The sequence below is a fragment of the Peromyscus maniculatus genome, chromosome 3, assembly GCF_049852395.1.
Source record: "Peromyscus maniculatus bairdii isolate BWxNUB_F1_BW_parent chromosome 3, HU_Pman_BW_mat_3.1, whole genome shotgun sequence".
NCBI classification, from domain to species: Eukaryota; Metazoa; Chordata; class Mammalia; order Rodentia; family Cricetidae; genus Peromyscus; species Peromyscus maniculatus.
The window spans coordinates 65,715,100-65,856,608 of NC_134854.1; the positions used below are offsets into that span (position 1 = coordinate 65,715,100).

At 45.3% G+C, this 141,509-nt stretch overlaps 7 protein-coding genes, 1 long non-coding RNA gene and 2 pseudogenes across 15 annotated transcripts; 6 read left to right on the top strand and 4 right to left on the bottom strand.

Annotated features, from left to right (window-relative positions):
- The first annotated feature begins 19,969 nt into the window (after positions 1–19,969).
- Gimap8 (GTPase, IMAP family member 8) lies at positions 19,970–36,390 on the top strand. 2 transcript variants are annotated; one of them, XM_042273198.2, is made up of 5 exons: positions 19,970–20,269; positions 24,280–24,937; positions 26,987–27,032; positions 31,101–31,724; positions 34,842–36,390. In XM_042273198.2, exons 1-5 carry the CDS (start codon positions 20,178–20,180, stop codon positions 35,429–35,431), a joined length of 2,010 nt encoding a protein of 669 aa, XP_042129132.2. In that variant the 5' UTR covers positions 19,970–20,177; the 3' UTR covers positions 35,432–36,390. The 2 variants fall into 2 exon arrangements, with proteins under 2 accessions (XP_042129132.2, XP_006995502.2); XM_006995440.4 differs by having other exon boundaries at positions 19,972–20,269; positions 34,818–36,390.
- Positions 36,391–43,233: 6,843 nt separating this feature from the next.
- LOC121828215 (GTPase IMAP family member 1-like) lies at positions 43,234–47,264 on the bottom strand (annotated as a pseudogene).
- A 4,098-nt stretch (positions 47,265–51,362) lies between these two features.
- Positions 51,363–57,923, top strand: LOC102916280 (GTPase IMAP family member 9). 3 transcript variants are annotated; one of them, XM_076566670.1, is made up of 2 exons: positions 51,363–51,395; positions 56,309–57,923. In XM_076566670.1, exon 2 carries the CDS (start codon positions 56,348–56,350, stop codon positions 57,209–57,211), a length of 864 nt encoding a protein of 287 aa, XP_076422785.1. In that variant the 5' UTR covers positions 51,363–51,395; positions 56,309–56,347; the 3' UTR covers positions 57,212–57,923. The 3 variants fall into 3 exon arrangements, with proteins under 3 accessions (XP_076422785.1, XP_076422786.1, XP_006995503.3); XM_076566671.1 differs by lacking the exon at positions 51,363–51,395 and adding an exon at positions 53,430–53,527; XM_006995441.4 differs by lacking the exon at positions 51,363–51,395 and adding an exon at positions 54,686–54,832.
- Positions 57,924–60,809: 2,886 nt separating this feature from the next.
- Gimap4 (GTPase, IMAP family member 4) lies at positions 60,810–71,327 on the top strand. Of its 2 annotated transcripts, none has more exons than XM_006995442.4 (3): positions 60,810–60,999; positions 64,942–65,013; positions 69,601–71,327. In XM_006995442.4, exons 1-3 carry the CDS (start codon positions 60,825–60,827, stop codon positions 70,530–70,532), a joined length of 1,179 nt encoding a protein of 392 aa, XP_006995504.3. In that variant the 5' UTR covers positions 60,810–60,824; the 3' UTR covers positions 70,533–71,327. The 2 variants fall into 2 exon arrangements, with proteins under 2 accessions (XP_006995504.3, XP_076422784.1); XM_076566669.1 differs by lacking the exon at positions 60,810–60,999 and adding an exon at positions 61,249–62,628.
- LOC143272112 (transmembrane protein 35B-like) lies at positions 62,483–64,110 on the bottom strand (annotated as a pseudogene).
- Positions 71,328–77,728: 6,401 nt separating the features above from the next.
- Gimap6 (GTPase, IMAP family member 6) lies at positions 77,729–85,113 on the bottom strand. Its single transcript, XM_006995443.4, has 3 exons — positions 84,839–85,113; positions 81,186–81,267; positions 77,729–79,732 (listed from the first exon to the last, which is right to left on the bottom strand). The coding sequence occupies exons 1-3, from the start codon at positions 85,037–85,039 to the stop codon at positions 79,092–79,094; spliced, it is 924 nt and encodes a 307-aa protein (XP_006995505.3). The 5' UTR covers positions 85,040–85,113; the 3' UTR covers positions 77,729–79,091.
- Positions 85,114–99,646: 14,533 nt separating this feature from the next.
- LOC102917217 (GTPase IMAP family member 7-like) lies at positions 99,647–104,073 on the top strand. The gene is made up of 2 exons (XM_006995444.4): positions 99,647–99,777; positions 102,914–104,073. The coding sequence occupies exon 2, from the start codon at positions 102,947–102,949 to the stop codon at positions 103,817–103,819; it is 873 nt and encodes a 290-aa protein (XP_006995506.1). The 5' UTR covers positions 99,647–99,777; positions 102,914–102,946; the 3' UTR covers positions 103,820–104,073.
- A 16,455-nt stretch (positions 104,074–120,528) lies between these two features.
- LOC102919659 (GTPase IMAP family member 1-like) lies at positions 120,529–124,642 on the top strand. The gene is made up of 3 exons (XM_015988879.3): positions 120,529–120,570; positions 122,426–122,517; positions 123,563–124,642. Exons 2-3 carry the CDS (start codon positions 122,436–122,438, stop codon positions 124,438–124,440), a joined length of 960 nt encoding a protein of 319 aa, XP_015844365.3. The 5' UTR covers positions 120,529–120,570; positions 122,426–122,435; the 3' UTR covers positions 124,441–124,642.
- LOC107399795 (GTPase IMAP family member 5-like) lies at positions 120,530–140,322 on the top strand. Of its 4 annotated transcripts, none has more exons than XM_076566672.1 (4): positions 120,530–120,570; positions 122,426–122,517; positions 131,144–131,192; positions 133,074–140,322. In XM_076566672.1, the coding sequence occupies exons 2-4, from the start codon at positions 122,515–122,517 to the stop codon at positions 133,946–133,948; spliced, it is 927 nt and encodes a 308-aa protein (XP_076422787.1). In that variant the 5' UTR covers positions 120,530–120,570; positions 122,426–122,514; the 3' UTR covers positions 133,949–140,322. The 4 variants fall into 4 exon arrangements, with proteins under 4 accessions (XP_076422787.1, XP_076422788.1, XP_015844363.3 ...); XM_076566673.1 differs by lacking the exons at positions 120,530–120,570; positions 122,426–122,517 and adding exons at positions 126,594–127,003; positions 127,746–127,816; XM_015988877.3 differs by lacking the exons at positions 120,530–120,570; positions 122,426–122,517 and adding an exon at positions 126,595–127,003.
- LOC143272329 (uncharacterized) lies at positions 121,319–123,568 on the bottom strand. Its single transcript, XR_013049799.1, has 2 exons — positions 122,321–123,568; positions 121,319–122,234 (listed from the first exon to the last, which is right to left on the bottom strand). It is a non-coding gene; the product is annotated as an uncharacterized LOC143272329 (long non-coding RNA).
- Positions 140,323–141,509: the final 1,187 nt, after the last annotated feature.

A 141,509-nucleotide genomic window follows, 5' to 3' on the forward strand; every position in this document is an offset into this window, starting at 1 on the left:
GGTCTCCTGAGGAGACATAGCTGGGGCATCCTGGCTCTGCCCTGTGCTATTTGCTCTTTCTCTGGAACCTTCCTAAGAATCTCATCCTGCCAAACGAAAATCCCTGTTTCAGGCTCTGCTTCCTGGATGCCCCATTGAATGGGACAAGGTCTTTGAAGAGTGAGAGCCAAGCTCTTGCCCACACAAGACAGTTCTGTGCGATACTGGTTAGCTGTGGGTCTTCAGTAAAGAACTGTCGCTGGGTTCATGGGTGGTAGATGACAATGGACAAAGGGATCCAAATGCTGGCTGGGTAGTCCCCCAGTGGAGGCACAGTCCCTTTTAGCTGGGAACAAGAGCTGAGAGCAGAGTTCAGAGGTACGGGCTGGGGTCCCATCTGACTGTGCGGCTTCGAACAAGGTCTTTACCCATTTGAACTTCTCCTTCTGATCTCTGACCAGAGCTGGGCAGAGGAGTCAACTGTGGGAGTCACTCCAGGGTGTGCCCTGCCTGGACTGCTGGCCTGAGGGTACAGACCCACAGGGGCTGATGATAGGCTGTGTCCAAAGCCCTTGGGAACGTGAGGCATTCCTCCTGTCCAACTCTGCAGCTGGGTCTCCAGGGGCAGGCAGCAGGGGTCCCAAGATGGTGTTCCCCTTCTTCTGGTCTCTGAGATGCTTCTCGGTTGCCACTCCCCAGCACAGCAGCCACCATCTCCGCCCTGCAGCAGATGCCTGATGAACTGCAGTGTGGTGTCTATTTTTCTTTAGGCACAAAATCCTCAGTCATTGGCAGTTTCTAGCAGCATTCCAGGAGAGTCACCTTGGAGCAGACTTTGTTTCCGGAACGCCGTAATTGAATACTCGCTGCTGCTCTTGGACTCAGTGGGACCTCACAGCTGCTTCTGATCGTGGGATCGCCATTCCACCTCATAATAACCATTATGAACTGAGTACAGCCCAGAGTGGGGAGCTCTGGTGTAGGAAGGAGCCGGGATTTTCCTTATGAGGGCCTGAGTTGGTCCTCATCTGGCACCTGGATAAATGCTAGGGGACCGACAGGGTCCCCCAGGACTATCTTGTGGATTCAAGAGAACCTTTGCAGAAGTCTTGGCAAGGAAGGCTCCTGGGGTGGGTGGCAGGGAGGTGCACTGTGTGTCCTGAGAGTTGAGGGAGGAATTGGCTGATGGGCAGAAGTGACAGCGTCAGCAGACCTATAACTTTCTACAGGCATAGTGTGGGCCCTGGGGGTGTGGGGGAGGAGCAGGCTACATGAGTCCCAGGACTGTGAGAAGCTACATCATGTTTGGATCACAAGAGAACTGTACTTCATGCTGTCGGGGGGATACTCTGACCATGGCTTCCTGCACCTCCTATCATGTGCTTCCCTTGGTAGCTGCAGCTCCGTGGCTCAGGCTTGCTTTTCTCCTTTATACCACAGCTCTTAGCTTTGGTGGGGCCCGGAACATATTACCCCCTATTATGGCATTTGAACATGGAAAAATGGCAGGCAGTCATCAGATGGTCACTTTCACCATCCCCCTTTCTACTCCCCTGAAGAGGCCACTGATCTCTAAAGTAGGCCAGAGCCTTTATTCCAGAGGAGTCTTCTCTGTGTGAGGGGAATGGAAAGCCGTGCAGACTGGGAGGAACTGGATCCAACTGGTCTTGCTGACTTTGTGTTACTGTTGGCTAAGAACAGCCCTTGGTTCTCCAGTCACATTCTAGCACAGCTGTCTGAATGGACAGCTCAGCCAGGTTTCCCTGCCTCTGAGTTTATTTCTGTCAGCTCTGGCACCACATAAAGCTGACATGCAATAGGTCTGTGTGCTTATCGCCTTAGCTTGTCTTTCATTGTAGGTTTCCATCACAGGCCCGAGGTGGTGGCGGGGTTGGGGGCGGGGGGAGACTTCTTTCCACCACTCTGCTCCACTGTTCCTGACGTCTTTCTTGTGGATGGCCCAGGCAGATACTGGTGTGCCTGTCACTGTCCTCATTAGGATGTCTCTTGACTAGACTCCTTTCTTCCCACACCATCTGTGTTGCCCTGAGCCCTGGTCCTCTGGCTGTGTCAGGTGACAGAGTCCTAAAGTGTAAATATCGGCCAGTTTCAAATTGTCATGATCTCTCATCTATTGCAAATAAAAGCTTCTATATATTAAAAGATTTAAAAAATATATGCAAGAATTCAGGTCAAAGAAAAGAATTGCAATGGAATAAATATCTGTGAACATGTAACTTTGAGAACATTACATTTAAAAACTTGTGGGGCAGAACTGAAACAGTAATTACAGGAAAACATTGATGAGAAAAAGAGAAAATGTGGGGATCTAAGAGTGAAAAGCCCAGCTTTCAGGCCAGGCATGGTGACAGATACCTGTATTGCAGAACTCCTGGAGGCTGAGGATGGCAGGGGACGGAAAGTTCCAGGCCAGCCAGTTTATTAAAGTACACAATATTTTGGGGAACACAATACCACCACATTTCCTCTCTTTTTGTCTAAAATTAAAGAAAGTTTATAACTAATACAAGAAAAACTATCCAATAATCTAAAAAGATACTAAAAGATAAGCTTATCTTATTTAAAATTTATTACCTTGCTTCAACACAATGATAATAACAAACAACAAAACAAATCCAATTTAAGTTAGCAAAAGTGGGCAGGCGGTGTAGCTCAGAGGCAGAATGCTAATGCTTGCCCTGGTTTGATTCCCAACACTGAAAAAAAAAAGATAAAATGTCAAGATATGCTTACAAAAGCAGAAAAGTTGCAATAAAAATAAAAAATGGATGGGTTACAGAATAAAATAATATCAAAGAGAATAAATACAATCAAAATGACTTCTTTGAAAAGACTAAACAGAGGAACCCCCACCCAACTGTGCCTCAGTTACTGGCCAGCAGGGAAAACTCCTGCAACCAAGCTCCCCAACCAAAACCCCCCATCAGATCCTGCAATCTGCAAGATCCATACCCTACCCCAATGCCCATCTGCTGGTGACCCCAGTAACTTCCTGAGACAAGGAATCCACCATTTCTCATTGGACCAAGAGGTGAGTGACTCCTCTCCCACCCAGAGAGTCCTGCCTCTAGGACCCAGGCCCTGGGACACAGCTAGTCCCCGGTAACCCCCACCCAACTCTGCCCCCAGTTGCTTGTCAGCAGGGAAACTCCCATGGCCAGGCTCCCTCACCAAAACCCCCATTGGTTGCTGCCATCTACAAGACCCATGCCCTACCCCAATACCCATCTGCCTGTGACCCCAGTAACTTCCTGAGACGAGGAATCTGCCAGCTCCCATTGGACCAAGAGTAACTTCCTGAGACAAGGTATCTGCCAGCTCTCATCGGGCCTAGAGTGGCTTCCTGAGACACAGAATACACCAGCTCTGACTGGACCAAGAGCCCTGATAAGACCAAGAGCAGCTCCCTGAGTCACAGAATCAGCTAGCTTGGATTGGGCCAAGAGCAGCTCCCTGAGATACAGAATCTACCAGCTCCAATTAGACCAAGAGCTAAGACTGGACCCAGAGGGACCCTATGAGACACAGACTCAACAAGCACAGAGTGGAGCAATAGCAGCTCGCTCAGACATAGGCACCTCTTGTACCTATTAGAGGAAGAGATGGGCAGATGTCAGTGCAGAAATACATACAACAACATAAAGAGCAATACAGCATCACCAGAACCTAGCCCTCCCACAACAGCAAGACCTGAACATCACAATGTAGAAGAAGCAGAAGAAAGTGACCTTAAAAATAGCTTCATGAAGATGCTAGAGGCCTTTAAAGAAAAAATGAAAAATTTCCTTAAAGAAATTGAGGAAAAGACAAACAAAATATTGGAAGAAATCAATAAAGAAATTGAGGGAAAGACAAACAAAAAAATTGGAAGAAATCAATAAATCCCTTAAAGAAAGCCAAGAAAACCATGAAAAAGCAATTAAACTGTGAAGGAGACAGTTCAAGATCTGAAAATTGAAATAGAGACAATGAAGATGACACAAACAGAGGGAATGCTGGAAATAGAAAATCTGAGTAAACAAACAGGAAACACAGATGCAAGCAAACCAACAGAATACAAGAGATGGAAGACAGACTCTCTAGTGTAGAGGATACAATAGAGCAAATAGATTCATAGTCAAAGAAAATACCAAAGCCAAAAAAGTCATAACACAAAATGTTTAGGAAATCTGGGACACCATGAAAAGACCAAACCTAAGAATAATAGGGATAGAAGAAGGAGAATAATACCAACTCAAAGGCACAGAAAATATATTCAACAAAATTGTAGAAGAAACTTTCCCAACTTAAAGAAGGAAATATCTATGAAGATACATGAAGCTTATAGAACACTAAACAGACTAGACCCCCCAAAAAGTTCCCTCACCACATAATAATTAAAACCATTAAACATACAGAATAAAGAAAGAATATTAAGAGCAGCAAAGGAAAAAGGCCAAGTGACTTATAAAGGCAGACCCATCAGAATAACACCCGACTTCTCAATGGAGTCTTTGAAAGCCAGAAGGACCTGGACAGATGTAATGCAGACACTAAGAGACCATGGATGCCAGCCTAGACTAATATACCCAGCATAACTTTCAGTCACTATAGATGGAGTTAACAAGACATTCCAAGACAAAGTCAGATTTAAACAATACCTATCCACAAATCTAGCCTTACAGAAAGCACTAGAAGGAAAATTCCAACCTAAGGAAGTCAGATACATTCATGAAAACACAGGCAATAGATAACCCCGCAGCAGTAAATCCCAAAGAAGAGAAACGCACACACACTACTACCAAAACCAATCACTGGTCATTAATATCCCTTAATATCAATGGACTTAATTCACCTATAAAAAGACACAGGCTAACAGAATGAATATGAAAGCAGGACCCATCTTTCTGCTGCATACAAGAAACACACCTCAACTTCAAAGACAGATACTATCTCAAAGGAAAAGTCTGGGAAAAGTCTTTCCAATCAAATGGTCTTAAGAAGCAAGCTGGTGTAGCTATCCTAATAACTAACAAAATAGACTTCAAACTAAAGTCAATCAAGAGAGATTGAGGACATTACATGTTCATCACAGAAAATATCCACCAAGATGAAGTTTCAATTCTGAACATTTATCCTCAAAATACAAAGGCACCCACCTACGTAAAAGAAACATTACTAAAGCTTAAATCACACATCAAACCCCACACATTAATAGTGGGAGACTTCAACACCCAACTCTCACCACTGGACAGATCTGCCAGCTCAAAACTTAATAGAGAAATAAGGGACCTAACTGATATTATGACTCAAATGGACTTAATTGATATCCACGGAACATTCCACCCTAACAAAAAAGAATATACCTTCTTCTCAGCACCCTATGGAACTTTCTCTAAAATCAACCACATACTCGGTCACAAAGCAAATCTCAACAGATACAAAAACAATTGGAATAACCTCCTGTATTCTATTGGCCCACCATGGCTTAAAGTTAGATTTCAACAACAACAAAAATTACAGAAAGCCTACAATCTCATGTAAACTGAATAATGCTCAACTGAATCACCAATGGGTCAAGGAAGAAATAAAGAAAGAAATTAAAGACTTTTTAGAGTTCAATGAAAATGAATGTACTACATACCCAAACTTATGGGACACTATGAAAGCAGTGCTAAGAGGAAAATTCATAGCACTAAATGTCCACATAAAGAAAATGGAAAAATCTCACACTAGTGACTTAACAGCATACCTGAAAGCTCTAGAACAAGAAGAAGCAAAGTCACCCAGGAGGAATAGACACCAGGAAATAATTAAATTGAGAGCTGAAATCAATAAGATAGAAACAAAGAGAACAATACAAAGAATCAATGAAACAAAGAGTTGGTTCTTTGAGAAAATTAACAAGATAGACAAGCCCTTATTCAGACTAACCAAAAGGCAGAGAGTATTCAAATTAACAAAATCAGAAATGAAAAGGGAGATATAACAATGGACAATGAGGAAATCCAGAGAATCATCAGGTCATACTTTAGAAACCTGTACTCCACAAAATTGGAAAATCTAAAAGAAATGGACAATTTTCTGGATAGGTACCACATACCAAAGTTAAATCGAGACCAGATAAACAATTTAAATAGACCAATAACCCCTAAGGAAATAGAAACAGTCATTAAAAGTCTCCCAACCCAAAAAGCCCAAGACCAGATGGTTTCAACACAGAATTCTACCAGATATTTAAAGAAGTTAATACCAATACTCTTCACGACTATGGAGTGTAGCAGGAATCTTAAAAGTTCTTATTAATAAAATCAAACTCGGAGCCAGGTATTGGGGTGAACTGGAAGATCAGAGAGACAGAACAAGCCACAGCTATCTCACCTTGCCAATTTCTCAGCTGGTCCTGTTTCCTCAGACTGGAAGCTTCTGTGTCCTCATTCCAATGGCTCTCAGCTGAACTGCTGTTTCAAAGCCTGAAAGCTTAACCAGGCCAAATGCTTAACCAGCCAAATGCTTCTAGTTTCTGGTCCTCACACCTTATATACCTTTCTGCTTTCTACCATCACTCCCTAGGATTAACGGCTTGCTTCCTGGGATTAAAGGCGTGAGTCACCATGCCTGGCTGTTTCCAATGTGGCCTTGAACTCAGAGATCCCAGATGGATTTCTGCCTCTGGAATGCTAGGATTAAAGGCGTGTGCTATCACTGCCTAACTAGTGGCTTTTCTGTTCTCTGACCCCAGATAAGTTTATTAAGGTACACAATGTTTTGGGGAACACAATACCACCACAATGGAGATAATGATGTTTCCATAGATGTCTATGAACAAAGCATCAAACAAGTTCACATTTACATGAAATAGACATTTTCTAGAAAATTGTAGGAATTCCTATGATGGACCTAGTCTGAATATACACTAAATCATAATTGCCCAGAATACTTGAATTTTTAATAGAAAAATAAGATAAGATCTGTATTCCTACATCCTCATTAAGATGGCCCTTCCTGTATAGTCCCAGCCAGTGTGGCAAACACTTCCAAAGTCAGGCAATGAGACTCCTGGGGGAAAACCAGGCCAAGCTCACTTAGGACTGTAATTACAAACTCTCCAATAAAAAATTAGCAAATTCGATCCAGAAACATATTTACAGGTAGGCCATGTCCGAGGTGCCATCTCATTGCCATGGCTCAACCTCGGAAGACTGCAGGAGGGCTGGGAGAGCCTCAGTCATTAAAGGGCTCCAGTTCGCTCACTAGAGACAGTGTAAAAATACCAGGCCTGACACAGTCCCCACAGCTCCCTGCTGAGCCGGCCTAGCCCAGCAGCTGAGCTCCAGGCCAATGAGATCTTATCTCCAAAAAGGGCAGTGAGTGTTCCTGAGGAACAACATCAGAGGTTGTCCTCTGGCTTCCTTAAAAGAATGAAAAACAGACCAAACAAACTGGAGCAGTCTTTCCTGGCTACCTCTGTTGCCTGCTTTTATCTGTTCCCTCGCCTCTCGGTACAACACAAATGCCCCTTCTCCTCCATGCGGTGCGGCTCTGCCCTGGTGCAGGTCTAACGTGTTTAACACACCTAAGCTATGGTCCCCGTGGAGCAGCAGGACTGACTGGGGCTGGGGCTTGATGCTGCTGCCCAGCATGACAGAGAATCTGCCATGTGTACCTCACTCCAGAAAAGCTTCAAACTCAGACTTTGAAGTTACTACTGGATTTAATATCGATCACTGCGCCCCAGTAACGTTGAAAACTTAAGCCCAGAACCACCAAAGTCAAGGGGCTATTTGCATATTTTCCCTGCCCTTCGTCATGGTTTAAAAACTCGTACTCCATCATCGAAAGCACCTCCTGCCTTTTCCCTCTGCATGGTTATTCTGAAATATTTTGTTCTCACATCCCAGAATTCTTTCTTGTCACTTGTGTTCCAGGACAGCTGCCACTGTCTCAGAAGGCTTTGACTGAAGACACTATTAAAATCATCACACATCCATTCTCTTTGTATTGTCCACTTCGATTTCCCCTTTAGCATTCTCCACTAACGTCCTCCATGTTGGTCAGCTTCCTGTTATTACAACAAAGTGCTTGAGAAAAATCAGCTTGCAAAGAGAAGAGGAATATTTGTCCACAGTTGGGAGGCTCTGGTTCATGGCCATTTGGCTATTTTGCTTTGGGCCTGTGGTGAGGAGAATTTTTTTTTTTTCAACGATTTATTATGTATACAGTGTTCTGCCTACACGCCAGAAGAGGGCGCCAGATCTCATTACAGACGGCTGGGAGCCGAGCTCGGAGCTGAAAATTAATTGCTCACCCCATGAACAGGGGCAAAATAGAGAGGATGAAGAAGGGACCGAGGTCTCACTGTCCCCTCAGAGACTGGAAGCCTTCTTTCCCGTACTTGCCACCTCCCACTAACGCCGTCGGCTGGGGACCAAGCCTCCAACACATGTCCTTTGGACCAGACTATAGTACTTGCCTATTTGCTTGCTGTGTGCCTGTCCATCAGCTCCCCTGAAGTGTGGGCTCCAAAGGTCTGGGACCACACCTCCACTGCCCACAGTGGCATCCAGCACACTTTAGTGCCAAGGAGACATGCTGTTTGACTCTGCTTTCTTGGCTGTTTTTATTTAGGCTGGCTGAGGAGTTTGACAAGTATGGGAAAATCAGAACTATTAATTTTTCAAGCATATTGAAATTTTTCGAGACACTATTTTAACAATTGGTTAAATTGGTTGTACTATAAACATGTAATTAAAGGCATTAATTTTATTCTTGCTGCTTTCTTTCAATATTTTGGAGTGGAAACACTCTTTAGCTTTCATAATTTTATAGGACCCCCAAATCTGTAGGCTGTCTCTATTGTGTTTTTGGAAAACAGACCTGTTCGGGAGCGATGCCTTGCATCCACATGATGGAATTCATTTAACTTTTGTTTTTCAGTGCTGTGGATTGACCCAGTGCCTCACACGTGCTAGGCAAGAGGTCTTTCGACCCCTGAGCTCCACCCCAACCCTTTGTTTCCCGTTTATAGGGCAGGTTGTCTGGGATTCTTCGCTGAGTGAGCTAAGAAGGATACAGAAATCTCACTGGTTGAATAGCACATGGAAGCTGGTATTTAAAGAGCATAGTTCCCTCTAGTGCACATTTTGAGAATAGACCTTGGAGACAAAGGTTGCCTTGGAGTCCTAAGGGACCAGCTTATATTGGTAGGGAGTCAGTAAGTTAGAGGGTGCCTATTTGCTGAACGAGTTAATATGGAGAGTCATAAGGTTCTTGGTGTGCCCTAGAGAAGGGAATCATCAAAATACATAGCTCAGTTGGTCGAATTTGCCCAGGGTGTGCAAAACCCTAGGTTCTGTCCCCACCCCTGTAGTCTCAACCCTTGAGAGAAGGACACAGAAGGACCAGAAGCTCGAGGTCAACCTAAATGCATTGTCCCCTAAGAGAGGAAGTGGGAGTTGGCGGTGAGTATGGTGGAGACAAGAGGCTACAGCTAGAACTTGGTTTCGTTTCTACTTTCAAAGGATTTAAGAAAAAGGAAGGAAATAATGACTCTGGGAATTGAACAACAGAAAAAACAGTCACTAATGTTAATCATACAAGCCCCAAATACTTAGGAGGAAAGGATATAGCTCAGAGGGAGAGCACTTGTCCAGCATACGTGAGGCACCAGGTTCAAGTCTCAGTATCTTAAAACAAACAAACAAACAAACAAACAGGCAAACAAACAAACAAACAGCCCAACTACAGAAACAACAAAGTCCAAAGGGAACACTTTAAATACTTAGGTGGCTTTGAGATGGGGTGATGCATCAACTCCCCTGGCTGCCTCAGCTGCCTGCAGGAGTGTGAGAGCCTGCAGGAGAATCAGGGGTCCCAATAACAAGCAGACAAATTGTAGTGGGCCGCTTTCATGTGCAGGAAGCATTGAAAGTAGAGAAGTTATTGGAGAAATTTGGACACACTCTGAACTTTTTTATGCTATGGGATTATTAACTTTCTCAGCTATAATTCTGTTGTTCTTACGCTGTCATTCAGAGTGCATGCTGGGTGAGACAGGAGAGGCTTTGGAACCATGTAGGTGTGGGTGAGGCTGGGGGCAGCACTGATGATGTTTTGATAGTTTGGGAGGCAAGTGACAGGTAACTGGGGGCTCATTAGATTCTCTTTGATCCTGTCCCATGTTAGGAAATCTCCATTATAAACTAACATATGTTTGTATGACCCCCTTTTCCCCTTGGGGGGAAAAACCTTCCCTCTAATAGTCCTGAAAAACCTACAGAGAGGAAGTGTTGGTTGATTTGAAGTTCTGATTTTAGAACATTTTCTTTGGTCTAAAAGATCAAGATGACTAGGGGTAGGGAATAGGAGAAAAGGTTCCCTTTCTTATTTATAAATGGATGATTACAAAATAGTCTTTCTAAATCATTGATCCAGATGACTGTCATGGCTGACCTGATTGAATGGTGAGTCCATGTTTCTATGTTTACTGGAAAATATGAGAAGTATCTGTCAGTCCAGGAATACCCCCCTCATTATTATTATTACTTGGAATAACCAAGTTGAGAGCATTTAGATTGGTGTCCACAATGCATTGCCAAACAGACTTGCACTTCCTCTCTTCTGCTCTCCTTGGTCTATAACAAGAATGCCCCTTACTCAACAGTAGGTGCACTCTGCCGCCTTGGGTCAAGATGCCTTGCTTCATGGAAAGCCTTGCTTATTATTCCCACCCCTGATTTGGACCATATACCCCTTCCACTCTTTGCCCAGAATGTCAACAGCTACTTCTGTGGCTATTTGCTTCTCACGGAAAGTATGAAGCTTGTATTCATCGTCCTCTTCAGTGGGTTTCTGACAGCTAAGTGGAAAGGAGACGTTCACTTTCACCTGGACATTCCAACCATATAGGAGAGGCCATGAAGAGAGCTGAAGCAACTTTTGACTAGTGAACTAAATCAGGAACGTAGAGGCAGGAGCTAAAACAGAGACGTGGAGGAGCACATGGAGGCTTGCTTCCTTTGGCTTGCTCAGCTAGATTTTTTATATAGTTTTGGGGATATATCACCCATAGTGGTCTGGGCCTTTCTACATCAATTTAAAGTTAAGAAAATGTCTCACAGACATGCCTACAGACCAGTCTGGTGGAGATAAGTCTTCAGTTGAGTTTTTTTTTTTCTTCTCAGGATACTTGAGGTTTGTGCCAAGTTGACTGCTGAAGCTAACTATGATAACTAAGCACCACCTGTTATGTATGGGAGGCCCATATGTTATTTATTAAAATATTATTTATTGTTCGCCACTGCAAAGAAGACACAGTCTTAGGATCTCATATTCAGGAGGCTGAGTAGTAGGCAGGACAGAAATCTTCAGGACAGAAGAATGGCTCCTAAAGCCACTAAAGAAGAAACTTCTGGATCCTATAAAATCTATTAGCCATCATGATCTGGATCCTATAAAATCTATTAGCCATCATGAGCTGGATCCTATAAAATCTATTAGCCATCATGATCTGGATCCTATAAAATCTATTAGTCATCATGATCTGGGTCTGATTTTTTCCCCCATCTTCTGAATATGACTATTACATGTGACATCGAATAGGATTATTATACTTGAAATTAAAACTATCTAGAATACAGTCTTGCATAATGAAGCAAAGGTAATGGACTAGGGAAGTGAGCATGCTTACTGACCAAACAACTCTCTGTATGTGCCATTGTGCTCCTTGACTAGACTGTTTCCCTTGTGACTTCTACAGCCATTTGTCCTTTATGAAACAAGGACTTTTTTTTATTTGCTGCAAGGACTTGAAATAATTTATTATTCCCTGTTGTGGTTTGAGTGAGAAATATCCCCCATAGGCTCACATGTTTGAATACTTGGTCCTCACTTGGTGGTGCTATTTGGAAGGATTATGAGACCCTTAGTAGGTAAATGTCACTGGAGGGATTATGTCACTGGGAAAGGCTTTGAGGTTTTATAGCCTGGTCCCATTTTTCATTCTCTCTTTCATCTTCCTCTTTGAAAACAAAATACAAGCAGCTGGCTCCTTGACTGCCAGGCTGGCTTCACACTCATGATGCCATGTCTTCCCTACAATGATGGGTGGTAGCCCCACTGGAACCTTAAACCCAAATAATCCCTTCTCCTCCAAGTAGCTTTTTGCCAGGATATTCTATCACAGGCAGAGGAAAGGTAAATCATGAAGAAATTGCTACCAGGGGTGGGGTTGTTGCTGTAATGAACTTGACTGTGTTTTCTGGAGGGATGTGGAAAGTTTTGGAATTTTGGGCTATAAAAGACATTGGATACTGTTGGCAAATGGTCCACTGCTCTTTGTGATTATAAGACAGAAGAACTGAGAGTAGCATCGACAATGGAGACCTGGCTATGAGGCTTCAGAGGGAAACAACAACTCTATTAAGGAATTGGCTATTGGTCATTCATGTGCTGTTTTGGAAAAGGATCTGGTTGCACTTTACTTATGTCACAAGAATTTGCATGAGGCTGAATTGGAAAGTAGTGGACTAGTTTCTCTGGTGGAGGAAATTTCAAGAAAGTATAACATTGAATATGTGGCATAGTTACTACTGATGACTCCATATAGGTCTAAATGAAAAAGGACAATCGGGACAGAAATTTTTTTTTTTTTTTTTTTTTTAAAAAAACGCAATTTGGAGAAGTTACAGTTAGGGTAGGTCATGTACTGAAAAGGAATTGAATAATTTAAAGAGAGGCTGGTGCCGTTAAGTGAGGCCTCCTGCCCTGCACTGGAGGAATAAGAAAGGTGCCTCAGGGAAGGACCCCTCTCAGAAGACTCCAGCTTACAGATCAAACCCCCATGGAAATTGTTCACCAGCTTCAGCATACAGAATCTGCTGCAGCTGAGGTCCAGGGAGCAGGGGTGTGTAGCTGGAGAATTTCTCTCCAGCTCCTGCCAAGTCCTGCCAGTCCTGGAGCCCACTTATAAAATAAGCACAGACTCTTACATTATTTAAACTGCTTGGCCATTAGCTCAGGCCTATCATTGTCTAGCTCTTACTCTTATATTTAGCCCATTTTTATTAATCTATACTTTGTCATGTGGCTTGTGGCTTATCAGTATCTTACATCTTCCTTGTCTTGGTGGCCGGCTCCAGCAGTCTCTCCCTTCCCTTCCTGTTTCTCCTCTCTGTTAGTCCCGCCTATACTTCCTGTCTGGCTATTGGCCAATCAGTGTTTATTTATACAGAGCTATATCCACAGCACTTCCCCTTTTCTTCTTTTTCAAAAAGGAAGGTTTTAACTTTAACATAGTAAAATTACACATAACAAAAACAATTATCAAGCAAGAATTACAGTTACAATATTAAATAAGATATCCTATCTATCTTCTATTTGTGAGTTTAAGGTTTTATATCTAACTTTTCTTTTATCATAACTAAGGAAAATTATAACTATCTAGCTTTAACTACATCAAAGACCTCAGAAGGATATAATATTACCTGAGAAATGGGAGAAGGATGTAAGCAACTTTCAGGAGTCTTGCAGGGTAGACAGAGACAGCTGACAGCCTGGACAGTCACCTAATGTTCCTTTGTAAAGTTGAGGCATCTGTCTTCAGCCCATAGGGCTAGAGTCTCTCAGTCATTTTTCTCAGTGTCCTGTAGAATGTCTGGCAGTTTTCTCTGTGAAGCAGGAACCTGAAGGACCATCTTGTCAAGCAAAGTTCAGTGGTCACCTTCCAATGGGTCCTGCATGTCCAGTTGATCAAGCAGTCCAGGCAAGAACAGTTTCTTGCCCAAATGGCTATTTTTGCCAAGGTGAAGATAAACTCCATATGGAGTGTTTTCGATGCCCATCCTCCTCTCTGAAGTAAATCAGTGCTGCCAGGAGCAGACATGTCTCACTGTCCAGAAAGTCTAAATTTTTAAAAATATTTTAAATACCATATTCTGTAGGTCTTTGAAGTGTTTGAAGATTACCTGTCTATCTGAAATATATCTATGTATGCCTAGAAAACTTAACTAATGTGCTATAAGTTTGACTACCATAGAAGACTAATTATTAATCTGTATTTTTAATTATCCATTACAATCTAATTGAGTTACATAAACATAATACCTCAAACGAGAATAGAAATATACAGTATAACAAAATTAAGTTTAAACTTGTATCAATAAACTAAAATCTATAGCAATGTAAAACATTCTAACCAAGTTGTTGTTCTTTAAAATAGGTTCAGCAATTTAGTTTTAGAAGAATGAGAAATACAAAACCATAGGGGTCGTGGGTTTTTCCTTTGTGCTCTCAGAGATGCACTGGGCTAGGCACCACGTGACAGGACTGCAGTCTCTGAGAGAAAACCATGAGTGCCAGCGGATGAAGCTGTGAAGGTGGAGCCTGAAGACTCAAGATGCTGGAGATGCCAGAGCTGTGGGTGTACCACGAATCTTAAATGGTCTTTTTAATAGAAACAAACCTGGAGCCAGGTACTGGGGTGAATCTGGGAAGATCAGAGAAGCAGAACAAGCCACAGCTACCTCACCTCGCCAGTTCCTCAGCTGATCCTGTTTCCTCAGACTGGAAGCCTCTGTGTCCTCATCCAAAATGGGTCTCAGCTGAACTGTGCTGCTCAAAGCCTAAAAGCTTAACCAGGCTATAGTTCCTCATCCTCATGCCTTAAACCTTTCTGCCTCCTGCCATTACTTCCTGGGATTAAAGGCATGAGTCACCATGCTTGGCTCTTTCCAGTGTGGCCTTGAACTCACAAAGATCCAGGCGGATCTCTGCCTCTGGAATGCTGGGATTAAAGGCATGTGCTACCACTGCCTAACCTCTATGTTTAATATTGTGGCTGTTCTGTCTCTGACCCCAGATAAGTTTATTAGAGTGCACAATATTTTGGGGAAGACAATACCACCACATGTGGGGGCATCTTCCAAGGAGCGCTGCATATAAGGGTGGAACCAGTGTAAGAGATAGCTGTCGGCGGCAGGCAGCAACACTGGATGGGTGAGGTCACCTAAGCCCTTTGAAACTCAAGCCCAAGATATTAGACATGGAGCTAGCTGATTTGGCACTTGCCTTGCTGGGTTTCAGTCTTTCTTTGGTCCAATCTTTCTTCACTATTCCCCATTCCTCCCCTTTGGGATGTGTACTCTGTGATATTGTATGTTGGAAATATATAATTATGTTTTTTTTTATTTTATAGGGGAGTCACAGTTTAAGAGGTTAGTCTGAGAAGATACTTTGGGCCTTTGAACAGCATTGGTACTCTTAAAGACTATGGAGACAAAGCTGACTAAATGCATTTTATGGTTAGTCATCAGGAGATGACCATGAGTCTGGGGGGCAGAAGGTTGTGGTTTGAATGAGAAACATCTTCCATATGCTCAGCATTTGAACACTTGGTTTCCAGTTGCTGGGGCTATTTGGGAAGATCATGGATCCTTTAGTAGGTGGAATCTTGATGGAGGAAGTACACCTGGGAGGTGGGGGTGAACTTGAGGTTTCATGGCCTTGCCCAATGATGATATCCTGTATTAGTTACTTTTCTATTGCTGTGATAGAACACAATGACCAAGGCAACTTATAAAAGAACAAGTTTAATTGGGCTTGGTGTTCCAGAGGATTGGTGTCCACGATGGCCCAGTGAAGGCATGGCAGCAGGAACAGCTGAGCGCTCACATCTTGAGTGAGCATGAGTCAGAGAACACGGTGGGAATGGCATGTGTCTTTTGAAACCTCAGGGCCCACCCTCAGTCACATATCTCCTCTAAATAGGCCGCACCGCCTACCCCTTCCCAAACAGTTCCACCAACTGTTTGAATCGAGAATTCAAGCACGAGCAAATAGCAGCCATTCTCATCCAAACTACCATATATCCTCTCCGCAGTTTTAAGCCAAATAACCCTCTTTCCTGTGTTGCCTTTTCTCAGGGTATTTTGTCACACCAACAGAAAATTAAATACTATATTCTTTAATTCTAGTTTTTCTTCTGGCTGTTTGATTCCATAGCTATGATCTCATATGGAGTGGCTAGCTATAATTCTAGAAGAGGTTAATTCTCTGTAGCTAAATTATTATACCTTTTGTTTGAGGATAATAACTTGATCTGTCATTTTATTTTGGTATTTCACCAGATTCTAGCTTGGGGGATTAAATGAACAACCACATTATAGAAGAATTGGAAAACAATACAGTATCTCTTCAAATTCCATTCCAGAAGATTCTTTACCCATGTACCAATTATTATTTATGACGAGGATAAAAACAAGAGACCAGTCCTGTGAGAAGTCAGGATCCCATAGGTTAAAATATTATTTCATTTTTCAGAGAGTGAATGGAGACTCTAATAGGAAGCATTGTGTAATACTGTCTGCTATGGGATGCTATTCCTGGGAGTCTACTCATCCCATATAGGGGACTGACTAACTGACCAAGGTAAGACACCATTAAAGTCCAGCTTTGTGGACCAGTGAGTGTTATTGGGTTGTTTATAGACGTCTGGATGAGGGGTACTTACAGAAGTGACTCAAAGCCAGCTCCCACCAAAGCCTACCCCAGCACGGGTGACAGCTCATGAAAGCTGGGAACCTGGAGCTCACTGCTCAGCTTGGCTGAGAATCACCCTGTACTCTTGTGCATTTGTAGGCCTCTCTAAATAAATTCATTTTGAGGGTTGAAAAACTTTATCATAATTGTACCATTTACCACATACTTTACTGTGACATACAGGACAGACACACTGATAACATGCACATCCAATTATGGCTGATAAGATGGATCATTGGGTAAAGGCATTTGTTGCCAACCTTGGTGACTTGAATTCAACTCCCAGGACCCTCATGGCAGGAGAGAACCAAATCCTGCAAGCTGCCTTCTGACCTTCATATTCATGTGTGTGTCCTACATACTAAGTACATAGATAATTAAAACCCAAGTCATAGATACAGGCTAGCCACTGCACCTGCACACAAAATGACACATCAGCAAGTCCATGGGGTGAACAATGTTGAACATTCTAAGAAGAAACTCAAAGGACACACAAGTTGACTCCATTCAATAGGAGTGCATGATCAGTAGAATCAAGACAGAAAATTTGTACCTTGACAACACAGAGCTTAACCTAAGTATTGAGAACGGTTGAGTTAAGGTAAAGAGTTCAAAGTAGAGCTGGTTATTTACACTTAGGTTAAAGAAGTGAACTGGTTAGTAAGAAACAACCAGGCAGAAATCTAGACATGGGGCTGACTTATACGACAGGGAAGAGGCTTGACGGGATTTTAAGGTCAGGGTCTGGAGGTCAAACATAGGCCAGGCACGAGTCACAGGGAATAAAAGAACACAGGTTGTGTTGTGGGTTCTACCAGAGGCCCGCGTTTACCCTGAAGGCTAGCTCTTGGAGGCAAAAAAGAGCCAGCTCTACCACAATGACTCAAGTTGTGCCTCTTTTCCCTGGGTGTCCCCAAGGGAAGAAAGCTTCCCTTCCTGTGGAGACGCAACTGGTCTCAGCCTGCAGTTGAACCCATCTAACGGTTGGTCAGGCCAAACTGACCCGGAAGGGATACTTACGGACGCAAAGTGCCCGCAAATCCGGTGTGAGAGGAAGGGGGCTCCCCATTCTGGAGCAAGGGAAGCCTGACTTCTGGTAGGCCCCTCGCATATGAGAGCCTGGTGGGAAGGAGACTGGCAGGGCCGACGTCAGAACCACATGCTCTGCTCCTGCCCCTTCTGAAAAGAAGAAGTGAGTCCAGGCCAGGAGGGGAAGGAAAAGGGAATCTTCACAGTATGCTGGAAATGCAAGAGACCTTGAAGAGGGAAAGGTAGCGCCTTGCCTTTCCAGATTACAGTGGGCTAGCCTCCTCCCTCTTGCTTACAGTCCCACCAAGTGTAGCCTTGGCTAGTGTCTGTCACCTGCAGAAGGGAAGTGGGGTTTTCCACAAGGAGCAGATGGGAACTTCTTAGCTCATACCCTAATGTGCAATGGTGGCCTGGAATTACAGCTCAGATGCCCTTGCATCTCACCAGAGAGCTGCCCCAGCCACCCCCAGCTGCTCCAACAATCACCACGAGCACCAGAGTAGAGGTTATTTTGTACCTCACTGTTGTGGGATTTGTTCTGTACCCGTGAGTGTTTTCTCCCCATTTTATATCTTAATACATCCTTGATACCCTTTAACAAACTCTCATGGATTTGCTTAACACCTCATGGGATGTGTAACACATATTCTTCCTTGCTCGCAGGGCTCACCAGACGGCACCCCTGTGCCCCACATCCTATGTGCAGTTTCGTTGAGGCAGGCTTGGTGGCTTCCCTGTCCTGAGACTGTGGGCTCCTGGGAAATCCTTCTTCTTCTTTTGTTTGTTTGTTTGTTTGTTTGTTTTTGGAGACAGGGTCTCATTATGTAGCTCTTGCCTTGCCTGCCTGGACCTCACAGAGGTCCACCTGCCTCTGCCTTCCAAGTGCTGAGATTGAAAGTGTGTGCCACTGTGCCCAGGTTCCTTGCTAATCTTTGACTCTGGTCTCACACAGTTCCTTGTCATGGTAGAATCCTCCTTGCATGACCATGTCTTTCTCCTTATTCAGTTTACATTCCCTCTTCATCTTGTCCCTACTGAGAGCTAGGAGAGTCCCCAGGGATCTTGCAGGTTCACATTTATTATACATGGCCACTAGAGGGCAGGAGACCCCCATCCTTCCTTAGCTCCAAACCAGAAACAATGTGGATCAACTCTTGCTGAAAGATCATTCCACGCAAAAGCCAATTTGGCAAATTGTCACCCTGCTAGATCACGAAGGAGTTGTGTGAAGCTTTATTTTCACTTTAAGCACTCCCCCAAAGCTTGCTAGTTCATTCAAGATCCCCGCTCCCCCTCAGTCTTTGGCATCTCTGTTCGGGAGCAGCCTGAGCTCTCTAGACGTTAGCCCCTCCCTCACAGGCACCTGCACACGCTGTCTACAGTTTTCACCTCATCAGTTTAATGAGATGAGTTCTATGCATTGACCTGGTGCCCAGGGGAGGTGGGGGACTGTTCTTAGGGTGAGGGGAGGGGAGTGGGTGGGTGGTTTTCCTCACCAAGGTATATCCTGTATGTCCCCCGTCCCCCAGTCCTCCAAGATGATTATAGCACAATCGCAGTTTACTTTAGATTTCTAACAAGGACACTGTGTCCTGCTCAGTGTGGCTCTTGCTTAGGCAGTATAGACCAGATTGGGTTGCTGGGATTGCGGGGGCACAGTGAGCTCTATGAGCCACTTAAAAACAAGAACATTTCTGTGTTTTGCTAGCTGGGGAAAAGCTTCTACTTATCTACGAGGGAGCACTGAATTCTGGGAGAAAGTAAACGATTTCTTTATGATTTTATCTCCATCTTTGGAGCAGTCCATGCTGAGTGAGGTGGTGGTGAGGATGAGCCAGGAGGAAAACCTGAGGGGATTTACCCCCAAATCAGCTTTGCTCAAAACTTCTGATTTTGGTATTTGCAGAGAATAGACCTCTCTAGTTAGCCATCACTGTGATGAACACCATGACCAAAAGCGACTGGAGAAAGAAAAGGTTAGTTGCAGTTTACAAGCTCTAATTCATCAGAGAGAAGGCAGGGTAGGAGCTCAAGGCAGGAACCTGGAAGGAACTAACGTAGAGACCATGAAGGAAGGCTGCTTTCTGCTTCCTTTGGTTTGCTGGGGTACCTTTCTTACAAAGCCCAGGCCCGCCTCCCGAGGGATGGCACAGGCCACCGTGAACTAGGCCCTCTGGTGTCAATTAGCAATTAAGGAACTGCCCCTCAGACATGGCCACGGGCCAGTCTGGTAGGAGCAATCATTTAGTTGAGGTTTCTTCCTCCCAGATGACTCTAGATTTGGGTCACGTTCACATCAGAAGTTCACCATGACAAGACCCAAGCTGGCCTTTCTGTTACATCTTCTGTCTGCAGCTCCCGCAGCCTTCTGCCACACGGTGGCCCCCGAGGGCATCTCCAGAAAAGCTGTGCCTGTGTGCTCATACGGCCCCTCCCTAAGCTTCCGTGTTCATCCTGTGAAGGGTGTTCTGGGCTCCCTCTTAGACTCTCCTGCTGTAATACATGCTTCTAGAAACTTCTTTCTTCCCAGAAAATCCTGAAATCCTCCTACCAGGGAGACTGGGGTCCTAGTGACCTCCTTGTGTGGCTCCTGGCCCTCTTTAGGATTTACGCCCACTGGCCTGAGGCTAGAGATGGCCACTTCATCCCACAGAGGAGCAGCTGAAGGAAGCCAAGTGGATCGCAGAAGCTGTGAGACATCGATAGGACATGGGGAAGGACCAAGGTATGTTTCGTGTGTGTGTGTGTGTGTGTGTGTGTGTGTGTGTGTGTGCGCGCGCGCGCACACACACACACACACACACACACACTGTTAAACTTTTGGGGGAATGTTTGGCCCATGAAGGCAGCCTACCCTGTGTCAGGTTTAATTTCAAGAGCACTGGGACATTTTTTCCCAACCAAATCCAGACGGGGTGTAGCGTATACTTCCTAAGAAAGTATGTGGGGCAACTTCCTGCCAGAGGTCTGTCAGGGAGGGGTTCATACCCAAGGGGGAAGAAGAGGGCAGACTGGGAGGTTCAAGAGGCTGTCAGGGGGCGTCTCAGGAGTTGGTCTCCCAGGAGGAGGTCAGCACACGCTACTGGGACATTGGGTCTCCTGGAGAAGCAAATGCAGAATCTGTGTTCTAAATACTTTCTCTTCTAACACTTCCTAGTCCTTGCACAGAAGATCCAGTTAGACGTGTGTAGAAGGAAGTCCAGTTTAATCCCAACTGGCCCCCACCTGCTAACCCTTTCTCATGTTGACTAACCCGCTGGTTAGGACTACATTTCTTCTCCTGCTGGGCTCTGGGGGCCTCTCTGACCTCCTTTCTCTGTGACCACTTGCCCTTTGATGTGGGATGAATTCCTGTATCACAGAAGCTCCTCCCAATGGCTGAGCTCATGGTTCCCTCGGGCTGCATCCTGGGAAGACTGAGAGGACTTAGGTACAATCTTAACTGCCAGTACAGGGTGGTGGTTGTATCCTGGTGGAAACATTCTGCTCTCTGTAACCAAGACCTCTGTGCCACCAGAGTGGGAGGTTTTGGAGACTGGAGCAAATGTTTTGCTGACGCTGAGTGGTGCTGTTCTCACTTGACCTGTGGGTTCCTGAACCATGAATCGTGGCTATGGAGAGACACGGCACTGTGTGCTTCCACATTACCAGGCCCATGTATAAAACTGTGGCCACTTTGTGCCGAGCCCATTGGCTGATGATTGGGTGACTGGGGAAGAGGTTGACCGGCACCAACAAAGTGGGTCATCCTATCAACTTGATGGCCAAGATCTTCCTTTGTTGAGGTCAGAAGTTCTCCTGGTTTTCTTCCTTCCCTTCAGAGCCTTCCAGACACTTCTTCCAGACCAGCACTGATTTCCCAGCCATGCTGTTTCCAAATCCACAGCACCCAGCCACACTGGTGGCTGGAGCCCACATGTTGGTAATAGTTGCACATCTGACCATTTCTTCTTCTAGTGAAATGAATAAGGTGCACTGCTCAAAGTCCTGCCCATGGAGGGAATAGCCTTCCAACACTGTCCTCAAGAGATGCCAAGCCTGGGACACAGTGCTGGAGCTGTCCTCTGCTGCTGGTGCCGACATGTTGTACAGAATCGTCTGTCAAAGCCCAAGTCTCCCTTTGCTCTGTCCACTGATTGTAGGGGACTCTGCATGAGGTCACAGATTCTGGCCTTGAGAGAGAAGGCGGTGTAGTTGTATTAGGGGTATTGGGGCTACTGCTTCATGAAACCAGACTGTCCTTCTGCTCACATAGATTACACCTCCACAAGGATGGAGTGCTGGTTGTCCATCTACCTGATGGCCTGCTGGAGTCTTGGTGCATTATTTACTAGTATCATCAGTTATCTGAGGCTGGGAAATCCAAGATCAGGGGGTCCATGCCTGGCAAAGGCCTTCATATTATGTTATACTATGATGAAAAAGAGAAGGGTAGGGGGAGTGCTCTGGATATCGCTCTGTATAAATAAAACACTGATTGACCAGTAGCCAGACAGGAAGTACAGGCGGGATTAGCAGAGAGGAGAGAGAAGAGGAGAGGAAGGCAGAGGAGAGGAGACACCAGCTGCCATTCAGGGAGCATTATGTAGAGGCAACAGGTAAAGCCACGGAACATGTGGCAACATATAGATTAACAGAAATGGGCTGAGTATAAGAGTAAGAGCTAGACAATGATAGGCCTGAGCTAATGGCTGAGCAGTTTAAATAATATAAGAGTCTGTGTGTTTATTTTATAAGTGGGCTCTGGGACTGGCGGGACTTGGCGGGAGCTGGAGAGAGATTCTCCAGCTACAGGGGAGTGCATCCGAGGCAGCAGGAGGGGTGCAAATTCACTTACAATGATTTATTTACTTTTGAAAAAATGTGTAGGGGTGCTCTGCCTGAGTGCATGTTCATGCACCTCATAATGCAGTGCCTGCAGAGGCCAAAAGAGGAAATCAGATCCTCTAGAACTGAGTTGCAGATGGTTGTAAGCCACCATATGGGTGCTGGGAACTGAACCCAGGTCTTCTGCAAGAGCAGCAAGTGCTCTTAACCACTGAGCTATCTCTCTCACCCTACTAACACACTTTTATAATGATTCACTCTCCTCATATCCTAACACACTCCCACCAGAATGGCACTGATCTGCTTGTGGGTACAGAGCTCTCATGTCCTATCTTCTCTTCCTAGGTTCATCTCCCAACACTGCTGAATGTTGGATGAAGTGTCCCACTTTGGCGGATACATTCAAATCCTAAAACTCTACCCCCAGACCTCCAGTTTGTGTTTGAGTCACATACAGAGTATACTCATTCCAATAACTCCCCAAGTCTTAACATGCTGGCCCAGCTTTAACTCAAAAATTCAAAGTCCACCAGTGTTACTGAAGGCAGATAAGGATGAAACTCCAGGCAGGGCTTATCCTGAGGCAAATTCTCCTCCAGCTGTGAACCTGGGAAATCGAAACAAATGCTTCCAATGTACATCAGTGAGGTGGCCCAAGGAGAGTTTTCCTACCTCAAAAGAGAGATGTAGGTCAGAGTAGATAATAGACTCAGGTAGTCTAAAACCAACAGGACAGACAACATTAAACCTAAAGGTTCTAGAACAGTCTTTACTCATATGCTGCCTCCAGGCCACACTCTGGGTTTGGCCTCGGAGACTCCAGTAGCCCTATCAACAGCTTCTCTGAGATTAGCCTAGGCAGCAGCTCTCATGGGGAGTCAGATACCTGCAGCCTCACAGCAGAGATGTACACTTACCTCACATCTGAGTCTCCTTTTCCTCCACAGCTGATATTCTAAAGTGAGATATTTGACCATCACTTCTTTTATTTAAGAAAATAATACTTTTTTTTTTAAAAAAAAGTGTTTTGGTATGAAGATGCCAGATCCTCTGGAACTGGAATCACAGATGTATATAAGCTGCCATGCGGGTGCTGGGAATTGAACCCGGGTGCTTTGGAGAAGCAGCCAATGCTCTTAACCACTGAGCTATCTCTCCAGCTCCCTGACCATTGCTTCTTTAGCGTTGATATCTGGAGCCACTCTCAGGGAAAACTTAGCCTCAGACTGAAGGGGGCTCATGGTCATCAGAGAGGAATTGACTCCCGCGGAGCATGTATGTATCTGTGGGTGTGGTGAAGCTGCAGGTGCCAATATATATGCAGTAAAAACACTGCAAACTTAGGTGATTCTTCACTGATTGCCTTTAAACTTTTTTGTTCACGTTTTTCTTCATTTTCGAGATACGTTTGAGAAACATGTTATTATTAGTGAATAAGAACTCCTCCGTGGAGACAAGTCATGGTGGAATTACATGAAGGAAGCACACGTTTAGCAATGGCCACCTCTGAGAAGCGCTCACGGGGATTTCCCGTTCCTCCTTGACATTTTCAGAGTACACTGAGTCCTCTAGAATCAATATCACACTTTATAATGAGGACCACATGGGCCAGAGATGAGGCTTAGTTTGCAGAGTGCTTGCCTAGGAGGCATGAAGCCCTTGGTTCAATCCCAACCCTAGGCTAGGCTACCCGGTGAGCCAAGCTCAGGATCTCTGCATCTCCCAATCACGTGATTACAAGCACGTGCTTCCATTGAGCGCCGAGGCCTCACACTAGCGAAGCGACCTTACAGCTGAGCTGCCTCCCACCCTAGTAGTTTAAATTCGCAGGGAACAGGAGGACAGTTTTCCTGCTGTCCCTCTCCATTTGCCGAGGGGAGCATTGATGTGCTGCTCTTGTCTCAACAGCACCAGCCGGGACCAGGAGGATAATTTCAAGCGGAGCCAGGGAACATCCACACTGCGGCTCCTGATGTTAGGGAAACACGGCGCAGGCAAAAGTGCCACAGCGAACACCATCCTGGGTAAGGCCGTGTTCGAGTCCAAGTTCAGTGATCACATGGTCACCACCCGGTGCCAGAGTGAGAGTGTGTCCCTGGAAGGGGAGCAGCGGGTCATTGTCATCGACACCCCGGATCTTTTCTCCTCCCTGGCCTGTGAGGAGGTCAGGCAGCAAAGCCTGAAGCAGTGCCTGGAGCTGCTGACGGCTGATGGACGCCAAGTGCTGCTCCTGGTCACTCCCATTGGCCACTATACAGAGGAGGACAGGGACGCCATTGAGGGCATCGAGGGTTTGTTTGGCCCTAACGCCTACCGTCACATGATCGTGGTCTTCACTCGGGAAGATGAGCTGGGTGAAGACTCGCTGAAGGACTACATCATAAGCAAGAGTTCTCTTAAGGCGTTGCTTGAAAACATTGGAGGTCGATACTGTGCTTTCAACAACAAGGCAGACAAGGAGCAGCGCGAACAGCAGGTGTTCCGGCTCCTCGATATGATTAAGCAGTTGATGGTGGAGAGCCCGGGGCATCTTGTGCCCTTGAATGTGGAAGACAATGGAGTCCAGGTAGGCCTGGTGGGAGGGACATAGTCCTAAGTTAGTGCACTATCTTGTGTTTTACAGACATGCTTTGTTTAGGGAGATGTGTTTATATGCTCTAGGCCAGCGTTTCTCAACCTGTGGGTCACGTTTGTGTGTTGAACGGCCCTTTCACAGGGGTCACATTACAACCCATCACACAGTAGCCAAATTACAGTTACGAAGTAGTGATGAAAATAACTTTATGGTCGGGGTCACCACACCATGAGGAGCTGTATTAAAGGATCGCAGCACCAGGAAGGTTGAGAGCTGCTCTAGAGTAATAGGTGGAGACATCAAACTGCTGGAGTGTCAGCCTCGGGACTTTGGACTTAACTGGAAAGTTAATGGGAAACAAAATCCTTGTGTCATGAGGCCCCCCCATGTTATTGAACACTCTGGACTCTGCATAGTCTTTCTTCTGACTTCTCAAAAAACCAAGCAACAAAACACCTAGTCTTGTTTTTCCCCATTTCTCTTTCTGGCTGTTCCAAAGACATCTGTGCACCTGTATTGCCCTCTGCCCTGGCACTGCCTTTGCCCCCAACCCTGCACCAGCTCTGCTCCGTGCCTGCACCCACTCAGTGTCAGTTCACTTCCTCTGTCCCCTTGGCCTCTTGACTCTCTCATCCCTGCTTGGATCCTCAACTTCTCCGCCCTCATAATGCCCCTTACATCAGTCACTACCAGCTCAAGGGGTTCCTGTAGATACATTTACAATAGCTACATCCCTACAAAGCCATGAGGATAGAAAACACCTGTTAATCTGTCATAAAACAGATGTCATACATAAGATGCCTCTGGGATTTGCTGTGGAGATAAATGAGATGCTTAAAAGGTTGTTAATAAATAGATGTTGGGTATTTATTAGCTGTTATTATTGAGATGTATGAGGATTAGAGGAATTATGAATATTAAGGATTTCAGGGGGCTGGGGAGATGCTCAGTGGTTAAGAGCATTTGCTGCAGAGAACCTGAGTTCAGTTCCTAACATCTACACAGGTGCTTACAACCATCTGTAACTCCAGTTCCAGACCTACCACCTCTTCTGACTTCCAGTCATGGTACACATGTGGTTTGCATACATACATGTAGGCAAAACACTTACTCATGTAAAATAAAATGGTAAATAGATCTTTTAAAATATTAGGGATTTCAGCAATCCAAAGGGAAGAATGTATAAAGATTCTTACCCCAGCATCCTTTGAAATAGCAAAACCAAAGACCCGCCACTGAGAGGATGGCTACATCATTTATGTGTGTTCATAGTATAGGGTAGGTTGGACCAACTAAAGGGTGTCAGGTGGCTCCCTCTTTATTAACTTGTGCAGGTGTGACGTTTATGATTCCAAGCAGAGTGCCAAACAGGAAGCTCTGTGAGTCTCTCCTATGTATGTGGATACTTGTGCATGTTTGTGTAAAGACAGAGAAATACAGACGGGTATGTAAGCGCTGACGGCTGTCACTTTTCCTAGGGGTTGGAAGATTATTAATTTTTAGATCATGCATAGCATATTTACAATAAAGCAATGAGAAAGAGATAGATGAGAGATAGGGAGGGAAAGAGGGAGGGAGAGAGAGAGAATATCAAATGCATTAAAGATGTTGGTGAGAACAGGTAAGGAAGCAGAGGCAGGCTCTTGTGGTTGACATGAGCTTTAAGAAATAAGGTTAGAATGGAGCTCAGGAAGTTTCTAAGAATAGCCCAAGACCGAAAAGATTGTTTTCATGTTAATTAATGTGTTTGATTTTCCACACCTGGTGAAATATTATTATCAATTTAGCTTCATGTCAGAGGCTCCATTACCATCCTGGGGAGCAGCAAGGGTACTGGAAATGCCTCCATCTCTGGGAACCTGCTCAACAGCATCAGTGAGTTTGAAAGCTGGACAGGTGCACAGAGGAAATCCAGGACCGTGACCTTACTGTGACCACTTCCTAATCAGCAGATATTCTGTCTCCAATTGTCTCCATTTGCTATTGTGCAGAAAATGATCCTTTTGTCCCTGTGTGTGTCATTTCCCCTTTATTCTCTAGGTTTGTGGGAGTAGAGCTCCATATGAAGGAGGAGACCATCTGTGTGGTAAGTAGATCACTTAAACATTTAGACTCATGTCTACATTCTTTGAATGCACTGCCCAGCCAAACGAAAGTGGAAAACTAATGAATCAGAAACAAAAGGTACACAGAGACCCAGTATACGTGGGTGTCCATACCTTTTCCCAGAGGACGTGTGTGACTCAGCACAGCAGCAGTCCAGGTGCTGGACACTGTGGTGTCCCCAGCCTCCCCCGTTGTTGTGTGGATAGAGCCAGCCTTGCTTCCCCCAACTCTGTTTCTTCTTCCTGATCATGGGTCTAGCATTCCTGACTGGAGACCAGGAAACACTCCCCATGGATGACACTAGCTTCTAGCATCTTTGTACGGACTTCCGTTAGTTGTGTGTCCTATGCAGCAACACAGGTCAGTACACAATAGTAAATAGAATGTCTATTGTGAGGGCACACAAGGCTTATGAAGTCACAGATGCATTTTTGGCTGATTTCTGGGTCAGCCCTATGTAAGAACTGAAAAATCTCACAGTGAATCTCACAGACAACATCCTTTCCTCATGAAGTACTGCAAAAAAAAAAGTCAGTTATGAAGTTTAGTAATAATAATAATTGAAGCTAACATTGTGGGCTAGGAAATAATATACATGTACTTCAGTCCTCAAAGTCTATAAAATTATATGTATAGCATATGTACAGTTTATAATATCTTGGCAGGCATACTAGTGGCCATGGAAGGCATTCTTTTTCATAAGAACCATGGAATGAAGGTGTCTTATCAATGTACTGATTTTACAGGCCTTGGGATTAAAAATTCAGCGAATGCCCATTAGTACAAACCCTCAGGAACATGTATGTGACGGTGACTGATCTGACACAGTGAAGAGCCACATCCCGGGGGCGGGAGAGAACTTTCAGTGGCACATGGCTTGCACTCGGTGGTTCTGAGGACGTCAGGCATGCTTTGGACCGGGTGCTAGTAAGCAATGGGTGCAGCTAGAAACTTTAGAAACTTTAGGATTTTTTTTTTTTAATCCTCAGGATGGTGAGGTCAGAGAGAGGCCACAGCTGTCCTTGCCGTCAATAGAGGGATATTTTGGAACTGTTGACATGCTGCATGTGGTCATGGACTTGGAGAGCTGATACTGCCCTGGGACTGATAGCAGGCCGCTGTCTTCTTTCCCAGCACCTGTTTCTATTCACTGCACTATATGGGCTCTCTGTAGTGAAGGAGCCCTCATTGGAAAGGAAACAACAAATGGAATAATATACTTTTGTTTGCTTTGTTTTCTTGGGGAGGAAGTTTACAAGACAGTGGGTTTTTTTCTGTAAGGGTTTTTCATAGACACTTTGCTGTTGGTTGATCCTCCTTCTACCCCCCCCCCAGTATGCACACCCCTTCCCTCTTAAAGTCCTCTACTCTTATCTACTTCCCGTCTACCTATCTTCTACCACCCCTGCCTCCATAAGGAAACCTGCCCTCATACCCCTCCTCAGTTCCTGTTTCCACAGGAACTCCCCATCAAACAAGCAGGACTACGAAGTTCTCAAAAGAGAACACGAGGCGTCTGTCCAGCCCTGGGTTACACCACTCAGTATAATTATTTTTATCTATTCTCCTGTAAACTTCAGGTTTCTTTGTAGCTGAATAACATTCCATTGTGTATGTGTACCACATTTTCAATGTCAGTTCAATAGCTGAGCGGTAGCTGAGCTTCGCCCATTTCTTAGCTATTGTGAATGGAGCATCAATAATCACAGATGAGCAGAGATCTCTGCAGTGTGGTATAAAGTCTACTGGGTTTATGTCAGGAGTGGACTAGATGGGGCAGAGGGTAGCTTCATTTCTTCCTTCCTTCCTTCCTTCCTTCCTTCCTTCCTTCCTTCCTTCCTTCCTTCCTTCCTTCCTTTCTTTCTTTCTTTCTTTCTTTCTTTCTTTCTTTCTGGAATTTCCAGATTGAATTCCAAGGTGTCTATACCACCTTTTACCCCCAAACTGTATATAAGGGTTCATTCCTTTTCCCCCATATCTACACCAGCGTTTGATGTCATTTGTATTCTTGATAGCCATTCTGACTAGGATTACAATCCTCTTTAAGTAAAGGCAAATGCATGGCGCTTGGCTTGTGTGATTGTGGGAGCAGTCTGGGGGAGCTCTTGAGAAGCAGTCCTGTTTGTATGGAAACCCGAATAAGCAGCATGTGTGGACACTAGGTGAGGAGCTCTGTCCTATGTGCAGAGTGTGAGGGCAAGGAGGAAGTGTGTGGGAGTAACATTCAAAGTCTGACTCAAGTTTTCCTCCACCATGAAGCCTCCGTAGCTGCTCTATGCCTGTCAAGTTAGCAGAGACTGCCTAGGTAGAATCTTCTCTCACCCTTTCGACAGCCTGGGGCATTCCACCCTTGTGTGCCCTGAGAGTCAGAAGGGAACAATTTGTCCAAAGGGACATAGCAAGAACTCATTATTTTGTTTTCTAGTTCTATCCAGACATAATTTTATTCTTTTTTATAGCCAAATATATTATATATACATATACACACATATATACATATTAGATTAAGATAATTAAAATGTGGTACATATACATAATGGAATATTATTCAGCTACAAAGAAAACTGAAGTTTACAGATTAAATAAATAAATTATATTAAATTGATAAAATATACACATATATACATCTATGTCACATTTGTGAGTGAATGTTCTCATTTGTATATGTGTACATGCGTATGTGCAGGTAAGTGTGTGAACATGTCTGTGTATTGTGTAAATATGCAAGCCAGAGGACAACATTGTGCATCACATTAGACACCATGCACTTTTTTATTGAGACAAGATCTAGTCCTGGCCTGGCACTCACCCTATCAACAAGACTACCCCGCCGAAGTGCTCTAGGGATCTACCTATCTCTGCCCCCACAGTGCTGGGATTCCAAGCGTGCACCACCATGCTGGGATTTTTAATTTTTTCATGGGTTCTAGACATTGAACTAGAACCCTCATTATTACAAGGCAAGTTGTTTGGCAACTGGGCTGTCTCCCTAGACCCCATATGATGTTTTCTTCATTTAACTGTTGATGGTTTCTAGGCTAATTATTATATTGTAAATAATGCCACAATAAATACAATGGTCAAGCATTTATTTTGTGTGTTAATTAGAAAGTTAGTACAAAAATAATATCTTCTCCTATGGGAGTCTGTTGGAGTCCAGTTCTGACCTGTCAAAGGGTTCTTGGGTGGAGAAGAGAAGAATGAGGAAATGTTAGGTAGAAAGATAGCGACAAGGAGAAAGAGAGAGAGATATGGGATAGCTTTGGGAAGGCCTAGGTCAATACCCAGTCGCCCTTTGGTTTATTCAAAGGGGCTTTTTCCCCCCATGCCAAGGGGAGGGGCAAAAGACATCTTGCAAAATCAAAGCACAATGTATAGCCAAGTGTAGACCCTTCAGAACACCTGGTAACCATGCCCGTGGTCAAACCGTCTCATTCTGCAGCCCTGCTGGGTAAGGCAAGCCCAGATTCTCTGAGCCTAAGTAAGGTCTCCCTAGATAGTTTCTGTGGGCCCCCACACTCTCCTCTGGATAACAGCAGTTCTCACAGCCTCCTCCCATAGATAGCCATGCCCCAGACTCCTATAAACATAGATTAATTTGTTCTGTTCTGAACTTCAGATAATGGAGTCATACAGAATGTCAGTTTTGTGTCTGGCTTCTTCCACTTCGCATGCCTCTGCATTTCATAGATGTTTAAAAGACAATGAGCCAACAACTGAGCATTTTATTGTGTGAGTTTAAGGCTAAGGGGCATTTTATAATCAGACTGTCGCAGCCCTTGCCTTAGTCCATGACCTCATGCTATAATACTTACTTTAGAAGAATGAGGGTCAGTGGAAGCTCAGTTTGGCACAGTAATTCTCCTGGAAGATCTTGGGTTTCCTGTATTCCTTCTCGTTCATTCCTCCTTCCCATGCTTTCTACCTGGATGTCTGGTTCTGCCTGAGATTAGAGTCCTGCTCAATGAGGCTCTTCTAGAACAGATCACGTCTGTATTCAACCACAGGAGGAGACACTGCATCTATTTTTATTTTTCTTGTCTCACAGGTCCAGAGAAGAAACAGCCTCCTATTACAGGACCTGATCAGGATGTAGAGATGCCAGAACTGAGGGTCCTCCTCATGGGGAAGCGTGGTGTTGGGAAAAGTGCAGCAGGAAACAGCATTCTGGGGAAGCGGCCCTTTAAGATTCAACTCAGTGAGCAGGGGGTCACCAAGGACTTTTCATGCCACAGCAGGGTCTGGAATGGGAAGAAAGTTCTGGTCATTGATTCTCCAGAGATCTCATCATGGAGGCCTGATGCAGCTGATATCAAGAAGCACATCTCTCCAGGTCCCCATGCCCTCCTGCTGGTGACACCACTGCACTCTTTGATAAAGAGTGATGACAAAATGTTCAGCCAGGTCAAAAGCATCTTTGGAGAAAAATTCACCAAGTTCACAATTATTCTCTTTACCAGAAAAGAAGATTTGGAGGGTCAGGATCTAGAAGAATTTATAGAGAAAAATAGTCATCTCCACAGTCTCACCGTGAAATTTGAAAACAGATACACGGCTTTCAACTACCGGGTAACCGGGGAGGAGGAGCAGAAGCAGGTGGACGAACTCCTGGGCCAGGTGGAGAGCATGGTGCAGCGCAACAGCAACAGACCCTGTATCCTCCGAGAGAAAGGTACGGCTGAGCGGAGGAAATGGCTGTGCAGCTGGAGCTTGGGATATGAGGCACAACCTAGAGCTATTGCTTTCTGAAGGAAGTGGAGAGGGTGAGAAAAGGTCCAGGCTGGGAGTGTAGCTAGGTGCTTACCCAGAATGCACTAGAGTTGATCCCTAGGAGGTCATCAACTAGCCATGGTGGTCTATGCCTGTAGTCCCAACACTTGGGAAGCAGAGTCAGGAGGACCAGAAGTTCAAGCTCATGGGCTGAATGGTGAGTTCAAGGGCAGTCTGGCTTAAATAAGACCCTGTCTCAAAACCGACTAGCAGGTGCATACTTTTGTCTCTTCTTCAAATTATCCTAAAGTTATGAGGGTTGCTCATAGCTGGTTTTTAATTCCTTCCCGACCCCCATCCCACCTCTCCAGCATGGAGACCTCTCCCAGTCTGGTGCTGCTGGGACTGAGCACTCATCGCAGTGATGACAGTTTCAGGTCACTGGCTTGCTTCTCTGTTCTCTTAGCCCAAAACTCTCTCTGGGTTGTTTATTCTTCACTGCTCTGGAGATGGGGACTCTAAGAAAGTGTAAATAGGGCTTGGGAGATGACTCGCTTGCCTAACAAGCACAAAAACCTGAGTTTGATCCTCAGAACCCTTGTCAAAAAAGCCGGGCACGGTGGTGAAGGCTGCACTCCTGGTACTGGATCAGATGGATCTCTGAGATTTGCTGGCCAGCCGTCCTTACCTACTAATCAAGTTCCAGGCTAGTGAGAGACTCTGTCTCCAAAACCAAGGTAGACTGTGGCTGAGGAATGGCAGCTGTGATGTCCGCTGGCCTCTCCACGCATACCATAATGCATATGTATACCTGCACACACATGTGCATCTAAACACACACCAACACCCTTATATACATGCACTAGGAATGTAAAAGTAGCAAATAGAGCAAGAGGGTTAGGAGCTAAGGCATGACAAGGACAGGGAGCCTGAATGCTTGTGGCATCTGGGTAGCATGTGGCACTAGATGAGGTGATTCCAACTCTTGCCTGTTGAGAAAGGACTGCCCACCCTGTCGGTCCTGCCCGCTCTATTGACCTCATCTGAGATCTTTCCCATTTCCACTCGTCTGTTCTCTTCTGACTCAGATGTTCTTACTCAGGAAGATCAGCACCACAAATGGGTGTCCCTGTTTATTGCCCCTTCACATTCCCCCTGGAGGGCCAGGTTCCGGGAGCCACCTAAATAAGTACAGGGGAATGGGAAGGCCAGGAGGGAGTGTGTGGAGAAACTTGAAACAGGTTTTAGAGAACAGGTAGGGTTTGGATGGCTGGGAAGAAAGGAAAGACACCGCAGAGAGCACACTGGCAGCTTCAAGGGAAGAAATAGGGCCAGGTGGTAGTGGCTCACGCCTTTAATCCCCACACTCAGGAGGCAGAGCCAGGTGGATCTCCATGAGTTCGAGGCCAGCCTGGTCTACAGAGCGAGATCCAGGACAGGCACCCAAACTAGAGAAACCTTGTCTCAAAAAAAAAAAAAAAAAAAAAAAAAAAAAAAAAAAAAAAAAAAAAAAAAAAAAAAACAACAACAACAAAAGAATTAAAAAGAAAAGAAAAAGGACCGACTAGGCATGCCTCTTAGGAGGAGACGAGAGTGGTTTGGATGGCAACAGGGTTTCCAACTGCAAAAAGGTTGGATCAAATCTCAGAGACATGACAACTGAGTCTTTTCTAAGTACAGAAGCAGGGATTGGATACAGAGCTATGAGACTGGGTTCAGCATGAGTAGCTCAGCAGTTGTTCCTGGAAGGAAGACCAAGGTGGGCTTTCCTCCCTCTTTGGTTTGAGGTAGAAATGGTGACTTGACAAGGAGTTCATGATGGAGGACCACTGAGAAGAGACGGTAAAGGGCAAAGGCACCAGGAGCACCCGAAAGAGTAAACATAACGAGATCTCTGCCCCTGCAAATACTATTTATAGGGACCTTCTCTCCCATCACCAACACCATTAAAGAACAGTGTTGCTGGACATTTATTTTAACCAGGAAGTTCCTTTGGCTCATCATTGAAAGACATAGTAAGGTTCATCATACTTTTAATGAATTTTAGTATGAGATAACCAACACAACTGGTAATCATTGATAGAATATGTGATTGTTTTTCCTGAAAATCCAATTGTATAGACTAGATTTTCAGACACTGCAAAGACATTTTGCTATGGTTATTAGGAGTTGGCAAGTTATTAAAGGTGTGAGTGCCACCTTTTTCTAGCCTTTGTATCTAGTGGCTGTCTGTTCTCTGACCCCAGATAAATTTATCAGGGTACACAATATTTTGGGGAACACAATACCACCACATTTCCTCTCTTTTTGTCTAAAATTAAAAAAAGCTTATAATGAATACAAGAAAAACTATCTCCAACAAGTTTATGCAATATACAGTCAAGATTACATTAACAATGTCTAGTCCATTAACATTTGACAGATTCAGATTAAAAACTCCATTATATATATTAACAATGTCCAGTCCAGTAACATCTGATAAACTCAGACCAAAAAATTTTCATTACTTATCTTATTTAAAACAAGTAGTTCCTTTTTAAAAGTAGATTCCATAATCTCCCTTTTTATCTTATTATATCCATATTCTCTCTTTTTTCTTTTCATAATACATTCAGTAGTCTACCTTTTGTCATTTTTATATCTTCCCCTTTTTCTTTAGTGTAGATTCAATGATCTACCTATTAGTCACAATAGGAACGGAAGATAGAAGTGAAATGTGTAGACTAGACCCAGCAAAGATAAGAGGCAAAGATAAGGCCACTGTTTCTTCTAGGTACCAGGGATTGAGAAGAGGTCCCGGAGAAGGGAGCAGGTAGACTCAGAGACAGGAGATATGCTATGTTCATAGGTGAGCAGTGGGCAGAGCATTGTCCAAGTCCTTCTGTTGAGTTCATAGACCACACATGAACCAGGCAAGCCAGTCTCATGTGTGGGGTGGACCTGCTGGGTGAGGGCTGCTGAGCTTAACGATGAAACTAGCGCTGTGAATACCTTGGAAAGATGAGTTCTGCATCATTCCACTGTCATGAGTCCTTCCCCATTTCCTCTGCAACAGAACTCTTAAACATCATCCTCGTAGGAAGGAGTGGGACCGGAAAGAGCGCAACTGGGAACACGATCTTGGGGAGACCTGCCTTCCTGTCTCAACTCGGAGCTCAGCCTGTCACCACTAGAAGCCAGAGTGGGAGGAGGACGGTGGACTGGCAGGATATTGTGGTTGTGGACACTCCGTCATTCAGCCAGTTGCCTGAGATTCAAAAGGACCCTTCCAGGATGGAGGAGGAGGTCAACTACTGTTTGTCTCTCTGTGAAGAAGGAATGAAGGTTTTCGTCCTGGTGGTCCAGCTGGGTCGGTTCACCCACGAAGACGAGGCAGCAGCGGAGCAACTGGAGGCCATTCTTAAGGAAAAAATTATGATTGTGCTGTTCACACGAAAGGAGGATCTGGAGCACGGGGACCTTCGTGACTACACTAGTAACACAAAGAACAAAGCCCTTAAAAGAATACTTAAAAAGTGCAAGGAGCGAGTTTGTGCTTTTAATAACAAAGAGACTGGTCAAGACAGGGAGGCCCAGGTGAAAGAGCTGTTGACATTGGCCAATAGTCTCAGACAGAACTGTGGTGAGCATTCACATAAAGGGTGGTTTTGGACCAGTTTAAAACAGTAGGCCAACACATTTCTAGGTTTTTTTTTTTTAAATGATGAGCTCAAGTGAGCAATTAAAAGGTCTGGGGACACAGGGATGCCATCAGACAGAGGTGGGTGGGATGAGGGATGGCATGACTGGAGGGGGGGTTCCCCTCAAAGAAAGTTCACGACTTTGAAGCTTGAGGGATAAACGCACCTCACGTTGGATGTAGGTGTTCGGATGAATAAATTGTCAAGTTAGGCCAGGCAGTAGGGAATTAGAGGGGGAAGAGAATACAGTAGAGAACATGGGAAATGTTTTTAAAATCAAGATGATATGAAGGGTCAAAAACATTTCAGCAGTGTAGGTTGAACAGAGTCAGGACTGACACCATGACCAAGGCTCAAGTTAACACTGAGCCCCAAGAACCCTGAGAACCAGGGGATCTGGGCGGATCCACACACAGGGACAAGCCCAGCATTCTTGGGCATGGCAGAAAGTGGATGTGAGCATCAGCATTCCAACTTCATTCTGTCTTTGTGCCCAGCCTCACTGGTGTGGGACACTTACTCATGGTGTTCTGTGCATGGCTGCGAAGATCTGCTGGAAGTTGCTTGAGGTGGACAGCATGTGAGATGAACAATATGAAACCTTCTGCAAGGTATAGTAAGGGTCAGGCATTTTAAATATCGGCTACTTTCATATGTACCTTGAGAATATATATATATATATATATGTGTGTGTGTGTGTGTGTGTGTGTGTGTGTGTGTGTGTGTGTGTGTGTTTAGTTAGCTTCAAGATTAACCTATTGGTAGGATAATGAAGTCTGGAAATTGATATTTTTTTTGATATTATACTTTATCTTAGCCAAAAGGCTGAGAAGTGATTCCACTATAATTGAATGCTACATATGTCTTAACATGGTAATGTCTAGAAAATGTATGTGTAAATATATTGAGTTGAATCATATAATAAAGATGAATTGGATTATGACTTTATGCTTTCCTCCCAATGGCATTTTCTTGTTTAGGTAAAGAGCCTAATTTCATAAAGAGGCCACTGAAATGTTTATGTACTTTGGCCCAGGTGAGTTTTCTCTGGTGCCTGGGGGTCTTTTAAATGAGTGACAGTCACTTGTATGACAGGCCTTTGCCAGCTCTGGGATTGTCTGCCCTAGACATTTTACCAAACCAAGGAAAAAATGAATGGGAATGGCTGAGAACCAGGAACAGGAGGATTGAGGTCTGGATGATAGTTGTGCCTCTTCCCTGAGATTCCTTTCTGCTCGAGGGAAGTCACACATCCCTGCTAGCTACTTCGGGTTGAGCAGGTGACACTTGGAGCTGGCCATGGTCAGGGATGCACGGGATAAGCAATGTGGTATATTCTTGTTGTAGGATCTAACATACACTGAAGCATTTCTTGAGGTCCATTTCTGAGTGGAGCAGTGGTATCGCTGTCAGTTGCTCTAACAAGCACGTGGAAAGAGACAGGAGAGTTGGAGGTTTACAAGGGGATGCTTGTATAGAACAGATGAAGGGGAGTGGAACAGGCCGGGAAGGCTTTGGGCCATGGTGCCAATCATGTGCCCTTGAAGGGAACACAGAAGGGCAGGAAACTGACAGAGCCTGTGACAGATCACAAGGAGCTCCACAGTGCAGACCGCTCGGTCACGAGTCCTGCTCTGGAGACACAGAGTCTCTGCTGGGCTCAGCTTGACACCAGGAACTTCCTGGGAAGAGCATGGCTTCATGGCCAAAGCTGAGGTGGGTCCTGAAAGCATTGCCTTTGGGGGCTGCCAGCTAGATGTATGCCTTGGAGCTGAGTAACAGGTTTCTTCTTGGAGAACATTCGAGGCCTTTGCTATTGGAATGCTCCATGTACATTCACTGCCCACCTGTGTCTAGGACGCTCTTCTTTCAGGATCCGGCTTTTCCCAGGGAAACTGGAAAAAGATTTCCAGGCTGAACTGCAGTCTTGGCCCTGCATTCTACCCGTCTCAGACTACAGTTGGCTCCAGGCACCCTCCTCCCCAGCTCCCTGTTCTCAAAGCCACTCACCTGCTTTTACCTTTGTTCATCTTGGTACTTCCTGTTGCTGTGACAAAATCACCACTCCTGAGGGATCAGAAAGGTCCCTGGTGACCATAGACCCCCTAGGCTGAGGTGGCTGTCCTTGCCCATTCTCAGAGGCAGTTGGTCCCAGGATGGAGGGCCACATATATTCCTCTGTGCCTCTTGTACCACAGCTACATGACTTCCTCTCACTGTCCAGGGCCAGTTGATGCCACTAGGATGAGGTTTTTCTTCATGTCTGCTTATTTGTGAACACAGGGAGGCCCCAGTGTCCAGGTGGCAGCCATAGCTCACCCATCAATGGGACTGTATTAGTTCCTCTGCACTTTGCTATGGTCAAACACACGATAACCATAAGGAGAGAAGGGAGAAGGGAGGGAAAGAAGAATTTATTCTGGCTCATAGTTTGAAAGTCCAGTCCATTATTATCAGAGCAGGCACTGTGGCAGGAATAGGAGGCAACTGGTCACCTCTTGACCAAGATTAGTAAGCAAAGAATGATGCATAGTGGTGCTCAGATCACTTTCCCCTTTTTACTCAACCTGAAACTCCAGCCCATGAAATGTTGTGACCTACAGTTAGGGTGGGTCTTCTCACATCAACCCAATCTTAGAAACTCCCTCACCGCTAGGCCAATAGTCACAGGATGTGCTCAACAAAGACAGGATGTAAAAATGTCACTATTATCAGCACAACACATTTCTCCCCTCAGCCACATACAGTTCCTGTTTGTTATTTTTCACCTACATTGTCCTCACAGATGGTGTTGACAGCTTGTGTTTCCTGCAGAGGAAAGGGCTAGACTGAGCAGAATCCAGTCTGCGCAAAAGTGTCACACCCCAAACAGTCTCAGGCAGCACAGTTAGCTTTTGCTTTTCTTAAGTCAACAGTGCCCTGAAGTTTAGCAAGAGGTTATGCTCACAACAGCTATGACTTCCCCCAGCCTCCACCCCACCTGATATTGTGGCTAGGACCCCAGCAAGGTCTTGTTGTCCCTTGGACACGTTTCTGAGGTTGCCTGGAGAGCGGACGGCATGGGCATCTGAAATCTGTCGCCTGGTGGATGGTGTTTGTGACTTGTTTGCATTTATCTGACTCACCTGAAGCTACTGCACACTCCGCAGCGCTGATTAGCAAGCCTGTCTCTCAACCCTATCAGTCACTGTGTCTCCAGGATGTCAACCTTCTCAGCTCTGTTGGTCACCATGTCTTCAGCATGTCACCACCCTCATTTGTATTGGTCACTCTGTCTCCAGGAAGTTAACATGGAAACGTTTACCAGGAACTTTACTATTTCTTCTGACAGTTCCTGCTCCCATCAGGCCATGAGTTTCCTGTGACACTCCTAGTCACTCCACTGGCTACATGTTCTCTTCTTCTATAGATCCCCATTTGGGAATGGTGTCATTATTTGTTAAGTTCCAGTGAAACTTGACATTTTCTTTTAGTTACAACAACAACAACAACAACAACAACAACAACTTTATAGCTCTTCACTGTATCCTTCCCTCTTGTCTTTACATAAGCTATGGTCATCATGATGTTTTGGTCTGGGTCATGGCTGCTGTTTCTTAGGACTGAACTCTTTCAAGACTTGCTTTACCCAGCCTTCACTGAAGCCAGGTTCTGTCTATAAGGCTTCTGTGTGCCGTGAAGTGATGTCTGTGGTAACGGCAAAGTGCTCCAAAAATTGTTACTTCAAAAACAAACAAACAAAACCTGAGAACTTTGTGTCCTAACCGTGGACTGGGCATAAAAATGGCAACTGAAGAAACACAGCAACAACATTAAGTTTTGTGGTTGATTTGCTTCACTTTCCATATCCAAAAATCTTCTGTAGCCTTAAAAACAAAACCAAAAAACAAAAAACAAAATAAAACAAAAAATTTAAATAAACACCATAATGTAATCTATAATCACCATGAAAACCACCACCTAGCTTTCTCTGAAGGGGAGTCAAATAAACTTGGAGTTCCCTCAGAACCCCATTCCTAGAGAACTGACATTTTTGGATTCCTGGAAGACCCTACAGAAAGGCTTGTCTTTGGTCTAACAGCTTGCCTGGTGGCAACAGTCTTTTCCCTATGAATGATTCTTGAGAACGATTGTTTAATACCACAGATGAATGGGGCAGTGAATGACAAATATGGGAACATTTAAGAGGAAAGGTCAGGAGTGAGTTCCCCGTGGGGACTTTGAAAAGCTTTGACATACTCCTGGGAACCCAGGAGAGCACACATGGACAGTGTGTACATGACTGGGGCTGGGGAATGCTCAGGACAGACCAGGGCATGCTGCAAGATTCCACTCCTGCTTGGTCTTGAGGCTCTTCACAGGCAGAACACAAAATAAAGGCAGAGTTGTGCACCCCTGGCGAGTGTTGAAGATGTGTCCCAAAACACACACCAAGAACTCCTCCAGTCTGGGAGAATTACTCAGTCCAGGAATCTAAGCCACTTTGTTTGATCATTAGTTGACCACTGGACTACCTGAGCAGACTTCAGCGACATGTGTATGTGCCAAAGGGCACAGACTTTACAGAATCAGATCTGAATACTCAACAAAAACAAAAACAACAGCAACAAAAACAGACCTTGGCACAGGCAACCTGGACCTGACCTCCAGAATCACCACACCCTATTATTTAAAAGAGTCCATTTTCAACAAAAATTAAGCAAGCAAAGACAATATCACCTAATGTGGTGGTTTGACTGATAAATGTCCCCATAGTTTCAGGTACCTGAACAGTTGGCCACCAGTTGTTGGCACTGTTTGGGCAGGTGTAGGGGGTGTGGCCTTGCTGGAGGAAGTTTGACAGCGGGACTGGGCTTTGAGAGTAAAAAGCCTCATCCTACCTGTAGTTAGCTTTCTCTGCTGGTTGCTTTCTATTCAATATGCTAGCCACCAGCTTTCTACTCCATCATTGTACACCCCTGCTTCCATACCTCCTGGCCACAACGGACTCTTACCCCTCTGGAACCAAAAGTCCAGGTAAATGCTTCCTTCTACAAGGTGCTTTGGTCATGGTGTTGTCACAGAAGCAGGAAGTTAACCAATACAGCCTGTATACAGAAAAAAAAATTCCAATGAATCTGTCCAGAGAAAGCTCAGATGTAAGACTTACCACAAAAGGTTTTCAAGTCAGCTGCTAAAAATCTTTCAGAATAAGCAAAGGGGACATGTCTAAAGAACTAAAGATATGTTTAAAGGATTGCCCCGTTAAAGAACATTTAAAGAATGCACCAGGAAAGAGATGCACATTGTGTTTAGAACACCAAGTAGTGGCTCCGGAGTTGACAAAAAGCATAATAAAATGAAAAGTTCACAGCAGGGCTTGATCGCAGATTTGAACAAGCAGAAAAAGCAACTAGTGAACCGGAAGGTGGACAATTGAGATGTACACTCTGGGAACAGAGAGCAAAAAGGGACTAAGAGAAAGCAGCCACATTAGGGACCTGTGAAGTTTATGTGTAATAGGAATCCCAGAAGGGGGAGGCAGGGAGGAAGAGGGAGCTGGAGAGATAGTGATCATATTAAACAAAATCTATTCATCTGCACATCAAAGACATTAATGAACTTTAGATAGGATAAACTTAGAGGAACTCATACCTGAGCACATTATAATCAAGTTTTCAAGAGACATCGAAGAGAATCTTGAAAACAGTAAGAAAGAAGTGGCCCGTCATGTAGAAGGGACCTTGAAGAAGAGTGCTGCCACTTTCTCATCACCAACCAGAAATCAGTAAGTTGGCACAAAATACTGGGAAAAATGTCAACCTCAAATTCTTTATCTGGCAAAACTCTTCTTCAAACATAAAGGAGAAGCTGTAAGTGTCGGCCTACACGTCTAACCTCAGTACTGGGAAGGCTGAAGCAGGAGGATTGCTGTGAGTTTGAGGCCACCTGTCATACCTTCCATGCTGTGATAGGCTCTCCAAGTAATTCAGACTGTTCACACGAGCCCTGCACCAGCAGTCAGCATTAGAGGTGCTCCAGGATGCGATGGGCAAGGATGAGAAGACAACCCCCTCCTGGAAAGATGGGCACTGTTGATCAGAACAGTCTCTGCACCCTTCCCTTCCAGTGTGTCCTCTTCTGATAGTGGACACAGGAATGCCTATGCATGCATGTGTGCTTCTCTGCATGTCTTTGCAGATAGCCTCTGTGTCTCTTTGTTCAGTGAGCATAAGATAAATAAACATTTAAAAAAAAACACCATGAGATAACCCAGTGCACTTATTTATGGGAATGACAGATTCAGCGCTCATTCTAGCTCTTGGTGCAGTGTGTGTGTGGACTAGGGGACTGGAAGACAACTCCCTGACAGGGAGGGGCAGTCTGAGGTCAGCAGAGAAGAGGGAAGAGCTGAGGAAAGGGCAGACTGTTTCAGTAAACTGAAGCCCTGGGAGGGAAGTGGGTCTGCCTGAGAGCTCTAGTTGCATGATTTTAGGGAGGTGAGAGAGGAAAAGAGAGTCCTAGGTCCTGAGATGCAAAATAGACACTAGTTGATCATCAGTGGATGGGTCAAAGTTAGTTTATAATCTGTCAGGTAGGACTGACCCATCCAGTGGGGCAGTAATACTGTCCTCAGGAATATGAAGTAGGAATTCAGCTGACTATGACAAAGCTAATACCCGGAAGAAGCTAAGGGCCCTTCCAGAGGATACGCCAAGTCTCAAGGAGTCCTGGTGATATTTGGCTTTGGAATATATCAGCTGCTTCCTGCTATGAATTTCATGTGTGCCGGTGTAGTTACCCAGTTGATTCTTTTTCCTAAGAACTTCTAAACAGTGTGGATTGCTCATTCTTTGGGCATAGTTTTTTTCCTGTATAGTTAAGGTATTTGGATAACAGTCACACAGGCAAGGCTTCCTTCTGCCAAGCTTTTTGTTTTTTCTTTTTAGCATTAGAATCAGATGTCAGCCTTCTGTAATTACCTCCTTTAGCTAGCATCCAAGGCCAAGGCCAGATCTGGACAAAAGCATTTTATCTGAGATATTTCTCATACATCCAAAGACAAATGGAAGACAGAATAGCATTCTATACCACCTGCTAGTCTCCTGAATTAAGGTAAATATCCGTAAGGAGACACTGCCTAGGCTAGGTGGACATTAGGTACATAGCTTTATTTCTTTGCAAATTAACCCCCTTTTCTCTCACAGCCCAGAGGGGCACCTCTAGACTTCCCCTCAATTTACTCAGAACAAAAGGGCTTTTTCATACCAGGTACTTCATGCTATGACACAGGTTACCTACCTACTGAGTACTCTTCCCCCGCCCTGCCAGGAAACGGTCACTTAGGGAAAAAAGGGCAGCTTTATTTTAGTGACTCGCAGACTAGTAACGTTTCACCTAACCACTTCTAAGAATATAGTTTGAGCACATAAATTCCCTTTCTGATTTATTAACCGATTCCAGTCCTTAATTGACCCCACCTTCTTGATTCACTCCCCTTTGGGGCTGCAAATGAAGCTGACTATGGCTGGCTGCTCTTCGGAGGACCCTGAAAACCTCCATTTGCACCGTCAAAGACTTACTGCTAGTAAGTGTTTACACACCAGTTCACGGAGAGGACTCGGGGATTTTGTCTGAGAAGAATGAAGTGAGTGGGAGAGAGAAGATGGGGGAACAAAGAAGAAAAGAACTTAGATGGGATAATGAGAGAACAGGAGGAGAAGGCGAAAGGGGATAGGGCCGCGGGTATATGGCGTTGGTGGCTGGCGCTGGATACTGTGTGTATCATGTCCTATGGGTTTTCTGCCACACTCACACCCCAGCTAGCAGTCTCGTGTGCAGGAGGACCTTCTGCCTGCGTGCCGCCGCCATCTCGGCCACCTTGGCAAGTTGGTCCTGGGGGTCAGCAGCACACCAGCTCATACATCTCATTGGAGCTGTGCGCTTCCGGGTGATTCCTCACCCGGCCCAACAGCTGCTCAGCTTGTGCCTCACTTGGTCACTTGGCAGGGTTGTTCAGGGCAACACGCTTCCCCACCCCACCCCCGACTCCCTCCCAAATTCCACCACCAGCTCATTCACTTTGGTCGTAATCCTGCAAATTCTCCAGCCAAGTCCTCCTTACTCCAGCGCCTGGCTGTCCTGAGTGGTGAAGCAACCCACTTAGGTGACCAGCAGCAGCGCGTGCGACCCGGGCAACTACAGTAGGAAGCAGCGGGCTGTCTCCATGCACGCGGGGTCGGTCTGAGAGACCTCAGAGCTGAAGACATCTGGGGTGTCCATCACCTCCACCTCCACGTGCCAGTCGGCCCACTTCCTGCTGGCCCAGGAGCAGGCTTTGGTGACAGGCACAGCCCCCAGCTTGGAAAGGAAGCACCCCTGGCCCAGGATGCTGTTACCTGTGGCACTCTTGCCGGTCCCGGTCCTGCCTACCAGGATGAGCCTCAGTAGGGGCACCTGTGGGGCCCGTGAATCCTCCTCTGAGCCTGGGGACCAGATATGGCAGCATTGAGTCAGAGTCATGGCTTTCCCCTGGGACTCACCTGTGTTCTAGCCTTCACACAAAAGGGAAGGACCCACAGTGCCTGCTCCCCTTGGAAGCCTGGTGCTCCCATCTGCTTTGGGCTCTCAGAGCTCAGGCCCCCCCATCTTTCCTCTCTGCATTTGGATTCTTTGTGCACCTGCAGGTGCTCCCGCTGTGTTTCAGAAGGTGCTCATCATAACTCTGGGTCCACCAGGGTCTCTGGTCCTGCACACACAGGCCGACCTGATGCTGATCTGACCCTCATGTTCCCCCCAGATGCTGGCCATTGAGCACAGGGGAGCCCCTCAGTCCCAGACACGGGTTGAATCGAAGCCCACGAAGTGCTCCCTGTGTAAGGGCAGGGAGTGCTCAGTCTAGGACACGTCTCTTCTGCAAAAGCAGAGATAATGTGGGGCTTTCAACTGGGTTGTTAGAGAGTGAGAGAAGAGAGCTCACCCTCGTCCCTCGTCCTCCTCTCTTGTCTGAAGCTGGCTCCCTAAAGAGAATGAATGCCCCCCCTTTAACTTTCTTTTTATTTACTCTTTGTGTCTTTCACATCATGCATCTCTATCCCATTCATTTCTCTGTCCCTTTGTATCCACCCTCTGCCCTTGCAACCCCCCAAAATAAAATAAAATAAAATAAAATTTAAAAGAAGGAGAAGGAGAAGAAGAAAAACAAAAGGGAAACATCTGTCTCATCACGGAAGTTATAGTGTGACAGGGAGTCACACATATACCCTTTTTACATATATCTTAATTGCAGGTGTTCCTTGCTAAGAGTCATCGGTCTGGTTTGAGGTCTCCGGTTTCTGCTAGACTACCAATGCTGGATCCTCACTGGAACGCCTCTTGGTTATCCTGTTGTTGCCCTGTGTCGTGGAGATCCTGCAGCTTTGGGTCCCTTTACATGCTCCAGCAGATCACAGATGGGGTGGATGTTAGGGCAGGTCAACTCAATCCTGGTTCTGGGCCTGGGTAGTTGCAGGGATGATCAATCAGCCCGCCAGCTCTCCCCCGTCCTTACCACCAGCATGAGCTCTCCTGCATGGCCCTGGCTAGTTCACCCTTTGCAGTGATGAGCAAGGGGCGGGGTCAGTTCTCCTGCTTCCATGTCCTCAGGGCCAGCTCTACTGTGTTGTCCAGGCATGGTGTAGGGGCCACTCTCCTGAGTGCTGCACCTGATGAGGGGCAGGGACAGCTCTCCCACCTGCCTCAGGCAATGATGGATGGGGGGAGGGGGCATTTCTCCCCTGCCCATGCCACTACATGACAGATGACTAATGGTGACAGCTCTCCCATGCTTACACGGGTTTGGCTCACCCACACTTACGCCAACAGGATTGACTCTATTGTGCTACCCAGGAGAGGTGCAGGGCCCGCTCTCCTGAGTGTTGCAGCTGAATACCCCCCTTTTAGATGGTATTTTATTTATGGGGAGCATACCACCATGTCCTCTGGAGGCTAAAGGTCAAGTTTCAGGAGGCAGTTCCCTCCTCCCATCATGTGGACTCAGGAGTTGAAATCAGCTCATCAGGTTTGGCTGCTTATGCCTTTACCCACAGTCATCTCCCTGATCCCCCAAATACTAAATATCCACTTAGTCCCCTGTTCTGGAGACCTGGTGAGTGAGGCTCACTCTACTGCTGGATTTCCCATCTTCTGTGTCATCTTTGTGGAGACCAGAGTAGGTTTAGGATCCTCCTTCATGCTTAGGAACCAGTGACAGGCTGGTCAAAGCTCTGAGCTTCTCTCAGCAGGGCAGAGACACAGCCAAATGCAGGACCCAGGCCCTGCTGTTTCATCCCAGGGGCTTCCAGACCCGAGGAAGCTCCACCCACTTCTTACCCTGAGCTCCCACACCAGCCAGGACATTGAGAAAAGGACTCTTACTATAGGCTCTTTCCTCCTCTCTTGCCATCTTCCTCCCCCTCCATGCGTCTCAGAGGACTCTCAGTTCCGATTTCCTCATCCATGTGCTCATTCTTGCCAAAGGTAGCAAGAGGCAGAGAGGGCATCTTTCCCTCATCCATGCCACCACATGGCAGACCGGGGAAATGAGGTCACTCTGTTTCTCTGGAGCCCTCAGGACTGACCCACCTGTGTCCTCAACCACAGGGTCAGCTCTAGTGTGCTTCCTAGGTGAGAAGCAAGCCTATGGTGAGGTGTGGGGCCATCTTTCCCGAGTGTAGGGGCTAGCTCTCCCTTGAGGGGTAGGGCCAGCTCACCTGCTGCAGTATCCAGAGAGGGGCAGGACCAGCCATTCCAGGGCCAGTGAAGGGCGGGGCTTGTTCAGCACAGCATAGCACCAATGATCCACATGCCAACACCGGCTCTGGACATCACCACAGACCACAACTGCCTCAGAACCACAGACCCACATATGGCCCTCAGCAGCAGCTCAGGCCAGATGCCACCACAGCCTGGGCATCATAGGCCCCTCAGATCAGCATGGCCCTGCAGCGACATGGCCCCTAAGCATCAACATGGTCCCAGGTGGCTAGCCAGACCCTGGGCATCTGCAGAACCCTTGGTGGCAACTGGAGCCATAAACATCACCCTAGACCTCAGGCTCCACAGGGCTATGGACCCAGACACGGCCCCAGGGAGCAGCCTGTGTCCAGAGGTCTCCATGGCTCCAGGTGGCAGCACTGGCCACCCAGATCAGCATGGTCCTAGGTGGAGCATGGTCCTTAGACACTGACTTAGTCTGAGGTGGCTGGTCAGACCTCGTTCCTCTGCATGGCTCTCAGTGACAACAGGAGCCCCGACATCAACTCAGACCCTGGTTGCTGTAGAGTCACGGACCCAGACATGGCCCTTTGCAGCAGCCCTGGCCTGGACAACAAACACCATGGCCCCAGGTGACAGTGCAGGCCACTCAGATCAGGATGTCCCTGATGGCAGCGTGGTCCTCGGACACCCTCATAGGCCCAGGTTGCAGCCCAAATCCTAGGTATCTATGTGGCCTTTGGTGGCAACGTGGGCCACAGACATCAACACAGACCCTGGCTGTGGAAGGACCATGGACCCCAGCCGTGGCTGTAGGCAGCAGCCCGGGCCAGATGACACCATGTCCTCGGTGGCATCTGAACTGGCATGATTCCCACAGCAGCATGGCCCTTGGATACCAACATGGCCCCAGGGGGCAGCCTAGACCTCCCAGCATCAGCAAAATCTTCAATAGTCTCAGGAGCCTCAGACATCAACACAGACCCTGTGTGTGGCATGGCCACAGACCCAGCCCTGGTCTGGATGATACCATGACCCCAGTTGACAGCCCTTGCCCTGGCAGTGGCACAGCCCTTGGATGCCAGCATGGTCACAGGTTGTGGCCCAGACGTTGGGCTTCCACATGGGCCCTGGCAGCATCATGGGCCAGGGACATCCACACAGATCCTGGCTGTGGCAGGATCATGGACCCAGGCAGGGTCTTCGACAGCAGCCCAGGCCAGGTCGTTACCATAGCTCCCCCCAACCCTTCAGCCATGCAGGCCACCCAGATTGGCATGGCCCAGGGTGGCATGGCCTCTGCAGCGCCACAGCCCTCAGACACCAATGTGGCCCCACCACAGGCGCCTGCATGGACCCCCAGTGATGAAGGGAGCCACAGATATCACCTCAGGGCCCCATCTGCTGCTCCAGGGCCCCAGATCGATACCTGGCCCTAGGCCATAGCCCAGACCCAGACATCTTCCTGGACTCGAGTGGCCAGCTGGCCATTCATGTCAACCAGTTCCTCACCACACTCACCCCTCTGGATCCACTTCTCTCCCCAGCCCATGAACCATTCTGCCTCTCCCTGTCTTCCATCTCCCAACTCTGTACTCTCCCACCACAATGGTGCCCAACCACCCAGCACCAGTGCGCTTAGTTGGGTCATAGGTGGTGCTTGGTTGAATACCGCCTGCCCCAGCCGTAAAGGATGGCACGGAGATTGTGGCCCTCCAGACCCAAAAGTCTAGGGGTAGAGGGTTCCATCTGTGTCCATCACCAATTCAGGCCTGGGTGGCCTGAATTATCTTTGGAGATGATTCTAGACTCTCTTTGTTCTTCTTACAGCCTCCAAATGTTATTTTCCTCACTAGGAATTGAACCCAGGGCTTTGTGTGTGGTAGGTAACCACTCTACCACTGAGTTAACCTTCAGCTCTTTTAAAATGCGTATTTTGAGACAGAGTCTCACTCACTAAGTTGCCCAGGCTGGTCTTGAATTCACTCTGTCCTTTAAGCTGGCCCCGAGTTTGTGATCCTCCTGCCTCAGCCTCCCAAATAGTTGGGATTATAGGCCTGCACCGACAGGCTCTGATTCTGTGGCTGGTATTGTTTGTTTTTTATTTTTCATTTTAATTTTAAAGACATTTATTTATTTATTTATTTTTATGTGAATGCGTGTGTGCCTGTATGTAAGAGTCTGCAGAAGTCAGAAGAGGGTGTGGGATCCCCTGGAACTGGAGTAACAGGTGAGTGTGCAGTATCACCTGTAAGAGCAGCAAGTGCTCTTAATTTCTGAGCCATTCATAACCTCCATATTTTGTCTTGTTTTTAAGAGAGAAGTTTTAATTTCTTAGTAAAACTGAGAGAAAGACACAGTGATGTGAAGGTTAAGGAATCTGAAGAACACTGGACAAATGAGACAACTGAAGAAAAGGGACAAATCATCTATCCCAAGAAACAGAATGAAATGGTGTATGGGTATATATTATCTAAAAAATTTTATGTCTTCCTAAATGTTTGTTTCTACTTTTCTCTAAAGATTTAACACTATTGGTCTTCTAATAGTCCCAGTTCAATTAAAATTTAAAGCTGACTTTGGAGTTGGAGAATGACTCTCTCCTTCTTTAAACTCAAGCATGTTGTTAAAAGGAAAATGCAAACTCCCTGTATCATGCCAGAATAAAAGAGCCATCTTCTGCTATGGTACAGGACAAAAGCAAAATTAATTAAGGGACTATTCTATTACTAATCTCAACTCTTTGATTCTATTCTGATTCTTTAAACTTTTCTTAAAGTATAAATTTTATATCAAAATTTACAAGATTAATATATATATATATATATACATTTTAAACTTTGTTAAGATATGAATGGTCATATAGAGTACTAACTAATTCTAGAAAAAAGGCTAGCTGCATATATATGTTTTTGTGTTCGAGTCTCTTATCAGTTTTCTGCAGGAAATCACGGCCAGGCCTAACATCAACTGAAGTCTCCAGAAAGAAGATGGGGCCCCACAACAACAACAATTCCATGTGGACAATAATAATATCATTAAGCTGACAAACATCATCCACAGATCAGCTTTGAACTACAAGGTGCTCAGAGCAATTTTGAGATGACTAGCTGAGATGATCCAGTCTCAAAGACTACTTGAATAAGGACTTGAGATAAACCCTGAACTTTGGCATTATACACAGGCTGGATAATGAAGGATATAGTTACCTTTCCTAGAATTTGACAATTAACCTAAAATTTTTCTTTCAGGATAAAGAAAACTTCGCCCATACCCAGCAGGAAGCAATTTTAAGAATACGACGCCCACATTCTCAAAGAGGTGGTGTGGGGTGGGTGGTTTTTGGGTCTTTTTAATGGGTTTTGGGTCTGGGATAATTTTCAGTATTTAGGGGGGTTGGTTACAAGTTATTGTCAAGGGTTAGGAAAAAGGCTAAGCAAAGGAGATTAGATTTAAGGTTCTTGTTTAAAAAAGAAAGAAAGAAAGAAAAGACAATTACTAGTTTTAAATACTTTACATTGGATTGGATTGTTTTATATTGTATACAAATTTGAAACTGATATTGTTAGAAAATGCTATATGTATATTTCTAATTGTATTTATACCATTCATTTAACAATGTAATGCAAATTTCTGATCCTTGAATGTTATTATTACCAACTATTAGGATATAAAGAAATGAAAGTTAGTAGTTAGACATTACAATAGAACTTGTAGTCATATTAGATATGTTTTAAAAATTGAGCAGAGATGTTTTAGGTCATCTTCAAACCCTTCAGAGATCTACAGAATATGGCATTTAAAATGTTTTAATAACTTAGAAAATTTTTCTTTTTTGAGACATGTCGGCTCCTGGCAGTACCAATCTACTTCAGAGAAAATATGGGCATTGAAGAAACTGCATATGGAGTCAACTTTCATTGTGGCAAAAGTTAGCCACTGGACAACAAAGTATCCTTGAATCAACAGGACAAAATGGACAGACAGAACACGAAACAAGGGACTACTGATTCTTGCCAAAACAAGTGTGGTTATGGCTTTATCAAAAGGCATCTTCTGAGGCCAGGACAATATGGCCCCATCCCTGAAGTGGCCTTCGCATCCGGAAAAGGTACGGTGCCCTTTTCTTCGAAGGCAGCTTAACAGGCAGAGGGCCGATGGCTTCTGTTGTGCAATGGAACAGCAGCTGAAAGCTCATGCCTCTCGAAAGTGGACTGGCATTTAATAGAGGGATGTGGAGAAGAAGGGGATGCTGAGATGAAGCCATATATACACAGCCAAGAATGAACAGCTGAATTAAAAAACTGTCAACAATTTCCAGAATTTAAAATCCTGAATCATGACAGGACACTAGTGGAATTCAGGTGTTTCTGGTACATGGACTGCTCTCACCCAATGTGAGGTTGAACTGTTGACCTTGTGTACATCCTACTTCACAAATGAGTCTGTCAGATACACTAAGCCTATAGGCTGAAGATGATGCCCCAACACTGCGGAGAAACCTCAGGTGACTGCCCAGGAAGCTGGCTGTTTCTGTCAACTCACAATTTTTTTTGGAAGTTGCTTGCATGCACTTCCTGTTTTTTTATTTTTGTTAGCTAATATTATTCCCTTCTTGGGTCTCTGAGGGAGTTGAAGATTAGTTAGTTATGGTTGAAGACTAGTTAGTTATAGTTGAAAATTAATTAGGATAGAAAGTGCATTAGATACATCTTGGATTTACCAAAATAGGATAGATAATGGAATTATTTTCTCTGATTTGTCAAATACCTGTTTAGGTATTTATTACTTGTATATATTGTATATAGTTATTGTACTTTTGTATATAGTTTTTCTTTTGTTAGTTATAACCTTTTGCTTTTTTTTTCTTTTTATTAAAATAGAAAAGGAGAAATGTGGTGGTATTCTAATTGTACTGAAATGTGATTTTGATTGTATGTTAATAAATAAAGTTGCCCGGGGGTCAGAGCTATTAGAGCCATAGACAGAGTGTGGCGGTGGTGGCACACGCCTTTAATCCCATAGATCTCTGTGTGTTCAGGGATACAGCCAGCTTTGGAGACATATGCCTTTAAGACCTAGGGGCCTGTACATTCAGACAGTGACGAGGCAGTCACGTGTTTGGGTTTACAACCAATGAGAAGGCAGAATGACTGGAAAATCGACTTACACACAGGAAATAGTCTCTCTTTTGGGAAGCTGGGACAGCAGGAGGAAGGGTGAGATTTTAGCTCTGAGCTCTGACCTCTCGGCTTTCTCTTTTACATTGTTTCTGTGTTTCTTATTTAATAAGACGGTTGGTTACATCTACAGTGATGTCTCCCACTCCGGCACTCATGCACAGCCTTCCTGTTGTCAGTACTCCCGGGCGCGTTCGTCCTCACTCAGCCTAGGCTGCAGCATTGGCCGATGTCTACAGCTGACATTTGTTTCACTCTTGGCTTGGACAGCACGTAATCACATATAGCCACTAGTGCTGCCAGCCGCGGGAATATGAAGTAGGAGTTCAGCTGATATGGGCAAAGCTAGCACCTGGAATAAGTTAAGGACTTTTCCAGAGGAAAACCAAGACTTGAGGAGTCTTGGTGATAGTAGCTTTTGAATGTATAGCTGTATCCTGCAATTAATTTCTTGTGTGCTGTTGGAGTTCCCCCCTTCGACTTTTCCTTCAAGAATTTATAACAGTGTGATTGATCACTAATTGGGCATAATTCTCCTTATACATTTGGGATAATTGTATGGCTACCCCCAGCTGTGTTTACTTTTCATTAACATAAATCTGGCCAGAGCCATTCTCTGGACAAAAGTATTTCAGATAAGATACCCCTTTTCCAAAGATAAATGCAGAGAAACTTTAGGTCATCCCCCTTACAGATAAGAAAAAATATCCACTGGCAATTAAATCCTCAACTCCTTACCTTCACCCCGGGTTATTCATACAAGACCCTAATTTAGGAGACTTATTGCTCACCTTCCTGGGATGATGTTTTAGTCACTTATTAGTTACTGAATTAAGATAGTTATTTCCCATCGACCTAAGGAGATTTCTAACAGGGCATACATGCAGTAGATGCTAAGCTTCGTTTCTTATGCAAAGTAAGTTCTAATTCCTCCTCACCCAGGTGCTATTCCTAGATTTTCTTCTCAACAATTACTCTGAGCGAAAGTGCTTTTACTAACCAAAGGTTACACGCTCTGACTTAGGTTGCCAAGCAACCGAGCACACTCCTCCTCCCTATCTGAAAGCAGCTGCAGCCAGGAGGAGCATATGGGAAAACCAGCGCCAAAGACAGTTTACTTTCTTGTGACTTAACTGACATCTAACACTCCACCTAGCCATTTCTAGATTATAGTTTGAGCACATAAATTCCTTAATTGATCTTAGCCTTTAGTTGACCCTAACAGAATTCTCCTTTAGTCACTCTTCCCTTTTAGGTTGTTAATCTATCTGACAATTACTGAGTTATGTGTGGATCCTTATCACCTCTCTCTGCAACCCTGAAAACTTCTAACCTCGCAATGCATTGGTAAAGAGCATGGTTTGTGTATAGAGACGGGTTTTCCTGTAACACTTGCAGAATTGACTTAGAGAAATAAAGCGAATGGACTAAAGAACTCAGTGTGCTTAGCTTCATTGACGATCTGAGGGATTAGAATCCTCAGCTGCTTGGTAGACACTTCCGCAGACCCTGGGAGCAAACAATATAGTCTGGCCCTCTTATTGTTTGTGTTACACTAATATAGTATCACACAAAATATTTTACCACCCTAAAGGTTCTCTGCTCACTTATGTCATCTCTCTAATCCCCAGCAACTACAGATAACTCTGCTGTCTATAATGTCAGTTTTTCCAGAATGTTCATCAGGACATATTTTTTCTACTAAGCTTTGCTTAGTACTACACTCCTATGTTTCTCAAAGATACTTTCATGGTTGCTTCTTGCTTATTCTTTGTGTTTGGATAACATTCCATTGTTTGGATATACTCAACTTGCTTATACACTCACTTACTGAAGGGTATCTCGGTTGCTTTCAAGTCTTGTCAATTACCCATAAAACTGATACTACCTGCTCGTGGGGGGTTTTATGAGAGCATCATTTTTTTATTCTTTCATATAAATGTCAAGTAATGCAACTTTTTGATCAAATGGTAAGAATGTATGTAATTTTGTAAGATGTTAGCAGCCTGTCTTCTGAAGCAGCTGTACCATTCTGCATTCCTATTAGTAACCAATAAGGTTCTCACTGCTCCAGCCTTTGATACCATCAAGTGTTCTGAAGTTTCGCTGTTCTGGGAGGTGTATGTACAGTGGTGTCTTGCTGTTTTACGCTTCCTGGAGGACATGCGATGGTGAGTGTCTTTCCACATAAAACACTTGCCATCTGCACAATCTTCCTGTGTGAGGTTGTGCCAAGGCCTTTGTCCTGTTTATATTGGATTTTTTTTAACATTGGGACTTAGAAATTATTCATATATGGTTCTGGCACAAACCCAGAAACGCAGGTCAACATTCTGTATTCTCTTGAACAAGGCACCAAGAAATAAAGCCATGCAGTTACAGCCATCTGATTTTCAACAAAGGTACCAGAGACACATGCTGGAGAACAAACAGCCACTTTAGCAAAGGGTGCTAGTGAAACCGGGCAGTGATGCCGAGAACTGAGACAAGCTTCACATCTCTCACCTCAGATAAACAATTCATTAAAAACGAAACAGAAACTTCCGTGTAAGGTCTGAAAGCTTAACATGGCTAGAGGGAACATGAGGAAAACAGTTGAAGATCTAGGCCTCTTTGCGTATTCGGTATCACCCTGGCCATGAACCAAAACATGGGTTTGAAGCCTGCTGTGGCGCCTCATTGTGATGGGTTTGCATGTCCACCTGCCACAGATCAGAAGAACCCGAGTAGGGAGCTGCGCCTGAAGAACTGTCCTGACTGCCTGGCCCATCCTGGCTGCAGCTTCTGCAGGCAGTGCAGATGGGAAGGGTGTGGCCTAAGGAAGACCACCTGCCCTTTGCTCCTTAGGCCTCCCTCAAGCTGCTGCTGCTTCCTTCCCTGATATCAGACCAGCATTTTCAAGTCTCACTGTGGGCTAAGGACCAGTGGCTCTTCAGGAAGTTTCTGGGTCCTGGCACCAGACTGGGACCACTGAGCCACCCTGCCCTGGCCACTGAGTAACTCCCAGTTGCTGCCCCCTGCCCCCTCCCCCCCCCCCAGTGAGAGATAGCTATAGGGGAGACTCCTCCAACAATTGAGGTATCAGCCTCAAGGACCTAATAACTACCAGGTTCTCAGCTTTGAATTCAAGGCCATCCATAATGCATAATGAGTTCAAGATTAGCCTGGGCTACCTGAGGCTGAATCTTAAAAAAACAAAAACCAATCCAAAACAATTAAAAATCTTTTTTTGGAATTTTTTGGCATTTTAGAAGACATCCCTACAAAAGGCTTCAACTTGACAACGCTGAAGCACCCCCTAAGTTACAGGACAATATTTCTGTTTCTTTAAAGGCAAACAGTCTCTTCATTGGCTCCACCCTTAGAACTTCCTGACTGACAGGCTTTAGGTAATAAGCAGTTTTGCTTCCTATAGTTGAGCATCAGGACAGGCTCTCAGAGGGACCTTAAACTCTCACCACTTCCTGAAGAAGAAGGTGAGTCTGTCTGGGAAGGGACCTGGAGGAAGGGAGCTGTGAGAGGCAGCAGGGGATGGGGCATCTATGGGGGTGTAGGTGGTGTGCCCGTGGCTCCACAGGGAGAGCCCTGCTGGGGGGAGTGGTGGTGGTGGTGGAGATAAGGGCCGAGGAGAGGAATTAGCTTGCTGCGGTTCCAATCTGCCTGTAGCTGTGGCACAGGACACAGTGTAGCCTGACACTCTTCACAGAAATTTCTGTGTCTCCAAGGCAGGTTCCTCCGACCTGGGAGACAGCTCAGATCATCTAAGTCACTTTTCTTGCCTCAGAAAGTCTGAGGACCCTCTTAGCTGCCCAGGTCATCCTGGGCAGAGGAGAGTTAGAATTCAGCGTGCTGACTCTTCCCACTGTACAATAGACAGATCTGTATGGACAGTTGTGTGGATCTGTGAGCATGGGGCAGGGTGGAGGGAGCTATCAATGCCGGATTAGCTGCTCTGAAGGCACAACATGGACAAGCCTGCAGCTGTGGCTCAGGGCCCCTGTTTTGCTCCCTGATGCTCTTTTCCTTTATGACTGTATATCTGTAGCATCTGTAGCACCGCCTTGAAATCTGAGGGGATGATGCCTCCAGCAGTTCTTTCGTTATTCAGATTGTTTTAACTGTCCTGGGTTTTTTGTTTTGTTTTGTCTCTCTGTGTGTTTCTTTTTTATTAACATGAGATAAATGAACGTATTTCTGACTTCAATATGGTGTTTAAAGACACACATGAAACTGTGTCCTGGTCAAATCAGGAGAATGAGCCCTTCCACGTCCTTACTGTTTCTTATGTTTGCAGCCTTAGAACGCTTCTCATAGTTCTTCATAAAACATATAGTAAGATGTTGGGCATTACAGTCAGCCCACTATGTGCTGGGCTTTCAAATACTTGGCACAGCAGAGGTTTGGGTGCACTTAACTCTCAGACCTGGCATTGGGCATGGTACCTGTTCCAGTGCTGCAAGAAGGCTGGTAGCAGGAGTAGAAATACCATTTCTGTGCTATCACAAACAGTTTAAATGGCATCCAGATTATCAGGGTTTTAAAAGTATGCTGGGGGAGGTGTCAGGGGGTGGTGGTGGTGGTGGAGATGCTTATGAGATGGCTCAGCATGTAAAGGCACTTCCTGTGCAAGCCTGACAACCGGGGTTCAATGCCCAGAACCCATGTGAAGGTGGAAAGTGGGAGCCAACCCCACAAGGTCATCCTTTGACCTCTATAGGAACACTGCAGCATGAACGAGCCCCTGGGATTTCCCTGCAGAATCACATGGAGCAGCATTCTTGTGTTTAATTTCTCTAGTTCTTCCTTTGTAGTGCTTCTGCTCTCTGTCTCTACAAGGATACACAGAGATAACAGAACACTGCAAACAGTTAGGGGGAGGGATAGGGAAGAAGAAAGCATTGGAGCAGTTCCCAAGTTTCTAACAGGCAATTTCTCTCTTTCCCTTCCTTAAGATCTGTCATTCCTGATCTTCAGAGCTGGTTCCCCTCAACATGGCTGCTGAAAACACCGAGGTAAGGCTCATTCTGGTCGGGAAAACTGGAAATGGAAAGAGTGCCACAGCAAACACCATCCTTGGGAGACGTGAATTTGATTCTAAGATTTCTGCTGATGCTGTTACTAAGACCTGCCAGAAAGCCTGCAGGGAATGGGAGAGGAGAAACCTTGTGGTGGTTGACACTCCCGGGCTGTTTGACACCAAGGAGACCATGGAAACCACCTGCACTGAAATCAGCCGCTGTGTCCTGTACTCCTGCCCTGGGCCTCACGCCATCATCCTGGTTCTGGAGCTTGGACGCTTCACCGAGGAAGAGCAGAAAACTGTTGATCTGGTCAAGGGTCTTTTTGGGGAGAAAGCCATGAAGTACATGATCGTTTTGTTTACTCGAAAAGACCAGCTGGAGGACCAGAGCCTTGATGAATTTTTAGGCCAAGCAAATGAAAAGCTAAAGAATATCATCTTGCAGTGTGGGAAACGCTACCTGGCCTTTAATAACAAAGCAGTAGGGGCCGAGCAAGAAAACCAAGTACAGCATCTGGTAGAACTGATAGAGGAAATGGTGGGGGGAAACGAGGGCTCCTACTTTTCTGAAAAGATATATGAGGATGTAGATAAAAGGCTGAAACAATGTCTAAAGAATCTGGAGGAAATTTATGATCAACAATTCAGGGATGAAATCCAAAGAATAGAATATCAAGCAGAAAAAGAAAAGAAGGCACAGATTGATTCTGCAAAGAGAAATTATGATGAGAAAATGAGAAACATTAGGAAAGAGGCAGAAGAGAATATATTTATGTATATTTTCAATAAGATAAGAGAAATGCTTTCAGAACTTTGGGACAAGTTGAGATGGTGAAGTAAATGACATTTGTTCCTTGACAGTTTCATACATGTGTGCATATAGTATGTTCTGATTACATTCATGTCTTTTGTTTGGGTATGTTTTTTGCTTTGTGATCCACTGAGTTTAACTAGGTTCATGTGTGTGAGAACAGGCTCAGAACAATCTGTAAGAGCATGGTGTGCTCACCAGGAGGAGCACAGTGGAAGGCAATGACTCTTCCTCTCCCAGAATCCATCCGTGGTTAACTCCTCAGCAGGGCGGCGTAGGTTCCCATGAGCTCCTCCTCCATCCAGGCCCATGGCTGATGTGAGCTTGTGACTGCAATGACTGTTTCTTGAGGACACACGCAGGCACACACACACACACACACACACACACACACACACACAATTTAAACTATTAAAAAGGACAAGTCATTAGGAAAGCTGGCTGGAAGCTCTGTGGTGGGCCCCCGAGTTCCACCACACGTGACGGAGAAGACATGGATGATCCTGTGGAATGAATGCTCAGTGCTGGGAAGTACAAGATTTTTGTGAGATGTTCTAATCTTCAGGAAAAAACAAAAAGCAAAACCAAAAATCCTTCACACCACCTTCCTGGGAGAAGATGAGGTGCAGGTCTCTGAATTAGGAGGATGGAGGAGATTACAGGGTCCAGTTTCCACTAACCCTAACTTCGTTCTCTAGTAACCTGGCTCTTTACAGCTGCCATTTCTGAACTTGAAGGGCCCTTTCTTTGGGCTTCAGTCTCTGCCCCCACCTCTAGCCTTTCTGGGCTGTGAGGGAGGTCAGTGCACTCTCACCCCCCCTCCCCCTTCCCCCCATCTCCCAGGAGTTTGGCCAAGTATCTCATCCCTGATAATGCTTTACTTTTATACCCTGCACAGCCCTGTGGTCCCCCTAGTAGACCTGTTGGATGTGAGGCTGCCTGTGGTGTATAACAGCTGCGAGACCAGAGTGTTACTGTGCAGTTGATTTTCCATAAGCCAACTTACCTTGACTTTGAAATCTCTGATGCGCTGTTAAATGGAAATAGAACACAGTCAAACAAAAATGCACAAAGTTCTTTCACATAGTTACACAGACCCCCTCACGGCCATTCCTGCATTCTCAAGGATATTTTAAATAACTATTGCTTCAAAACAGCTAATAATAAAAATGAGTTTGTTTTTATTAATGAAGTTGGTTACTCTGGTTCCTCTCCCTCCACCTTCTCCTCTTCCCTCCAACCGTGGCCACTCCCTCTTCTTCCCAACAAAATTTCCCTCAAATTTATGACATTTGGTTTTGCTTTATGTCTCACCGAATTTAGCTAGGACTGCTCGTGTGACCGTGAACTTTGGACAATACATTAGAGGCCAATGCGTTCAGCAGTGGGGACACAACTGGAGAGTCTGCTCCCCACCCCCCACGCCAATTCCGGAATCTGTTAGGGGAGTGGTGGCATTAGTGGTCTCTCCCAGCTGTGAACTTCATGCAGCTTATTTTAACAATTTTATATGGGGGAAGGAGGTGTTTGCCTGCATGTATGTGTGTGCCTGGAGCCCACAGAGGCTGTAGAGGGAGTCCGATCCCCTGAAACTGAAGTTGGAGATGGTTGTGAGTCACCACGTGATGGCTGGGAATCCAGCCTGGGTCCTCAGAGGAGCAGCCACTCATCACCACTGGTCCATCTCTCCAGGGCAATTTTGCTACCGTTTATAACAAGCTTGCTAAGTATTTTACTAATAGTTTAGGCTTTAAAAACCCTATTACAGTGATTCTAAAGGTAGAGATGCTGTATACACACCACACCTGCTCAAGATAGAGCTGTGAGTGGCCGGCCATAACTAGGTCCCTTCTCCAGGTGGAAGGCAGAGGAAAGCTCTGTTTGGGGTCAATACCAGTCCAAAGTGACACTCAAGGAGAACACTGAGCAGAGTTTAGTATGCTGAGATCTCCCTGAGATGTTTCTCCATTTCCCAACCTCTCCCCATAGCCTGTTTTGGGTACCATCTCATGTTAATGGCAGGATGCATGGCCCCTCCATCTTGCCTTTCTCCCCTGAAAAGTGACCACAGCTCATGTGATGAGTAAGAGAGGAGCTGAAGGTGAGGGGACAGGAAATGTCTGTGGCTGATGAGGGGAGGAAATGTTTCAAGGGCACAGATACATTTCACACCAACTGTCTTACTCTCATAAGAGAGGCTTCTGGGAAATGGGCTGACATGAGCTGTTGAGTCCACAAATTCTCAAGAATTGTAATGAAAAATCACCCTCTGGTCTCTTTGTAAAATTTGTAAAATTTCAAATGAGCTGGACACAATATTTGTATGATTTGAGAAGGGAGTCTGCAGATTGAAGAAAAATGACAGTTTTGTGTCTGGACATTTCTGCTCCCAGCATCCCAATTACTGAAGACTCCACATTCCTGGGCCCCTTCTGTGCACAGTACAGTACATGGAACCCGAGAGGAGACTTTAGAAGGCCCGTGGTGAAGAATGCACTTTGTCAGGGCCTATCTCAGCACCCACCTGGTTGCTTGGTGATTCTGTGTCGTTACCAGATTTCACAGGTGAACCTGAGGAATCCAAGTTACTGAATAATAGACTTTCCTGAAGGTCGGAATTTTTCCTAATCTGACTCAATACTCCTACCCCTGCCCCCACATCACTCGTGTTCATTGTGTTAGGGATCCAAAACCTAAACTCTTCCTGCTGACCTCTGCCAGAGTAACTACCCAGAGCCGGTGGTCCCCTGGGTTTATAAAACATGCAGATGGCAGGTTTTATGATAATCATGGTGTGGAGATGTGAGGATCTCCCTCTATATATGTGGAAAGGTTGAATAGATTTTGAAAGGAGACTATTGTAAGCTGACGAGTTATGCATGGACCCTGAGGCAACCACCGAAAAAGGGTTGTCCTAAGTAAGTCAACACGAAGAAAGAAAAGGGAGATCACACAAGAGTCATCCCCAAAGTAGGCAGAATATAGAGAAAGGGAGAGAAGAACAGATTGGACAAGGAGAAAACTGGTAGCTGATAATCTTATATTGTTATTTTATATGTTCACATAATGAGTTTAGATCAGTTCTACCCCCATTACCCTCCCCTCTAATTCCTTCAGCCCTCTCCTCTCCTCCCAACTTTATGTCCTCTGTCTCCCCCAAAATGGCCTTGTCATATCCAGCACATTCTGTTTTCCTGCACATGTCCATTGCCTCCAGTCTTCCCATGCCCTCGTCTGCAGTGATCTCTGGGCGTGGAGGGGAGGAGGTATGATATAGATGTCCCATTGAAACCCAACCATATCATGAACTATATGAAGTATAAAATATGTAAATACCCAAATTGAAAGTAGATTCTACGATAGGCTATTGACAGGAACCCCTCCCCATTTCTTAAGTAAGTTAGCACACAGGAGATTCAGTATCACTGCCAACCGACTCATTGTCAGTCATATTTACAGAACTTTCCGCCAAACAGGAGCAGACGGCCCATTGTTTATTAAGATGAATCGTATGTAGTCAACAAAAGTCCCAGTGATGGGAAAAGTGACTGATAACCATGAAATACTTTGTTTCTCACTTGATTTATCACATCCCAAGTGTCCAGTAGCTCCCAGGGGCCCATAGGTTCTATATTAGATGCCACAGAATAACAGGACCTCAGAAAGTTCTGCTGTGCAGCTAGCTAGGAAGAAGGGTGGGTCCCTTGACTACTCTGGTTTCCAGGGCTCCTCCCCCACTTCCTCTCTGCTGCTCTCTTCTGGCTTCAGCAATGCTGTGAAATCAGAGGAGGCCACAGGACCCAGATTTTCAGGTGAGACTGGGAGTGCTGAATTTGGTGAGGAGGGGGCTGCTCTGTAGGCTGTGTCCTGTAACCTCCTGGCAGACTTGCCCTTGGAAATCGTACTTATTGGTCCCTGTTTCCTGCCTGCTAATTTTAGGCTGTAATCCGTGGTGAAGGCTGCTGAGTCTTACAAATTCATGTATGCTTCAGGGTCCGTTGCCTCAAGGATACTTTCTTTTTCTTTTTCTTTCTTTCTTCCTTTTTTTTTTGTTTTGTTTTGCTTTTAGAGAGAGGGTCTCTCTATACAACAGCCCTAGCTGTCCTAGAACTAGCTCTGTAGCCCAGACTGGCCTTGGTCTCACAGAGATCTGCCTGCTTCTGCCTCCGTGTGCTGGGATTAAGATTAAAGGCTTTCGCCACCACTGCCCAAAAGGATACTTTTCTTATGGAGAAAGTATACCTTCAATGGTCAAAAAATGTTTAACTTGACTCTTTCAGAGAGAGAATGGATGAATTAGTTTGGTGGGAGAAGGAGAGAAGAAGGTAGGGATGAGGGTCCCTAACATGCATGGCATGTGTCCTCATCCAAGCTGGCATACAGGTCAGGGGCCTCACTGGCTGTTACCTTTTTCCCTCAAGCTGCTCCCCAGGGAAGCTGCCTTGTGGGGAACCATTCTTTCCTAGGTTCATGGAAGAGTTGAGCTCTAAGTTACACTCATTGTGACTAAGTTCTGAAGCCAGTAATGGATGTGTGTTCTAGGCTGAGGGAGGAGGACTTAGTCAATGAAATCAGCACCCACAGAAGCACAGGTCCTGGGTAGACAAATGAATTGGGTCTGAAGACACCACCCCCCAAAGTCTTGAGAAATTTTACATGGCTGCTTCCAGGTCTCCTCGAATCACCAGTATCAACTCTGTTAAGAGTCAAATGGTTTCCCTTTCTCGTCTATGAGAGGCTGTCTTCTACCCACCCAGTCCTCAGACAGAAAGGAATGAGCCTCTTTCAAAACAAGCATCTGGCTTTCTGCTTCACGTCTGTAATTGATGGCTCTCTGTGTGGAGACTCTGTCCATAAGAAGGAACATTCCAGCCTGTCCTGGAAACAGTCAGCTCCAGGTTTCTCAAAAATTTCATGGGTAATAGATAAAGGACGCATTCAAAACGAGCTGAGTGTTTCTTCATGTCTGTGTATTGGATAACAAGGAAGTGATTGCTATATGCACAGGTCACTGTCGATCAGAGGGAGGCAAAGAACCAAGACAGTTAATTTGCTTATTTAGTGAACCGAGACCCACCCTTTGTTCAGTGCTGTGCCTGTCCCCAGGAAGTTTCCTGTCGTATAGTCTAAGAGGAGAGAGTAAATGTTAGAGGATCATCTCATGTTACAACCCTGTCCTCGATGAAGAAAGGCGGCTATGCAGTTACAGCAAGAGCAAGCGACCTGCAAGGCCTGCATCTGGGGCCAGTGCAGCTGCAGCAGAGAGGTTGGACAGGGCCTCTCTGGAAGCAGGGGCTAAGCAGCCCCCAGGGAGGGGAAGTTCTGAAGAGGCTTAGGAGATGAGAGGACCCTGGGAACATAGGAGAGGTCAGTGTCTTCAGAGAAAGATGATCATGCAGGGACTTCCGGACCTTTCCTCTAGTTCAAACCATCTTCTAAAGGTACACAAAAGCCACTAGGGAATTCAAGTAAGAAAAGTAAAATGCAATTTTATTTTTTTCCTTAAAATATTTTTATTTTATGTGTGTAAGTGTTTTGCTTTCATGTAAATGTATTGTATATACATACATACATACATACATATACATACATGTACCATGTGCATGTGTGGTTCTCCAGGAGGTTGGAAGGCCCATCAGATCCTCTGAAACTGGAGTTAGAGACAGTTGTGAGCTGCCATGTGGGTGCTGGAAACTGAGCCCTGGCCCTTGGCAAAAGCAGCAAGTGTTCTTAGCATCTCAGCCACCTAGTCTTCCTCAGGTCCAGGCATTCCTAGAAGAGAGTGCTTAAAGCCATTAACACTGATAAAGGAAAAAGGAAAGAGGAATGTGAAAGTGGTCTTTGTTTAATTTTGTTTTGTTCTGGGGTTTTTTGTTTGTTTGTTTGTTTTTTGTTTTTTGTTTTTTGTTTTTTTGAGACAGGGTTTCTCTGTGTAGCTGTCGCTGTCCTGGAACTTGTTCTTCAGACCAGGCTGGGCTTGAACTCATTGAGATGCACCTGCCTCTGCCTAGTGATTGTTGGGCCTAAAGGTGTGCATCACTACCGCCCAGCAGAACACCAGATCTTAATAGTAGACACTAAAGTAGGCTGTACTGTTTCCCTTTCATTAAAAAAATTAATTTATATACAATCATAGAAACTGTCAAGAGGTACAGTTACACCAAATGAAATGATTATTTATGGGTTATTAGAATTTGGAGTGGTTTTAGTTTCTTTTCTGCTTATTTCCTGTTTTCACATGACATGAAGGATGTTAATACCCCCTCAAAACAGAGCAACAGAGTTATGAAGGGAGATTGGACCTAGACAAGGTATCTCTTTTACACTGAATGACTGTGGGCCCGGCAAAGTGGTAGACAATGTGCGGCACCTGTTTCTGCTGTGGTAAATGCACTGAATAAGGACTCCGTTCCCAGGCCTCTGGAGTGCACTGGGGATCTTCTCGCTAGGGCATCGGACCGCCTTCTTAGTTCCAGCTAAGAACTGACAGGTGTCCAGCAGCAGCACCAGCCCCAAACAGACAGTGGCTAGGATGTAGGTCCTCAGTGACACTTTCAGAGCCACCAAAGTGAAGATGGCTCCCATCAAGAGCAGGATCAAGAACTGGTTACTGATCTCTTGTGGCACAGGTGGACCCATGACCAGCAGCAACCCGGCCAGCAGTTCCAGCCAGCCCACAGCAGTTTGGTAGTTTATAGGATCTGGCTGCTAGCCAAACAACGTTAATGGAAACACATCAGCAAACTGCTAGAACAAGGCTTCCAGTTCTTGTGGTGGGGTATGGGGGGCAAGAGTTCTGTAAGAGCTTGGCAGCCCCAGTGAGCGACTCTGAGCAGGAGACACAGCATGTCCAGCACAAGTGCCATAGCAGTGGCGGCCTCTCCCTCCCTCCCTGTCGGGCTACTGCAGTTGCCCTCCGCCATCTTACTGAATTTTTTATTTTTTTGTTTTTGGAGACAGGGTTTCTCCGTGTAGATTTGGTGCCTGTCGTGGATCTTGCTCTGTAGACTTGGTTGGCCTCGAACTCACAGAGATCTGCCTGGCTCTGCCTCCCGAGTGCTGGGATTAAAGGCCTGTGCCACAAGCCTGGCTGCCATTTTATTTTTAAAATGACACTTGCTGGCAGAGTAAGAGGGACCCAGGGTGGGATGATTGGAAACCAGCCTGTTACCCTGACAGCAAATGGCAGTGGATTTGATCAGCATGAAGGTAGAGACAAAGAGACAATAAGATTTCTGGAAGGAGAGCCATTAAGATTTCACGATGGGCTGACGAAAGGCAGAAAGCAAAGGCTGTAGCAGTGGAGCCCAAGGTCCGGCACGAGCCACAGGCTGCCCTGGCTGCCATTCACCGAGACAAGGAGCCATGCCTGGGGTTGGGGAGTCATCAAGGGTTCTATCCTGGCCATCTTTGTTAGAGATGTCTAGGAAAGAGTGAAAGCCACAATGAGATGCTGAGCCAGAAGTTTGGAACCCGGAAGGAACATCTTGTAAAAGGCACCACAGCACTCACTCACTAGCTTGAGAGAAGATGGGGGCCAGGACAAGCACAGGAGGTCCTGGAAGTATATGAGTTTGTGTAAAAAAAAAAAAAAAAAAAAAAAAAAAAAAAAAGAGCATCCTGAAAATAGAGTGTTGAGGTGAGTTTTGGGTATGGGGCAGGAGACATGAAAGTCTGGAGTTTATGACCAAAACTTTAGTGTTGGCTTCAGGAGGCAGCGTTCCAAAATGCTATGGCTGTTTCTTTATCTGCAGGGAGTCAAGCTGCAATGGCAGCCCAGTACCATGGTGTGGGGTCTGTCCCAGGAAAGCCAAGGACCAGCTATGGTGAGCGGAGCTGGGGTGCGGGGGTTGGGGGTGGGATAGGGCTGGGGTGGGGGTGGGGGTGGGGAGGTGGGGGTGGCTGAGCTGCAGGAGAAGTGAGAAGGCAGGTGGTGGGGTGGGGGGCGGGGTGGGGGTGGAGTCCCTCCTGTTTTCACCATCAGCCCCCACATAGCAGGAGCAAAGTATTTCCGGCTGCTGTCCTCATAGTGCCCGGCTCTGCGGGGTCTCTTGATTCTTCCTGCTCTCTTTGTAGGACGTGCCCATCAAGCTAAGCAGGAGAAACCTAATGGCCTCTCACTGGTCCAGACCTTGGCCCTCCCTCCCTCCTTTCTGTTCCCCCCTTGTTTGTGTTGACACAGGCTTTCACACTGTGGCCTAGGCCAGCTTGCAGCCTCCTGTTGTTGTTGTTGTTGTTATTGTTGTTGCTCTTTACTCTTTGGGGGCCCGCTACGCAGCTCCCAAATAAATCACACACAGAGGCTCATTCTTGCTTATACATGCCTGGCCTTAGCCCTGCTTCCTCTTCTCAGCTTTTCCTAACTTTAAATTAAGCCATCTATCTTTTGCCTCTGGAATTTTTCCTTTTCTTACTTCTGTAATCTTACTTTCTCTCTTACTCCATGGCTGGCTGGGTGGCTGGGTGGCTGGGTGGCTGGGTGGCTGGCCCTTAGCCTCCTCCTCTCTTTGTTCTTTTGTTCTTTCTCCTTTTTTCCCCTCCAGATTTCTCCTCCTATTTATTCTCTCTGCCTGCCAGCCCCGCCTATCCTTTCTCCTGCCTCGCTATTGGCCATTCAGCTCTTTATTAGACCATCAGGTGTTTTAGACAGGCAAAGTAATACAGCTTCACAGAGTTAAACAAATGCAACCTAAAAGGATGCAACACATGTTTGCATCATTAAGCAAATGTTCCACAGCACAAACAAATGTAACATGTTAAAATAATATTCCACAATAGCTTGTAACGGCCATCCTGCTCTTGTCTCCCCAGTCCCGCTGACAGGTATGAGTGAACCACCATGCCTGACTTAAGCACAGTGTCTTCCTTCCTTCTTCCTACAATATGAACATAGCAGAAAGGCTCCCTGTGCTAAAGGAGGATTGGGAGAGAACAATGTGCAGATAATTGATCCCCCATTTGGGTCCCTTCTCCCAGGGTCCTCATTCTCCCCAACAACTGAATCAGTGTGTCACTGAGCACTCCAGTTCCTCTGTCCACCATGTTCACTATGTCAGTTGAGATTCTGCTGGTATATCAAACTACCTTACAATGCAGTAGCATAAAACATTACCTATTTCTTTGGCTCCAGATGCTGTGAGTCTGTCAGGCATTCCTGGGGTCTGAACCACATCTGATAAGTTGGGTACTCACTCATGTGCTTGTGGCAAGCTACTGGTTCCATGTTAGAGTCCCGATAGGCTCACAGATCTGTCATTCATGTACCTCTGACAAGCTAGTGGTTCCCTGTCAGTATCTTGATAGATTTGCAGATGTGTGTACTTCAGGCCTTATTAAACTTTCCCCCTCACTGCTACTTTTTCCTCAAGAAATGTTTATGTGACCCTAGGTACATAGGCATATAAAATAGGTTACAAGTCAAACATAAGAAAATTGAAATGAATTTTTGGTACACACACACACACAATTTACTGTTTCTGAAAGATTAAAGCATATTTGCCCTGTTCATATTGTGAGGAGTTTTAGTTAGATAGGATGAATACATTCTGGAGACCTGTTACATAACATAGTGAACGTACTTAATACTATATTTTACAGTTGATAAGAACATAGATTTTAAGTGTTTTCACCACCAAATGTAGTTTTGTGAGCAATAGAGATGTTAACTATTGTGAGTACCTGCATCGCACACTATTACTATGTACAAGTTGTGTTGAACAACTAGTCCTTGACAACACTGAAGAAGTGTATGGCATGTACAAAGAAAGTAAATAAGAAAATTAAAATTAATGAATGTATTGTTTTTCTTCAACTTCAAAAAAACGCATATTTGCACACTAGTGAGGTGGATATGCTTGGGTTTTGTTTTGTATACATAAGTCTTGAATGAATATTTGATACTGCAGGATAGAACATCTCAAACACTTTTCAGGGTCAATTGATATTTTAATTTTACAAAAATCAATTGTAAGAACTGCATTCACTAAGTCCATAATAGAAGGTGGCAATAGTCTCGAATCTGAGTCACGGTGTTTTGGGCAGTGTTTATTGGAGTTGCATGATATGAGCAAGACAAAGGATTGGTGTTTTTTGGTCAGAACTAAGGTTGCTGTTTCATCATAGAACACAGGGAAGTGCGGTCAGAGACATTACAGATTCATTACTCCTTTGATTTCAAAATCAGTTTTAGTCGTTGTGTGTTCAGAATCCCTTACTGTTGCCAACTTTTTCTCCTCCTCCACATGTTCAGCTTTGTGGCCCCACATGGGGGTCACAGCCTGTGGTCTAAAGAAGCTTGGGTGTAGTCATCTAGCTCTTGGACAGGCCAGGGTGGTGGGGATCTTGCCTGGCTGTTTGCTCTATTTTTAAAAGGTCTTATTAATAAAAAAAAAAAAAAAACTTTTGAGCCAGATATTAGGGTAAATGTTGAAACATCAGAGAGACAGAGGAACAAGTCACAGCCATGTCTCACCTCGCCAACTCCACGAATCCTCTGTTTGCTTCTGAGTCTTCAGCCGAAAAAGACTCAGCTGAAAGAACTTAGTCAAAAGCCTAAGCCAAAAAGCTCCAGCCAAAAGAGAGCCTGACTGTTTGCTTTTGTGTCCCCAGCTCAAAGACTCTCATGAAAAACCAAGCCAAAATGCTCTCTCATGAAAGGCCAAGCCAAAAGGCTCTAGTTCCTGTCTCCTCATACCTTATATACCTTTCTCTGCCCAGCCATATTAGTTTATTCTTAGTGCTGGCATTAAAGACGTGTGATTCCCAAGTACTGGGATTAAGGGTGTGTGCCACCACTGCCTGGATCTGTTTCCTTCCTAGACTGAATCAATCTCATGCAATCCAGGGTGGCTTTGAACTCACAGAGATCCAGATGGATCTCTGCCTCCTGAGGATTCAAGGTGTGTGCCACCACTGCCTGGCTTCTGTGTTTAATTCATGGCTTGTTCTGTCCTCTGATCTTCAGGCCACTTTTATTAGGGTTCGCAATGTGTCCCCTCATGGCTGCTGCTGTCCAACAAGCTAGTCCAGGTGTCTTCACCTGGCAGCCGTAGAGGAGCCAAAGGAGCAGACAGGCCACGTTGCTTAAGAGCTCTTGGAAGTTTTGCTTCCTGGTCCTCCAGAGCAGAGTGTCCTCCACTATGTGTGTCATAGTGTCACTAGTGTCATAGTGTCCTCCAGATCCAGACCCACCGGCTATATTTTACTGGGAAAAGCTGAAAATCTCCATCCCAAAGAGGAAGGGATTCTGGGATGGGAAGGGTTGGGGTATGTATTGCAATCTACGCAGGGATCATCATCACACGGTATCAACACTGGCTAATTGTGGCACAGGAGCTATGATTGGTGCTTTTTCCCATTCTTCCTTCCTATGGCCAAGAAACCAATGCCCACAAGAACCTTTCAGATGTGGCACTCCACTGTGCAGCTCGGTAAACGCTGATGGGAACGACCCTCACATCTTGTCTTAGATCATCTCAGACAGTGTTCGAGTAATATTCTTTCTTTCACCCTGGGATTTTGTTTTCCACACATGGGGAACTGTCTTTTTTTCTCCTGAGTCTTTATTTTTATTTTTATTCATCTATTTATTTTACATCACAACCGCAGCCTTCTCCCATCCTCCCTCCCAGTCACCTCCTCCCCACCATGCTGCCCCCACCTCCAAATCTCCTCCTCTTCCATCTTCATGGGCAGTTCTCCCATGAGTATCAATAAAACATGGCATATCAAGTTGCAGTAACGCTAAGCACCTCTCCATGTACTAAGGCTGAGCAAGGTGACCCAGTATGAGGAGTAGGGTCCCAAAAGCCAGTTAAAGAGTTGGAGACAGCCCTTGTTCCCACTGTTAAAGAAGCCCCGGAAGAAACCAAGCTACACAACTGTAACATATATGCAGATGGCCTAGGTCACTATGAGAAAATATCATAAAGCTTGTATGTCACCCCTACTTGGCTCTCAGTTGGAAGAAGAAAAAGTCATTTTTAAATACAAATCAGAACAAAATACATCCTTCCCTATAGGTGCCCCAAACCCATACTTTGTGTGCCGCCCTGGATTCCATTAGCGGGGTGGCTGTTGGGAGCAGCTCACAGTTCTTTTCTGAAACTCTTATTTCTCCTCTGGGGGCTTGGGAGCCACAAAGGGTCAGAATGAGAAGTTCAAAAGATTGTCGTCCAGAGGCAGCGAAGAGGAGAGACCAAGGGAGGCACTTGCTGGAGCTCCTGGTTGTCCAGTCCTTCCAGATGGTCATTTAGACCCAGAGGCTGTTTGCAGACCCTGGGGGGCAGAGGTGACAGCAAGGGGGAGCCCCTGTGAGTGGAGCAGCAGGAGAGCAGGCACGGGATGATGGGACTCTATGGGCTTAACTGCTGGGGGCCCAGTCTGCACTGAATTTTGTTTCTTTGATGTTCTAGGGTTCGGAAACCAAGACCAGGAAAATTCCCAACTGAGAATTGTCTTACTGGGAAAAACTGGAGCAGGAAAAAGTGCAACAGGGAACAACATCCTTGGAGAGAAAGTGTTTCCTTCGGGCATTTCTCCAAAATCCATCACCAAGGTCTGTGAGAAAAGGGTGAGCACCTGGGATGGGAGAGAGGTCGTTGTCGTGGATACGCCTGGTGTTTTTGACACTGAGGTACCAGATGTTGACACAAGAAAAGAGATAGCAAGGTGTGTTGCCCTGACCGCCCCAGGGCCTCATGCTCTGCTCCTGGTGGTCCCATTGGGGCGCTACACTGCGGAAGACCATAAGGCTACACAGAAGATTCTGAACATGTTTGGAAAGAAGGCTAGAAGATTCATGATTCTCTTGCTCACCAGGAAGGATGACCTGGAAGACACTGATTTCCAGGAGTACTTAAAGACGGCTCCTGAATTCCTTAAAGAGCTGATCCGTAAGTTCGAGGATCGCTACTGTTTGTTCAACAACAAAGCATCAGGAGCTGAACAGAAGGACCAGAGGACACAGCTGTTGACCTTGGTCCAGTGCATGGTGATGGAAAATGATGGAAGATGCTTTACCAACAAGATGTACAAAAGTGCTGAGGAAGAGATTCAGAAACAAACCCGGGAGAAGCAAGAGCGTTACAGGGAGGAGTTCGAGAGAGAGCGAGAAAGGATAATACATGAGTATGAAGAACAGATTAGAGATCTGAGAGATCAGCTGGAGAGGGAAAGGAGAAAGGCTCAAATGGAGAGGGAATTCACCAGAGCAGAGGCCTACTATGCAGAGAGGAAGCAAAATGCTAGGCAGGAAGTTGAGCACCAAAATACGATACTTGAATTAATCATGAAAGCATGGGAGGTTGCTCAATTTGTCTTCAATCATTTTATGCAAGATGATTAGACCTAGGCTATAAGACTATACCTCATCCCCTATTTTCTGCATCCCTGTCCCCCAAACCCTGCCCTGCAGGACTCACTCCTCAATGTCCAAATGCTTTAGCTTCCATCTTCCAGGACTAAGGAATGAACTATTGGTTGCCTTTGGCAGTTGCTAGATGTTCAATTGACTTATCCAAAAACTGACCCATCCTCAATCTGTGAAACTCCAAGGCAGAATGGATGAGTGCTTGCCACCCCTGTGTTCTTCCTCAGAGCAAGCCACCCAGGAGCCCCCAGAAGATGACTATGAGATGTACCCACTCTTCCTTCTCCGGATTCTTGACAATGGTCTTCACCTGCAGCTTCTACACATTGCTGCTCACTTTCTGGACAACAGTCTTCTGTGTTTTATTAGGAAGTTCAGTGCTTTGCATGAGGTAATCTTCAGACAGAAATAGATGGCTGTATAGTTCTCAGTGAATGTCGGTTTGTTTTATTACATGTTCGTAAGGAGCCTCAAATTGGTCCCTATCTGCCCTTTGAAGACAAGGCAAATCTCCCAAGTCCAGTAGTTCAGGATGAGCACAAATTAGCAACTTCACAGACGATTTACAGTGTTGGCTGCGTTCGAGTGTGCCTGCCTCTAGAAGCTCTCATCAACCTTCTAACCTGTTTGATGAAGTCAGCTCTCTCCTTGGGAAATGATCTGACTGCCCCAACCCCACCCCGTACCCCAATACATCTAGCTTGTTCTGCTTCTGCCCCACCCAGCTAATTTGCTTATTATAGTTACAATAAACTTTTCAGCTGCTTCATACTTGTTCAGAATTGGAATCTGTTTTGTCTTGGAGGATGGTGCTGCTGTTATAGCACAGAGATGAATTTTGTTTTACTGGTAAAAGTTTAAAGTGTTTTTTCCAGCCAGACTTAATCTATCATCGTGGCATCTCCTCATCTTCTGTTTTGTTTTCTTATGCATGTGGGTGCATGTGCATATAAGTATATGTGTGTGTATGTGTGCATGCACGTTTGTGTGTGGTCAGAGGACAAGTTGAGGGAGTTTGTTCTCTTCCACCATGTGGGTCTCTGGGACCAACCTCAAATCCTCAAACTTGGTAGAGGATCACCTTACCACAGAGCCTTTTCACAGACCCTCTCTTGGTAGAGGACCACCTTAACACAGAGCCTTTTCACAGTCTCTTGGTAGAGGACCACCTCACCCACAGAGGCTTTTCACAGTCTCTTGGTAGAGGACCACCTCACCCACAGAGGCTTTTCACAGTCTCTTGGTAGAGGACCACCTCACCCACAGAGCCTTTTCACAGACCCTCCCTGCTTTGTTTGAGACAGAGTCTCTCATTGAAATTTGGATCTTGCAGGTTTTCATACACCGTCTGTGAGGAAGCCTCGGATACCTGTTACCCCAACTCTTAACAAAGCAGAGTAAAATCCTAGTGTAGCATAAGGTCTCAGAAGTCTACGTGTCCAAATGCTCACCAAGGAAATGTTACACGGCAGTGCTTCAGTTATGGGGAGTTTGAGGAAAACACTACATATATATTTTTTTAAATTTTGTTTGTTTTTCGAGATAGGGTTTCTCTGGGTATCCCTGGCTGTCCTGGAACTCACTCTGTAGACCAGGCTGGCCTTGAACTCAGTATCTACCTGCCCCTGCATCCCATGTGCTGGGACTAAAGACATGTGTCACCACACCTGGCTCCTAAGTACTTTCGTTTTTATTATAGAAGAAAGATGTCCCATCAAGTCACAAAGCAAAATCTTTGGCTGGTTGAACACTTTAAAATGTGCAATTTTGGTTGGTGCCAGATGGGAAGTGTGGCAAGAATCCTGCTGGGAGAGAGGCGGTAACCCTACCGTGAGAAACTCTTCAATGTCCCCTTGCTCAGAAAGTTTAGCTCTGGCTCTGCCCTGTTCCTGGGCCGGCCGGGGAAACCACTGAACCCCATTTCCTGCTTATATTTTTACTTTTCAAAAGCAGAGACCGGACTGCTCTCCCTTTGGGTCCCTGGTGAGAAGAAAAAGGGAACACGTTTTCTTTCTCTTTCCATTTTGTAGGCCCCAGTGAAGGCCTTCCGGCAGGTGCAATCTTTCATGGTCTCACTGTGCTGGCCCTTTCTGGGGTACTTTTCATGCAGGTAAAAAGAGTGAGATACTTAAGCACAGGATGGCTGTGGGTCCCTGCTGTGGACTCTCATTAATGACTGGAGAGTCGAGTCACGAGTCACGTGCTAGGCAGAGCAATCAAGTGGGTAAAATGATCCTCTCCCTTGCTGATTTGGTCCTTTGTGTTTATCCAGTTCTCACAGACCCCCTAGGGAGTGTGTCTCTGATGTCCTGCTATTTTCTAGTTTATTTGAAGCAGGGGAGATGCCTTTTCTTTTGTCCAGCACAGGACCTCAGTCTCAGTGTAGACATTAGAAATGGTACAGAAATGCCACATCAGTCATACCTGGGGATGTGTTTGGACAGTGCATTATCAGATCTTGGCCCACACTTGATATTTCAACAACTTCCGGGTACCTGGTGAATGTATATGACAAATCCTGGATGTTTTTGTGAAATGCAGTGTTCACTTCTTAAAAAGACAGAAAGTATACAGTAGTGATCATCTTCTAACATTAATGTAAAACATTGATGCAGATTTAACAGAAGATGGCAGCCTTCTTCGTGAGAGCGTTTTGTTTAGAATGGACTGCCTCTATTAGGGCTTTTCCAGTTACTCTCACTAACCCCACCAGCTTCCCTCACTAGGAGCTAACAGCGGATACAGCGGGTCTGTAGGCGGTCAGTATAGGAACAGCCCTTGAACCACAAGGAAAGGATCCAAAGGCTAGAGCCACAGAATAAATTAAACAAACATGTACCTAAAATCCAGTCTTTCCGGGTGTTGCTCCAGGAACTAAAAAGCCCACAGGGCCTTCAGCTCTTCTCACTCAATGCGGGGTGGCTCTGTGTGCATTTCCTTATTTCAAGAACCCACACCCCTTTAGCTTCTCTAGGTTTGATTCATTTCTCTCTACCCAGGGTGTCTCTGTAGGAGTCTGGCCGGGTACAAGCTCTGTGTGGTGCGGAAGCAGACTCACTCTGACGGTTAATTTCTTGACCCATCCTTGGCCGCTGCGTAGAATTAACAAGACTACAGCGGTTAAGAGGCCGCAGAAGGAGGCTGCAGCTGGCTCCAGAGTGAGGGGCGGAGCTGAGTCACCGGCTGGGCATCCATTGTACTACTAGTCTTCTGTCCTTACCACCTTTTGCTCCTTCCTTATTCGCAGACCCACACTGTTGCCTAGAAAGCAGAGTGTCCACATTTGTGGGCTGCATTCCACAGGGTTTCCTGTGGCTGGCGGCAGCCGTACGACCTAGAACATAAGCAGAAGTCCTGTGGGTTTCTGCATTTCCTTTGCCTCGGTAATAAAGGCTGTATTCTCTCGCTTCTCCTGGTGACTCAGAGGCTGGAAGTTGCTTTCAAAGAATGCTGAGTAGGAAGGAAGGGAAACATGACTCGTGGTGCTAAGCTTAGCCCCAAACAGACACAGAACCTCCCGCTGTCACTTCGAAATCAGCACCTTTGATTGCCAGGCCACTGTAGTGAATTATCTCGAGGTATCAATGTGATATGTCTAGGCTGATGGGGAGCAGTCCCCACATGCCATAGGGAATTGTAGAGCCCTTGTAACACAAAGGATACTTCCTGAGCTGAGGAACTGACATTGATTTACCTTAGATGAGACCTCTATGTTGACTTCTTAGAGCCTGAAGACAAGAAGCCTCACTGGAGAGAGACAGAGTGTGGTCTGAAGAGTTCATCTGACTCTAGAACCTACATAGAGAACTGCAGGACAGTTAGTGAGGCTACTAAGACCCCCTCCAGAGAAAGCTTGAGATCCTCACATGGAAGGGCAGAGAATGCACCACCACCACCACCATATAGAGCTGCAGAGAATGCACACCAACATAAAGACTGCAGAGAATGCACATCACCACCATAAAGAGCTGCAGAGAATGCACACCAACACATATAGAGCTACAGAGAATGTAAACTGCTTCCTTTAAGAGGTCTGAGCCAATGCCATTTCCTTCTTTTGTTGACTGCACTTTATCTGCAGGCGCATCTCTCCAGGAAGACATCCTGTGCTGAAGAGGTCTTGTGAAACCCAGATTCCCACCCTACATGCCTTCTAAGCACCCAGCCTTCTCGTGCGGGATCCTGTCTTTCATAGACCCCCTTCCCTCTGCTCACCCTTCCAAATGATCCTCCTGCAGAGCTCATTCACACAAGCACACCCTCCCTTCACCCCATCCACACACCCATCAAGGTAAAGGAGGTTCATGGAAGTATAAAATATCCTCTGCTCTCTAATATTCCCAAAGCTAGATCTAGAACTGGGTGATGGAACCCAGAGGAAAAAGGGGAGGTAACTAGAAATAACCAGCCTCATGGGGAAGGGGGTACTGCTCTTTCTTGTCTAAATCTGTGCAGATGGAGACACCCTCCACACCCTATAGCCTCAGGGTAAGGTTCTCTTAGGCCAAAGCTGATTTCTTCAGTTCTTATCCCAACTCCATTCATTCTGACCCACAGGAAGTGTCCATGAGAGCTGTTTGTTACAGCTCAAGAGAATCAAGTGTCATTTTAATTTTTATTATTTATTTGCCCTCTCTCTATAGAGCTCTCTCTATAGACCTGCAGAGAATGTACACCACCACCATATAGAACTGTAGAGAATACACGCTACCAATATATACAGCTGCAGAGAATGCACACCACCAACATAGAGGTCTATAGAGAATGCACACCACCATCATGTAGAGCTGCAGAGAATGCATACTACCAACATATAGGGCTGCAGAGAATGCACACAACTACCATATTTTGCTACTGAGAATGCACACTACCATTCACTATATAGGCTGCGGAGAATGCATACTACCAACATATAGGGCTGCAGAGAATGCACACTACCACCATAGAAAGCTACAGAGAATGCACACCACCACCTATAGAGCTATAGAGTATGCATACCACAATAGAGCTGCAGAGAATGCATACCACCACCATAAAGAGCTGCAGAGAATGCACACCAGCACATATGGAGCTGTAGAATATGCACACCACCATAGAGAGCTGCAGAGAATACACACCACCAACATACAGAGCTGCAGAGAATGCACACTACTAACATATAGAGCTGCAGAGAATGCACATCACCACCATATAGAGCTGCAGAGAATGCACATCACCACCATATAGAGCTGCAGAGAATGCATACCATCATCATACAGAGTTGCAGAGAATGCACACTACTATATAGAGCAGCTCAATAGGTCAATTGCATTAATTTAAACAGTGTCAAGCATTTACTTTTAATCTGCCACCAAATGCAATGGGTGAGCACTAGGAAAGAATAAAGGTTTTTGTTTGTTTGTTTTTGTTTGTTTTAGAAAAGAAAAATGTCCAACTTTCTCCTGCTATCTCAATCCTAATCTGTATTTAATCCTGCCATTCAGGTTGCTGCCCATGAAGCTGCATTCTTTCCAGGCACCCTCTGACTGACCGTGGCTCCTTTTAAGCTCCCTCAAAGCCTTCTTTCTAGAGAGGCTCTGATTGGCATAGCAGGACTTTAGACATAACTGCAGGACATCTCTGTCTCCTTCCCATCTTGTCAGCGTGTCCTGCCGTAGTCCTTACCCGCATGACCACTTTCACTGGTGAGACTACAGCGCACCTTCTCTTTGCTCAGGACTTTCCCTCCCTTCCCCTCCCTGCTCAGTAATGGAATGCCTCCACACCATCTGTAGATCCAGCGTGTCCTTGGACTGTTATTACAAAGTGCAGGCTTATCTTCAATGAAGACGTGTGTTTCTGGTAGATGATTGTCTGGGGGTATCAAGACACCGGATTAGTAGTTCCCAACTCTCGGTGCTGAGGCTACCTTGGGTCAGAAGGAGGGGATCAAGGATGTAAGAGCTGGGAGCCAGGGCTGAGGGAAGAGTCTGTTTCCTGTTTGGGGAAGTCAGGACAATACAAGGAAGTGCACATGCTCTGTCAGGTACTTCCCAGCAGGGTTCCAAACCAGGGCCATCACTGCCATTTGCCAAAAGAAGTGATTTATGATGTTGTTGCCTGTGCTAGGGAGGTTAGGAGTTCCTCTTCCCAGGCAGACAGAGGAGACCGGATCAGGCCTGCAGATGAGCAGCTAGCAGGACCCAGACCACATCTTCTGAGTCCTGACAGTCTCCATGCGGTCCCTACCACCCCATTCCCAACCTTCCCGCAAGGGAGCTCAGCCCTGCTGCACTGCTGAGGGGAAGAAGAGGGGATTGGGAGTCTGCCCCCCCCCTCCTGTTAGCTTCCTGTAAGCTGGTCACACTCCAGGCCCTTTCCTGAATCTCACGGACGTTCACGTGCATCTGAGGCACCACAGCCTGTACAGTCAGCTAAACTGCTTCCTTTAAGAGGTCTGAGCCAATGCCATTTCCTTCTTTTGTTGACTGCACTTTATCTGCAGGCGCATCTCTCCAGGAAGACATCCTGTGCTGAAGAGGTCTTGTGAAACCCGGGTTCCCACCCTACATGCCTTCTAAGCACCCAGTCTTCTCGTGCGGGATCCTGTCTTTCATAGACACCCTTCCCTCTGCTCACCCTTCCAAATGATCCTCCTGCAGAGCTCATTCACACAAGCACACCCTCCCTTCACCCCATCCACACACCCATCAAGGTAAAGGAGGTTCATGGAAGTATAAAATATCCTCTGCTCTCTAATATTCCCAAAGCTAGATCTAGAACTGGGTGATGGAACCCAGAGGAAAAAGGGGAGGTAACCAGAGATAACCAGCCTCATGGGGAAGGGGGTACTGCTCTTTCTTGTCCAAATCCATGCAGATGGAGACACCCTCCACACCCTATAGCCTCGGGGTAAGGTTCTCTTAGGCCAAAGCTGACTTCTTCAGTTCTTATCCCAACTCCACTCATTCTGACCCACAGGAAGTGTCCATGAGAGCTGTTTGTTACAGCTCAAGAGAATCAAGTGTCATTTTAATTTTTATCATTTATTATTTATTTGGCCTCTCTCCAGATTCCTATTCACATCCCCCCATAGCCCAGGATACATCTTGGCATGTACGCCAGAACCGCTGTGGTTACCAATCAGTTCAAGGCTCCTTTCCCAAGTCAGACAAAAATCATCACGAGGCAAGTAGTACCAATGGAACAAAGCTTTATTGGGGGCATGTGTTGGAACACAGGGGAGACAGCACACAGGGGAGAGTTCTGGGTCGGCTCCCTCGGATTTCTGACCCCTGGGATCTCTGCCTTCTCCTGTTTGCTGCTGTCTGTGTTCTTTAGGTTTGCACTTGCATGGAGATCTGCTCCCACACATTCAGTCCAGCTGTACTCAGCTCACAAAGGATGGGGGAGGCACTGTCCTCTCCATCCCAGGAAGGACATACAGGGTCCAGAATTAGTCACTGTGCACATGTGGTCATTGCGGCCAAGTCTCTCAAAAGCTTAGAAGTACGTCAGTGCTCAGAACATGGTTACAGAATGCAAACCTATTAAAATACCTTACATAGTGGAAGAAAATCCTAACTGCTGCTCTGGGCCTCTCTATTCTGTCTCATTGTCATTTTCTACCACTACATAGGGCAGGCACCTTGTAGTCATAATGTCTGCCCCCCTTTATGGGTAAGGGTGCAGCTCGAACATGTACAAGTACCTGGTCCATGACTGCCCGTGGGCTGATTCAAAAGAAAGAGCCGGACGATGGCAAGAAGCTTTGGTTGTATCAGAGAACAGACACAGAACAGGAACACGTGACATCAGTGGGATAGAAGATCCTGTATCAGGGCACTGTGCTGCGGGCTAAGTGTAAGGAGGACCCATGTGTCCAGAAAGAAGCTGTGTAGCTGGACACAGACTGTAGCTGGGTCCCCTGAACTGAGGCCTCACCCATTGCCACACCTGACAGCGTGACCCAGGGACTGGAAAGCTCTCTGTGGAAACAGAGGCCACAAGGGCTGGGCACTGGGTGCAGCTGCTGATGGACTGTCCTTGTGGTGGTTTGAATGAGAATGGCCCCCATAGGCTCATGGATTTGAATACTTGGTCACCGGAGAGTGGCACTATTTGAAAGGATTAGGAGGTGTGGCCTTGTTGGAGGAAGTGTGTCACTGGGGATGGGCTTTGAGGTTTCAGAAAGTCCATTCTATACCCAGAGTCTCCCTCTTCCTGCTGCCTAAGGATCTGGATGCAGAGCTCTCAGCTCCCTCTCCAGCACCATGTCTGCCGGCATACCATGCTTCCTGCCATGATGATAATGAACTAAACCTCTGAAACTGTAAGCAAGCTCTAATGAAATGCTTCCTTTTATAGGAGTTGCCGTGGTCATGGTGTCTCTTCACAGCAATAGAACACTAACTAAGATACCCCTGCTTATGGTCGGCCCACATGGATGCCCTCTCTATCACATACCTACAGGTCTTCTCGGAGGCCATCTGGATCTGGGACAGCCTTTCCAGCCAGGACTCCTCGAGGGATCCTCCTCAGAAGCCCGCTCTGTGGCTAAACTGTTTTGCTGGGACCATGTGGAAGTTCTGTGGTGTAACAGCGGCCCTCGTTCTCCCACAGGATCAATTCGATCTTCTCCATGAGGTCCTGCAGCTGGGCCTTCTGCTTAGTCCCTTGGGCCCTATTGTTGAAGCCACAGTGTCGCCTCTCACACGCGACATCCAGATCATCCAGGCTCTTATTGTTGTTTTTTTGGATATATTCTTCCAAGGATCCCCCGTCTAGGTCCTCCTCCCGAGTGAACACCAGGACGGTGTAAGCCAGGATCCCTTCTCCAAAGATCTCCTGGAGGCGCCTGGCAGCTTCCTGGTCCTCTGCTGTGTACCGGCCCACCTGTATCACCAGGAGCACTGCATGGGGCCCTGGAGAGTCCAGGACTCCACAGATCTTCTCAGCTGCTACCTCAGGCAGGTCCTGATGTGACAAAATGTCTGGGGTGTCGATCACCTCAAACACCTTTCCATTCCAGTCTCTGCTCCCTTTCTGGAAGGTCCTGGTTACTGGTCTAGCGCTGATTTTGGACTCAAATACTTGCCTGCCAAGGATGCTATTTCCGGTTGCACTTTTCCCGCTTCCTGTTTTCCCCACCAGAAGGAGCTGCAATCTCTTCGGGGTGAGCTCTTTCTCCTTCAGACCTAGAAGAATTTTACAAAACAAAACATCAGAGGGGAATGGGAGGAGAGTCTATGCTCTCTGTTTATCAGAGGCCATGCCCCACGCATCTGAGAAACAGTCCCAGGATGAGGAGATGGCAGAGACAAAGGCCAGCATCTGTCCCTGAGGTCTGCCCTGGGCTTACATTCTCAGCCTGCGTCCTGGAAGGCAGAGGTGAACATTTCTACAAAGAGGGACATCAGAGCCACCGGGTGAGAAGGGAGACCCACATGTCAGCTAAACACTGGCTACTCCAATGCCAAGATGTTTAAATATGCCTGGGGCTGGGCACTGGAAGGAAATGCCCTTCTGCCAGCCCCACAGGTGCTAAGACCTAAACCACATAAAATGCCAAATGACAGTTTTCAAGTGTGATCCCCGTTGAAGACACTGTTGGGTCTCTGATCACAGAGCACGAATCCTGCCAAAGGCAGCTAGGCTCGGTCTTCAAACCTTCTCAGCACCCATTGGTTTGCTTCCGCATGCCTCTACCCTAGCCTGACCTGCAATCTTCCAGGCTCTCTTGAGCTTTTCCAAAGGGGATAGGAAAGACTTTGAGTGGATTCATGCAAGTTTCAATCAGGCATGGATAGTTGGATGTCCATTCCTGCCTGCCTAGTTAAGGCGCAGTTAGGGCCAAAGAATACCTATTTCTGAGCAGCCAGCCCAAACTTAAAAGCCAAATGCATCATGGGATGCAGAGGGGGGACTTTCCAAATAATGACTAACTCTGCTTCCCGTAAGAAGTGAAGGAGGCTTAGCCTGCGTTGGTGACTTTCCCAAGTGGTAAAATAAGTGGGCTTTCTTCTGATGGTCCAGGCTTTCAAATTCATAAAGAAAAAAGTCATTCATGTTAAAATACAATGAGTCACAAATAATTTCTTCTAGAAAGAAAACGTGGGTAGGTTTCTAGCATCCCCAGATTTTATCTCCCTTGGTTAAGGTGGCAAAGGTGAATCTCTGAGAAGACTGAACCCGGTCCCTGCCAATGGCCACTGGAGACATTGCATGGTACTGTCAATCAGTGTGACTCATCACATGCAGCTAATCACCCACACAAGGACTACTGGCATCAGAGCTGTGAGAAAACACTAGTCTTTGTATTGTGTCCACATGACCAGCATGTCCTTCTCAGGAAGGAGCTCGGATGCGAAGACGCTTTTCCTTGGAACTGGCATTTCTCACCTCCTATGGCCATCCACCTGTCAGGGGTCCCTTTCCTTAGTTTTTCCTGGTGTAAAGAAGAGCCATTTTGCTTTGTTTTGGCTACAGTGGGCAAATCTATGTAATGAGGGCCTTCACCTGCCCCTCCCAGGACTCAGCGCTGTGTGCTGTGTGTCTCATGCATGTGTGCGTGTGTGGTCTCATGTCCATTTGCACACCAGTGGTCCCATCTACACCTCTCTGATTCACCTCTCTAGGAAAGCAGTGTACCTTCTGTCAGCCCTTGTGCGGAGTCCAGGGGCACCTGCCTTGTGGGATTCTTCTGGGGGCTGTGTCCACATTCTTCTTCCACCTGCAGAAAACAATCATACATTTAAATACATGCAAATAGCTTCATTTTGTTATGCGTGTGTGAGCAAGCTTGGGAACATGAGCGTGCACAGGTGGTTGTATGCCATGGTACACATGGAGAGGTCAGACGATAACTTTCAAGAGGCTGTTCTCTCCTTCCCCTTGGGTCCTGGGACTCAAACTCAGGGGTTAGGTTCTCACAGCAAGCACGTTTATCCATTGAGCCGTCTCTGTGGCCTGTACATGTGTACTGATTGCGTTTTAAGGGGCCTTGTCTTTCTTGTCAGGGAAAGTTATTCCGTGTGTATGTGTGTGTGTGTGTGTGTGTGTGTGTGTGTGTGTGTGTGTGTGTGTGTGTGTGTGCTTGATGAGGAGTGGGGAAGAAGGGTATGAGACACTCTCTGGAGGTTTCAGGAACCCTACCCCTCAGGCACTGTGTTCTCCGCCATGAGTTGACGAGATTGTCATAAGAAAGGAGCCACTGAATTTGTTTGGGTAGACAGTGTCCAGAGCTGTGCATTGAGGGCCCGGGGCGGGGAATGGGGTCAGGAGAAGGAGAATGGTGAAGAACAGGAAGAAGAGAGGGAAACAGTATGGTCTTGATTTTGTGTCTCAGACCATAGAAGATCTAAATAGGCAGGGGCAGGAAGTTATGGAGAGGGTGTAGCTTTGGGTCTTGGGTCCAGAAAGAACCATCGAGGTTTTAGCACCGAGAATTGGCATGGCTGAAAGCTAGTGGCTGTGTTCAGCAGTAGCAAGGAAGGTGAGAGCCACGGGGATCTTCACAGTGCAAGGCAGAACCCTGCTGAGAACAGGGCACCTCAGCGTGCGATGGAGACATAGTTACTGCCTGGGATGCTCACACTACCCTGGGCCTGAGTGTCACTTCAGGGGGAATTTGAGGTCTAAATCTGCAAAGACCTGCTCCTCCAATGTCACAGCATGTTCACAGCTATGGGCCCACTTTTAGTTCTCTTTGCTAATTAGAGCCACGGCATCCCAGCCAGGAATTGCCAATGACTGCTCTGATGAGTGATGCCTGCCTGCTTCCGGGGCTAATACCATCCTCTGCTTCCAGAGCCTGCAGTGATGCTCTTAGAGTGAGGTTCCCTAGAGGGTTGGGAGGAAAACTGGATGATCTGTGACTTTCTCAGGACCCTCACAGCCAGACTAAGACTCTGGGGTGGGGCCCCCAAGTGCAGTCTGGACTTGTCACAGCCCTGTTCGATGGTCTATGCTACTCGGCTAGCAGGCTGCCTTATCTTCTCTGAATCCCAGGGAGAAGCCAGTGGGAACACCAGAGACATGGCTTTGTGATGTGCTTTTATGACGTTCAGCCAATGTCTGGCTTAACGGGTTGACATGGGGATGCAGGGAGCTGAAGAAAAAGTCTGGCGGTTCCCGAGAAGAGTGAGGAAGCAGGCCAGGCCAATAGCCGAGCTCAGATCTGGTCAGGTGTCCTGGCTTGAGCAGCGCTGCCATTGCCTTGGTGAGCTAGAGGCCTGTAGACCCCTCAGTCTCTGCGGAGTCTTCCTTGACCTCGCTCCTTCTTTGGAGAACAAGTGGACTGACAGAAACAGTTCCCAGCAGATAAAGCTGGAGCATGCAGAGCCCAGGCATCACCCAGGCAATAGTTATGTACCCAGCACTGTGCCCACAGCACTGTCAGAGAAAGGAGGCTGCGTCCTCTGAGCCTTGCTGGCCCACCTCAGATAGTCTCTCTGTCTCTCTGTCTCTCTCTCTCTGTCTCTCTCTGTCTCTGTCTCTGTCTCTGTCTCTCTCTCTCACACACACACACACACACACACACACACACACACACACACACACACACGGGACACTTTGAATTTTTATCTCCAGTCCAGATGAGAGAGACATTATCACCCTGGTTCCATTGCTCAGAAAGAATGTGACATTTAAAAAAGTGCCCTGGGGAGCACTGGCCAGTTGGGGGTGGTGGACATGGCTCAGAGGTAGAATGCTTGTAGGGAGTGTGCCAGACTCGGGCTGCAGGTCCCCATCACTGAGAAAACAGCAAGCATTAAGCATAAAGGTCACCACAGAACACAAAGTTCTCCTGGCTCGGTGCTGCAGCTTTTTCTATCACACCACTTGTATTTGTATGAATGTGGATACACAGCCACACACACGGTTTATAAACACACAAACATGTTTACACCACATTCAACATACATAGAAATACATGCATAATACAAAACGAACTCCAGGGTTTTCTGTGGGCTCTCCCCTCCTTATTTTTCTTTTATTGAAAATAGATTTTTTTCATACAAAATATTCTGATTATGGTTTCCCCTCCCCCAACTCCCCCAAGGTCCTCCCTGCCTCTCCTCCCATCAAATTCCACACCCTTTCTGTCTCTCCTTGTAGACATGTAAAGAATAATAATAAAATAAAAGAGATAAAACAAAAACAAACGAGAACAGGACAAAGCAAGCAAACAAACCGATGAAAAAGAGCTAAAGAAAACATATGAGAAACAGACGTAGTCCACACACACAGGAATCCAACAGAAACTCAAAACCGGAAGCCATACATCTCTGAAAAACATGAGACGAAGAACCTCCAACCAAGGTCGTCACCCAGTTCATTCTGGGTTCCTCTCTATTGCCGGCCATGGGCTCACAGGTCATTCTGGGTTCCTCTCTATTGCCAGCCATGGGCTCACAGGTCATTCTGGGTTCCTACCTATTGCCGGCCATGGGCTCACAGGTCATTCTGGGTTCCTACCTATTGCCGGCCATGGGCTCACAGGTCATTCTGGGTTCCTCTCTATTGCCGGCCATGGGCTCACGGGTGAAAAGTTAGTCTTGTGGGCTTTTTGATTTGTTTCATTTTGTTTTGACTTTTTCTTTTCCTCTTATTGGTTTTTTGTTTGTTTATTTTGATTTTCAGGTTTTTAAAATTGTATTTTATTTTTTTTAAGAGAGAGAGAGCATGAAGTTTGATTGGTAAGGAGGTAGGAAAAAGGGAAAAACATAATCAAATATATTCTATGAAAAAACTTTAAATAAAATATAAACATAATACCCACCAATCACTCACCGTGCATACATGTAAACACACACAAACATAAATGTATACATGTGGCACACATGCCATTTATACACATATACAACTCATACATATACACAAACAATACACACATGTAAACACATACATAACACATATAATACATAAAAATACAGTGTACCCCATTCATACACATACATGTAAACACGTATACAGATGAACAGAAATGTACATACATGGCCACTCATACATGCCTGTGAGTACACAAATATACATACAACATGTACAGATACACAAGCTGCATACCCATGTGTAATACAAACACTATACACAGTATACACGTACCACATAGGCATGTAAACACATATATACACAAATGCAAGTGTTCGTAAACAGTACATATCCTTAAACAAATAAACACACACATATATGAAACATACATATACACAAACAGCATACACACACGTAAAACATATACAAATCCAAACAAGACACACACCACACACGCATACGTGTAAACATACACACACAGTGGGACTTACCATGGGGCTGGCTGACAGGCAAGAATGGCTTCGTTTCCTGTCTCCTGTGACACTGCACTCCCATGAAGTTTCTGGCTTTCCTGGCAGGGTCAAGATGTTGTATCTTTCGTAGATGGAGTAGAAAAGCCAGGAAACAGTTTCCATAGTATATGAGCCAACGGACTCTGCTTGCCTGTACAGCCGATCCATATTCCAACCCATGTTTTATCAGCACAGTATGTTCTGAGCTCAAGCATGACCCTTCAAAGAGCCGCTCACTGTGAAATGAGAAACAGGAAGTGAGCAGCCAAGCCCGACACTTCCGCTTACAGCCTAGAAAAAAAACTTTAAAAGAATATAGTGTGGTGGTTATGTTTATTATTTAAACAAGGCTTAGAGAATTAGGAAACTGCAGATCTCTGGAAAGCTTGTCTCAGGGACACGAACCCCGATCCCATCTTTTGGAGCTGAGCTCACGTCCCAGAGTGATCCAGAGGTTTAGGACTGGACAAGCATCCACCATCCCGTCTCTCCCTCAATCTGTCTTTTAAATATCTTTTCTTGGAACTGTTAAGTTTCAAACCTGGAATGGCTGAGGAGCCTATTTAACATATCAAAGCAGACCTGGCCTCCAGGTTCTTCCAGCCTGCCTCAGTCCCTCCCTGTTAGAGTGTAAGGCTGGCAAACCCCACCTGTACCCTAAATTCTCAGGCCCGGGGGCTGGGCTGCCCTTGCCCCAGAGGCTCTTTCCTATGTAGTCCAGACATCCTGGTTACCTGCTCCTTTTGTACCTCTGGCCTCTGCACCTGTTCGCTCCCCCACCCCCACTCTTCGCATGGACCAGTTCAGTCTGGTCCTGTCCACTCTGGGCTCTTCCACATATCCCTGCCTCTGACTATGCCGTCCCACTATCTATAATAAACTTTCTCCTCCACCGTACCTAGGAGCAGTCATGTCCTTCCTTTCCTTTTTATTTCTTTTTTTTCATTCACCAACAAGCTCTAAAATCTCACTCTTTTTAGGACTCTCTATGTTTGAAGAATCTTTTAAAATTATCAGGCAGGTCCCAAGTTTTTGATCACCAATAAAGAAAATGAACATAATTCATTAATTCAACTTTTACTAGTTGGTTTGTTGAGATATTGTTGAGATAGGTCTCACTACGTGAAGCAAGCTAGCCTAGAATTCATGGAGAACTGCCTGCCTTTGTCTCCCAAAGTGCTAGAATTCACTGATTTAAAAGAAAAAAAGCTTGTTTTTATTTTTTAGTTGTGTGTGTGTGTGTGTGCGCAGGTGCCTATGGAGGCTAGAGGTATTGGATCTCCTGGAGCTGGAGTTACACACTGTTGTGAGCTGTAAGATTTGGTTGCTGGTAACCAAATTTTGGTCCTCTAAAGCAGTATACACTTTTTGTTTTGTTTTTGTTTTTGAGATGGGGTTTCTCTGTGCAGCCCTGGCCCTCCTGGAACTCACTCTGTAGACCAGGATGGCCATGAACTCAGAGACCCACCTACCTCTGCCTCCTGAGTCATGGGATTAAAAGGCGTGTGCCACTGTGGGAGCCCTTTTTCGGGTTCCTCGTGGCTTTACCCAGCAGGTCCGCATAGAGGATGATTAGGATCACAGGCCTGAGTGCAGGTGTCTGAGATGGTCTGCACTTGGCTGTGCTGGGGGGAGGAGGTCTTTTGCTCTACCCCTTGGCATCTCTATAAAAACCCTGGGCCAGAGACAGGGCCCGTTGAAAAGGTTCCAGGCCCTCTCGAGGCTATCCTTATTTTCTGTTTATCTCCGCAATATAAATCATTCTATCTAACATTTCCTGCTGCTCACACTCAAGAAAACTCTGGGGAACTGTGGGGTTGGTGGGTAAATGCCCCACATGCCACCACTGCCCAACTCAGTATACACTCTTAACTGCTGAACCATCTCTCTAGTCCTTACTAAGTTTTGGGGGATAATTTTTATTATAAAAGTAAAAGAAAAGAGAGCAACATAAACCCAGTGGGTATTTGACCTTGTATTTGAGAACTGAGGCATCAATACCTGGTTCAGCTCAAGTAGCTGCAGTCCTTGGGGCCTTTCCTGGGGCTTGTCGGTGTTCTGGTCCTAATCTTACTCCTATGGACTTCATTCTTGAAAACAGTTCTCATGAACGTAGGTGCTGCCTGGAAAGGGATGGTGAAAGAGGAAGCCCAAGAAAGGCAAGGTTGGTCTTTCTTTTAGCTGGTGTCAGATTGCAACTCTTGGCATTCCATTTGAAAACTGACAGATGATGTATTTATATCAACTGAAAATGGAGGTGCAAATAGACCAAGGTATTTCCCCCAAATCTGTTCTCAGTCAGTGTGTCAGTGCATAAGACCTTTCCCTCAGCCTGAGCTAATGGTGTTAGCCATTTTAATGCTTTTATGCACAAAGCTTTTTTTTTGATGTGCTGTGCAATGATACTTTATAAACATGAGTTTTTGGTTGGTGGCAAATGCATCTTCTATGAATTTGATAAGTCTCTATGACTCACCATCACTAGGGTAGGATGAGATAGATTAATAATGAACAAAGAAAATCAGTTGAACGTTTGTTTTGCAACTTCATATAAATATCTTGTGTAAGTGTGTCTATGTATCCATATGCATGTACCTGTCTGAGTATGCATGTGCCACAGCAGCACATGTGTGGAGATCAGAGCACAGCTTTGCAGGGCCATGTAGGTTCCAGGAACAGAACTGAGGTTCCAGGCATGGTGATAAACTCCTTTACCTGCTGAGCCATCCCAGAGGATACAGTTACGTATTTTGTCTTTCCTATTTGTCTGCTTTCCTGTGGATATAAGCCTTGGCACAGGTGCGGGGTGAGAAGGGACCTAAAGAGAGTGGTTCTCTGCTTCTACCATGTGGGTTTGGGGGTCAAACTCACGTTGTTAGCCTTGGCAGCAAGAGCCTTCACCTGCTGAGCCACCTCGCTGGCCCCCAGTTGCATGTTTTAAGGGCACTAAAGAAGCCATTTCTTGCCAGGTGATGGTGGCCCATGCCTTTGATCCCAGCACTTGGGAGGCAAAGGCAGGCAGATCTCTGTGAGTTTGAGGCCAGCCTGGTCTATAGCGCAAGAGCCAGGACAGGCTCCAAAACTACACAGAGAAACCCTGTCTCGAAACACCGAGAAAAAAAAAAAAGAAAGAAAGAAAGAAGAAGAAGAAGAAGAAGAAGAAGAAGAAGAAGAAGAAGAAGAAGAAGAAGAAGAAGAAGAAGAAGAAGAAGAAGAAGCCATTTCTTCAGGGACGTTATTCTTGCCACCAACACCACTGATAAAAAGGGCACGTTCCGCTGTACCTTTAGCATCAACTCTGTCATCCACCAAAGACAGTATAAAATATAACATTGGTGCCTCCACTCTTCCAACCCTTCCCATAGATGTTCCAGTTTCTTCAGCTAGACTGGCTATAAGACTAACTAATTTGAGAAATAATATAGAACAATCCCTTTTTAGGGCACACTGTACCTTTCATAGTCTCCATGCATTGCTTAGTAAACTCATCATAAGTAGTTTTGATTTTCTACTAAAGATGCCATCCCATAATGAGCTTTACAGTGGGTTCTGAGTTGTGACTTTTAAAACAGTTCTGGTGGAGACAACGCATTTGCTTTTCAGTTTCACCATTTTATAGTTCCAGCACAACCCCCAGTGCTCACGGGATTCGGCAGCGTGCATTTTTGCATAGGATGCCTTTTCAAACAACTCATGCAAAGCCCCTGCAAAATAAGCAGGCTGCCTTACCACAGCCCTCTACAAAAGAGCCAGTTGTCAGCTCATCTGTCGTTGGACAATCTTCCTTCATCTGTAAATGTGGGGGGCTGGGGGAGGCTTTGTTTTCTTCTGAGATCTCCACAGACACCATGACATGTGTACACCCACATACATACACACAGGGAAAAAATAAACATGAAAAAAGGAAAATAACACAAAAGCATTTAACTGCATGAGAAGGTTCAAAGGGAGCCTGCAGGGTCCTAGTGACCCGAGTTCCATCCTTGGGCTGCATATAAAGGTAGAAGGAGAGAATTAACTCCGTAAAGATTATCCCTGACTGCCACATGTGTGCTGTGTCATAAGCATGCATTTTCTCTGCCTCAGACATGAGATAAGTGAATACATACAAAAGAATGTTTAAATCAAGAATCAAGGCATGCTGAGATATAAAAGTAATAAATGAAGAGACTATATACTTTTACTATAAAAATTAATCGACAGGAAAATACAAAGCAAGATTTAGACCCTTGCACATCTCAGCTTAATGCTTTAGTGGACAGTCAATAATTAAGTGTTGTGGGCAGTGAGAGAGGCATGGCCAAGGTATGGATGCACCCTTCAATATGAAATAAGAACACTTGCCCACCTTTCACATGACATCAAAAGCTGTCCTTGGCAGTGGAAGGTCACAACAGTATGGCTAACTGCTATGTCTCATGAGTCAAGTCACCGTGAGCACAAGTAATGTCTGGTGGTGCCAGTTTGACCCTCTGTGCTGGGAAATTGCACACCATTTATCCGAAGTCATACATGCATGTAGATGGTGAGGGCATGGATGCATTTATTTTGGGTGACACTGTGAAACAATGTTGTCCTCTACAAAGTTCATGTTTGAGAACCACATTATGGCTTACCAAAAAAAATCCCCTCCACACTCAAGTGTCATACTTGGGTGATGTCATGATCATCGGGTAAGATCACTGGCTACTCTTGTGGAGGACCTGAGTTCAGTTCCCAGCACCCACATGGCAGCTCCAACCGTCTGTAGCTCCAGTTCCAAGAGATCTGCTCGCCCTTCTGATCTCAGCAGGCACCAGGCATGCACGTGGGACACATACACACATGCAGGAAGACACTCATCCACAATAAATAAGTAAATAAATAAAGCTCATGCTTTAATTAAGTTCCCAGTTTTGTCTTGGACCACATTTAGAGCTCTTGCGGGCTATGTGGTAGATACCCCTATGTCGGTACCCCAGTATTATAGTTTCACTTATTCAGCAAGTGCCTCAACATGGTCGGTTCTTAGGACTCACACGGTGCTCTTTACTGTTCCTTCCTTCATCATGTAAACATCGCTGTTCTTCCCATAATTCCTTCACCGTGTAAATATCGCTGTTCTTCCTATAATTAAAGAAAGGCAACTATTTTCAATTCTGATAGTCACTGTTTTCCGCAACACTGCTTTGAGTCACTCAGATCTGTGGCAGATCAGGTCAGAGATCAGTATGATATTTAGCTAGAATATCACAGCATTTGTTTCTGTAGCATAGTTGGACACAACCTGACAGATGCAGGACATAAATGTGATATTCAGATATTGAGCTCTTTCCACCTTTCACTCCCCAGTCTCGCACTTTTGATGGTTTCATTTTTTCTGGAGAGAGTTCCCTGGGTTTGGGTTTTGAATGGACATTTGGAGACTCCAGGGACTGAAGTCAGGTGCTTTTATTCCAAACTTTGTATTTTACCAGGAACTGAGGAACTAGTACTACTGAACAGGGAATACTTTAATCTCCTTGTTAACGCTCTGGACTCATTCACAACTAAGTGAAGATGTAGGCCCAGGGAGTTCAGCTGACACCTTCAGTCATCACCCAGGAAATCAACCTTCCCCTTTGAGTGTATGGCTCACTAGTTCACAGTTCCCATCTCAACTTAAGGTCGTTCTCTCTCTCTCCCTCTCCCCCCGTCTGTTCTCGCTCTCTCTCTCCCTCCCCTCCTCTCTCCTGAGCCAGGGTTTCTTCATATGGCTCAAGCTGGCCTTGAACTTGCTGTCTTCCTGCCCTAATGCCTCTTGGGTGCTGGGATTGCAGATAGGCACCACTATTCCCAGGATTTATGTTTGTCTTTCTCTGTGTGTTTAACTACTGTGTGTTAGCCTCCGCTTCCTGAAAACCAAGTACTTCTTTGTTCAAGTCTCTTAGATGTCTGCGCAGAAGGTGGTTCACAGTCTTTCTCATTGTCTTGTCTATGAACCACATCTCTGCTCTAGAGCCTAGATGCCTGTTTCCTAACTAACAACTAGAAGACAAAGGAAGCATACAGTTGTCGGTGAACAGTGATGGTGTTGGAAATTCCACATAACTCTGGGGATTTTGGAGAAAAAAATCACAGTTACAAATAACTCTTAAGAAAGTGTGTGTGGTTTATCGGGAGAATGGTGACTGCAAATGCAACCACTAACATTTAAGTAGCATTTGCTGTCTTTGGGACTATATTTGGGTTAACTCACTTCACCCTTGGCCCTCCGTTGAAGAAGAAAGTTCTGTTCTCAGCCTAGCAGATGAAGAAACAGGCACCATAGGCTGAGCTTTCTATTAACTACCTCGGGCTTGCTATGACTGTGTTCCCGACAAAAATAACTTAAAGGAGGAACTAGTTATTTCTGTCGGAACGAAATGCTAGAATGCAGGCAAGACTGCCGTTCTGCAGGTAACCACAGCAGGCCCCCCCACCTCATGGATGCGGCCTGGCTTACCACTGAGGTGTTGTCCAGGAGCCCCCAGTTACCAGACTTCCAGCTGTTCAGATTTCTCACCCAGGGAGGTGAGTTTACCTCAAAGGGGCTTTTGATGCTCCCACTTTCTGCCCAGCACCCCCTTCCCTGGTTGGGAATCAGAGTCAGACCACAGGGTTCTGCTGTTAAACTACCCCTCACGCTCAGAGAGCTGTAAGAGAGTTCCACTTCTGCCTCGGGGCCCTGATTCCTCCTCACAGTCCCTGCAACCATGCTGTTGTCTGTCTGTCTGTCTGTGTGTCCGTGTGTTAACAACTCTTCTAATAAACTCTTTAGCGCCCAACAACCTACCTTCCCATCCAAAAGGACCTGAAACCAAGATCTTTTAAGTTTGTCTCATGGCTTCCGAGGGCTTGGAATGGGATTCTCAGACAGAGGCACAGGAAAGGGAGGCTTTTCTGCTGGTATTTTTGGGCTGGCACAAGCCCAGCAGATTCATGGCCGGAGGCAGAGCCCCGAGTGCAAGGCTTTGCCTTGTGTACATTTTGACCCTCTGTCCTCTTGTATAGACTATGCATCCTCACTGGCGTTTACGGTTGAAAGTCTGTGACTCTAAGGCTGCACGGATGCCATGGCATTGCTGTGAGATTGTAGCACCCAGGCTGCAGAGATGAGATGAAGCACAGTGCTGACTAACGCTTGTTGCCTTCTTTCCTGTCTTTTCTCTAGAGAGCCCTTACCACAGGTCCAGTCCATCACAGCAAAAAAGCAATCCATTTTGTGTCTGGCCTCCCAGACCATGGGATGATGCCACTCTTATTCAGGGTTTATTGTCTTTCCTGGAGACATCCCCACAGGTACACCTGGAAGTATCCCTTCCTATTTATTGCTTACGTGACTCTAAACTTAGTCAAACTGATGATTCATCACGAGTATTTTTGCTAAGGTGCAGATCATGGAGTGGTCACCCTGGGATTTGGATGGTTAACCCATCTCCTGAACCCATGCTTTTTATTTTATGATTTTTCAATACTTGAATCCAACCAGGGTTTCACATATACTACTGGGGTACTCTCCCTGACTTATGCCCCCTATCCCACTACCCCCCTTTTTTTGTGATAGACTTTCATTAAGATTTTTGGGTTAGCCTTGAATTTGTAGTCCTTATGCCTAGCATCCCATGTTATTAAGCATCAAATATAATTTCATGAGATCACTCTTGGAGTAGCATGTGGTCCAAGTAGATTGGAAAAACAGAAAGATTCTCCTTCCAGCAATTTTATCCCCATGGCCAGAGCATTTGTGCTGCTAACAGAGAGTCCACGTGTCTCCATATGCTCTCTGTACCCAACAGGAGAACAAAACAGACACCATTTTGTACTTGAGCTGCCATAAAGATCCTGCCCCTCAAGCCTTGTCTGCCCCATGGGTCAGCACTTTGGGCAGAAAGTTTACCATCTCCTTTCCACAAACTCACAACTCATGTGGAAATGTGTCCTGACTAGTCTGCAAGTCCCAGATGGAGGACAGTTGACATGGAGCAGAGCTGGCCCTGCCAACCCACCTGTTAGGTAGAGGCTAACAAAAATGTCACCTGGCCTCGGTGACAGAATGCAGATAGATGTTCATCCAAATAATGGCCTGGCATTGCTGGGAGTGTGTTAGTTAGCTGTGGCTGATGTTTGTTTTTTTTTTCCCAAAGAAAATAAAGTACAGTATCTTTATTTTTTTGAGAATTTCATACATGAACACAATGTGTCTTGATTATACTTATCTCCTACTCCTCCCAGATCTAACCTCTACCCCTTCCCAATTTCAGGTCTTACCGTATTTTTTAAAAAACAAAACTCATCACATCCAATTTATGCTGCCCACATATTCCTGAATGTGTGGCCTTCTACTGAATGGTTGACTTATCAGGGGCCACGAAAATTGACTGTCCCTCCCCTAGAAGCTGCCAACTGTTTGACTGACATTTTAAGTCAGTAGATTTCACACAAGTCAGATACCCTCTATGGCGTGAGTGGGTCTTGTCCAACCAGTTGAAGGCCTTAATGGAGCAGAGCAAAATTTCCCCCCAAAGAAGTTTGACCTCAAGATTAATACAGCAAACCTGTGTGAGATGAGAAAGGTATAATGATAGACACAAAAATGTCATAATGAAACCCATTTGTCTGCACATTGACTAAAAATATTAATTAACAAAGAGAAAGAGGAAACAGAAAACACCCCCTCAGTTTCCAGTCTGCCTGGCTTGGACAGTGGATTTTGGACTATGGACAGAAACACCCTTCCCTCCCTGGCTGCTGGCCTGTCCTCTGCATTTTGGCCTTTTGAGTTCTTACAGTTGTGTGAAATGGCTCCTTAAAATATCTGTCTGTCTATTTGTCTGTTTGTCTATCTATCTATCCATCTATCTGTCATTTATCTATCCATCTATCATCTATCTATCTATCTATCTATCTATCTATCTATCTATCTATCTATCTATCTATCTATCTATCTATCTCATCATTATCTATTATCTATCTATCTATCTATCTATCTATCTATCTATCAATCATCTACTACCTATCTATCATCTATCTATATCTATCATCATCATCTATCATCTATCTATCTATCTATCTATCTATCTATCTATCTATCTATCTATCTATCTATCTATCTATCTATCCATCTGTCATTTATCTATCCATCTATCACCTATCTATCTACCTATTATCTATCTATCTATCTATCTATCTATCTATCTATCTATCTATCTATCTATCTATCTATCTATCCCCTTCTCTCTCTCAATACAGATAAAGATAAACTACAGATACAGTTGCCCTTTGGTCCCTGTGGGGGATTTCTGGGGATATTCAAGTCCGTTACACAAACTGGCCCTGAATTTGCATATAACCTGCAAACAGCCTCCCTATACTTCAGATTGTCTCTAGAACACTCACAGTAGTAACACAGTGCAATGACTATGTAAATAGTTGCCACACTGTGCTGGCCAGAGAATAACCACAAGAAACAGGGACCATACATGGTCAGTACATATCAAGCCTTGTAGGCCTGACCACATTTTTATCTGCATCTGACTGAATCCATGGATGCAGAACCCATGGGCACACTGGGCATTCAGTCCAGATCAGATCTAGATCTAGATCCATAAAAAACATAAAGTCATAATGTAGAGTTATAGATACAGGTATAAGATAGTACTGATTATATAGATTATAAAGATACTTCTTACTATATTCCACAGAACTACAGAAGCCTAGTTCTGCCAAGCTGGGCCCAGCTTTCTCTGCTAAAACCCAACAGAACCACACACCAGTGTAATAAACTCAGGATTGAGCCCCACAGTTTGGAAGCATTTTATTATGTGACACTATGTGGCAACCAATAGCGAACACCACCAATCCATTTTCAGTGGTTTTTGCACGAGTGTGTGGACTTGGCCAGATGCTCTCGGCATTAGAAGATAATCAGATTTTCCAGTTCTCTACAGTCTAGAGATGCTCTCGGCATTAGAAGATAATCAGATTTTCCAGTTCTCTACAGTCTAGAGATGCTCTCGGCATTAGAAGATAATCAGATTTTCCAGTTCTCTACAGTCTAGATATGAACCCCACCTGATGTGTAGCTCAACCTTATTTCCCATTCCGCACGCCGCCTCTTAACTCTTTCAGTAACCCCACTGGTCAGTCCCTGGGGTTATGTCTTGTCCTTTTCACAATGCTCTTGCCTATCAGCATCTTGAAGCATTTCCCCTGAACTTTTCTCTGTAGTTTCAAAGCTTCAGCTCTCTCACTGTCTTTGATCTGTTTTGTAATTTTGTTTTTTTACAGGGTGAGAGTTAAGGATCTCTTCTGTGAGTGGATGTGCAGTTTGTCATCACTATTTGCTGAGGTGGTTTTTTTGCTAATTGTGTTTTTGACACCTTTTTCAAAATAGCGGGTGTCTATAGCCGTGTAGTTGATTTCTAGGTCCTCTACTGTAACTCATCAGGCTACACGTCTGCTTTTGGGACGGCACAGTGCTGTTTTCATTACTATGGCTCTGTAGTATGGTTTGAAATAGGGATTGTGGCATCTCTAGCTTTGCTCTTCGGGCTTCATCATCTTTTCTGCTCCCATATAATTTTTTTCCCTTTTTCTCTAGTTCTGTGAAGAATGCCATTAGAATTTGTTGTTGTTTGGTTTTTCAAGACAGGGTTTCTCTGTGTAGCCCTGGCCATCCTGGAATTCACTCTGTAGACCAGTCTGGCCTCGAACCCAGAGATCTACCTGCCTCTGCCTTCTAAGTGCTCAGATTAAAGGCGTGCGCCACCTCCACCTGGTGTCATTAGAATTTTCATGGGGATTGTGTTTTTGTAGATTTCTTTCGATAATGTTGCAGTTTTTACAATATTAGTTTTGCCAACCTATGAGCATGGTATCTTTCCATCTTTAGTAATTTCTTTAATATCTGAAGGGACACTGGCCCACTCAAGCATGTGGCTCTGGCAGGCCTAGCCCTTCTCCTCATTTCCTCTGCCTTGCTAAAAACTGTAAGATTATGTTCCTAAAGCGAGCTGCCAAGGTCTATTCCCTTATTTGGCCACTTCCTTCCCCTGAGCCTGACGACCAAGGTCCATCAATCAGAAGCCCCTTTTGGCTCACCTAATTAACATGCCCAATTAAAATTAAACACCTTTACCTTTATAAACCACCACTTTCCTATGTGCCTCATCTGTCTCCCCTCTCTGCAGAGGCTGTCCTTTGCCCCTCCAGAGCAAATATCCCTGTCCCCTCTCCCTTGTCCTCCATCTCCTTTACCACCACATCCTAGCTCATTCTAACACAGACCTCCCCCTTCTTCCTCTTAAAACCACACCTGCACAGGCATTTGCTGCTGTTTTTCTGCCTGAGTCGAAAAGCAGCCACTTTAACTTTTCTTTCTGCTTAGTAAAGGATCTCTTTGTTTAAATAGGTGTTTGTGCCTCATCTGGGGTCCAAGAAGAAGCCCCTCTGTGTGGGCTCATGGGCAGCGGTGTGGGGGGGATTTCCTTCAATATCTTCACTGCCTTAAAGGCTATTTTGGCAAGGTCTTTCACCTCTCTGTTCAAGGATCCAGTTTAACTTGGTTGTGTTTATCCCAGTTGTTTGTTTGTTTGTTTGTTTTTCTGGCCAAAGCATATGGGACTGTCGACAAACATCTTTCTTATATGTTTGCTATTACGACACAGAAGACTGGCTGAGATCTCTATGGTGGCTTTGTGTCCTTGTTGGAGTTATTTCAGTTTCTTAAGCATTTCATGACTTCTCTTCACTAACCATGGGGAAAACTGTTATCAAATTACTTATCAAGAAAAGTATCTATTCATAAAGAGATCTTGATAATCATTTTCTATTAAGCTGTGATCCCATTATGCAGGCCAGCAGAAACTAAAACAATGAAATAAATTCACCAGGTGCTCTGAGTCAGCAAAGGCAAGCTCACTCATGGACACACACACACACAGACACACACACACACACACACACATGCACACGTGTGCACACACACAGATGATAACTAAATATCAGCACAATTCTTTAACTGAATAACCTTTCATTGCTAGGTAAGAATGCTAAGGTAACTAAATGTTAGGATATCTACAAATAAAGTTTGTAGGTATACATAAATATATTTTGGATAGATAGGTGATCTTCAAACACTTCAAAGACCTACAAAATATGACACTTAAAATGTTTTAAAAATTTAAACTTTCTAGACCCCACTTTTCTGTGGGGTTGATGGCAGATTTTTCAGAGAGCCTCAAGAACGCAGCTTTCATGAGTCATGAAAGCCACTCCATGCTGGGATGGACTTTTCAGTGCCTTTGAGTCATTCATACTCCTTCCTGTAAGTAATTCCTATAAGGGACCCTAACAAACTCACTGGTTCACTAAGAGCTAAATGAGTTGGAATTCTTTCTGTGGCCTTTCATTGATGTTCTTTCTGGAATGAATAAACCTTTTGTTTCTATCTTTCCAGGAACAGTCACACATAGTACCCTCTTATGCACATAGTCTACTGGCTGCTCTGCTTCTGGGTACACACCCACCATAAATAAACAAGGACAACAAGTTAGCTGGTTTGTAGAAATTTAGATCACCCACAAATAGAACCAGCTTTTCAAAAGACTAAAATAATTACACTGCATGGTATAGTCACTAGGGCCACCCTAGGCTGCTTCAGGTACCACAAACTGAGTAAAGCTAAGCTGGACCCTCCCCCAAATGGAGCCCTCAGCTTTCCACCAACACAGATGAGATGGTTAGGCAGAACTTTCTGGAGCTCCTAGAAGAAGTGCACAGGTAACAGATCGTTACATTGAGATATGTAGGTGCAAATGTACTTAGGATGCCTTCTAGGCACAACGCTTCTAGGACACTCAAATAAACAGAAGACAAAGGACTGTGGTGAGTGCCAAGAAGACCCAGAGAGTCAGTTCAGTTGGAGCATGGGAGCTTGGGTGGAACTCTGGCCATATCCCAAATTAGTGCTAAAGGGTGTGCCTTTATGTCTCCATGCCAACCAGTCATTGATTAGGAGCTGCCTGGGCATGGAGGATGACATTTCAGGAGGCTACTGTTCAGCTAAGGGTGATCCTCCAGGGTGTCTGGGGTGGGTGCACACTGATCTGAGTCCTGTCAGTTGTTAGCAGTTCTCTCAGTTTGGAGATTAGGGCCACACTCCTGCAAAGAGGAGCAACGTGCAATCCTGCAGCAGATGATGGAGTGTCCTGTAGCTCGAGTTTTCTCTCCAGGTCCCACCAAGTCCTGGCAGTCCAGCAGCCTACTTATAAAATAAACACACAGACATTTATATTATTTAAACTGTTTGACCTAATGGCTCAGGTTTTTTGTCAGCTGTTTTTATATCTTAAGTTAACTCATTTTTATTAGTCTATAAGTTGCCACATGGCTCGTGGCTTACTGGTACCTTACATCTCGCTTGTCAGGGCGGCGGTGGGCAGCATCTCTCTGTCTCAGCCTTTTACTTTCCAGAATTCTCTTCTCTCCTTGTCCTGCCTATACTTTCTGTCTGGCTACTGGCCAATCAGTGTTTTATTTATTAACAAACCAGAGCAACACATTTAATATATAGAACATCCCACAGCACTTTTCCTTTTTTTTTTAAAAGGAAGGTTTTAACTTTTGCATAGTAAAATTACAGATAACAAAACAATTATCAAGTAAGAATTACAGTTACAATATTTAGTTTATTTGTATTTGGCAAAATTAAAGAAGATATCATATCTCTCTTATATTTGTGCGTCTGAGGTTTTATATCTAACTTATCTCTTATCATAACTAAGGAAATTATAACTATTTAGTTTTTGATTACATCAAAGGCCCCAGAAGGATATAATATTTCCTGAGAAATGGGAGAAGGATGTAAGTAACTTTTGGGAGTCTTGTGAGAGTAGACAGAGACAGACAGACAGTCACCTAATATTTTTTTGTAATGTTGGGGCATCTGTCTTTAGCCCACAGGCCTAGAGTCTTTTAGTTACTTTTCTCTGTGTTTTGTAGAATATTTGGTATTTTTTTTTTTTGTAAAGTAGGAACCTGAAGTACCATTTTGTCAAGTAAAGTTTAGTGGTCACATTTCTTTGGGTCTTGTATGTCTAGTTGATATATATTTTTAAAGCATTCTAGGCAAGAACAGTTTCTTGCCCAAATAGCTATTTTTGTCAAGAAGAAGATAAACTCTATACCAAGTGTCATTGATGTCCATTTTCTTTTTTGAAGTAAATCAGTGTTGTCAGGAGTAGACATGTCTCATTGTCTAGAAAGTTTAAATTTTTAAAACATTTTAAGTGTCATGTTTTGTAGGTCTTTGAAGTGTTTGAAGATCACCTATCTATCTGAAATATATTTATGTATACCTAGAAAACTTAACTAACATGTTACAAGTTTGACTATCATAGAAGACTAATTAATCTGCATTTTTAATTATCTATTATAATCTAAATGAGTTACATAAACATAATACCTCAAACAGAGTAGAAATATATATATAATATAATGAAATTAAGTTTAAACTTGTATCAATAAACTAAAATTTATAGTAATATAAAACATTTTAAACAAGTTGTTTTTTAAAAAGAGATTTAATAATTTATCTTTTTATTTTATCATTATCTATACTACCCCTTTTATATCCTACGCTGCATGCGGAGCACTGAACAGGGTCTTCAGAGCCAACGCCATCGAACACAAGCCCTGGCTGTGACATCACAGCAGGCCCAAGAGGAAGAGATTCATCTAGGGCTAAGCTGAAGCCTCAGCCGCAGCGGGACTGTTTCCTCTGCTCTTCAGACTGAAACCTCTGCGCTGGCTCCACCCCTCTGGTTTCTCTGCTCAGGGTTTGCAGAGCTGCAGCGGAGCGGCGGTACAGCCAGCTTCCTTGAGGACAGGGTGAGGACTCGTCCGTCCTGCAGGAGAAGGTGAGCTGGGAGGGATGGAGGACACAGAGCATGTGGGATGGGGGCTGGGGGTGATGGTGCACCCCAGGCATTCAGTGCATGAAGTGGGGAGGTCCTGAAAAGATACTGAGACTGCTTAGTATCAGGCCCATCATCTCATGACTAACAAGAAAGACTTGCTTGATGGGTGGCATTAGATGCTGTTGCCTGAAAACCCACTACTTTTCCTTAAAATGTCACTGCTGTCCCTGGGGCAGATCTTAGAACTAGGAGGCAGGCCACCAGTTGTAAACGTGCCCTAACTCCTTCAACTCCCCGTATCAAATCTCAGTGCACCAATGACTGTCAGAGGGACATCAAGGTGGGCAAGACTGATTCCTGTTTCTGACTCCAAGTCGAGGCCCACCTTGTGCTTCTCAGGAAAGAGGTCATGACCCTAAAAGTGTGGGGGCTGGAGTGGAGGGTGTGAGCTCTAGGAATAGGGCACACTGTGCTGAAGGCCCAGGGTGTCTGTGATTCTGGCTGAGCTTGCGAGCTGCTGTGTCTGCAGTCCGGGTCTTCTTTCACGGTGCTAGCAAGTCTAACAAAGGGCCATGCACACGCTGGGCCAATGCTGGGCCACTGAGCAGTGGCTTCTGCCCTTTCTCAATTTTCTTCATACAAATGGCCTTGCACAACAAATGCCTTGACCTTGAGTGAGGGTCACACTCAGCACTGTAAGCGACTTTTACAGAACTTGCCCTGTGGCGTCCCAGAACCATCCTGATGGGTTGGTTGCATTGTCCCTTTTCACAGTGGAGAGAACTGCATCTCACGGGGCTTTAGGAATTCTCAAGAGTGGACTAGGTCCTGACCTATCTCTGCAGTTTTCTGGAACGCTTTCTATGTCCACTTCTTAGCTGCAGGTTCTCTGGGTCTTCCTAGAACCACTTTAGAGAGTTTTGAGATGAGTGTTTCTGTCTCCCAACCTTAGCTTGTCAGTATGAGAAAAAACAAAACCACTGAGAGATGGGTGGTCCTCACCGGGCATCCGTAGGGTAGTCTTGTCTAGAGCTCCACTTCCTAGAGGGAGGGCTGTTCTCTTCCTTCTTGTTCCTGGTGGCACATTGATATGATCTCCACTGGCATTTAGAATCATGGCCTGAGGGTGAGCCAGGAAGAGATTGCTTAGGGCCTGGTTATGAGGGGGTTTGGTGGAGTCAGAGGGTCTTGGCCTTCAGTCCCTGCACTGGATAGTGTGAGTATAGGGACCTGGGGCAGGTGTTTGGGTATGCTGGATCTGCAGTTTTCTTACCTATAACATTAGGAAGGGAATTGATCCTCTATCCTTGAGCCTTTATGAGGACAAAATACTCCCATGAAATGTGCACATGTGTGGAAGCAGTACACAGTGAGTTGTACTTAGAAAATGCATATACAAACCATAACTCTTTACTAGAGAAAATACTACACATTTACAGAGGAGGTAAGGTGGTCATTCCCCCACCTCCTGGTCCTGGGCAAATTGTTCCTGTGACATCCCATGGGATACAGCACATCCTCTGTGAACATATGAGTTACTCCACTAGTCTCCTAATCATGGCAAATGGGCTCATCCTTTGCTTTGCCTTTTATAACCATTACTCCCATGAGTGAGGGTCTGCACACTTCTCTTTATATTGTTCTCAGTGTGTCCTTGGGTACATGCTCAGATTCGATGTTGTGGTTTCCAGGGTAAATACTTCAGTGATGACCTTTCACAGACCTGTGTGGCTCAGCTTTCCCATCTACTGTCAGAGAGTTTCTGCTTTCCCCACATCTGTGTTAGTGAAATGTGCTGCTGCACGTTCAGACTTCTGCTAAATGAGTATATGGATAAGAATATCCAGGACTTACCACTTGTCTAGGGATCTTTCATTGAGTGGTAGGACTCAGGCACCAGGATCAGAGCCCCTGATGAACCTGTTTTTACTTCTCTCATTTAGCAGGCAGAGTCAGGAAAAACACCTAGGTATCTCACCATCCTCTCACTTTACCTCTCTCCACTCTTTGTATGTGTATGTGTGTTTCATTTTTGAGAATTTCATATTTGAGTACTGTATTTATATAATTTCTAGTGCTCAGGATTGACTCTAAACCTTTGCACTTTCTTTATGATGTCATTATATTTGCAAATTATTTAGGCATTTGTTCAGCGCTACTATTCATATGCTGATCCATACACCTGCAAGTAGCAGATTGCTGGATAGAATGTTTTATCTGCAGTTTTCCTACAGATAGTGAAATGTCTCTCTATTTCTTGTTCCCTCTATTTGAGGGAACAAGTCCCTAGGGAAAGTGAGGTGGGAACATCTGGGTTTTAGTAGAAAAGATTTTCCCCACTAATAACTTGCTAGCTTGGGCCCTCAAAGAATAAGAGGGAGACAAAGACAGAAGGACAAACATATGGGAAGCTTCCTCACTCCACATGTTCTGCAGAGCTCTTATGTGAACCCTGACTGGTGGGTTACCATAGTAACTTTCTCTTCTTGAGTCCTGGTACTTTGCAGAAACTCCACTTTGTCATAATGTACCATGTTTATGAATTCCACTGGAGTCTATCTTGCTAATATTTTGTTAGGATTTGGCACTGATAATTGTATGTGAGATTTACTTGCATTTCTTCAATCATTGTCAACTTTGGCCTGTGAATTTCATTTGCCTCCTAGAAAGCACATGAAAGCCCCCTTTCCTTCGCTGGGTTCTAGGTAATAGACTAGCGTTGGAATTCTCCAGTCACCCAGGGTTTAATGGAATAAAATTGTTCCGAGAAGCTATGAGGAGCTGTGCATTTTGATAAGGAACTTAAGACGTGGTTTGTGATGTCTCTCATGGTTCCCTGGACTATCTCACTGCCTGTATCCACTTGGTTCAAAACTGAAAGGGGATATTTATGGAGTTACATCTGTGATTTAAAATCCAGACATTAGCTTTCCTGTTTTCTCTTTAGAGTGGGATGGTCACCTACAGTTCTGAGCCAGTCGCCCTCCAAGCATGTTGTGTTGCTAGACCCGCAGCGTGTCTGCTCTTGCCCCTGATTATGAGAACCTTTGCGGAATGGAAAGATAGAAAGATTGGAAGGGCCAGTGTGCTTTCCAGTTTATCTAAACTACTTTCTTCCCTTTGACATGTACTCAAGGCACCTTGGAGTCCAGAGCTTCCTGAAGAAATCATGGCTGAGCCCAGTGACAACTCTCTGAGGATTGTTCTGGTAGGAAAAACAGGAAGTGGAAAAAGTGCTACAGCAAACACTATCCTGGGGCAAAAGCTATTTGCTTCTAGAATTGCACCCCATGCTGTCACTCAGACCTGTCAGAAAGAATCCCGCAAGTGGAAGGAGAGAGACCTCATGGTTGTTGACACCCCAGGGCTCTTTGACACTAAGGTAAAACTGGAAACCACCTGCACTGAAATCAGCCGCTGTGTCCTGTACTCCTGCCCCGGGCCTCACGCCATCATCCTGGTACTGCGGCTGGGCCGCCACACAGAGGAAGAGCAAGAAACTGTTATTCGGATCAAGGCAATTTTTGGGGAGGCAGCCATGAAGTACATGATTGTCTTGTTCACCCGCAAAGATGAGCTGGAGGACCAGCTCCTAAATGACTTCATAGCAGACTCAGATGCAAACCTAAAAAGCATCATCAGGGAGTGTGAGGGCCGCTGCCTGGCCATCAACAACAAGGCAGAGGAGGCTGAGAGGGAAGCCCAAGTGCAGGAGCTGGTGCAGCTGGTGGAGGCCATGGTGCAGAGCAATGGCGGAGTCTACTTCTCCGAAGCCATCTACAAGGACGCGGAGCAAAGGCTGAAAAGAGAAGTGGAGATCTTGAGGAAACTTTACACTGTTCAAAAAGAGAATGAAATCAGAATAGTTGAGGAAGAGTGTGCTCTCGGGAAATACAGTGCTCAGAAAAGAGAGGAAATAATACAAATAATCAGGGAAAAATATGACAAGAAAATAAGACATGAGGCAGAGAATAACATACTCAGCCAGATTGTTGAAGGAGTTAAGAAGATTCTCTTGAAAATATGGCAGGTTTTTAAGTAGTCTGTGTATTTTTTTCATTCACTCTGAGCATTTCTCTGTCCATCTCATTCCCTACCATTCTCCCTGCTGGCCCTTTCCTACCGCCGCCAACAAACTCAAGAGATAGCAGAACCAGGAATTTGCTGACCCAGCGTCAAGACTCAATGCTGCACACTCCACACTCGGCTCCCTCTGCTAGCCTGCCCTGCCTTGCCCACTCTGATGGACTGAAATGTCTCTGTAACCAGGAGCCAAAATAAACATTGCTCGCTTAAGTTGCTTCTGTGAGATGCTTGTCACACTAGAAGGAAACACAAAACATAGCCCTTTATCAGTTTGTAATTCTGATTTTATTGACAAGGCAATCATCTATAGTGTTAGGACATTACAGAGGCCTCTGTTCTGGATTTCAGAGTCACATTCTTAACCACTAGCACCCTCACACACCAACGTCTCCTCTAGGAATCCTCTCCATGCTTCCTTTTGTACCTCTTCAGAATCACCCACGCAGGGTTGGTTAATCCTAACTCTACAGAGCCTCTGTCACCCACAGGAAGTGATTGACTGACACACAGAGCACAGCTTTGGGCTGGGACACAAGACTAGGAAGAGAGGAGAAAGCATCTCCACACACTTGCTGTGAGGAACTGCCCAAGAGCGCATGCCTGAGGGTCGATGCTTGAATGAATACCGTATCCCACTTGACTATAACCTGTTGTGAATTCAGGATTTTGGTCTCCCAGATGGGGTGGCTCAGTTTTGTCCAGAATTTTCTTTCCGTATTTGCCCAGTTTCTGTGTCCTTTGTGAAGACAGATTAGGATATGAAAACATGGCCATCAGTAATGTTTAACTGGTGATCAGAAACAAGAATAGAATCACACACATTCCAAAGAAACAATCATCTCCCAAGCACCCAGCCAGCAGGAGTGGCTCAGAATCTGACTAGCAGATTCCTCCCAAACTCCACCTGATGGGTGATGCAGCTATGAATACCTGCAACCCAGCTGAGGGACCTTCTAGCCCATGCCTATATTGAGTCCAGAGTCTTGCAATAACGGAGGACAGACCACTAAAGTCTATTAAACCAGAAGCAAACTTTATTTCAGAAAAATAAAAAATAAAACACTGTGGGGGCACAAAAGCTTATCAGCTAGCTGAGACCACAGCCAATGTTGGAATTCTGAGGCTGTGGCAATCAAGGTGGGTACTGGCCTCCTTTTATAGTATCAGGCATGGGATGCACACTAGGAGTCACGTAAAAGCAACTATTAAAAGTTAACTTTGGTCCAGGTAGTTGTTGGCTATAAGGGGCAAGGGGGTTAAAAGTTACCCCCTGGCTGTTGACAGAGGAGCTGGCTGTAAAGCAGACAGCCATTGTTAGCAGTTAACCTTTAGAGCGGATGACTGTCAGTTTTCATCTCTTAAGCTTATAATTTTTTTTTTAATTTTGATATTTCTGAACCGTTCACTTGACACCCATTTCCTTCCCTCCTAAGCTTGGCTCTCTTTATACAATTGATGAGATTAAGATATTCCCAGTGCCAACTCAGGATCAGTTGTTGCCCTAAGACTGATGTCTTTGTGGTCTCTGGCTTCTTCTAGCTAATTCCTGAGTCCCCCTGATGGCTCATGAGCCTGGGAAACCATCACCAGGGCAGGTGTAGCATGATTCCAGAAGCTATCCATGAACATGTGGTTAGCAGAGCCCAATAGACGATACACAAAAAATGATCAAGTAAATAATGTTAATTATACACTCTTTAAGCAAATAGACCACTGTTTCTCAGAATAATTGCTCTGTGATGAGCAATTTTCTTAGGAGGAGTGAGTTTCACCTTAGTATGGTAATAATATCTCTGTCTGCTTGTCTATGTGCGTGTGTGTGTGTGTGTGTGTGTGTGTGTGTGTGTGTGTGTATTACACAAATATGTTATATGTCTAATATACGTAAAGTCAATTAAGGTTTTGAGGATAAACTCCTGCATATCTTTTCCACATCTGTTGACAATTGTAGCAACGCTGTGGCTCCTGGGAAGCCCAACCAATTCCCATAGACGCCATTTCTTTGCATTCTCAGTGGGTCAGCCACTGTCCTAATGAAACGCACAGATGGGCTCCCCAGACACCCAGACACCCGATCTTCCTCCCACCAGCTCACGGAGAAGCTTGCCCTGGAAGAACCTCTCAGAGAGGTCCTGACCATTTCTCAAGGCCTCTGAACATGCTCCTTCCTCAGCAACCTCTCCTTCAGCCTTCTCCATTTGTATCGCACAATTACATATACATCTTACAGAATGCTTGACTTGATTTTTTTTGCATTGCTAATGAGGTCTTGCATGGCACTTGTCATCAATTGGTCTGATTACTATTGTGGTAGTGGGGGTGGACCCTAGGCCTCCAGCATCACTGGATTTGCATAATCACAGAGCTACATCCCTAGCTCTTGTTTTGTTTTGTTTTGGGCACAGGATCTCACGAAGTTGTCCGGGCTGACCTGCAAAGACATAATCCTCCTTCCTGCCCCAGCCTCCCGAGTGTTTGGATTATAGGCATACATCACCATACCAGGCAGAAGTTTCATTTTAGAACAATTGGAGTCCTTTATCTTTAACAATTTGTTTTTGTTATTTTTGAGAGTTTGTGTGTAGGTGTGTGTCTGCATGTGGTTGTGTGAAGGTGAGTTAGAGGCCAGAGGCTTTGCACGCCCTGGAGCTGGAGCTCCAGACAGTTGTGGGCTGCCTGATATGGGTGCTGGGAACTGAACTCTGGTCCTCTGGAAGAGCGACAGGTGCTCGTAGCCACCGAACCATCTCTCCAGCCCCACATTCTCTTATATTAAAAGTGTCTCTAAAGCTATAAACTGCAGCGCCCAGGTCAAGGCAACACAGTCCCAAGTGTTAGAACTTTAACAATTGCTTGTGTTTCCATTTCGTGTGAAACTGAGTCCCAGTAAGTAGAGACTGGTCCCCACATCCCACACCTCCTCACTGTTTCCCAGGGCTGATGCAGCCTCTGTGTGCTGGTATCTACAATGACTTGTTATGGACATTTAAAATTTTAAAAATCATTTTCAATGTTTTTGTGGCTTCAAAATATACACAAAACCTAGAAAAGAGGGCTAGTGGTTTACACTTTGAGAACCATGCTACCCAGTTTCTCAATTGCAGGGCAAGACTGAAAGAACATTCCACAGCTATAGAGTTCTGCTTGCTCCTGGGGAGGAAAAACGTGCCCCGGTTACTCTGTTCTGAGTGAGACTCTGTGGGTTTAACAGGAAACATCTCTTCTATCACTCTGGTCCAGTACTCAGGAGAGCCTGAAGTGTCTGGAGGAGGCTCTGTAAAAGAGACTAAAACACCTCAATGGGACCCGTCCAGTCTACCCTTTTGACTCATCCCAAGCCTTGAATGGGCAGACTGTCTAAGGAATCCCACATAAGGGGAGAGCTGTCAGCCCCATTCTAATTCTGCCCTGTGGGGTTACCATGCTGTTATTAAGAGAGGTGGAGGTGGAAAAACAGGAAATGGCCCAGGTGAGGAGAGCTTGTGTGGTACTGCTACACACACAGTCAAAATGACAGCAGACCATTTTGTTTTCATAATTTGAGACCTTTCTGAGAAACGGAGGCCACAGACTCCCAGAGACATGTAGAGACATGAACAAACCTACATTCTGCATAATGAAGTGGGAGCAATGTTCTGCGAGTGGAGCCAACATGTATCAAGAAAGAAAGGAAGTTATAAAAGACAGGGAGAACTGAAAATAGAGTGCTGTGTTGACCTCGTGTGCAGACGTGGGGTGAACATGACTGATTCTCCTCTGCCTTCTTCCTGTTCACACTCTCCCTAGAGACTTGGCTTACTTCATGATAGTGGGGACCAGGTGGAAGCTGGAGGCTGTGCAAGGAGATAGTACAGTGTATGATGAGGCAAGAGAGGGACTTGGAGGGACAGGGGGAAGAACTGGTCACTTGTCTCACAGTGTGACCTGCCCCCTGAGATCTTAATATTTTGTGCCAATAAGGGGGGCTGATCCCAGTTTTAATCACTCACCAGTGTCTCCAGTGCAACAAGGCCGTGAGGAACCTTGGCAGCCAAAGTTTCAGACTCCTGCTTTCTGACAGAACTCCTTACCCTAGCCTCTCAGAACCTTCCCCACTCAGTATCTCTGGTCTCTAACAGGGATTGCTAGTCCTGAGAAGTAGCACTGTAGAGTTTGAACCATGTTCAACTAGTGCTCTGGAGGCTGGGTCAGTGTTGATGGGCCAGCAAGCTGGGCCATGTCATGGACGAGAGTGGCTTGCTTGCTTGAGCGTGTCTAGAAATTGAGAGTTTTAGGTGTCAGAGGAGGAAGGGACTTGCTTGATCTGCTGTAGTCCTCCCTTCAGCAAGCTAGGCTCCGAGGTTTAACAACACTTTGCCTAAGAGCACAAAGTGCAGGCGGCATCAGGTCACAGCTGCACCCCTGGTCCCCGGTCATTGGTTCTACCCTTCCGGGTTCGGAGGACAGGCACAATACTGAGGTGCTTCCCGGAAAGGCCAGTGTTGATGGGTTCCCCGAGGAAAACTGGAGTCATTTCGAGCTTACAGAACCTTTCCCGTTCTGAAATGGCTCCAAGACGTTCCCTACTCCCTTGGTGTGAAGCACTTGGTTTCTTTTTCATGGCTGTGGTCTTGTTAGCAATTTTCCCTCTGCCCTCTTGACAGGACTTTCTTTAAATGTGCTTCTTTTCCAGCTTAATCAGCTTTTCAGAAATTCCACTGTTCTCTTTGCTCTTGGGTCTCACAGCAAATTGAGTTGAAGGTGGTCAACAGTGCCCATGCCACTGCCTAGATGCTGTGCAGCCTAGAGATGTTGTCCAGCAGGTGAACTTTCATCAGCTTTAAATGTGGTCTGCCACAAAGTCTCAAGGCAGCGACATAATGAATTCAGATTCTTTGCCAAGGTATAATAAAGATGTCATCTAGTCCAATTCCCAGGAGAGAGCTTATTTTCATCTGAAACCTCATGAACATAACCTTCATAGTCCATATTTCTATTAAGATTCTGGAATATTCTATTAAGATTCTGAGGTCTCATCAGAACTATTCATGAAGCTCTGCTTCCATAATTTCTAGGTACCAGATTCTCCAAAGTTTTCAAATTCCTCCCACACACCAGTTATCCATCTTCACTGCACCTTAGTTATAATCACAGTAATGACCCACTTTCTGGTTCCGATTTTCCGATAGCTTCTTGTGCTTTAGAAAATATCCAAGACAATCAGTTGTGTTTTGTTTCAGCCTGGAACTCACAACACTAGTGAGGCTGGTCTCAAACTCACAACCCGATTATCTCCTCCCAAGTGCTGGGATTTCAGGCATGCACCACCATACCTAACTAGAAAAATAAACACACAATGGAGAAAGTTTCTGAGGCATACTCCATGTTTGATTGGTCCAGGTACTTTGGACCTGTTTTACCACCATAGACTTTGGTGGAAATGTGTGGTGAAGAAGACCTCTTTATCTCATAGAAGCAAGAAAATAAAGGGAGAAACAGGAAGGGCCATAGGGCACCAACAGCCGCTTTAAAGAGACGTCTCCAATGACTGGTGCTGTGAATCACGACATGGGTGTGTAGGTACACACGGCTCCATGAAAATAGACTCAGAGGCACCTTAAGAATGTATTTAGCCTTTGGCAGCTGCAGAGGGGGTCCAGCCTTGAAGGACTGAAGCACTTTCCCTTCGTCTAGGGCATGTTTATTTACTCTCTATTATAGTTCAGCCAGTTAATTTCTGTACCTTCAACACAACCTAAAAAGAGCTCCCAGAGACCAAATGCCAAATGCAAATTACTTGATGTATCAGGTACCATGGTCTTCTGGGTTTCCTGAACCAAGTTTTTTATAGGCCTTTGATCCTTGGGGGACTCTGGGGTCCTTGACTCTCAGACAAGATTCACATAGGGCAATAAGAGAAACAAAAGGTAAGAGAAAGGAAAGGTGTGGTTAAACAAAGGAAGGATTTGGGCTAGGCGCTATTCCCTGAAACCAGGCCAGGAGCTCAGCAGGAATGCACCATAAATGACAACTCCTTCACTGGGCTTTATCTCCTAATGGTCCCATCACCTCCTTTAAAGCCTTAGACGGGAGATAAAGCAGTCACCACGTGGGTCTTTGGAGACCATTGTCCACTCTATAGCACAGCCTAGATGTCACATATAAGCAGCAAACCTAGAAAGTTAAGATATCTTAGAAATAAACTCTCCACTTCTAATTATATAACTATAAATATTAGCCCAGGACCTGTTCTATTGGATATGACCGTGAGCCATCAGTAGTCTGCATGAGGGCAGCATCCCGGGACAGCAGTTGTGAATTTGAAGTTTCTGCTCCAGCAGCATCTTGGGAACCAGAGCTTCCAGGCTCTGTAACAGGCCCTCAGGTGATGCAGACAGGTGAAAGGAAGAGTTAAGAGAGTGAATCTGGTAAGGAGAGTGAGCTCTGCTATCTCTTCATTTGTTTCTGTTTTCTTGACATTTCTAATGATATTAATGGCATGATATTTACATGTACACACTTAGTGTGTACCGACCAAATCCAGCCTCCCTCTCCCGACACTTCGGAACCTCTGTAGTCACCGGTTTATATTCAGGCTGATTTTTAAAAAATTTCCATGTGTGGTGTTTATCTTTCTGTATTTCCTCCATTTTGCTGCAAATGACAGGATTTCCTTCATGGTGGAATGAAATGCATGTGTGTGTGTGTGTGTGTGTGTGTGTGTGTGTGTGTAATGAATTATATATCACCTCCTTTTTATCCATCCATTTGTTGAGCTCCTACATTGATTCGGTCTCCCATCTGTTGTGAATACCGCTCCAATAAACAGGGGTGTGCAAGTATCTCTTTCCTATTCTTACGTCATTTCCTTTGGATCTGCAGCCCCATGCAGACTCTCTGTATTATGTGCTACATGTATTTCCAGTGTGTTGGAGAGCCTCCCTGTTTTCCATAGTGGCTGTACTTAGTAACAGTGCCCAGTCAGTGTGTAAGTACCCCCTCCTGCCTCACCAGCATTTTTTGTTGTTTGTTGTTTTATTATGTCCATTCCAATTTAGATGGGCTGGCATTTCGTTGTTTTGGTTTGCATTTCCTTCAAGGTGATTACACTGAGAATTTTTCGTATATGTGTTGGTTCTTTCTTGGTTGTTTGAGAAGCATCTATTTGGTCCACTTTTTTTGTTCGGATTTTACGTGTTCTCTGTGGTTAAGGCTTCCAGTTCCTTACATGATGCAGATATTAAAGCAATTGTGTCCTGCTTGGTGTGGTGTCTCTTCACTCTGGTTTTTTTCTATGATGTAATCTCACTTTGGGGTCATACACAAAGCATTTACCCTCAATATCAATCTCTTGAAGTATTTTCTACATATTTTGTTCTAGTAGTTTCAGAGTTTCAGGTCTTATATCTAGGCCTTTTACCCATTTTGAGGTTTTCTTTTTAAATCTGGGTAACAGATAAGGGCAAAGTTCCAATCTTATGTGTGTATATATCCATTTTGGGAGTTGCTATTGGTTGAAGAGAGTGTTGTGGAATATTATTTTAAGATGTGACACATTTGTTTATGCCGTGGAATATTTGTTTAATGATTCAAATATTTGTTTAATGATGTGTTGCATTCTTTTATGCTGCATTTGTTTAACTCTGTGAAGCTGTGTTTCTGTGCCTGTCTAAAACACCTGATTGGTCTAATAAAGAGCTGAACAGCCAATAGCAAGGCAGGAGAAAGGATAGGTGGGGGCTGGCAGGCAGAGAGGTAAATAGGAGGAGAAACCTGGGAAGAGGAGATCTAGGAGCAAGAGAAAGAGGAGGACATCAGGGGCCAGCCACCCAGCTACACAGCCAGCCACAGTGTAAGAAGTATAGAAAGGTATACAGAAATGGAGAAAGATAAAAGCCCAGAGGCAAAAGATAGATGGGATAATTTAAGAAAAGCTGTCTAGAGATAAGCCAAGCTAAGGCTAGGCAATCATAAGTAAGAATACGACTCCATGTGTATTTATTTGGGAGCTGGGTGATGGGCTCCCCCAAAGAGCAAAGAGCCAAAAGAACAAAGAGTGAAAAAACAAAACAACAACAACAAAACCAAAAACAAAACCAAAAACAGGCCATCCTTTCTCCAGTGAATATTCCTGGCACTTCCATCAAGAATCAGGATGAAATACATGTATTTTTTTCTGGACCCTCAGTTGTGTTCTGCTGGTTTATGTGTCTGTTTTTATGTCAGCACTATACTTGTGTGTTCCCATGGCTATGTTACACTCACAACATGGCTTTGTCCATGTGGAGGTCTTTTGTGTTTCTATATGAATTTTTGGATTGCTTTTTCTTGTTATCTGAAGAATATCACTGGAATTTTGATGAGGACTGTGTTGTCTCTGTCAAGTGATTTGGGTAATACGGACATTTAAGCTATATTTTCTCCAATTCATGAACATGGCCAGTCTTTCCATTTGCGTGTGCATGCACACACATGTGTACAGCTGTGTCTCTGGGTGTATCTATGTACATGTGTCTTTCTCAATTTATTTCATTAGTGTTTTATAATTTTCTTTGCAGAGGCCATTCACTTCCTAAGTTAAATTTATTTCCATGTGTCTTTGTAACTATCATGGATGAAATCGCTTTTATTTTAGAGTATGCTATTTGAGCCTTGCATCTAAATAGGTATTCAAACCCAGGCTCCTAGTGTTGGGTGCGCAGAGCTCACCTCACTCACATGGTGCTGTGCATCCAAGAGTAACAAATAGGCCATGGGTCATACCAGCAGAACTGCCAGCAAACACCCACCATGTAGGGACTTGAGTCCTTGAAGTGTTTATCATATTCAGCTGCTTTGAGCTTTATCCCAGCCTCTACCTGAGCTTTTTGCTTTGTCTGGTCATTGTCCTCATGGAAAACTTTGCTCATAAACTTGAGACCAGTGGGTGTATGTTTTGTCAGAGGAGGATGTGCGACCCTCTGCTCACACAGGGAAGGACGGTCCTCTGCCGTCCACGAGGACTCTGTAGCACCATCTCACAGTTTTCTTCACACATCGAACCCAAAGCAGTAATCTTTCACACGTGGTCAACCACCTAACCGTATCGTTCATCTCACAAGATAGCTGAACTCAGGACAGATAAGAGGTCGAAACAGGAGGGCCTTTCACAGCACATTTGGAGAGGAAATGGTGGTTGTTGCGGAGCTTCTGAGGAGCAGGTGAGACGCCCGGGAGCGTTCTCAGAGGTCTCAGTTAAGGCTTCTCTGCTCACTTTGACCACAACCACCTGTCTACAAGCACTAAGGAGGTGGGTGAGGAAGCCGAGAAGCGGAGGAGGGTCCCAGTTAGAGAACCAGAACCCAGCTCCCGTGAAGCACAATGAGGGAGAGGGATGCGACAAAACCCTGAGGAGATTTTTCATTTTCTGTAAGAAAACTGTCAGGCCCCATCTGCCCGAACCAGCTCCACGTCCTGACTTCCATCTGTAGATCTCTCGCCCTTTGGTTCCCTTGACAACCTGAGGGCGTCTCGTTGCCACTGACCTCGGGTTGTGCTGCCGTTTCTTCCTAGAAACACATCCAGTCCCTTCCCTTCACTTTCAACACTTCAGCTTCATTGCAAACCATCTCATCTCTTCTTAGAAGTGTTTACAGACTGCCACCACCATCAGTGGGCCCCCTGTCACTCCCAGAGCACCCCAGAATTCTTCTCTATAACACTCGCCAGGGTGGGAGCTCAGTCAGAAAAGTACCACAGTTGAGATGTCTGGAGGTGAGATGGAACCTATGCTTTCCTGAACCAGGTTCAGATACAACTAAGGTGACCACAGAGAGAGGAATTGGGCACTGGAGAGGTGGCTCAGCCGCTAAAAGCACTTGATGCTCTTGCGAAGGACCTGGGTTCAATTCCCAGCACCCACATGGAGATCACAACCATTTATAACTCAGATTCTGGGGATCCCAAGCCCTTTTCTGGCCTCCCTGGGTACTGCATGCATGTGGAGCACAGACATACAGGTAGGCAAAACACCATACATATAATAATGATAAATTGAATTTTTTTAAAAAATAGAGTATTTCTTTCTATATACCAGAAGTGGACAAGATCACTTATTAATATCAATGCCCAAAACTAAATATGCTAACAACCAACAGAATCTGGCAGTGTCTTAAATGACTGAGACATGTCCTGTGGAGGCAAACAAGATTCAATATTTGAAAATATTTCCATATAACTTAAAGTGTTCCAGAGTTGCGAAGCAGTGACCACTTCCTTAGCTACCAAATGGTAATTAATGAGGTTAAAACTCTGACAAATGGGTACCTTCTTACCTGTAGCTAATTTTTCCATCCCAATCACAGTCACCATCCTGGTTAATAAGAAACACTGACATCATGCCATGGACACCAGGAAGAAGATACAGGACCTACTGTCACAGCCACTACTAACATTCTTCTGGACATTAGCTATAATAAGCCAACAGTGGAAGAATCTAGAAGTTTGGTTTCTAAATTCAAGAGGACAAGACAAGCTGTCTGTCATTTGAGCTAAAAAGAAAGTGTACCTCTACAAAGTAACATCAAAATAACCAACAGCAGAACTGAGAAATGGTCAGTAAATGCGTAAGATGGATATCAATAGGCATTGTTCTTAGTATATTAAAAATGATTCAACTATTTCCACACTGAGCAATTTGTATGAAAATCACAATGAAAAATTCACCTATTATATTGGTAAAGTGAGCAAAGATTTGAGAAAAACTAACATTAATAAGATGCTAGTGAAATGAATTTTGCGAGTTTTTATTGTAAGCAGTAATATTTATCAAACTTGTAAGTGCACATATCTATTATTAACTGGTTCTCCTTGAAGAAGTCAATTTAGGCAACTGAGTCACTTGTTCCTCCGTTAAAAGTCACTCTAAAATCTGAGGACATACAATACTTTTATTACATTCATGGTTTCAGGAGTTCTGGCAAAGCCCAGAGGGTCCAATTGAGTTCTGCTGGGGCTCAGAAAGAGTGGTCCAAATGACCACAGAGAGCAGAGACAGTTAAACAAGGGGACATGTTTGCGCCTCTGGCCGTCACCTGTTCCTAGGTTCTCCGATGTGCACTAGTGAAGATAGTGAGGAGTGGGATCTTTCACACCTTCCCAAGGCGGAGCATTCCTGCCCTGATGAGTTTGCTTCCCAAGACCACCAGAGCACTGTAAAGTCAGAGGGGTCTGAAGGTGGCGTTGGTCAGCTCTGTTCGGTATTGGGCTAACAACAGGGTAGAAGGCAGATTCTGTGTGAGAGCCTGAGTTCACAGATGCACCCAGATTCCATTTTAACAGCCCACTGCATCATCCCAGCAGCTCCGTCACGTGCACTCACTGAAGTAATGGCTCTGAATATGCCCGAATGGAACTTGAAGAAGCATCGCTTTGCATGTGCCTTTAAGGACTTGTCTGCGAGCCCTGCAGACAGAGGCTTTGACCCACTCACAGCTCCCTCCCACTGAACCTTCTCCATTCCCATCACACTGTAGTTCACACTAAAGGCCCCCTTGTTCTGAATAGAGAACATCCAATATAAAGCTATATAGCAAAACTCCAGATTGAGAAGACCTACATGGTAATCTTAAGGAAGGAAGCCATCATTGCATTCCCCAGCCTCTGCAAAGCCCTAACAATTCCATCCAAACGTCTCGAAATAATCTCAAGTAACTCTAACAATATATGACGGGTTTCTATAAAGTATAAGGAAATTAAATGCCAATCTAACAGTTTACCACTTCTCTCCATTGCATGAGCGAGCACTAGATTTATAAGTTTGCCTGCAGTGGGTGAGGGTTTGAATGCCTTCATTTTTTCTAATACACCTCTGCAAACATCCAGTAAATAGAGTCAATACAAGAGTGGGTTCATATGAAGAATGACGTCACATTAATTCACAAATAAAGGCACATGCATACCAGTACCCATGGAGGTCAGAAGAGGGCAGAGGGCAGGAGAGGTTGGAGGTCAGAAGAGGGCAGAGAGCAGGAGATGGTGGAGGTCAGAAGAGGGCAGAGGTCAGGGGAGGGTGGAGGTCAGAAGAGGGCAGAGGTCAGGGGAGGGTGGAGGTCAGAAGAGGGCAGAGGTCAGGGGAGGGTGGAGGTCAGAAGAGGGCAGAGGTCAGGGGAGGGTGGAGGTCAGAAGAGGTCAGAGGTCAGGGGATGGTGGAGGTCAGAAGAGGGCAGAGGGCAGGAGAGGGTGGAGGTCAGAAGAGGGCAGAGGTCAGGGAATGGTGGAAGTCAGAAGAGGGCAGAGGTCAGGGGAGGGTGGAGGTCAGAAGAGGGCAGAGGTCAGGGGAGGGTGGAGGTCAGAAGAGGATTGGATCCCCAGAACTGGAGTTATGAATAGTCAGTCATGAATGGCCATGAGCCATCATGAGGCTGCTGGGAATTGAACCTGCACCTCTGCAAGAACAGCATGTGCTCTTAATTGATGAGCCATCTCTCCAGCCCCTAATTCACAAATAAAAAGGACCACTTCATATGTATTTATCTACTCCTTAGCATCATTTAAAAGAGGTTTGGGGTGAGAAGAAGGAGATGCTGTCTGTGGAGCCTGAGGATGACATGTTGGAGCAGGACATGGCGCTATCCCTGCCCAAGCTTTTTCCATGAACTGATCCAAAGAAGTGGCCACTGTCTTTACATCATGACCCTTGACCCTCAAGAAAAGGACAGTGGCTTACAACGGACACCACAGACAGGAAACTCACAAGCAACACATCTGTGTGCTTCCTGTGCTGGAGCACCTGCCTCCCAGTACCGGCTCTGTGTTCTCACAATTGCCTCTGGGCGTGTGTGGCTTTGCACCCCCTCTAAGTACTGGCACCGTGTTCTCACAATTGCCTCTGTGCGTGTGTGGCTTTGCACCCCCTCCCAGTACCGGCACCGTGTTCTCACAATTGCCTCTGGCGTGTGTGGCTTTGCACCTGTCTCTTCTGTGAAACTTTGACAGTCTGCAGCAAGCAGACTCTGCAGAAAGAAGCGGGGAGATGTGTTCATTCTGCTTCCTTCTGCCCTGCCCACAGGGAACAGAAACGCCTTCACTGGAGCGCACAGGCAGTCTGGCTTCTGTGGAGTTTCCTCTGAAAGAACGGGTGTGGGAAAAAGAGATTGCAAGCGATTTATAGCAAAGGATCTAATTATGAGAGTTTGGATATTTTGGGAGTATATTCAGAACAATTAAATTAAACTCGTAATCATTCCAAAGTATGACGAGTCCAAAACTTCCCCCAAAGGACAGCAGGCTACTTAAGCTTACAAGAGAGCACTGTAAAACTTACCAGTGACATGCCTCTCCACCACAGCTTGGGATTTTTAAAATACTAAATTCATCTGTTCTTTTTGCTTTGCAATTTTATCACATCTTTACTTGTGCCTCGTCCCTCACCACATACAGTATTCTGCCCCATCTTGTTAAAAAAAAAAAAAATGCCTTAGCCAAGCCTGGTGATGCGGGCCGGTAATACCAGTTACCTGGGGAGGCTGAGGCAGGAGGATGGCAAGCTGAAGGGATGCCTCAGCTACAGAGCAAATTCAAAGCTAGCTTGGGCAACTTAGTGAGACATTGTCTTATAGTGAGAGGTAAAAAGATGGCCAGAGATACTGCTCACTGCTACAGCACCTGCCTAGCGTGCATGTGCTGGACCCAGGGTTCAATCCCCAGCACTGAAAACGAAAACGGAGAAGAAAATAAATATGATAACTTCTGCTCAAATGGTAGCCACAGGCCACGTGAGTGCAATATTTAATCTCATGAACTAAAATGTGCGGCGTAGCCTCCCATCACTCCAGCCACACTGCAAAACCTCATAGCCTCACGAACCATGGGAACATCGGCGTCACTGCAGAATGCCTAGTTAAGCAGAAATTCTTCACAAACAAGGACTGTGCAAGAAACCACAAGACAGTTGTCAATAATGTCTTAATATGTCTGTGGTCTGAATCATTTCCCAGAATTGCTCTAAACTGCAAGAATAAAATGTATCGTGAATTCAGTAGTTCACAGAAGGCCTGCTCTTTGGCTTTAGCCATGGTCTATTTCTTCTTCCTCACTTCTGTCTTGAATTGGTCCACTTCTACAGTCACACGGCTAGATGGTGGAGAACACAGGGAAAATGTTCTTCTAAGCTGAGTATTACAAGGGCAAGAATGGAGAGGTGGGTCAAGAAGAAGCTTCCTTGAGGGGGTTCCCAGCCTCTCTAGTGAGGACTGAACCTAGGGTCACACATGTGTTAGGTAAGTTTTAGGCCACTGAGGTATTTCCCCGACCCCTTTTTAGTTTTTATTTTGAGACAGGGACTTACTAAGCTGCCTAGGCTGGTCTTAAACTCTTGATACTTCCTGCCTCAATCTCCCTAGACTTGGACATGTCTGTGCTTGTTAGGTACATCTTTAAAGCTGTGCTGAGACAGAGGCTGAAAGCATGGAGCAAGAGAAATTATATCAGCATGCCCAGCCTGTAGGGACAGCTCAGAGACAGCCTTTCCCTCCTCCAGCTGGCCACTGGCTATCACCCTTGCCCAGAGGCTGGCATCCGCTGAAGAGAGATGCCTCTAGGTGAGGCGTTTTCTCCAGGGGAAATTTACATCCAATACCTGGCTGATAGAATTATAGAGTCCAGTCTCCTCTTGTTCAATCTCAGGGTCTGTGCAAACTGTAGAGTGCCACCTGAAGCCACCATTTGTCGTGACTGAGTCTCAGTCTAACTTGTCTTTGGCCAATCCTGTGCTTTGCTTCTTTCTTCTGTAGATCTCAAGATGAGTCCCCAGCAGCTCCTTTCATCAGCATTCTGTCTCCACATCAGTAGTCCACAAGCCTTGGAACTGATCTTTGCACACACATGCACACACAAGCACATTGAGTGCACACACACATACACACACACAAGCTCATGAGTGCACACACATGCACACAAATATGCATGCACACATGCATAAATACACACATAGGTATAACATAGTTTACAATATTAATAGATCAAAAGAAAACATGCAATTACCCCAATCACCATTAAAAGACCTTTTAAAATAACTTATATTTTGATAAAAAATAATCTTTATTTAGTGAAATAGGAATGAACAAAGTGTGTATGCACTGATTTAAAAATTAATTACTAATAAGTAATATCAGTCTTAGTGATATTAGGTATTCTATTCTTTTAAAGTTTTCTTTTGTTACTTCAGTACTGGGTATATAACCCAGGGCCTTGTGCACTCAGGTAAATGTTCTATCAATGAGTTACACACCCCTAACCTTTGATGTTTTGTTTTGAGATGGGGATCTTTATTTTCCCTTTGTTTTTTTTTTGTTTGTTTGTTTTTGAGACAGGGTTTTTTTTCTTTTGTAACAGCTCTGGCTGTACTTTGTAGAACAGGCTGGCCTCAAACTCACAGAGATCCACCTTCCTTTGCCCCTCAAGTTCTGAGATTAAAGGTATGCCCTGAGAGATGGGGTCTTCTTAAGTACCCTAGAATAGCCTTAAATTTGTCATCCTCTGTCTCAGCATGAAGACTAATTTATAGTAAGAGAAACTCTTAAAGAACAAAAGAGAACTGAAGATTAGCAGGAACCAATTCTAGGATAGAGTGAGACCTCAGGTCCCAGATCTTCTTTCCATTCCTTAGCTATGGCAGCATGTTTGATGCTGCTGACCCTGCTGGACACAGGCACCCCTTGGTCACAGTGATGGATTCCATAGAGGAAATGCCAAGACCACAACTGCATGGAAAATGGTTCTTTTTTTTTTTAAGACATTTTTTTCATTCATTTTACACACCAATCAAAGATCTCCCTCTTCCCTCCTCCCACCCACCCCCAGCCTCCCACTCCCAACCCACCTCCCACTTCCCCCCACAAGAAGGCAAGGCCTCCTATGAGGAGGCACATCCAGTAGAGGCAAGGCCAAGCCCCTCCCCCTGCCTCAAGGCTGCACAAGGTGTCCCACCATAGGTAGTGGGCTCCAAAAAGCCTGCTCATGCACCAGGGATGGATTCAGATCCTACCACCAGGGTGCTCCCCCCCCCAAAAAAAAGCAGATCAAGCTACACAATTGTCTCGCCATGCAGAGGGCCTAGTCCAGTCCCATGCAGACTCCACAGCCATTGATCCAACTTTCATGAATTCCCTCTAGTTTGGTTTGGTTGTCTCTGCAGGTTTCCCCATAGTGATCCTGATGCACTTGCTCATAGAATCCCTCTTCTCTCTCTTTGACTGGACTCCTGGAGCTCTGCCTGGTGTTTGGCTGTGGATCTCTGCATCTGCTTCCATCAGTCACTAGAGAAAAGTTCTGTGATGACAGTTAGGGTATTCACTGATCTGATCATTGGGATAAGCCAGTTCAACACAATAAAGGCAATTTACAGCAAGCCAACAACCAACATCAAATTAAATGGAGAGAAACTCAAAGCAATTCCACTAAAATCAGGAACAAGGCAAGGCTGTCCACTCTCCCCATATTTATTCAATATAGTACTTGAAGTAAGACAGCAGAAGGAGATCAAGGGGATACAAACTGGGAAAATGTTTCTGTCTCTTTAAGCCATCATCATCCGGCCTTTCTCTCAGTTTCCTGATCTCTGAGACCCAGGCAGCTCAGTGACTTCCTCTCCGCTCAGCCCTCGGCACAGAGACTTCTGCACTCACAGCTGAAGGGAAGGCAGGAGGCTGGGGCTTCTCTGGGCCACTTCAGAGTCTATCACCAAGAAAGGTGAGCCTGAGCCTGTGAGCTGGGGTGGAGAGGGGGCTGGGCTGCGAGACCCAAGTATCTGCTGCCTACCCACCGCATTTTACAAAGCACCACGCAGGTACACACCAGGCATGCAGCACAGACAAGAGCAAACTTCCAGATGCTTGAGAGATGGTCTGGGTTTCACCTTGAGCAAAGTCGGAGGAAGTCTTAGGAGTACACACATTCTTGAGGATCAGACTTGTTTCTTCCTACACTTCTTTCATCCGGTAAGAGAAATCTGTTCCAGACTCCCTTCCAGGAACAAAGCGCAGGTTAGACGACACCGTTTCTCAAACTGCACATGCAGCGAAGGCCAGAGATACTTCTGGGTCCCTATAAACCATTCTTTTGAGGCCAGTCTCTATGTGCCCAGTCTGCGCCCCTCTGAAGTCTCTTATCCTCACTACCTGTAGGAGGGGGGCTCTAACGGACCTCAGAGAGTGGAACTTGGTCATCAAGCCCTGTCCCCACCTAGCATTTAAACCTTTGCTTCCTAATTCAAGTTTGTCCCACTCCAACTGCAGGGACCTTGGTTTCTTTATGTCTACAATGAAGAGCTTATGAAATAGCTCATTTTCAAACCTGGATGTGGATTAACTTCATGAGAAATGTGCCACTTGTACCAGAACCACTGGGGATGGGTCCAAGAAATGTGATGTTGAGGGGAACACCTAAATATTTTTGAGAAACATCAAGCCTGGAGGCAAGGAACCAGATGACTCTTGAGTTCTCTTAAGCATATAGAATCATTCATGCTTTATATTTCCAGATAATAAAAACCATCTGCCACCCAAGATCTTACCCAGTGTTTATTTTTCTCTTCAAAACCATTGAAAATAACATCTGCTCTCACTATGAACTCTGGGGAGTCCTGGTGGCCTCCCCTGGAGACCCCTGGTGTCCAGCACACACTTCCTCGTTTTTTTTCTCCAGGACAAGGTCTTCAAGCTCCTGCAGAAGTCTTGATTCTTGCCCTCAGTCTTATGGTTGTTTCTTCGTTTCTGCATCATTTATGGGAATTTGTCGATTTCTGCACCCAGAACAGTGACACAGAACCACACAGTGCGTTCTACTACAGACTTTGGGGAGAGAGAGAGTGTGTTAACCCAACCTGTCCCAAAGCCCCTCTTCAGGAGACAGGCTGTTGAGTTAACATTTTCCATTTCTCAGTGTGTGGTGCCCAGAGGAGGGAGTGTGGGAGGAAACACATCACCCACAGTGGACACAAAGAGATTCTGAAATGATGGAGAAATGCAGAGAAATGCTCAGAAAGAACGTGGGAGCAAAGCTCTCACCAGAGAAAAGCCAGAGAGGGCTGGAGAGGCTGAATCTGGTGTCTGTGCAGCCACGGGAGGAGGCCTGTTAGCTGGAATGAGACTGGGGCAACAGACTGAGGGGACACTGTGCTTTTGTGCTTAGGGGCTCCTGGGATCAGGCACATGGGACCAGAGAGTCAGAGCATCTTTGGTGGAAGGGAAGCCCTTAAATAGAAGGGCTCAGAAACGGGTAGGATAACTTGTGGAGTTGGTCCTCTCCATCTGCCTTGGCAGGGGTCAGGAGAACAAGCTCAGGTTGTCCAGCCAGCACTGCGGCCATCTTTCTGGGCTCCCCAGAAGCTGTTCTTCAAAATCCAGATGCTATCTCTAAGAAGAAATAGCAGATTTTACTATGGTGGACAAAAGGCACCCACCATATCTCTAGACACCCGCCTGTCCCCCAAAGCACACACCTGCATGTTCAATTCCTTGTAGACGGAAGCCTTACTTTGTCTCCCTGAAGTCTCCTGTTCCCTGGACTCTGCCTGACATTGTGGTTGGGTGTTGCCTGTTTGCAGGAATGAGCACATGGATGAGGAAATCGGAACTGAGAGTCCTCTGAGACGTGTGGGGGGGAGGAAGATGGCAAGAGACGAGGAAAGCACCTATGGTAAGAGCCCTTCTCTCAAGGTGTCCTGGCTGGTGTGGGAGCTCAGGGTAAGAAGTGGGTGGAGCTTCCTCGGGTCTGGGAGCCCCTGGGATGAAACAGCAGGACCTGGGTCCTGCATTTGGCTGTGTTTCTGTCCTGCTGAGAGAAGCTCAGAGCTTTGACCAGCCTGTCACTGGTTCCTAAGCATGAAGGAGGATCCTAAACCGACTCTGGTCTCCACAAAGATGACACAGAGGATGGGAAATCCAGCAGTAGAGTGAGCCTCACTCACCAGGTCTCCAGAACAGGGGACTAACTGGGTATTTAGTATTTTGGGGATCAGGGAGATAGCTGTGGGTAAAGGCACAAGCAGCCAAACCTGATGAGCTGATTTCAACTCCTGAGTCCACATGATGGGAGGAGGGAACTGCCTCCTGAAACTTGACCTTTAGCCTCCAGAGGTCACAGTAGTATGACTTCCTCATAAATAAAATGTAATAAAATATTATCTAAAAGGGGGCATTCTCTTTAGGGAGCCAGCTTCAGACAAGAGAGGAGGACGAGGGACGAGGGTGAGCTCTCTTTTCTCACTCTCTAACAACCCAGTTGAAAGCCCCACATTATCTCTGCTTTTGCAGAAGAGACGTGTCCTAGACTGAGCACTCCCTGCCCTTACACAGGGAGCACTTCGTGGGCTGCGATTCAACCCGTGTCTGGGACTGAGGGGCTCCCCTGTGCTCAATGGCCAGCATCTGGGGGGAACATTAGGGTCAGATCAGCATCAGGTCAGCCTGTGTGTGCAGAACCAGAGACCCTGGTGGACCCAGAGTTATGATGAGCACTTTCTGAAATGGAGCAGGAGCATCTGCAGGTGCACAAAGAATCCAAATGCAGAGAGGAAAGATGGGGAGGGGCCTGAGCTCTGAGAGCCCAAAGCAGATGGGAGCACCAGGCTTCCAAGGGGAGCAGGCACTGTGGGTCCTTCCCTTTTGTGTGAAGGCTAGACCACAGGTGAGTCCCAGGGAAAAGCCATGACTGACTCAATGCTGCCATATCTGGTCCCCAGGCTCAGAGGAGGATTCACGGGCCCCACAGGTGCCCCTACTGAGGCTCATCCTGGTAGGCAGGACCGGGACCGGCAAGAGTGCCACAGGTAACAGCATCCTGGGCCAGGGGTACTTCCTTTCCAAGCTGGGGGCTGTGCCTGTCACCAAAGCCTGCTCCTGGGCCAGCAGGAAGTGGGCCAAATGGCACGTGGAGGTGGTGGACACCCCAGATATCTTCAGCTCTGAGGTCTCTCAGACTGACCCCGCGTGCATGGAGACAGCCCGCTGCTTCCTACTGTCGTCGCCTGGGCCGCATGTGCTGCTGCTGGTCACCCAGCTGGGTCGCTTCACCGCTCAGGACAGCCAGGCGCTGGCCGGGGTGAAGAGGGTGTTTGGGGAGAAGGTGATGGCGCGGACCGTTGTGGTGTTCACACGCAAGGAGGACCTGGCTGGAGAGCCTCTGCAGGATTACGTGCGCTTCACGAACAACCGTGCGCTGCGGGAGCTGGTGGCCGAATGCGGGGGCCGCGTGTGTGCCCTGAACAACCGCGCCACCAGCCAGGAGCGCGAGGAACAAGCTGAACAGCTGCTGGGCCTGGTCGCGGGGCTGGTGAGGGAGCACGGGGGCGCATACTACACCAACGAAGTGTACGATCTGGTGAGGACCCTGCGGGGCGCTGACCCCCAGGACCAACTCACCAAGGTGGCAGAGATGGTGGCAGCACGGATGCGGAGGCCCCTGCCCACCAGGCTGCTAACTGGACTGTGGAAATGGATGATACCCCACTGGCCAAGCAGGAGACGGGGCATGATTATCTTCCTGGGTGTGGCCATCGTGATCTGCGTACTGTACCACAGAATGATGCACCAGGCCATCTGGGACCAGGATAGCAGATAACGCTGGTCTTAGAAGATATTATATCTAGGAAGGATATCTTATAAAAATTGATTTTTACTTCGAACTCTGCTCGGAGTTCACAGTACGGGGAACACAACAACAGCTTTGCAAAGGCTTGGAGGTGATAAGCCTCAACTTTAACTGTGTGCATTCAGAGTTTTAAAAATAAATTTGTCTAACTAAAGCTTCCTTTAGACATTTACATCGTCTCTGTGGGTCATTCTTCCCTTGAAATAGTGAATACACCTGGTAGCTTGTAAATGGGGACAAAATCACAGCACAAAAAGAACGAGCGTTTTCTTTTCTTTTTTATATTTATTCTTTGATAATTCCATAGAATATATTTTGGTCATATTCTCTCACTTTCCCCAAGTAAGTCCACCCAAATCCTCCCCACCTCCATCCCCTCTGAACTTGATGTTTTTTTTAATGCCTTAACAACAACATGAAGTTGGATTTGTTGGCCAAGTACTCCTGAGCATGAGGCCTGCCCTGGGATGTGATTGACATGTCCAGTGTCATCTCCTTGAAGAAAATCGATTTTCCTTCTCCCGGGTGTTGTAACTCGTGAATAGCTTCTGGGCTGGAGTGGAGGTTTTTGTCTGGCTTGCCCTTGCTCAGGTGTTGTGCATGCCGTGGCAGCCTGTGTGAGCTCCTCGGTGTGAGCTCCTCTGTGTGAGCTCCTCTGTGCACCGTCCTGTTGTGTCTGGTAAACTGTTCTCTTGCAGTCACCCACCACCTCTGGCTCTTACAGTCCTCCTGCCCTCCCTTCCACAGAGATCTCTAGTGACATAAGCTGGCCAGAGATTTCCTTCCTTGTTCAAACCAAAGCAATGGGTCCGGAATTTTGCCTCCTTAAGTAACAGGAACAATGAGAGAAGAGTCGTGAACTCTGAGGTTTCTGAGAGTCTGGCCTTGTCTGAAGAGCTACAGCCTGTCAGGATGGATCATGGCCCGTTGATTTCCTCACCCCTACCCACACTGCACTGTCACTGTCTACTGGGTTGAAACTGCTTGAAAATGTAAAAGCCAAGGGGTGAATAAAACTCAAAACAAGAAAAAATTCTCTCCAACAAGAGCAGAGCCATCCCTCAGAATTCTTTCTCTTTCCCTTTTCTTTCTTTCTTAACAAACAAACAAACAAACAAACAAACAAACGACAACAAACCCCTCTGGACCCTTTGTCCTTCCTCCCCCCACTTTGCTTTGAAATGTAGATCTTTTAAAAATCTCTCTTAGGTTGAAGCCTGGCTGCACAGCTCTTTCCTCCTATTGCAGAACTTCTTCTCGTCCTAAGGATGTGAGAAACTTATTTCCCTCTGGATAAAGACAAAACATAAAACCAGATACAGCTGAATCCCTCTGGAGAGCAGACACAGCTGGTCATTACGGAATTCAGGATGATGGACAATGACACCCATACAGGGTGCTACCACATCCTCTTGAGGAAGAGCTATGGCTTCTTGTTAGCCTGTCTGACTCAGTGGCCTAGGCTGTCTTCTAACTCAAGGCAATGCTCCTGCTTCAGCCTCCTGACAAACAAGCCACCATGCTCAGCTTGAGTTATATCTTCTCAATGCTGCAGAAGGCTGTACCTAACTGGTTTCTCTCTCTCTCTCTCTCTCTCTCTCTCTCTCTCTCTCTCTCTCTCTCTCTCTCTCTCTCTCCCTCTCTCTCTCTCTCTCTCTCTCCCTCTCTCTCCAGTCTCTTAGTATGTCACCTCCCCAGACCCCTTGAAATCCTAGTGCTCATAATCTAAAGTCAAGCACACTTCCCCGCCAACAGACAGCATCATGGGGAATTCTCTGAGATGAGAACCTGTATAAGCCAGAGCTGTGTTTTATGCTCAAGGCTCAGTACTTAACAGGTGCCATCAGGTAAAGAAATGCTTCGCCCTGCTCCCAGCCCTTCTGAACTTCCCACAGGCGAGAAACTCCACAATGACCATCTATAGCCCTGTCACATACCAGAGAAGAGGCAGCCAGCACCCAGTCTCAGGTCTGAGCTCAGCTGCGTTTTGAAAGGGGTTGTCCAGGTCCTCTGGGACCAGCAGTGCTTTTCTGCCCCTGTTTAGGGGACACAAAGCTGGTGACGTGGAGCCCAGGGGCTTGGGGGAGTGCAGATTCTTACCCTGAGTGCTAATGGGGAAATCTGTGGCCCCAGCACTTTCCAGTCACAAGAAGACCTTCTCGAACCCGGGGGAGGGGGCTGTCCCCCACTTCCCGGAGCCTGGCTCCCAATGCTGTGTGTACTCATACCTTCCTGCAGGGGAAGTGAGTAGGGCAGGGTGACAGCTTTCCACAGGAAGCGGCCATTCACCACAGCACTTGTGCTGTGTTCTGGCGGATGTCAGGTCGTTCAAGGCCTTCCCCCCGACTTTGGAGGACAGACTGCAGGGCAGTGGTGTGTGCTGCGTCACAGTGGCGTTCTTCTTTTCCTGGCTGGATTGATGGCTCTGCAAGTGGTCTTTCTGTGAGAGCATCACTCAGCAGGCACAGGTCCCCCACTTGCCTACAAGGGACTCACACTGGTGACTGGAGGCAGCCCCGCCGCCCGCCCGCTGGTAAGGAGGAACCCACCATGGCTCTGACAGACACTTAGGGGCTGGGAGGACCCCCGGGGAGTCGCTCTGCTTTTCTCTAGCGGGTCCTCAGGGGAGCTCTGGTACTTTGGGTGCCCTGGACAGTGAAGTGAGCATCAGCGACAGGATATGGTGGGACAGAGCCCTGAAATTTCCATGCCATCGTCCCTGGGCCTATGAGCATGCTGGGGCTTTCCACCCCATTTCCTGTGTCTTTCTGAAACCTGAGAAACTGAAGTCCCAGCGCCCGCAGGCTTTCCCCAAGCTCCCCAGCAGGTGGCGCACACTTCTCCGTTTTAGCACAGACTCCTCAAAGCCCACTCAGGCCAGACAGGCCTCACCCCAAGGATATCAGGATAGGTTGTTAAGGCCTGGGTGGAATCTCCATGTTCTCTCCCTCATGATCCAGCCCTTCCCTAGAAGACCAGTCAGTGAATTCTATCTTATGATGTTGTTCTGAAAACCACTGAATTCTTTTACAGCCCCGGGTAGCTCATACCTTTCCCATAACACATCCCAAGACACTGCTGTAGGTCAACAGCTTGAGTTCACAACTCACACGAACACTCTACCCTTGTCAGCTGAATCTTACAGGAGAGGGTGCTGTTTCCAGGACCCTTGGTCACTAACCTGCCCTGGGACTCCAGTACCTGGACATAAAGGAACAGGGGAGGGGTAGAGGGGTGGGGTGGATACCAGTGAAAATGTTTGTGCTTGTTTTTAGTTGTTTGAGGGAGCGCAGGCGCACACTGGTGCCACAGGACAGCTGTGGAGGTCGGAGGACAACTTTCTGAAGTAATTTCTACCCTTCTACTTGGTGCGAACAGCCCCTTGTTTTTGCCGCACCGTGGCCTGGCTGGCACCACAGCTTCCGGCCAGCTCTCCCATCTCCACCGGCTGCCTCACTGTGTGCACGGCTGGCATTACAGATGCAGGCCAGCATCTCCAGCTTTTCACCCGAGTTCTGGGCCTCAAAGTCAAGCTTGTGCATCAGTTGCTTTGCCCCGAGTCATAGCTGCCAGCCTGGTACCCGAGAATAAGGAAGACAAAAGACTGTCTCTCAGAAAGCAGCTCCCTGAGCTGCGTTCTCACTGCTGGGTAAAATGAAGCGTCGTGATAAAGCGGCTTTGGCTGCTTTCAGACGAGAATGTTCATCGTGTGCGTTTGCTCCTGCCTTCTTCTCCCTGAGTAATGCCTGCCCCTTGTCAGCCGCTGCCGCGGGCACACTCCGATCTCCCATGGCCTCTGCACCCACACTGTGGGAAATTAGCAGAATTTTCCTTTTGGAGGAGAAACCTCCGTCCATTCTCACTCTCCCGACTGTGTGTGCTCTGCAGGCTCGACAGCCACATCTCTTCACGTCCATCACGCACCCCTGCCCTCCCCCTTCTTCTCCTAGGCTGTTGTCGGTCTCTCCTGTTTGGTCTGTGATTCATTTTCGGGTCTCCATCTCCTGCTCCCTGTCTCACCTCTGGGCATTTGTTCATATCTACCAACAAATTGGTCTCTTAGCGGGACATATGTCTCCTGTAGTCTGTCGGATTTTTCAGGAACTGATTCAGAAAACGTCCCTGCTAGTGTTGCTGAGTTTGGTTGTGACTGCCACATTGTACACATGTGAGGGGCACTGAGAACCAAGTCAGGTTCTAACTGAAATCCTTCCAAACAGAACAGACCCCCCAATGCAGTCTTATCTTTGAGTAATTCTTTTGGGGGGCACAGTGGTATTTTTGTTTTGTGAAAGCATGAACTTAGAAATCGAAGCACAGTTCTCTGGGTTGATATTGGAGAGACTTCCAGCGATCAGTACTGGCTTGTGTCTAAAGCATGGGACAGCAGCATCGTACAGAGGGTTCCAGGGGGGAGATGACCTCCCCATCTCCCCACTGGCTGAGAAATCCAAGAGCTGACGCAGAAAAAGGGAGCCATTTGGGGAGAGTTAGCTATAAGGTAAATGTATGACTCTGGGCAGCTCATGTAACTTTAATAAAAATTCCAGTGGCCTGTCAATAACAGCACAGGGGACACAAGAGAAAAAATGGGCATGCAGGAAACCTGGACATGATGAGTGTCTGCAGAGGATTGTCACGGTGGGCAAGCTCAGTTTCGTCAACGCTGACACCATAGCCTTCACATTCCAGTCTCGGACCTTCAGCAGAAACAGCATTCGATGACTTGAAGGATTTTCATAAGGACTAGGCCATAGCTTACAGTGATAAGAATGGTACCTAAGAGATGGTCACGAGAGGGCTGCTCTTCTCTGGGTGCAAGGAAGGGGGTGGAGAAGAGTTCGGTGGGAAGAAGAGGTGGAGGGGGGAATGAGGAGGTGGACAGGCAGAGCAGGAAAGAGGAAGAGAAGGGGGACAGAGGAGGAGAGGGAGATGTCTTAAGATATTCTGAAAATGTGAAAAGACTTGATGGGCTTTTATGAAGAAGTCCAAGAAAAGCCATTTTTTTCTTTGCAAAATAAGATTGTGAAAGACAAAATAGCAGAAGCGCTATGCGTAGCACATAAGCCATGCCATGCTTTCAATTCAGTTCATGACCAGTCCTGTGTCCAGAAGGGTGATCAAAATGCAGTGTGCCACCATGCAACACCTATGGAGATTTGGGGGTTTCCTGAGATACTGGGGTAAGCAAGAGCTGACTTGACCCACTTAAGAGTTAAACCGGGCCATATCTAGCTAGCAGGAAATGTGTACCCCAGATGAACTGTTCAACAGGATTGCCAAGGGGTACCTATGAGGATTACCTTATAGCATTCTTTGTTGTGAAAAAAATGATTTCAGAACAGTTTGGATGTCTATTAATAAAAAATGAACAAGATGTTGCAAAAATGGCATATATGTAGAAGTTTAACATGCAAAAACAGGACTGAGAATTATCTAAAGATGTAAATACATATGCAAGTACTCAAACACATAAAAGTGTCAAAATACTGATTGCTGTGAAGGCCAGAATGAGAGAATGAGACAGGAGATTGGGAGAAAAACAACCAAACCGAAACCCATGAAGTACATCTGTGATGTTTTAATTTCTAACCAGATGGTGCAACTTCAGGAGACCAGCAGACCATTTACGTTCGTTCGGTGCAAATGGCGGCTACTTGTTTTTATTCTTGTTATTATTTATTTATTCTAAGATTTATTGTTACTATTTATCTATTTTTTAAAATTCTATTTTTTCATGTGCATTCCTTCAAGTACGAGTACATTTTAAAACTATAAGCTTTTAAAACCCAGCTGGCTAACATGAGCCAAGAGTTCACGCGGGGTGGCTGGTGTCACAGGCTAGCCTTTCCTACTGAATGCTTCTCTTTTCATCCCACCAAAAACCAGTGACACAATATTACACCACTTTTGGACAGGATATTTATGCCGTGGTTGCTCCAGTTTCTGGCTGAATGTGCTAAAATATAAAAACCATGATTATTTGACAGAGCAGGACCTCAGAACCATGCAGGGAAGATGCTTGGTTCAACTCCCAGTGGGAATTTGATCTTGTCCTGAGTGTTGGCTCTTTCCATCATGGTACGTGGTACACACACTCTCTCCAGGCGTGTGGGGGGCGGAAGCCTTGTCAGGCCCTCCTGCCCTCCTTCCTCTCAGGCCAGTCCTCAGAGGAGTGGCCATCCTCCATTCTATCCCCCCCAGGGAAGCATGTTGTATTTGCCTCTTTGCCTCTGGAACATTTCTGCATGCTGGAAATGCCTGGTACTTTAAACAAACAAAAATGTGTTATTCATAGCACAGCAATTATTTTCTCTATCCTGGCAGGTTCATCTATATGGTTCAGTTTTGGTTTGTTTGTGTGTTTTTTAAGTCTAGTTCTTGCCCATAGAAGAATGCTTCCCACGTTTTACACTTTCAGCTTGGTGGAGATAATCAGTCCATCCATAGCAGAACATCTGCTTTCCCATGAGTGAGAGAAAGCAACAGCACACTATGTTGCGACGAGCCTGCCTCACTCCGGCCAGTTACTTACAGATGTGTGAAACAATGCTGGGAGAGTTAGCATTGGAAATGACCGTGTGCGGACCATTATCCTGAGTCACCTGAGTCCAAGTGTCTTACCAGTTCCCATGTGGACCTGACTTTAACTTCTTGTCTGTTTTGGTTCCAGAAGAGAATGGAAGGCCTTCAGAAGAGCACATATGGAACTATAGTTGAAGGTAAGAAAGCACCAAGGTCCTAAAGAGATTGAGAAGGGGAGGGAGTCACTGTCCCTCATCCCACCACACAAAAGGTTCAGACACTCAGTTAAGATCAAGAAGAAAGAGGCAATGCTATTTTTCCCCATGTCTCCAAATCTCTTACATACAAGCTGCTGTTGTTTTCATGTACACATATGCAGACATACATACACACACAGAGACACACATACACAAAGACACATATGCTTTCCAACACACACATGCTCACATGTGTGTGCACAAACACACACTCCACTGTGTCACTCTCCTCCACACAATATGGGGAACATGGCCCTGACATGTACTCAGAATTAGAAGGGTCTGGAACTAAATAGTGACATAGTTTCTCCTTTTTCTCATCTGAAAAGAAAAAAGAAATGAAAGAAAGAAAAGAAAGGTCCCCTAAAGTGATTATTTCCCCCAAAACACTAAGGGGAAGGAAAAACCAGCACAGAGTAAAAGGAATAAAATGGATTTTTGTTTTCTGTGATACTGAGAACTGAACCCTGGGCCTCATTTGTGTCAAATGGGCATTCTACCACTGAGCCACACCCCAGCTTTCCCCCAAATGATCGAGTTTTAGGTGTCTACAGCGCACTTAGAATTCATTTGGGCTCATAAGACAGCCCCAGATCCTCGTCCCTTCAATGCTGGAGATTTGAGCTCTTGGCTTCATGGTGTCCCTCCAGCATTCCTTTTGTTATGGGCCCTGGACCACACCCAGCTGTAGATGAAATTCTAAACCGTCTTATTAAATAAGAAATACAGAGACAAATGCAGAGTTAAAAGCCCAGAGATCAAGGCAGTAGCCAAGAGCTAAGACCACGTTATCTTACCACTCACTGCCGTCCTTCCCCTGAGAAAGAGACCTTCTCCTGTGTCCTGTCTTTTTATTGTCTTTCTATTCTGCCTTCTCATTGGCTCTAAACCCAACCACATGATTTCCTCATCACTGCCTGTCTATATAGACCTCCAGGTCTCTGTGGTTGGTACTGGGATTAAAAGTTCAGGTCACCTTGCTTTGGATGTGTCCTTGACCACAGAGACTCTGCCTGCCATGTGATTGGATTAAGGGCATGTGCTACCACTGCCTGACTCCCGCTTATGGCTCGCTGTGACTTCTGATCTCCAGGCAACTTTATTAACATACAAATACATTTCAGCACAAATAAAATATCACCATACCCGGCCAAATAGATGACCTTTTTAGCATGTCTACTTCTAAGTGTTTCTAACCATCTTCTCTTCTACCCTTCTTCAGTGGCCCACTCTGTATCATTTCCCAACTTTGACCTGGTACTAACTGTCATTGTCCCCCGTCTCAAATCCCACTTTGCTTCCTAGGCTATCAGCTGGCCCTGAGTGTGAGTCACTACAGCTCGTCCACCTGAAATAACCTCTGGGGGCACACGCTGAGCACATTTACACAGCATGTCTGGAACATTGTGGGTAAAAGAGGTGACTCTGTTTTGTCACTTATGACTTCTCATCTCTGCCTCTTCTAAACTCAAACTTATTTCACAGCCAGTTTTCTGGGGAGATACCCTGAGCATCCTCCAGGGGAGAGCACAGGGACCTGTAATTCAGAATTGACATATTTGTTGTGGGCCAGATGCAACAGAGCCTCTCTTTCCTGTGGCAGTCCCACCCCCTGCCCATGTGTTCTAGAATGGGTTCCCAACAGGGACTTCATGAAAGCCAAGAACCACCTAAAATTATAGGCAAACAGTTGGGAAAATTTGAATGACACCTGTTTTCCTGGGACTGAGGACCATTGATTTCAGGAGACATTTGCAAGGACCCATGATGTCAAAGCCCGAAGAATCGCTAAGTGAGGCACAAACCTTCTCTTGTCCACAGGGAACAGGGGCGTCTACCATGCAGCAGAATCATACTGGCTGAGGATCCTTCTGGTGGGCAAATCTGGCTGTGGGAAAAGTGCCACAGGGAACAGCATCCTCTGCCGACAAGCATTCAAGTCCAGGCTCAGAGCCCAGTCGGTGACCAGGACCAGCCAGGCAGAGATAGGCACATGGGAGGGAAGGAGCTTCCTAGTGGTAGACACACCCCCCATCTTTGAGTCAAAGGCTCAGAACCAAGACATGGACAAGGACATTGGAGACTGCTACCTGCTGTGTGCCCCAGGCCCCCACGTGCTGCTGCTGGTGACCCAGCTGGGACGCTTCACAGCCCAGGACACCGTGGCCGTGAGGAGGGTGAAGGAGATCTTTGGGGCAGGAGTCATGAAGCACATGATCATCCTCTTCACCCACAAGGAAGACCTGACAGATGAGACCTTGGATGGGTTTGTGACCCACACTGACAACCACAGCCTGCGCAGCCTGGTCCAGGAGTGTGGGAGGAGGTACTGTGCCTTTAATAACAGGGCCTCAGGGGAAGAGCAGCAGGGACAGTTGGCAGAGCTCATGACCGTGGTGAGGAGGCTGGAGCAGGAGTGTGAGAGCTCTTTCTACAGCAATGACCTCTTCCTTCATGCCCATGTGTTCCTTAGTGGTGACAAGAGTGAGCATCAGGAAGCCTATAGGTGCTACCTGTCGAAGGTGAGGCAGGAGGTGGAGAGGCAAAAGCAGGAGCTGAAGGAGCAGGAGGTGAGCTGGGTAGCTAAGATGCTTTACAGAGTCAAGCCATACATGGGCCTCCACATTTTCATTATTGTGTGTGGTTTGATTTTGATTGCCATTTTAATTAACTTGCTTATTACCAAGGGGAACTGAGCCTTTTCAAGTGATTTCTGCCATCAGCTCCTTCCCGCAATGTTCACAATCTCTGTTCTGGGGCACCTCAGTTTCACTCTCATTTGACTCCCTTGCATCAGACATGTCAGGAATTTTCTTCTAAATACCATTATGTAAATAAAGTATGAAAGAAGAACGTATTTCTTGCCCATGACCATGTCTGAGCAACAGCAGATGACAACTAATATTCAGGGGTCAGCCTACCAGAAGTTCAGACTCCAGAATGTCTTTTGCTTATGCTGTGCCTCCATATTGTTGCTGCTACATGCTCTTCTCTAGTATCTGATATGATGTATTTATATGTGGGGCGTCCCCTATTGCCAGTATTGTAGTGTGTCTATCTCATGATTGCATCTCGATTTAATGAGCATTTATCTGTGGATTGTCAGGAAGATGCTGTATAATTTTGACACAGTCAGGGCCTATTGAGTTCCACTAAAAGAACTGTTTTATATCACAGCTCATATTTATAATTTAGAAAAACATTTGAGTCCAAGAGCCAGTCACAGGTTTCTTGTGCATCATAAGGTGATATTAGGCTTCAAAAGAGCTCTAGATGAGACCAGATGCTTTACTAATGGTTTTTTAGATAAACATTCCCAATCTTTTAGTTCACAAGGCCACACAACTGTTTGGCTAGGTTATAAATAAAAAGCCCAGTTAATGCTAGCTTACAAATGACTAAGTCCTTGCACCATTCCTAACCTCAATTTGTGAAAATATGTTCTAATTAGTCAAGGCTACAGAAAATAACTTAACTCTGTAGTCCCTAATGAGGGCTGTAGGTGTTCTTAGATAATTAAAAGTTACACACAATCTTTACCTTTGTAATGTGACCTTTTTATGACTCTTATATTGCCTGAAATAATTATTTGGGATATATAAACTTTAAAAAGACATAATAAAATGGAGCAACAAGAGAGAACAACATGAGTGTAACAGGAAGAGAGAAGCCAATATGAGAGACTAAGGAAGACTCAACATGACAGAAAAAAGAAAGTAACCATCAGAATGCATGTGAATTCATTCCATTCCTAAAAATCCCCTCAGATAAAAGTCCTAAGTTTTGCTATGCGGTGGCTTTCTCTTTGAGCCCTGTTCTGCAGCCTGGAGTGGGTCTCATAGGCTGTCATAATTTCTTCCTTTATGTTGTGAGGGTAAATGATGAATCATGTAGTTACCATCATAAAGGACTGGGGACTTGCAGAAAGGAAGGTGCTTGTGCTACATGGCAATGGGTTTGTCTCACCTAGTGCCCCACTTCCTACAGATGGAGAAACATGCAAAGCTAAGAACAGAATCCTTTTTAGTCATAAGTACACCCTGCTCTCACTATAGCAGTAAAAGTCAGATCGCCATCATCTCTCCACCCCCAAGAAAGGATAAGGACAGTGTGCATGAAATGGGGGGAGAGCTCTGAAGGTATAGAAGAGAATCGAGTCAAGAGGCCTGGACATGAGTGGAGAACTGAGTGAGAGGTTACAGGTCTCACCCCAGGGAAAGCAAGGTCAGCAGTCAGGAAACACAGAAAGCAGAAAGTCTAAGATCAGTAATATAAAGAGCCAGAGGGTGGGTATGTTGGGCTTGGAAGACTGTATAGTGGACATCACAGCAACTCAACAGCACATGCAGACAAAAGCCACTATAATCAAGAGGCCATGTGTTCATAAAACCTGATGAGCACTGAATTTTGAATTACATGTAATTCTCATATGAAGCTAGAATATTATTTTCCTGAACTCTTCAGCCACCAAAAAAGGTAAAAATGAGTTGCTGTGGGATATCTTTCTGTATGCTGAGAATATGTGTTCCTCTCACTGGTAGATAAATAAAGCTGCTTTGGCCCATGGCAAGGCAGGATAGAAACAAGTGGGAAATCCAAGCAGAGTTATAAGAGAAGAAGGGCAGAATCTGGGCGATGCCAGCCAGCTGCCCAAGGAAAAACATGCCAGCAAACTGGTAATGCCACGGTCATGTGGCAATACATAGATTAATAGAAATGGGTTGAGTTAAATATAACAACTATCTAGTAATAAGCCTAAGCCATCTGTAGCTGGAGAGTTTTCTCTCCAGGTCCCACCAAGCCCTAGCAGTCTGACAGCCCACTTATAAAATAAACACAAAGATTGTTATATTATTTAAACTGTTTGGTCTAATGGCTCAGGCTTCTTGTTAACTGTTCTTATATCTTAAATTAACCCATTTCTATAAATCTATACTTTGCCATGTGGCTCATGGCTTACTGGCATCTTCACATGCTGCTTGTCATGGTGGCAGCTGGCAGTGTCTCTCTGACTCAGCCTCCCACTTGCCAGAGGGGAAGTGCTGTGGGATGGTCTGTATGTCAAATGTGTTGCTCTGATTGGTCAATAAATAAAACACTGATTGGCCAGTAGCTAGGCAGGAAGTATAGTCAGGACAAGGAGGAGAAGAATTCTGGGAAGTTTTTAAAGAGACAGTAAAGCTAGCATAAAAAATAAGCCACATAAAGATGGATATTACACAGAGAATCTGGATTGTGTTGTCTTTGGGATTTTTAACTGCAGAAAAACATTTGATGGTAAAAGCTGTTGAGTTAAACAAAAATGTATATTTTAAAGATACCTTGACTTCAAAATTTGGATCTAAGGATATGTTGCTTCGGAAAAGAGGCTCTGCTTTTATTTCCACAGAAAGCCAGAGGCTATGGATTTGTTCCAGATTAATATGCATCAGGTTTGACCAGCCAAGACCCCCTGAAAAGTCTCCGATGACACCAAGGCCCAGATGATCCATCATTCAGAACCATTTCAAGGCAACTGGCTCAGACGATACACCCTCATAGACTACTCCATAATCCTAAAATTTTCTTTGTGTCCCCATAAGATACAGTGCCCCCTCCAGCAGGAAGTAGTAAGAGAAGCTACGCCCAAATTCCCAAATATACAAAGCTGGCTTTGGAGATGGAATTGGCTCACTTCTCTAAACCCAAGCATATTGCTAAAAAAAAAAAAAAAAAAAAAAAAAAGGTTAAGAGATTCTTGTGTCCCATATCAGAAGAGCCCTCTGGTATGGGACAGAGAAAAACCAGTATTTTTATTTAAATCAGGTTGATTATAAATGTGATCTCTTTCTAAAGAAGAAAAGGAGATATAGTATAGATATGATAGAATAAAAAGATGATTAATGAACTTGCTTTTAAAGAGCAACAACTTGTTTGAAATGTGTTACATTGCTATGGATTTTAGTTTATTGATACAAATTTAAAGTTAATTTTGTTATACTGTATGTATATTTCTACTCTTGTTTAAGGTATTATGTTTGTACAGCTCATTTAAAATTGTACTGGATAATTAAGAAATAGATTAATAATTAGTCATCTATGATAATCATACTTGTAGCCATGTTAGTTAAGTCTTCTAGGTATACATAGATATATTTCAGATAGACAGGTAGTCTTCAAATACTTCAAAGACCTACAGAATATGGCATTTAAAATGTTTTAAAAATTTAGACTTTCTGAACAGTGAGACATGTCTGTTCCTGGCAGTACCGGATTACTTCAGAGAGGAGGATCGGCATCAAAGACACTCTATATGGAGTTTATCTTCTTCTTGGCAAAAATAGCCATTTGGGTAAGAAACTGTTCTTGCCTGGACTGTTTGATTGACTGGACATGCAGGATCCATAAGAAGGTAACCACTAAACTTTGCTTGGCAAAATGGTCCTTCAGGTTCCTGCTTCACAGAGGAAACTGTCAGACATTCTACAGGACACTGAAAAAAGTGACTACACAGAGAAAACTGCCAGACATTCTTCTACAGGGCACTGAGATAAATGACTGAGAGACTCTAGCCCTGTGGGCTGAAGACAGATGCCCCAACTTTACAAGAGAACTTTGGATGACTGTCCAGGCTGCTAGCTGTTTCTGTCTATCCTGCAAGACTCCCGAAAGTTGCTTGCATCCTTCTCCCATTTCTCAGGTAGTATGATATCCTTCTGAGGTCTTTGATGTAGTTGAAGACTAGAGATGGTTATAATTTTCCTTAGTTATGATAAAAGATAAGTTATATATGAAACCTTAGACTCACAAATATAAGATAGATAGGATATCTTCTTTAATTTTGCCAAATAGACTAGTTATTATAAATAGACTAGATATTATAACTGTAATTCTTGCTTGATAATTGTTTTGTTATTTGTAATTTTACTATGTAAAAGTTAAAACCTTCCCTTTAAAAAAAAAAAGGAGAAGTGCTGTGGGATGGTCTGTATGTCAAATGTGTTGCTCTGATTGGTCAATAAATAAAACACTGATTGGCCAGTAGCCAGGCAGGAAGTATAGGCGGGACTAACAGAGAGGAGAATTGAGAGAACAGGAAGGCAGAAGGGGAGACTGCGAGCCTCCGCCATGACAAGGAACATGTAAAGATGCCGGTAAGCCACGAGCCACGTGGCAACTTATAGACTTATAAGAATGGGTTAATTTAAGATATAAGAACAGTTAAAAAGAAGCCTGAGCCATTAGGCCAAACAGTTTAAATAATATAAGGGTCTTTGTGTTTATTTTATAAGTGGGCTGTCAGACTGCTGGGGCTTGGCGGGACCTGGAGAGAAAACTCTCCAGCTACAGTCTTCAGCCACACATTTATAATTAATATAAGACTCTGGATGGTTATTTGGGAACTAGTGGGTGGGGAAGATTCATCTGGTTACATTTGGTGCCCAATGTGGGGCAAGAATTTCCACACAAACCCTGAGAGAGCTTTTAAAAAAAGGTTCTAAAATGGAGCCAAGAGCAGCTCCCTAGTTCTTATTGCAGACCACAGTACAGAACATGCAGAACAGCATCCCCTGGCTACAGTAGGACTCAGCTGAACAGCATGAACTCCCACGGTATCTTACAGGCCACGTTACAAGGAGGCTTCTCCCAGCCACTACCTATGGGCTTGAGAGCACAGTTGTGGGCTTAAGAACATGGTTACATGCTACTTAATACTGTGTCCCAGGGTTGGGGAGGTAAATGTGACTCTTGGTACCTCCACCGTGTTGAAAAGCTGAGCTGGGTGGAGCCAGCCACCAAAGCTGCTGCTTTGGTCCTACCCATGCATGTTGAGCAGTTTAAAAACTGTTCTGGTAAAAAAGGATTACAGATCCACAATAGAAACAGATTCAGGTTTTAAAAAAATAAAAACTCCAAATGGGTCACGGTATGTTTAAAAAAAATGTACATAGGCTTGGGAGAGTGAAGAGAGAGGGTGTAGATAGTCATGAAAATATAACAAAGTCTTTAAAGAGAGAAACAAAATATTAAAAACAAAGACATGGGAAACACATAGGGAGTCTGGATCCTGTATGTTATTGTATTGATTTTGAATTTTTTGATTGTTGAGAAGCCAAAGACAGCTGCTAAAAGACATGGGATTGTGACCAGGACTGCTAAATTGAACCAATCTAGATACTTCAGAAAGAAATGCCTTAACTTAGAAAAAAGTCAAAAAATATTTGTGTCCAATGGAAATAAAAAATGCTTTTGAGTTTTGTTCCCACAGGAGATAAGAGGGTATGGATTCCTTCAGAAATAATATAGATCAGGTTTGAACAATGGAGACCTCCTGAATCTTGACAGGTGAATCTATCAACAAACATTACTGCTGATCTACCCAGGACTTGATCATTATCTCAAAAATTTCTTAGGGACCCCTGGGGATGCCTTTACCCACAGACAGCAGGAAACAGTATGGAAAAAAGTATGCCTACATTACCAAGAGTTGGGGGATGTGGGTGGTCTTTGGTTATTTGATGGGTTATGGATATTTGTTATAATTTAGAGAAATATAAGAATATAGAATAAAAAGACAGCTATTAATCTCAGATATTTTGCATTGACATGGGTTTTGGTTTGGTACAATGATACAAATTTAAAGTTAATTTTGTTACACTATTATGGTGATATTTTATTTGTACTAAAATGTGATTTTATTTGTATGTTAATAAATAAAGTTGCCTGGGGGTCAGAGCTAATAGCAATCCATAGCAGAAGCCAGGTGGTGATGGCGTACACCTTTAATCACAGTCACATGACAGACAGATCTCTGTGTGTTCAAGGATACAGCCAGCATGGAGACACACGCCTTTAATCTCAATACCAACCACAGAAGACCTGGAGGTCTGTACAGACAGGCAGTGACAAAGAGGTCATGTGGCTAGGTTTACAACCAATGAGAAGGCAGAACAGAAAGTCAATAAAAAGGACAAACACACAGGAAGTAGGCCTCTTTCTGAGGGGAAGGACTGCAGCAGCAGGAAGAGTAAGAAAGGGTTTTTAGTATCATCTCTTAGCTACTGCTCTGACCTCTTGGGCTTTAACGCTGCATTTGGCTCTGTGTTTCTTATTTAATAACACTGTTACATCTACACACTATACATATGCTTCTATTCTTGTTTAAAGGATTTTTGTATATTGATATAAATTTAAGGTTATTTTTGTTACAACATATTGTATATATGTTTCTAGTCTTGTTTAAGGTATTGTACCTATATAGTTCATTTAAAATATAAGGTAAAGTTCTAAATTTTGAAAGCTATTATTATAAACTATTTAAGATAATCAGGAAACGTAAGTTAATAGTCATCTATAACAATAAAATTTATAGAGATGTTAGATATGTTTTCAGAATCATATAGAGATATATTTTAGATAGATGGTCTCCAAATACTTCAAAGACCTAAAGAATATGGCATTTAAAATGTTTGGTTAACTTAGGACTTTTCATGACAATGAGACCCATCTGCTCCTGGCAATACTAAACCACTTCAGAGATGTTGGGCATCAAAGAAACTCCTTATGGAGTTTCTTTCAATGTGGTAAGTCTAGCCATTTGGGCAAGAAACTGCTCTTGCCTGGATTGCTCGACAATATGTTGTTTAAACTAGACATGCAGGACCCATAAGAAAGTGACCGTTGAACTTTGCCAAAAAAGGGTGAGATGGTCCTTCAGGATCCTGCTTCACAGAAGAAACTGCCAGACACTCTGCATATAGAGGAAAGTGACTGACAAACTTTGCCAAAATAGATGGGACAGTCCTTCAAATTTCCTGCTTCACTGAAAAATTTGCCAAATATTCTGGGCCTATAGGCTGAAGATGGATGCCCCAACATTACAGAAGAACTTTGGGTGACTATCCAGACAGCCAAATATCTATGTCATTTATAGAATTTTTGAAGTTGTTCACAATGCACTTCCTGTTTACTCAGGTAATATGATATCTTCTGGGGTCTTTGATGGAGTTGAAAACTAGATAGTTATAGTTTTCCTTAATTATGATAAAAGATAAATTAGATATGAAACTTTAGACTCACAAAAATAAGGTAGATGATAGAGTATTTTCCTTAATCTTGCCAAATACAAATAGACTGGATATTGTAACTGATTTTTGCTCAATAACTTGTTCTGTTATATGTAATTTTACTATGTTAAAGTTAAAACCTTCCTGTTTGATTAGACAAAAAAGGGAAAATGCTGTGTGATGTCTTTCTGTAGGCTGAGAATATGTGTTC

Bases quoted from the DNA above. Each gene is read 5' to 3' on its own strand.
- Gimap8 (XM_006995440.4), top strand. From the start codon at position 20,178: ATGGCCACTTCATCCCACAGAGGAGCAGCTGAAGGAAGCCAAGTGGAT. The intron at 20,270-24,279 runs GTATGTTTCGTG...TTGTCTCAACAG, and splicing joins GGACATGGGGAAGGACCAAG to CACCAGCCGGGACCAGGAGG. The intron at 27,033-31,100 runs GTAAGTAGATCA...CTTGTCTCACAG, and splicing joins AGGAGGAGACCATCTGTGTG to GTCCAGAGAAGAAACAGCCT.
- LOC102916280 (XM_076566670.1), top strand. From the start codon at position 56,348: ATGGCTGCTGAAAACACCGAGGTAAGGCTCATTCTGGTCGGGAAAACT.
- Gimap4 (XM_006995442.4), top strand. From the start codon at position 60,825: ATGCCACAGAATAACAGGACCTCAGAAAGTTCTGCTGTGCAGCTAGCT. The intron at 61,000-64,941 runs GTGAGACTGGGA...CTTTATCTGCAG, and splicing joins CACAGGACCCAGATTTTCAG to GGAGTCAAGCTGCAATGGCA. The intron at 65,014-69,600 runs GTGAGCGGAGCT...TTGATGTTCTAG, and splicing joins AAAGCCAAGGACCAGCTATG to GGTTCGGAAACCAAGACCAG.
- Gimap6 (XM_006995443.4), bottom strand. From the start codon at position 85,039: ATGGGTTGGAATATGGATCGGCTGTACAGGCAAGCAGAGTCCGTTGGC. The intron at 81,268-84,838 runs GTAAGTCCCACT...TGTTTTCTGCAG, and splicing joins GCCTGTCAGCCAGCCCCATG to GTGGAAGAAGAATGTGGACA. The intron at 79,733-81,185 runs GTACACTGCTTT...AAATTCTTCTAG, and splicing joins CGCACAAGGGCTGACAGAAG to GTCTGAAGGAGAAAGAGCTC.
- LOC102917217 (XM_006995444.4), top strand. From the start codon at position 102,947: ATGGCTGAGCCCAGTGACAACTCTCTGAGGATTGTTCTGGTAGGAAAA.
- LOC102919659 (XM_015988879.3), top strand. From the start codon at position 122,436: ATGGATGAGGAAATCGGAACTGAGAGTCCTCTGAGACGTGTGGGGGGG. The intron at 122,518-123,562 runs GTAAGAGCCCTT...TCTGGTCCCCAG, and splicing joins AGACGAGGAAAGCACCTATG to GCTCAGAGGAGGATTCACGG.
- LOC107399795 (XM_076566672.1), top strand. The intron at 131,193-133,073 runs GTAAGAAAGCAC...TCTTGTCCACAG, and splicing joins ATATGGAACTATAGTTGAAG to GGAACAGGGGCGTCTACCAT.